Below are 144,179 nucleotides of genomic sequence, written 5' to 3' on the forward strand. Positions count from 1 at the left end.
CGCACACGCACATACGTTTACGCTTGTGCTATTACCCAATGCAATCTACAACATTCTTAATTATATGCAAATCGCCCAGAAATTGTCACAATAAGTGTCAAATTTGTACTACCGCACCGCAATGCGCGAAACAATTCAACAGCTTTTTTTTTGTTTTTGGTACTCACGCCCGAAGATAACTCATAAATTCTGTATAAAATCGCGTGAGGATGCGAACTAATTTCCATGTTAACAAACATACCGCATAATTCACGCGCTTGTGAACGCGTAAAGGTGTAGTAGCATCGCATGAATCAACATCCCTAAAAATTTACATAAACTTTGTTGGTATATTTTGAATGCACGCTGAGGGTATTGGAACTCAAATGAGTAAGTATGTATGACTTCATAACGGTAACGGCTTGTCAAACAAATTAGCGCGACACGAGAGGTTAAATTTGTGTTTTCCACTTTGCTTACGAAAGCGTATGCGTGTGTGTGTGTATATTAATGTGTATGCGCTGTCAGTCGAACGTCTAAAACGAAAATCGCTCGCACATCGGTTGTGTCATCAAGCCCATTTTTCTTTCATGAGCATTTGCTTTTTTTTGTGTTTTTGGCTTCTGTCACTAAAGCATCTACAACTTGCAAGTAAGGCTAAGGGATGAACACACGCTAGCGCATCCTGTGTATCTCTGTAGGTATGTATGCACGCACACACACAATTAGGGGTACGCGTTTGAGCGAAGGGTGCTAATAGCGTTAAATTAAGATAAGAGCGGCAACGCGCTGTTAGACAATGCGGCAGATAGTCTATTTGCATTTGACACGGATACGGATACGGTTGATACGGCAATAAAAAAATAAAATAAAAATAAAAAAGACTGCAGCAGCACTAACAAACACGTATGTATGTACATATGTACTTACATAAGCGCGCCTTTGCGCGGCTAAAAACATGTCAGGGCAATTGAGCAATTGGAAAACTGAATGGGTTAATCCTTTTCGTAGCCAAGCAGGCGTGCAAAGTCAAAAATTTATCGAATTTGAATTGAATTTACTGTATGATAGGATTGTGAAGGGGCATGCATACAATAAAACATACACACATACACATATGGAAGTGCACTTCTAGTTTATGCCTCTTTTGTGTGCAATTTCATTTCGGTTTTCCGTCCACCTTAGTGAAAATGACTAACAATGAAGCAAAACTAATAAATTTGATTCGATTTAAATTTCTGTGCGCAACACTTTTGTTTGCTTTTTATTTGGATATGTAATAATTTGCAGATGAATTCACGCTGACAACGCCCATAACTCAGAGTGTATGAAAGATGCAACTTTGCTTGCTTTACAACTGGCGGTGCAAAATTTCTTCTTCTTGTTTTCATGTACAATGGTGTAAAATGCTTTTAATGACATATTTATGAGACACATTTGAATTCATAAATGTGCTGAAAAAATATTTACAAGATATTGTTGTTGTGAGTTCAGGTTCTAAAATGTTTTTGAATATTTGAAAGTGAAAAGAGCACAAAATTGTATGAAGAGATGCGGGTAGGCATGGGAAATTGCAAAATCTATCCTCGATTTTGAAAATCGTGAAGGAAAATTTAAACTTTTTAATGATTCCTTTGAATGTGTGTCGTGCTTACCCCTTCTTCTTCTTCTTCTTCTTCTTCGTCTTCCTTTTGGTTGGCGCGATAACCGCTTACGCGCATCAGTCGTTCCTTTCTCGTGCTAACCGGCGCCAGGTGGACACACCAAGTGAAGCCAAGTCTTTCTCCACCTGATCTTTCCAGTGCAGAGAAGATCTTCCTCTTCCTCTGCTACCACCAGCTGGTACCGCATCAAATACTTTCAGAGCCGCAGAAGCTGCTGGCTTTTTCTTCGCTGCGTTATGTCTATGACGTCGTAAAGCTCATACGGCTCATCGTTCCATCGCCTGCGATACTTTCAGTCACCAATATGCAAAGGCCCAAAACTCTTACTTAGAATTTTCTCGCAAACACTTCAAGCTCCGCTTCATCGGATGTTGTCATCGTCCAAGCTTCTGCGCCATACCTTCTGACGGCCATGATGAGAGCCTTGTAGAGTGTTAGTTTTGTTCGTCGAGAGAGGACTTTACTATTCATTTGCCTACTTAGTCTAAAGTAGCACTTGCTGGCAAGAGAGATTATTCGTTGGATTTCAAGGCTGACTTTATTATCGGTGTTAACGCTGGTTCCTAAATAAACGAAGTCTCTTACAACCTCGAAATTATAACTATCAATATTGACGTGGGTGCCGATATGTGAGTGCGCCGACTGTTTGTTTGATGACAGAAGGTACTTCAGTTTGTCTTCGTTCACCAGCAGACCCATTCGCTCTGCTTCTTTATACACTTTGGAAAGTAGGGGTAAGTATTTTTGTGTTAAGTCAAAACTTTTGCTCTGCGTCCTCGTACAGTTTCATTGGGCTTACTCCGACGGAATCGTTTTAAAGTTCTACCAAAATGTTCCGCTTCTGCTCCTGCGAGCTGACCTCCGTTGATGCTGGATGACAAGGTAAAAAACCTAGGTATAGTCCTTGACAGAAAGCTGACGCTAACGCTCTCCAACATTGAGGAGATGATAAGGTAGGCAACAGTTGCCTTGTATGGATGCAAAGGCGTTATGGTATTGGCAAAAGATGGGGCCTTCCGTCTAGATTTGTATTTTAGCTCTGTAATACCATAATAAACCCAATTTTGCTGTGTGGAGTCATTCTCTGGTGGTACTCATCGGATAGGATGACATCGGTGAAGAAGCTGGAGAGACTTCAAAGGTATGCACGCATTGGGATCAGTGGAGTGCTTCGAACTAGTCTTACGAGCGCGCTTATAGCAATATTAAATATGGTACCTAGAGACATCGCAGGCAAAACTGCCGCTGCACTTGCCGCAATCAGACTGAGATGCTTGGGTTGCAGGCTCGATCTTACTTATTCTTAGAAACTTTGGGTTCATCCCCTTGACGACTGACCAATGGACACCCTCGCTTAGTACAAGTTGAACACTCTCCACTTACATTCCATTAACGGAGGAAACAGGCAGGGTGCATCATTTGGAGAAGCCTGGAGTGGCTGGTAAGCCTGTTCATGGATGGCTCAAAGTTGGAGGGCACGGTTTTAGCGTGTTCCAAGCAGAGGTAGCCGTCATCCAAGAAGCAGCTGATTTTGGCGGAAGTAAACATTTATTCCCGCAACCAAGCGGCACTGTCGATGGTGCTCTCGAATTTTATTAGGGAATGCCTGACTTAAATTTCGATAGCATCCGAAGTTTTTTATAAAATTGCGAGACGGATGAGCTGATTTGGCAAGAGACCTTTGTAGTAGTTTCTCGGATCCTCTTGCCTTCGCGCCAACGCAGCGAGTGCTGGGCAAGTACCTACACAATATTGTAAGGTCGCGAAATCTTTTTGGTTACGGGTAGAACGGAGCTGTTAGAGGGATCTTCAAAGGTTGCAAAATTTCAGCTCTCGAAATTCGTGTGTGCTCTTATAATTTCAGCAACTTCTCCTTAGCTACTCTGCACTCGCAGGGCTAAGGTTTATACATCTTGGCTCTTATTTCTTTGCTACACCAGCTGATATAGCAGGCCTTGATATTATGGTAATAACCTGATGAGCTTGATGAGCAGCATGAAGCGGTTAGCCCAACCGTAACTCAGCCATCGTTCGGTCATAATTCCAAACATTCCTGTGAACGGTGTGAGAATTCGAATTGATTCTGGCTTACTTTGCGGCTACATTCAAGCTATCTTATAGGGAATAGTATATCATTCAAGAGATATGCAGGGTTCCAAGCAGTCGATCGCATAATGTCTCGAATGTTGTTATCGAACACGTCCAAAGTGGTTGTCTTGTTAGCTTAGACTAAGAATTTGATATGAGTACATATAAAATAATGAATGGTGGACAATTTATGAACGCTTGCCAAATTTCTACTTTACCGTTCGCCGTCACTTGTATGGTTCGTAGCCAAATTGTTGAAACCACAGCTTGAATATTATCAATGTTTGGATATACTCGTATCGAACTCTGGACAAAGAGAGCCGCTTAACATCTTCATCTTCCGAGTGCCACAGGCAATCAATCTTTGTGGATGGATGGATGTTTGAATGAATTCTTGTAGGTTGTGTTTGTTGCTAAAATGGGTATTTTATTTGTTGACATAGTCGCTGAGCTAAAAATTGGAGTCATCTCAGAAGCTGATTTTTGACAGAAATCTGGATCTCCGTATTTACAATTGAGCTGAAACTTTAAATTTTCTTAGTATATATATAACATTCATATCTGCTCATCCTATAGAAAGTAAAGAAAAAGTTTTATTCAATTGAGTAGCCGTCTGGATGAGGAATTTTAATTGTGGTTGTGGTATTTCTTTCAAATGAGATTAGGCTAAAGATCTTGTGTGCTTCCTCTACTCATCACAATATCTCACCCAAAGTGCAGTTACTTCAAAGGATGGAGCTGGCTTGGGTTGAGAGTATGTGTCTCTCTTCTGGCCGTAAGAACCCGAGATGTTATCTACTATTTCTTCTGTGTTGTGAAGTTTCGGTGCTTTGATCGCAGAAACGACAGAAGTCGCTGTTCCTATGCAGATAACAGTAGGAATTCTCAGTTTGCCGTCAGATAATCTTATGAAATGCTGAAATCTCTGTTGGTTATACCCTCCCAATAAGAACTTAGCTGGCGTGTCTACAAAGTTTGGTGCCACCTTACATCGCATAACCTGAAATCTTTGTGTAACCTTTGGTATGTTGTTTCATGGCTAGGAAGACCTCTAGTTCTATTAGTAACAAGGACGCAACCTCTTTAGCCGATGCATCCGTTGCTTCGTTTTCAGGTATCACCATGTGTTCTGTGGTCCACATGAGCCGAATGCGATTGAGCGTTCCAAGTAAATTTAATTTCTCTATGTACTCAAAGAGTAGTGAGAACTTATCCACAAAGGAGAACACAGTCTTGAGTGCAGCCTGAGTGTCGCTCAGATGGAAATTCGCTTATTTCGAAGGTAGTTGATCTCAGAAGATAGGCAGATGCCTTTTCTTTAATAGTTGGCCCCAGGAGAATGAAGTTAAAAATGACGCCAAGTGGCTTACCAGGTGCAGGTTGTAACACTTTTGTTAAGCAGTCTCCTTCCAGTTTTTATAATATACCTTCTAGGATTTGGCCGAATGCTACTTTTTTAAGGGTATTCCACTGTTGCGTTTCTTTGCGTAGTTAACAGCTTTTAAGGTAGCAGATGCCTCAATGGAAAAAAATGGAAAAAATGAGGCATCTGCTACCTTAAAAGCTGTTGACTATGCAAGCCGTTGGCAAGGCCGTCTTTGGGTCGTTCGGTATCAAAGAAGAGACTGGAAACTAACGTCGAAAAATAATAGTTCTTAATAATTTAGTATCTGTAGTGTGCCCTATGGCTGGCATTTCGATCTAAAAGATCTTTTCTTTTCTACTACATGTTTGCCCATCCTTAGGCAAATCAAACGCAGAAAGTGGCGATGGATAGGTCACCCGTTGAGAAAACTACTAGATAGCATCATGAGAATGGCACTGGTCTAGAACCCACAATGGAGCGGTTGACTGAAAAACACTTGGAGAAGGTCAATGCTGTGCGAACTAGCAGATGCCGACATCTCAACAACAGCACCGAATCGTGTACGATGGAAGAGTCTTGCCGAGGCCCTATGCTCCCAAGAGGAGTGAACAAGGAAACAAAAAAAAACCTGTTTTAAGAGTATTTAGTGTTAGTAATATTTACTGGAACTACTACCGTAAATGCATTACCTCAGTTTTTATTTAACCCAGATGTTCTCTGCCTCAAACTGGGAGCTGGTTGAAAGTAAAATTTGTTCAGTAAATTTTCCGCCTAGCGGACAAATTTCAGAATATCGGCCACAGGAGCATGCTTGGTTTCACTCGAATCCATTTAATCGCGATGAAAGATGTGCGGTCTTGCCATTGCAAAGCATTCAATGTTGAATAAACTTGTCTAAAAATATTAACATTAAAATTTTAAAGGAATCAAAAAAAAAATATTTAAAACCCGCATAATTTCCTGTAAATAGTCCAAAGTAAACAGAACGTCTGCCAACCACATTAATCAAATTAAAAAAATTTTCTCAAAAATGTAGGTAACATAAATAAACTAATAAGATTTCTTACTTCCAACATTAAATGCCAACTTATCCACAATTTAACTGTTGGCACTCATATCCATATCAAATATGAAAATCCGATTATTAAGCGCCCAATCTCGCATATTCATTTATTTGTATACATATGTATGTATGTGCGTATGTACTTGTAATAAACCGCAGAACACAACAATAAAAGGCAAAACAAGAAAATTACAAACCGCATTTCACGCCTCAACCCGCCGTATGCCCAACACCCCACAGCTCAACAGCCAAATCCCCACAAACCACTCAAGCCGAATCGACGAACCCACACACAGCACTAAAAGAAGCATCGCGCTTTGAACTCGTGGGCATGAGGACCTTTTGTGTGTTTGTTGAGTACGATTGCCGATGGCGTGGACGAGGGGAGGCAATGAGCGACAGATACTCGTATTTTGTGTACAAGTCGGTGTGTGCTTGAATTGTTGTGCCCTCCGGCCATACTTTGGCTAACCTTGCGCATTTCGCAGCCACCGACACAAGCCAACCCCACACACACACCTGACTTGCAAAGGAAAGTTTGCAATTATTTGCAACACACACAGAAGTCGGTTGGCAGCTGGCTGGGTAACTGGCTGGCTGGCTGGCTGGCTACTTCATGCCTGTGGTTTTTACCACAACCCAAAGCCTACAGGCCACAGCAGGCTATGGACTATACTTATCTCATACAAATACAAGTATATATACATACATACATACATATGTGTATGTAGGTGCATGAAGCTGAAAACGGAATCCTCAATCGTTTACTGTCGGCTAACGGGCGAGGATATTGCGCACGCTTCGGGTCAGGATGGAGAAAGGAGCGGTGGGTGGATGCTGTGAAAATTGGTTTTGTGGCATGAATAAGGCTGAATCTTTGTTGCTGCTAGCGTTGTGGGTTCGGTCAACCATAACCGCAATCGCATTTATGTTGCCAATAACAGCAACAAAAGCAAAATATGTACCTTCTGCCACCTACTTCCACCCACTTCGCTCTCACATGTTGCCACATGCCGTCGCATCTGTATTGGATGAAGAGCAAAGGAGTATCTGTATCTCTATTTGGGTATCTGCTGATGCTGTTGGGCGTAACACATGGCATAGAGCGAGATGCCAGACATGCGCCAGGACGATTGCGAGTACGATGACAATCGAGACAAAACACTTAGCCAACCGACCGACCGACCAACCAACCAAAGAGACATCCAAATAACCACCCACATGCACTTATACTCAAACATATATACATACATACGAACTTATATCAGTACTTTTGTATAGACACTGCGAAAGAGTGATACTCCAGCGCTCACTGTGTCTCTGCTTGCGTGTGTTTCGAGTTCGAGTTGTGCTCGCAAAGCGTCGTGTTTGTTTGTTTATGGATGAGTTATGGGATGTTGCAACATCGCTGCTGAGCTTATCATAGACTGCCTTAGCTTGAGGTTGAGTTAGTGTGCTTGAAAATTGGTGTAACTGAGTTTGCTCTGCCGAACCAAAACCACAACCACTTGCATAGACTGCCAATGCGATGTCGCTTAGCGCATCCTTTGTCGTATCACTTGCCGCTGTTGCTGTTGCTGCTGCTCTATCTGCCACCGTCGCTGCAGCTGCTAATGGGAATGGCAGAGACGTTTGTTCTTAAAAATAAGCAACACACAAATACAGCTATTTATATGTATGAGCGTGTATGTATTTTTGTTCATACACACACACACACACACACACAAAAACGCACTCATATACGTAAATAATGTATGCGAGGACAACGTACACGCCCTATTATCCTGAATTCAGTGTCTGTTGCTCCTCCCAATTTACAGCGTTCATTTTATATTTCGCTGCGTGTGTCCTTACTGAGTTTGTGTGCGTTGCGTGTGCGCTTGTCTCTCGTTCGCATGTGTGCGGTGTATCAGTATGCTGGTGTGAGTGTTTATTCGGTTGCAGCTCATCCACAAATGTCTTTGCAAACATTATTTGTTGGTATTTGTTTTTTTTTTTTTTTTGTTTCTTCAGTTCAAGTTTTTGTTGCTTCACTTATTGGTGTGCACGTTGTTATTTGTTATTTGAAGTTTGTTGTTTTTATATTCGCTACTCCATACCCAACTACCGAACTAACTCGAACTCACTTCGCCTGCGGTGGCTTCGTCAACAAACTTATGTGTACGAGAATTTGAAAAGAATATATTTATTTGTGCCCTATAAATAAACATACATATATGTATGCGTGTATATAAATGCACATGCACAAAAGCCTCCATATGTGCATATGTATGTATGTGTGTATACATTTGTAAGTACTTTCGTACATATTTTTTGGTATTTATTTCGGCTACATTCGGCATTTGGCAACATGAGTAGGTAAATACAAAGCGCATAAATAGGCATACACGAACTCACATTACGCATAGACATACAAGTACAAGTACAGTGCACTCGCGGTAACTCGAATAGCCGCTAAGTCGAACGACGTGCTAACTCGAACACATTTTTTCCCCTATTGACTTCTTTGTAACTCGAACAATAAAAAAGCGTTATAACTCGAACAAAAAAACAAATTTATTTGTACACACATTCTTTTCAAACATGTACATTTTGTACATAGATACATATGTAATAGTATATGTATATAAATTATATGTATACTAGTGTATTGTCCATATGAATATTTCGGCGTTAATATCCCGTTAGTTTTCTGGGAACAACATCTTGCATTGACCAAATTGCTTTAAATTTGTCATTTGTAGTGTATCAGTGCACGTAAGTAATGGATCGTAAAAGTTTGAAGTGTTTAACATTAAAAGAGAGGGCTGAAGTCCTTAACAAAATTAAACGTGGACGTAGTGTTACTTCTCTAGCGAAGGAATAGGGGGTAGCCAAGTCCACCATAAGTCTTATAAAAAAGAAAGATAAGGCAATTTATGGCTTGCACTAACGCTACCGGCAACCATAAGCTTAAACTTATCGTTATTGACAAAGCAAGAAATCCTCGTGTTTTCAAAAATTTTAACTGTCCGGTGGAGTACAAAAATTCCAAATCAGCCTGGATGACTTCGGCGATTTTCAAAGACTGGTTTCATAATTCGTTCGTGCCGCAGGTAAAATCCAGATTCATTAAAACAATTTTTTTAACCAAGTTAAATGACTTTAATATTTAGGTAAGAAAATATTTGAAAGATGGGGGACTACCTGAGAAGGCTCTTCTTCTAATTGATAATGCCCCATCACATCCCAACGAAATCGAATTAAAGTCCGAGGATGGTTTAATTTTAACTATGTTTATGCCGCCGAATGCGACACCATTGATCCAGCCAATGGACCAAAATGTAATTCGTATAACGAAACTATACTACAGGAATTTTCTACTGGCTTCCATTTTCAACAATCGATCGAAAAATCGATATCGATGACTGTTTTTTTAACATAGCACACTCAATTGATAAGTCGAACAAATTCGATAAATCGAACAGCGCCTGTTTTAATTAGTTCGAGTTATCGCGAGTGCACTGTATATACATATATGTACACACGCTTATATCATTAGCTATGGATACCCTGTAATATAAAATTTACTCTGTATAAATTTACATATTGCCCTCAAACTGGTGTAAAGCAAATGCTGACTGGTTTTTGACCAGAATAGGTTTTTCACCATTAGAGCCTATGCCATAACTGCTTAAAAAATAAGTAGCTGGTAACAGCGACTTTGCTTGCGTATAAAAAAAAAAATACGTTAAATGAAACACTTACCATCATTCAATTTTTGAACCGAAAAATGTCTGTTAATTTTTTATTTTCAGGTGTGTACATAAACTGCGTTAAAAAACTAAAGCACAGCGACTTATTTACAAGTTTTCAGAATTTTTTTGTTTCCAATTAAATTTTAATTTTTTTTGTGAAGGTATAGTTGATTCTCATACAAAAGCCGTTTGAATTCAATTTTCGAACTTTGAGCAAATTAAAAAAAAAGTTAATTTTCATCAAAATTTCCTACTATTTAAGCAGAATTTTTAGAAAATTTTCGGTCATTCACTTTTATAGTCAATTGAATTTTAATAAAATGCAAATTTGGTATAATTAATTTGATTTGAAGATACGGATAAATTTAGTTGATTTTTGACAACACCTTTTGCTGATGATGTTAAGTGTTGCTAACTAAACAGATGAGTAGTATTCCTTATATGGAGAACACGCAAACGACAGTCACAAAAAAAAAAAAAAATGAGAAAAATAAATGCGATTTTTGAGCTACTTTAAATTTGTACTTTTTTACACCAAAATCAATTGGTCTAAAAACTGCATGTTTCAAAAAATTCAAATACAAAAAGTGTGAAAATGTGATCACATTTAAAAAAAAAATTTTTTTATGTGTTCAAAGTTTAAAGTTAAATGATTTTTGGTGGAAGATTTCCTATATTTAAAAAAATATTCCAATATATTAATAAATTATTAAATTTTTATAAAAAACAAATTAATTGCGAAAACTTGTCAATAAGTCCCTGCACTATAATTATTTAACGCAATGCATATTTAGGGTGGGCCATGTAAAATTTGCTTTTTGAATCGGCTATAAAAAAAAAAACTAATTAATATTTTTTCAAACTTTTTTTTTTATTTTGAAGATTGAACATTGTCATTTATGAATGAAAAATAATATCGTTCAAATGACTGCCACGACTGGCTTTACAGTAGGCCATTCGATCAACCCAATGTTTGGAAACAAAACCTCTTCAATGTTTGGAAACAAAACCTCGTTGAGCATGTCACGGTAACGCTCGCCATTTACGCTCGCCATTAACCGCGGAAGAAGAAGAATACTCACCACTTTGGAAATAGGTTTTCAATATTTTCCAATTTTGTTCAAGCGTATAGCGTCCCATTTCGTAAATGTCAAACCTTTAAGAAAATTATGAAAACATTTTTCATGTCATTTGTGTTACCATTCTCAAAAAAATAGGTGGTTCAAAAAGCAAACGCTATATGGCCCACCCTGTATTTGTATTTATATTAAAACCTTCGTTATGTTGTTTGATATCCGTGACACCCTGTTTTCATATCTTCCATACCTCAACCTCTCTAATTTAATTTCGTTATTAATTTGAATATATGTTGTTTAAAAAACAAAAGTTGGTGCAAAATTAATCACCCTTACAGTAGATTTATAATTTACCCATTTAACCATTTAAAAGTATTATTGGACTAAAGTTACCTTTACATTAATATACGTATGTATATATATATTGTATATACTTTTACAATTCATGAAATATTTTTGTAATTGTTCATTCGTTAAAAAAAGGTGGCAACACCAACTAAAAATATTTTTTATTAAAGCTTTTTTAAACATATTTAATCTATATCCATATTTTGATCGCAATTTTTCCATCAAAATCATGCTGGTGTTGCCACATCTGAAAATATTTTTTTATTAAACCTTGTTTGAGAATCTTCCTTTTTATCATTACATCTACTGTCTAACTGTACATCTATTTTTTCATGTATCGTTATATTCAATAAAAATTTGTAAGAAATAGTTATTTTTGGAGTAAAATTCAGCTGGCAACCCTATTAAAAAAATTGTTTTTCTATTAGATTTGCCTAAAAATATTTGTCCATATTGTAATACTTAGTATGAATATTTTTTAATAATTTTTTTTTCGAATTCAAACAGGTGGCAACATCCTGTTAAAATTAATGTTACATACAAATCATTTAAAAGTGCTGACCCAATTTAGGTTTGCCTTGCTATGTCTTGCTTTGCTTTGAAAACTTCTATGTCCAAATGGGAGCTCCCGACCGCTATCAGAATAATTGGAAAAAAAACGAAGCGAGGAACGAAATTGAAATGGCAAAGGCCAAAAGCGCTGTCAAATATGATAGAATAATGCGCTGTTTAAAACTTTAAAGCGCTTCCATTATTTTTGCGTAGCTGTCGAAGCAAAGCAAACTTGCATTGGGCCAGCACCAGCATAAGGGACCCATAGGCTTAAAATCCGAGCAGTGATTTTTGTAATGAGTGTGGAGAAATTTTCTACGTTTTCCTTTATACCAGCTACATAGAAATTAAATCTTGAATATATATTTGAGAATAGACAATTGATCCTCTGAATCCGTTGGATATATTCCAAAAAGTGCCAAATGTAATTTAGAAGATATCAAACGTGCATTTACGGGTATAATTACATACACACCTTATACGTATATGTACAGTTCGGTTCTCTTGATTAGAGACAATATTTTCTATGGAAGAAAATGGTTATTAAACTAAGCGCATTTGAGTTAGTAACACATGGGTTTCTATAATTCAAGTGAAGACTGTAATTTGCTCAAAAATAAACACGCAACAAAATGTTATTCCATCTAACGGTATTTCGCAGCAGTAAAACTTCAGCAGCTAATATTGTGCTTGATTTATTGGTTAACTCTAATAGAAGAACTCAGTTTGCCGACATTATTTGCACAGCTTAATTCTAATAAAATGGGAAAGTAGAAAACTTTATCAGATCGCGAAGGGGGACAAATGGACTCTCAAATCCCCAAATTACCAAAAAGATTGGTCGAAGTCCAAATCTTGTGGATCTGTGCGTGAAACAAGGTGCCTCCTATGGAACTAATATATACATAATATACATACAGCTTAGAATATATAAGTATATACAACTATTCTGAAGTACTTTTGATATCTTTTCAAGTATTATAATTGAAATAATTATAAGTGACCATTCTGAAGTACATTTGAATATCTGACGTGTTCTGCAATACGCGCAACTAATTTGAAATACAAATACTTATTTGAAACCACCGTCAAAGAGTCATGCATCCTATGTACCGATAACAATATGTCAGTACACCAACTTATTAGTCAATTTGCAACAACCCGGGCCATTGGGAATTCGCTACGAATCTCCAACCCATAGGATGTACCCAGCAATTTCAATGCAACCAGCACACAAAGTTTTCCCAAGTATTTAAAAAGAAGTAATATTTTCTATGAATTAAGTAATATTAAATATATCTATTAATATTATAGTAAAACATCAAACAATATTCTGGTCAACTATCACTTCCGATGTCGAGTTATGGTCCAGAACACAGCAGAAGAAGTCCGTAAGAGAAAATGGGGCTGGATCGGCCATGTACTGCGGAAGGAAAGAGGCGTTATAGCAAGGACCGCGTTTGACTCCAAGCCGCAGTCGAGGCGAACATCTGGAGACGACTGCTGGAGTCAGAAAGCCAAGACATTCGCTTCAGCCGGAATGAAGTTAAGGAGTAGCGCAAAATTGACCCGAATGGAAGAAATTCGTTGTTTCTCTATGCTCTAACTTGGAACCCTAGGAATTGATGATGGTGCCGATTTAGTGATCCCTGATTACTTGAATGAACAGAACAATTTATTATATTTATTTGTGTATTTAATTGATTTACTTGCAATTAATTAAATGTAATATTTCTTAAACTTATAATAAACGTATTTTATTTGAATGAAGAAAGTGTAACACATCTTATATAGGGTTTTTCAGTAAGAGCGCTTCAACTTTTGAGCTTTTTTGAATAAAACACAAACGGTTTGACTTTTTTAACTAATTTTTTTTTATTATCGAGTTTGAACATATACATTTAAGTATGAAATTCGATTTCTTTTGCATGACCACCGCGTGCACGTTTTACGAAGTCCAATCGTTGAACCCAATTTTCGACCACTCTTTTGCATAAATCGGCCGAAATTCCAGCAATTTCGCTTTCAATATTGGCTCTGAGCTCACAAATCGTCGCCGGCTTGTTACTGTAGACCAATGACTTCACATAACCCCAAAACGGGACGGCTTGTTAAATGGACCGTAAAATGGCCGTAATGCTCTTAAAGTAGCAGCAACAGAACGATTATTTTCATAAAAAATTTGCACAATTTGCAATCGTTACTCAAGTGTGTAGCGTTTCATGATGAAATATATACTAATGAAGTTTACAAATGACAAGCGAAAAATAAAAAATATTGCGTCGTTCGCCCTCCCTATCGGAAAAAAGTTGAAGCGCACCTATTGAATAACCCTATACTTGGCAAAGAAATAATATTAGGAAACACTTAGAATCTATGGTTAAAGTCTATGGCACTACCATAAAACAATCCATTTAGTAACATTTTGAAGTAATATTAGGTGCGCAACTAAGTTCCCGCTGTTTGTCAATAAATGCCGCCAGCAGTGTATGTTAGTCGATGCTAACATAACCTAAACGTCTTAACGAAGCTTAGACACATTAGTGATTTTATTTAGGTATCACATAGTTTTGGTTTTGTGAAAATGTCTGATTTTGTGCCGAATAATCGACATTTGCGGGAAGTGTTGATTTTCCTCTTTCATTCAAACGGCGGTTGAAGCGCATCGAGAGCTACAAAAAGTTTATGGAGATGCTGCTTTAAGTGAAATAACGTGCCGAGATTGGTTCCGTCACTTCAAAGACGGTGATTTTCGCGATTTTAATGTTGACGACCGTCCGCGTGAAGGAAGACCAAAAACCATCAAAAACGCTGAATTGGAGGCATTTCTCAATGAGGACCCGAGTCAAACGCAAGAAGAGCTTGTTTCAGTATTAGGAGTTACCCGCCAATCCATTTCCAAGCGATTGCCTGGTTTGGGAATGATTCAGAAACAGGGGACTGGGGTTCCTTATGAGTTAAAACGAAGGGATGTTGAACGTAGTTTTTTCGACTGTGAACAATTGCTCCAGTGGCAAAAAAGGAAGGGTTTTCTTCATCGCATCGTGACGGGTGATGAAAAATGGATTCATTACAGCAATCCAAAGACAAAGAAAAGAAAGCCATGGGGGCCGCCCGGTCATACTTCTACGTCGTCGCCTCGGCCGAATATTCACGCTATATGCTATTATGCTATATATTTGGTGGGACCAAGTTGGTATTCTTTATTATGAACTGTTAAAACCAAGCGAAACCATCTCTGGGGATCGGTATCGACTGCAATTGATGCGATTGACCCGAGTACTGCGCGAGAAGCAGCCGCAATACGCGGAGAGGCATGAACAAGTGATTCTACAGCATGACAACGCTCGGCCTCATGTTGTCAAACCTGTTAAAACCTGCCAGAAAACACTGAAATGAGAAATCCTACCTCACTCACCATATTCTCCAGATATTGCGCCGTCCAATTATCACCTGTTCCGTTCGATGGCTCATGGTCTAGCTGGCCATCAGTTCCATTCATATGAAGACATCAAAAAATGGCTTGATCCGTGGATAGCCTCAAAAGATGAACAGTTTTACCGCGACGGTCTACCAAAAAGGTGGGAAAAAGTAGTAGGCAGCTATGGGCAATACTTTCAAGGATTCACTTGTAACCAGGTTTTCAGAATAAAGTTGTGCACCTAATACTTTGTGGAAGAAAAGTCTAGGCCAGTATGATTTGAAGGCATATTAAATTCTCTCGAAGTTCTATAAATCGGAGCATTAGTTCGGATTTTGTAAGCTTCGCTGAGGAATGTTGAAATACATTTTTACGAGTAGCGATGGGGAGTCAATTGCCCCACTTATACATTCTAAAACGAAAGTGAGGGAGAGAATATAATATGTTTTAAGTAAAAAATAAATAATAAATAAATAAAAACAAAAACAAAAAAAAATTAATGATAAAGATGAAATAAAAGATAAATTAATAAATAAAAATTAAAAAATAAATAAATATACAATAGTACAATTTTTAGATTAATGAGTAAGCACCGACTTTTATAGTATGGAATTGGATCAGTAAAATGCAAAGAACGCAAAGCATAACGGACAAGTCTATATAAAAGCAGATGTGAAGTTTATTAGCTACTTAATGTTTCTTTAATAATTGTTTTGGTGGAGTGAAGGCTGGCTCAACTTTAAATAAATATAAACAGTGCCTGTGCTTTCAGCCATATTGTTTCTTTTTGAATGCACCTCCCCTTCGATGAAATTCTTTGTCTAAAGCCTTTGTACGAACATGAATTCATCCATACATATGCAGTAACATGCATATACAAGTACATCTGTGAATGTACACACAGACACATACGGGTAAGGATGCATAGTTCTCAGCTCTCACACAGTCGTTCACTCACTCTTGCGGTACAAAGAGAAACTTACTTATATGTATTATCCTGATTTGTATTATTTACTTACGAAATTCATATATATTAACGTATGTGTGTATGTGCGTTTGCAAATGGAAATGGATATGAGTGTCTAAGCAAATGTTTGGTTCTGTTTCGGTAATAAACTCCGCAAACGCGTGTAAATGTATGCGAGCACATATGTATGAGAATTAAATATGTGAAAATATATATCGGTAAGCACATACGTCTCTGAAATGTATGCCTAGAATTCAAGAGATCTTGTAGGATACTTTTCGCTCAGATGACACTGTGGAGATTTTGTGTTAGTATGAACTGTAATATAGAGATCGTGATGCAGAGAGCATCCTTCTATAAAGAAAGATATGAGAAGATGCGCGCGAAATGATATGGAAACTGTCAACAATCTCATTGAAATAAACATCTTTGTGGATAGAGCCAAAGATCGCAGTGGTAGATGTCTTAAGAAAGATTACTCGAAAGAAGACCCACCGAAGATCTGATATCTTACAATGAATGCGTCTTCGCAGAGTTTGAATCTAGAGACATATGTGCAAGAATAACTAAACGTTCAGGTTTTAAACTTACTTTAGTTTTATGTATATTAATTATTCCTGTTATATCTGCTCTTAAAACCATATGAGGTTTGTGCATCGTCGTCATTGATGCCATTTTAGACCACAGAAGTGAGCTGCTTCGAAGGGCCTGGACCTAGGGAAAACAAGTACTAGATGAGCAGGCTGAAGGGAGTATGTGAAGAGATGATTAGTTGGGCTGGATTCCATCACAAGCGGAATACATATTAAATGTGTAGGAATTCAAGCTGGTATAATCTCTAACACGTAAATGGGTCAGTGCAAAACGGATCCCACGAAACAGCTGAAACTCTTCAACTCCAATAACTAGTAATTGATCTCCGACTTTGGAGCTCGCAGGGTGTTATTATTATTATTTGCAAGCGCGCGGGGCGCAAATTGTCGAAATAAAAAAATTTCATTGGGATCGATTCCAGGCTTAATCTTTATTTGCAACAATACCAGTGAGTCGTCAGCTTTAGTCGTCAATTCATCGTACATGCTTCCTCTCCAAAATCCTTGGGGGCGACTATTACGGCGTGAGCCTTGTCGATGTCAGTCTAATAACATTCTGTTAAAGTCAGTGGCAAATGTTCGCCAAGTATGAGCAGTGCATATCTATTTCGCTAGCAAATCTCGTTTTCAACTGACCTTTGCCTACCTCGGGTGAGGAGCTAATCATCTGACACTCAGTTACCGGAACACTATGTGCGCACGATGACTTTAAGACAGCGGTTTATGCCGATCTGAAGCTTTTTTGTTGCGCAACGACCGTAGACCATGTTTCACAGCCACATAGGAATACTGATTTTACAGTAGAGTTAAAATTCCTTAGCTTTCTTTCTGTGGTTAGCTGGTTGTCCCCGCCAGACAATTACGGTGCGTTCCGAAGTATAAGAGAAAAGAGACTTCCACAGCAACACTTCGATGCAGCGCTCCCAATATGTAGCAAAAAGAAGTTCCTTAGGAAAATCGTATAGAGGTATTTACGGATCACATAGTGTCTTTTAAATATCTGTTGATGTTAACTCTTTCTATTCTTTATAAATGATTCAAATAATCTCCAAAAAACTCCGCATATGTTACCTTAGGATGATTTAAGAAGTTCTTTGAAAGAATTAAAGGTGAGTCTTTGCCGAGTCTTTGTGCTTGGTTATCTGAGAGAGCTTTCTGAAATGCTACTTGCTAGGAACACTTTTTTCATATATCTCTAGGAAGATCAGCGCGCCACACAGATGGTCACCTTGTAAGTCTCGCTGGATGGCTGTGTTAGCTGCTCCGTATATGAATGTGATTGTCAGGGGAAGTATCGCAATTTTTTTTTTAAGTTTTAATGAAATAGCTTCTTCTTCTTCTTCTTAATTGGAACGATAACCGCTTACGTGATTTTGGCCGAGTTTAACAAAGCGTGCCAGTCATTTCTCTCTCGTACTAACCGGCGTCAGTTGGACATATCATACATATGTATCAAGTGAAGCTAAGTCCTTCTCTAACTCATATTTCCAATGCAGAGGAGGCCTTCCAGTTCCTCTGCTACCACCAGCTGCTACCGCGATGAATACTTTCAGAGCCGCAGCGTTTTTATCCATTCAGACGACATGATTCAGCTAAAGAAGCCGCTGGATCTTTATTCGCTGCGCTATGTCTATGTCGCCGTAAAGCTCATACAACTCATTGTTCCATCGCATACGATACTCGCCGTCACCAACGTGCAAAAGTCCACAAATCTTCCGCATAATCTTTCTCTCAAACACTCCAAAGGACGTCTCATCGGATGTTGTCATCGTCCAAGTTTCTGCCCCGTACTTTAGGACGGGCATGATGAGAGCCTTATAGAGTCTTAGTTTTGTTCGTCGAGAGAGGACTTTACTGCCCAGTTGCCTACTTAGTCCAAAGTAGCACTTGCTGGCAAGAGAGATTCCCCATTGGATTTCAAGGCTGACATTTTTGTCGGTGTCAATGCTGGTTCCTAAATAAACGAAGTCTCTTACAACTTTGAAATCATAACTGTCAACATTGACGTGGGTCCCGATATGCGAGTGCGCCGATTGTTTGTTTGATGATGAGAGGAGATACTTCATTTTGTCCGCTTTCACCACCAGACCCACTCGTTTTGCTTCTTTATCTTTATCCTGTAATATCTCTAGGAATAGTAATAAAGCCAGGAGTCTAAGATACTGCAGTTCTATAATATGACGGTTCATGACAGTGCGCTATGGGTAGTTTTATGATCGGTTCTTGTTGATTTTAAATTGAAATGAGTTCCATCATGAGGATAAGAGCGATAAAGATAAGGTGAGATACTCATAAAGCCTGCTAGAAGATCTCAATTATGAGACGAGATACTTAATTTTGTTTAGTCTCAGTTTATTTCTTTTTATTTCAGTTCTCGTCCTCTGAATCTACCTCCATGATATTTATGTATGATCTATACGATTACTTGAATGAAGTTTAGATTTGTGAGCAGATTTTTTTATTAAATTTTTTTTCAAAGACGAATATCAGGGCTGATTTGATTTTTATTAGAATTTTTTTTTTATTAAAATAAACTAAAAATGAATTAAAAATAAATACAAATTAAATAAAAGCAATTTCGAACTATTTGATTGACTATTTGAAGAAATCGTAGGATCTTACGCTGGATATCGCTAGTTTAAAGAATTAAGAATATTAATAAAAACTAAAGAAAAAAAGTGGAAATTTAGTTGGAATTGTATAATTATACCTCATTCTCAAGTTGAAAAGGATTTTGGGTGATCTAAGGATTTTAGAGTCACTTTAGCCATAACCACCATAACCTCTAGTTGAGCCTAAGTGTTAATACTGAACGTCATATGTGGTGCACAATTATGTACATATATGTACATACATATGTATGCATATGTATATGTATATAACTTTGAACCGATAAACTTTTCCCTCCTGTAACGCCACCAGCAACTGAATGCTGTCTATTGAGGATACCCATTTCTATATGCAGTTGTGAGAGAGCGCGCGCATCTTTGAGCTCATCAGCATTTGCAACCATATCCGTATCCGCTTGTTACACACCAACATATACATACACGCACACAAACACCACATTCGGGTAGCCATATTACGTTTGTATAGGTTTTTACTTTTCGTATTGGAATTCGTATCCTGTATGTGGAGTGTTCATCCTCTTCGTCGTCGTAGCCGGCGTCGTCACCGTAGCTGCCGTCGTCACCGTAGCAGCCGCCGCTATCATACAGCCTACCGATTGCCGTCGCTATTGCGACATATTTGCTAACTTAACATTCATTCGTAAACGTTCACTCGCCGCAGGCACGACGCATTCTTCCATTTCTCGAACGGTTGTTGCGACGGTTTGTTTTCGGTCATCAACAGCAAGCGTGATTATTGCTGCCGTTGTCGTTGACGTCGTCGTAGCCGACGTTGTTGCTGTTAACGCTGCCGCCGTTCGCCAGCATTCGCATTGTTGACGTTCATTCTGTTGCTATCATCATTTTCGTGGTTATTGTTGAAGCACTGCTTTGTTGTTGTTGCTGTTTGCATTTTTACTCTTATAATGTTAAATATGTTGCTATTGTTGTAGCTACGGCTGTGTTGTGTCTATTGTTAATGTGAATACACGAGTATGTGCATGCAAGTATGTGTGTGATTGTGTGCCTGCGTATTTACTTTCATCCCCTGCTGTTTGCGGATACGAGATGCAGATAGTCATCACAACAAGATACGCTGATGCTACCACCAACCATTGACGAGCAAAAACGCCGTTGCCGTTACGATGGCAGCGCACACATGTATGCATGCACCACACCAACAAGCTGGCACAAACACACGATCGTTCATACATATGTATGTACTGACTTTGCTTCCCTTCAGGCTGCTAACACACACACACACACGCACACACCCCATTATTATTTTAGTCATCATCATCCGTCCAACATCCTCATCGAACATCCCGGCACATCCCCTCATTAACCACTGCGTGACGTGCATTGAAGCATCGTCGAGTGAATACATCCCAGTTCGAACATCCATCGTAGCATCCTACCCAAACCCTCCAAATACATATCAAAACATATTCATTCGCACTGTCTGTCCGTCTCTATGTCCATGTTCGTATCCGTTTGCTTCACTTCGCTTGGCTTTGGTTTGGTTTAGTCTTGCGGAGACAACCGGCAGACAGACAACATACACAAAACACTCAGCGCTCGCAGGCTCTGCATTTACTTACTTAACCACATCGACTACACAATTCGAATTCGCCTTAACGAACGAGTCGCTGACTGACTGACTTCGGCGAGTTGATACTCGTAGTGTTCGAGCGTTTTGGTTTTGTGATTTTTTTTTTAAGCGGTGCCTAATGCGCGTTCTGGCTGACACGTCCATATCGGTGTAAGAAGTTTCAGCTTTATAGAATATTTTTAGTGTGCGTGTAATAGTCGAATTCCAGTGCCATATGGAAATTTTATTTGTTAACTTCTTGCGCGAAAACAGATTAAAATATGGTGAAATTTAAGTACTGACTGGTTAATTCGAACCGATTTGCGCTGTGCTGTAGGTCTGCTGCTGGTATGCGAGTGATGCTAAAGTTGGAACTGAAGACAAGCAGAAAAGACGAAGTTCTAATAATTTTAATTTAAAGGTGAAGAAGACTATATTTGTTAAAAAAACAGCAGAAAAATAAAAACTAAGGATATGCCGGCCAGCGGGATCGAACAGTGAAAAAAGTGAGCAAAAAGTTGGAATACAACTAGAAAAAGTCGCACATAAAAGTTTCGTGTATTAGCGAGAGAACGAGGAATTAGAATATTATATTAAATGATAAAAAAATTGCATAAAATTACACAAAATTTGATCAAATATAAAAGATATGGTAGTAAAAAAATTGAGTTCAAGGAATATAAAAGTTGATAAAAATTGTAAAACAAAGGAATTTAAGGAATGTAAAAACTAAACTCAAATAATATAATATTAATGATGAAAAAAATTTAAAACGACGCACAGTTAAATAACAAAAAAAAAAAACAAAAATCGGCAGTTTCAAAAACATGTTGAGTATTAAAAATTAATTAAACAAAGGCAATCAATAAAAACAAATAAAAAAATTAAAATATAATTTAAGAAATCGCTAAAAAATATAACTAAACTACATGCAAAGTAATTTACTATCTTCACAAAACTAAAATATAATGCGAAAAATAATATCTACATTTCTCCAAAACGCCAAAGAAGAATGAAAATTAATTTCAATCATAACATGTCAAATAAGATATAAATAAATAAATTATATTTAAATTAGAAAAAATAACAAATTTATTTAGTAAATAATTGTGTAAAAAAGTACGCAAAAAATTATAACAATAAAGGGTAACAAATTTACAAAATAAACAGCTTCCAATTAAATTCGCGAAAAGTGTTCACAAATGACTGCGCGAAATGTACCGTCGGAAAGTGCTGCGCTCTGCTTAGACTAAAGCAAGAACTTATGAATGCATATAAAATAAGTAAAATTTGCAAAACACAATAAACTTACGTGGCAAGCCATCTGAAAACTAGGATTGTAAATAACCGCTTCTTTGCTCGGCTTTAATATGATTTTCGATCGCTATGCAGTATCAGGTATGATTATGCCGAAAATAAGAAAGTAATCTCATTTGAATACAAATTTTAAAGTGATGCATTTTTTAATTTTATATTCAAGTTTTTTTTTTGGGTTGATGCAGTGCTGAATTTTTCGCTTTATTAATTTTTCAATGATCCCCATATTCAAGTGAGTCAGTGCGTGAATACTAATTTTGTGCTCGATGCCTATTATGGACGTGAAACTTCAAATTATTAAGTGGAAAAAGGTTTTTTCATAGGGATCGCCTCTTGGCACGCAATGCCAGTTGTATTTCTGCAATGAAAACGCTTGATAGAAAAACTATCTGCCGTTCAGAGATGACATAAAACTGTAGCGCCTTTCATTTGTGGAATACCTCCAAAGAGGGTACCACAACTTGAAGGAGTTGTTCGCCAAAGTATTTCTGATTGAATTGATTAATTGAAAAAGTGATTAAAATGTATGCATGTATGTACATGGAAGTGGTGTCTGAAGTATGAGGAATGTTTTTTTTTTTAATAAAAACTGCCTTGCCGTTTTCTGGCAGCTATTCCGTTTGACTTTCATTAGATTAGATACTTTTAGATTTCATTAGATATAGCAGGTAAATGGCTATATTTTCATATATTGTAAATTTGCATGCACCGCAGCTCTTTACATTAGAAATGCTGTTTATTGAGTATTAACCAGTAAATTTAATATAACTTCGAGCTCCATAATGAGAAATGAAATAAGAATTTTTCTTTTTATTTTTTCTAATTTTGTGGCGGGATGCTCTTCCAATTAATCTTTTCATTTAAGAGCAAGTGCCTTGGTAGAGAAACCCATTGCGTGGTGAATCTGGTTACAAGGGGATGCAAAATTAATCATCCAATTTTATTTTTTATTATATTTTATTATTATTATATTTTTTATTATTTTTTTTCCTTTTCCTCCTATTGGAACATAGAGCGTCATCGAATTTTGTTTTTTACTGGATAAAAATCTTTATAAAAATCTTTATCTGAGTATAAAAATCTTTATTATAACCTTCACGCGCTCAACTGCTTATCTGTTTGTATACTGCAACTGTTTAGTTCACACGTGGAAATATGATGCCAAAAATTATAATTCTCACATAGGGTGATTAATTTTGCGCCACACTGTAGTTGCTTGCCTACTTTTTTTTTTGGTGGGTGAGGTAGGATTCAAAATGCCTTCGCACTTACAGCGACCGTCGTCTACTGCGTCGTGTGGTGTAGCCACTAAAACGACCCCTTCTCCTTCTGGGGAGACACCCTTCCCGGAACTGCTTTCTATATTATTTCGGGAGAGGCCAGAACGGCATCCATAAAAGACCAATTCTATTCACCCACGCCTGGGCACACCATATTTGTAGCCAGCTTTCATGCTATAGGTTCGTCTTCTTGTGTCTCTATCTGCGCTGCTTCGCTTTGTTGCTCTGTGACGAGGTCAATCATTTTTTCCGTAGTACGTTCTCGATGTATTTCTTTACCGCGTGCGAGCATTTGCTGATTTTTTGCTCGGTGCGATGTCGCCAATCTGCTCCCTCAGGGCATTTCTTTCCGCGAGCCATCTACTCGTATTACTACTAAAAAACGTGTGTTCAGCGTCATCGCTCAGCGCTTCGCGGTATATGCACTTGGAATCAGTTACCTTGCCCATGGGGTAGAGGTATCTCCGGAAGTATATGTGGCCCGAGAGGAACTGAGGAAGAAGTAGTTCACTTCTCCGAAGTTCCTTTGGACCCATTTGCCAATTGATGGAATAAGTTTCGCCGTCCATCTGCCACTCGGTTCAGTGTCGCATCGACTTTGCCACCGCAGCATGGTTTGGCACCTCAGTTCTGAGAAGCTAGTGATGACGTGTTTCTTCTTTGAGCCCCACGCATCCATTTGTTACCGGACCTTGACACCGACGGGTGTCTGCCCGCTGATCACGAAAATTGCTGCCCCTAAGACAGCTGCTTGCCTATTTTTCCGTTGCTTTGAAGGCATATAGTGCCAGAACTTTTGCATGAATAATATTTATTACACTGATCCGTTATAATGGTTAAAGATCGATCGACGCCGTGGCCGAGCTATATTAAATGACACATGCCTGATTATTTATTATTTAAGTTAAAACCGGCAGTAAAGAAATTGATAGTTCTAAATGATTAAGTACTCTCCTAATTGCTGTTGTTGTTGTAGCAGCATAAAGAATTCCCATACATATACTGGGAATGCTGCTGAAGTGACAGTCCTTGGCCGGATATAAATCCGGGTCGTTCCGGTTACGTAGAGCCGACTGTCGTGGGAACGACGTACTCTCCTAATTGTTTGGTCTAGATGAAAACTGGACATTTCATAGGCACGCGTGCCAAAGTTTTCTCTTCCGCGTTTGCACGAGTACAAACCGTATATTAATTTCGGATTTATTCTTGTGGTTCAATAGTCACGTAGAACTTTTTCGTTCACAAATGGCTAGCATACAAAATTTGTGGGCGAACCTACATTAATACGAATTTATAATTTCTTTTTGACGAAGTATTTATAAATTGCTTCAAAAATGAGAAACCATGATCAAAATATTGAAGTTACAACTTGCGATTTAAAAAAAAATTGCAAAAATTTCGATTTTTTGTTTTTTTGGTTTTTGTCGTTTTTTTCTAAATAATGTCTCAACACATTAAAAACAATACACTCAATGCATCAAGGTGTGAAAAATATCAAAATACTTCTGTACTTCTGTCATAAAAAGGGTCCCATGAAAAATCATCTGCCGTTCGGATGTGGCGTAAACCTTCCACTAATGGAAGAACATTAAGATGCACACCACAAATTGGAGTAGAAGTTTGCCCAAACAATCAATAAAGGATGAAAGCGTCATCTTGTATTATTTAAGCTGGTTTTTTGGGCGGAACATTAAAAAAATGGGGCATTAGAGGCAAATCGGTCCAGCTCATGTACAATAAATCTTAATATTTTTCCAAAATATTCTTGCGGAAATTTCAGAATTTATTAAATTTTATAATTCAGATGGGAGAAAGGTAATTACCAATTTGGTTTTTTGTATGGAGAGTGAAGCACGCTAATGCGCAATTTTTGGTGATCCACAGCCGTCAGCAGTAGCGTTTCCTGTTTGGTGATTTGATTTGTAGAAAACTCGATTCTTAGAGGCGTTTTTATATCGGTCCAGTTCATCTAAATCTTAATATTTTTCCGAAATATTTTGGCGTAAATCTTACAATATAATAAATTTAAAATTCCGTTCGAAAAAGAGTACTATTTCCTTGTATGCAGTGATGCACCCTAATGCTTTGACTGTTGAAAATTAGCGTTTCTGGTCTGAGGTAAAAAAAAATACTTCAAATGGAAAATTTCGAGAAGTATTTATCGCATTCAGTATATTTATATTGGGTGTTTTTAGCTGCATGAGAACTATAGATATCAATAACTATCGGTTGACAGCCGAGAATGGCAAACTGTGTTGACATTTATGTTGAGTAAGGTTTGGCAGGCCATAATGAATCATTTAACGCCAGCGCAACGCTTCCAAATTGTGGAATATTACTTTGAAAGAAAAATAAAAAATATGGACGCAAATTTCATAGAACGATGTTTTGAAGAAGACGTTCGTTCTCAACTTGTCGACCTTTGTCCTTCGACTACGTGAAAATTTTGCATAAGGATCTTGACTTACGAGCAGGGCCGTAGAGAGCATATCCGGGCCCGGGGAGAAATTGCTAATGCGGGCCCTTTCCAATTGTGTCTAATTCATATAATTCGAATTACTCTCGAGCCCGGGCCCCTCTGAGAACTCCGGGCCCGGGGTAAAAAAACACCCAATAGTTTAATAATTTAGTTAAATAGTTGGCGTGCGTCCTGATATTTTTCCAATACATGAACGTATGTATAAGGGTATTTGCACACACACATACTTACATATATTTTTGCTATATTCTTTTATACATAAATACAACTTATGCCCTTATTTTGATTCCAAAGATGACTTCAACTTTCGTAGCTCATTTTTGAAACAATCTGTTTAGATCTATCACTTCGTGGAACCTGAAAGATCCGCCACCCCTCATTCGGAAGTCACAGTTACACATACGAGAGGTCCTTCAGATAGCAAATGTTCGGCATTTGTTTTACAGCACTATTTGTTTAGCACTCCTGTTATGTTGCAACTTTTCTATAACCTATATTTACCTACTCACAAACAAACACACATACACATTTACATATACGAGTATTTACATAATTTGCGCTTGACTATTTGCTTTTGGCATGCGCATGCAATTTGACACACGGATGCGAATCCTTCAGATAAGCGCTGAGTAAATTTGCGGTCGGCACTCGCGTTGTTGTTGTTGTTGTTAAGCCAACCAGTGAAGGATTTCACACCAAGCGGCACAGCATAAAGGCATTTAGACGCCGCAGGCAAAGGAAAGTCTAAGACTTATCTACTAATTTGAATAGGACAACTGTTTTTGTTTTATTTTGAAAATTCTTTCAAATATGGGGCTTGTGGTTATTTGCGAAGTCGTTGAATGGCGTTACGTAGGTCAAGTATAGGCGTCGGCAACACTTATTTTATGTCTATTTGTACTGTTACATAATATTCACAGCAGAACCGTGTCAACGCGTGTGGTCGACTTGCGGCCCTAACATAAAAGGAAGTTTTTTATTTGAACAAGCGCGGATAATTTTGCCAGTGGTTTTCGTTTGAGTTCCAATTATAAAAACGCGTATATTTCGAATAGTTTCAGTGCACGGTCCCGTATTCGAAAATTGAAATTATTACTATTGAAAGGCTTCAATAATGCTGTATGTTACATTACAGAAATTACTTTTTTAACTTATAAAAAAAATTGGTTTGGTCCAATACCCAGAGGAAAAGTTGATTCTGTCATATAGTGTAATATAAAGGAAAGCCTGAAATGCTGAGCAAAATTATTATATCAGAGCTGGTTCTATTTTCGGTGATGTGAACCCATCTGGAAGTGACTAGACTTCTTCTACTTAAATGGAAACAAAAACGGGGTTTATTGCAAAATATGGCAGTTTTGTAGATTATAAATTTATTTTATTTAAATATATATCTTTTTTACGTATTCTTCAAACAAAGGCTAGGTTAGGTTGAAGCGGTTGTCCTGTGGGACACACTCATGCTCATAACCCATTGTGATGCCGCGTGGGGAAATTGTCCTTATCTCACCTATAACCAGTGTGTTTCTTTTTCAAAAATGTTAGAATATCCCTGAGATCGTCCAATTCATTAAAAAATTGAGTACCTAAAATAATAAACCTACGTCAGGATAGAGCAGGTCAATGGCACAGTAGGTGCGAGATCTTTCCTTCCGTTTCCTAAAGGAATATAAATAAATACTATAAAAAATATAGGACTGTACGTGGAAAATTATATCAAAAAAATAATTAGAAAAATTCAAATAATTAAAAAAAAAATGAATAAAAAACTAAAAAAACAATAACACGTTAAAACAGCTTTAAAAACCTTTTCTGTGTGTTTGCCTATTTTGAATAATTAAATTTGACGAGCACTCGTCAGTATGCACATCAAATACGGCCCAATCACTCCTCCCGCGTGACACAGTGTGGTTTTAAGTTGATGTAATGGCTTTTCGTGCATCGGGCTCGAGCTTTCAGTGCTTCAAAAAAGAAGATTTTGCTTATTGACCTAATCGTTTCAGTGGTAAAGCGCATCCTCGCTCACCAAAACGTCCTCTTCGTTGTTGAGATTGAGGATGGCTTGACAGGAATTCGTACGCAACTGAAGGTCTGCAGGCGTTAACTGATGCACTGCTTGAACTTTGTACGGGAACATGTGCAAGTCTTTCACTAAAATTCGCTGTAGGGTTCATCCGGTGATGCCCAGTTACGCGGCTCTCGGCGTCATCCGCAGCCACAGCTGCGATATTTTCAGCCGCAAGGGCCCATTGGTCTTTTTTAGGCTTTTTATCATTTTTCACATTAAAAGGGTCAATTTCGATACTTTATTTCGATATCAATACAAATAAAGTGTGGATACTCATCTTCTGATACATCTTTTGACACTAGTATCGATATTTTTTATAACATCTTTAGCCGCAACAAGTTACGATTGACAAGGTGGCGCAAAATTAATCAGCCCATCGGAAGATGTATAATCTTTGCAAATGGTGTGGTACTTCAATCAAATTTGAAACTTGTGAAGTAGACAGCTGCAGTATACAAACAGACAAAGCAAAGATTCCCATCACTCAAAATTATTTTTTTATTTAGTAAAAAAGTTATTCAAAAACAAAGTTATATGGAAAAAAATAAGGAACGCGAACGAATAATGTCCCTAAATACTTCAGTTATATGTAGAACTGGCTAGATTTCCCTACAGAGTAATTATGCATGAGTATTGGTACATATTTATGTGCGTATGTATGTATGTGAGTATGTATAAATGTATGTACGCGTGTAAGTATGTATGTATGTCTGCCTGCGCGCTTGTCTGATTGTCTCTTCGAAAATGGCATCGCATCGCATCGCGCCTGTCAATCGGCTGTTTGTTTATTTACTTATTAGCTTCTTATTTACTGCCTTGTATCAGCTATTGTTATTGTTGTTGTTATGTCTTTTGGCTTTTCCATAATCGCTGATACTGCACAAGTTCCTATTTGTATTCGTTGACAACATTGTTACTGCATTGTTTATTGTTGTTGTTTTAATTACAGTCATTGCTAAAATTGCTGGCAACGATGATATACCGCCCAGGGCAGTAAATAATATTAGTTTGTTTCAATGTGCGAGATCGAGCGTAACAGATAATTCCAATTCTTCCAACAGACAGAATGTCAAATCGGTGACAAAGCTACAAAATAAATGTATCTATGTATATGTGCGCATATGTATGTATCGAACTTGAATTTCATCTGTGTGTGTAGATGTTGCTTATTTGCCTGTACGACTGGGCGCCTGGTTGAATGTGTACACATGTTTTTGGAACGATAGGAAACCACTTGGCCTTAACTAATCTCTATCTTGTCTTCTGTATGAGTGCGAGTCAACTGGAGTATTCACGTAGAACTTAACTTGATAATTATTTATATTTGTTTGACATCACAAATGAGCTACAAAAATTACCAAAAGCACTTGAAGCGCATAAAACGTTGGTAGATAAACGATTTTTCTTGACAAAATTTGTTAAATTAATTTACGTGTTTGATTTTCGTGAGTAGACACATTCAGCTGGCGCTCATCTTATCGCGCCTTTGAAGAGGGAAGCACGTCAATGATAGAAATGAAATCAACTGCAAGTGTCATTTTTGTTAAATGACTTTAAATGAAGATACTTTTAAGTGTTCAAATATGGCTTGATAAGAATTTAGTTTGGATACAAAGCGTAATCATCAGCAAAAAACAAAAAGGGGGAAAAAAGCGATGAATGCCGCAGGAAAGTCATTGCCTCACGTTTTTTAAAAGTGCTTTAGATCTACTCAAGTTCATTCAAGACAAATTTGTTACCATTTAGATCTTAAAATTATTTTTTAGTCGTCATTATTTACAAGTATATAAAGGGTTTTCCAATAAGAGGTGTTATTTTGATAACCAAAGAAAAATTATATTTTTTAATATAAATGATCGGATGTTTATTTCATCATTGGAAAATAACATCAGGTAAATGACCACCACGACCACGCTTACAGGACAATATCCTTTTCATGAAATTTTCCATCACCGAATATAGATATAGTGTCACGAATCCCATCTTTGAGGTCTTGAAACGACCCTGTGCTATTGGCGTATACCGAATACTTTTATTTAAACAAAAACAATAATTAAATCAATAAGTTAATCCTTTACTGTTTACAACCTCTTCCCACCTCTAGACCAATTTGTTGATGGCGTTCCGCCAAAAATCGCCTGGTCTGGTGTCAAAGAAGTTGTTGAGCCAGTTTTGAAAGACCTCTTTGTTATCGAAGGTAACGGTCTTAATATGGTTTGACAGGGAGCGAAAAAGATGGTAATCGGTCGATGCAAGGTCTGGAGAATACGGCGGCTGCAGGAGGACTTCCCATTCGAGCTCTTGGAGTGAGGCTTTGACCACTTGTGGAATATGGCACCTGGCGTTGTCGTGAGGGAGTATAGTTTGGCCATGTCGATCAGGTCTTTTCAGTCCAATAGCCTTATTCGCGTGGTGTAGCTGAACAATGTAGAGGCCGTTGTTGACCATTTCATTCTTTCCAGCAAAAAGCGCTGTTTATGACCGCGTGTTGCTCGATTGCGAGCGAGTTACTGAGAAGCAATTTGAGGGCGACTTTCTTTAGTTTTTTCATTGAGCTCATGAGGCGCCCAGGCCTCCAATTTTTGCGGTAATCCCATTGCATGAAGGTGGTTGGGAATGGTTTTATGATCACAGTTCATTTTTTCCGTCAATTCCGCTGACGTCAAAGTCGCCATTTTTGAACTTTGCAAACCATTTCCGCACTGAAAACTCGCCTATGACACCATCTCCAAACACGTTGCAAATATCGCGGGCTGTTCCGGCAGCCTCGAAGAAAAGCAAAGAAGAGCTGGTGTCGAAAATGTGGATTTTTGCCTCCTCGGTATTCCATTTCTAAGCCCCAAAACTAATAAGAAATGAAATAACTCAAAAAATACAATTAACATAGTTTTGTAGAGCAGAACAAGTTCTATCGCCAAACAGCGAACAGCAAAACGTTGTAAAATACAAGAAAATATAAAATCGCTATGGACTTATTCCCCAACTATGGATATAGATAACTATGGTTTGACAGCTGAGAATGGCACTTTTCCATTAAATAAATTTTGTTAAGTCATCACGAATCATGTAACGTCAAAGCAACTGTTGCAAATTGTGGCAATTTACTTTGACAAAAATAAATCTGCGCGCAAAGTTCATAGCACACTCGCGGCATTATCGGTCCATATTTCTTTTGAAATGAAAAAGGAGCTGCCATTACGCTATTGGGTCGTGGTGACTGTATTTTTTTTAAATTAAAAATTGGATACATAATCGCTGATCCAATTCATGATTCCTGTAGAACTGATTCCGAACTGAACTATTGGCTCTGGTCCCTATGGAGTAACCGCTGATCGGCAGTTAGCCAATTCATCGGCAATTTCATTTCCTTAAATAACGCTGTGTCCTGGAACCCATATAAGTACAAGGTTTTTCCGTCTTGCAACAGAATTAAACTTTTTGCATTCTTGAACAATCTTTGAGGTCTGCTTTCTCCAGGGTCTTCAGTGCAACCTGACTGTCACTAAAGCTGGAAAGCTGCTTCCCGCTCCATCTCCTCCCAATTATCCATTCTGCTACTTTCAGAATGGCAAAAATTTCCGTATGGAAAACAGTTGCCACCCCTCACATAGTGTAATGATACGTATTAATATCGTTTAAGTACCATCCGGTTCCAGAACTAAAGTTCAAAGCTCTTAAAAAACATCCGGTAAACACTTTCTGGATAAACTTTATAAGACAAGTAAATTTCCCTCATTCAGAAAAAATGAATTCATTCACGTAATTCTTGATTTGGCGGTATATTGAACTAACTAATTTTTAAGTTTAATTTCTGCTTAAAACTTTATAGCCAAATAAATTATCTTAAACTTTACCTCCCAACTTCTGTTACCTTTCTCTTGCAGGCAACAGCGGCGACGAGTACGAATTGCCCGCCGTGCGACATCTTAATTTTACGCCATTCTCCACGCACACCAACCATCTCAATCACCATCCCCCACATCATCATAATCATCACCAAACGCACCTGCCAACCACACCACTCACAGCACCTCCCACGTCACAACCATCATTGAATTACGAACGCAGCGAATACAAGCGGGACAGCGGTGAACATAATAACGTTAACGCCATCATACAGAACGGGCACAACGGCACGCCCTACGATTTGGAACAATCGCCGCTTTATGCAACGCCGATTGGGACGACATTTGGCAATCATCACCAGCAGCATCACAATAACAACAATAACAAACAGAATACACAGCCACCGCAACAACACCTGCCCACGCAATCGATAGCAACAACAGCAACAGTGGCTACAACAACACCCGCCTCAGCGTCTGCTTCAGCGCATCAAATGGAGCGTTTCTTCAGCAGTAAAGTGCACGCGGAAGATTTCTTCATGCAGCTGGCACGTTTACAAGGACTAGACAATCCCTTGTGTGGCCTGGACATACGAGAGCAGGGCGTGTATGCGAAAGTGCCATTGTGCCGCGGAACGCGTTATGGCCCGTTTGCGGTGAAGCTATGCAGTGAACCGACGGCGCCGAGTCTGGCTTGGGAGGTAAGTGCCACTGTGCAAGGAAGAGCGCTCAAATGTTATTTGTATGTGTGCGTGTATTAATGAAATTTAAGATGCTACCATTGATTAATTTGCTTATGTGGGAAATTGTGAGTTGTAATTCGCGCACTTTTCGTTTTGGGTGAAAAATTACCACTTCTCCGAGTTTTCTTTTTTTTTTTGTGTGACAATTTTTCCGTTGCTTAATCCTTTCGCATCTGCGCGAAAATTACGAATACGGATCGCATTACTAGCAGCGGGTTCGATATTTAAAATGTGGTGTGCTCGCAAGCAAACGCTGCACATTCGTTGAAATTTAATCCCATCAAGCGTTACCCAAAATTAACGCATTTCCAATTTGCACGTTTTCCAGAAATTATTTCTTTCGCATCCGTTTTGGGTGTAAAAATGCAACAAAATCATTGAAAATTAAGTGATTGCGAAAATATTCGATTAAAGTATACCCAGTAGCAGAATGTTGTTATTGTTGTTGAATTTGCTTTGGTGTTGCACGCATCAGTTGTCAATCAGAAAAGCGGCTGCGAATTGTCACACTGTTTCGACAAGGGCGCACAAGCTGATAGGATAACAGACAGATTCAGGCACCAGGGATGGGATAGGCAGTGCGCGCGCACCCAAGCAACGGATATGTTTAGGGATGTGCCAAAAACCAGAGCTAATTTCCGGCATCAAATGAGTGCAAGTAAACAAAAGCAAAAACAACAAAAATAGAATAAAATAAAATAGAAAGTAAGAAAAAACATGCGCAAATCCACAAAGTGTCCCTCAAATGAGGCTTAAATTCGCCAGCAAGCTATGACAGCGAGCAAGCAGATAATACCAATTAAGGTCCACGCGCAGACACCCTACACTGCTTGTACTTGCGCTCGGCAGTGCGCTTGCACACACCACTACCTCTTACACCACACCCTACTATCTGCGCATAACTTCCATTCACTGCGCTATGTCAGTCACACTGTCTTTCTGTCTGTCTCGGCAAACATCCAACCGAGCGCTCCTTTAACCGTGCGATAGCTCTTCATCTCTTGCACAGGGCGCTAGCGTTTGACAATCCAATCAAATTATCGCGCCTTGTACAGATGAGAAGTTTGCTGTCAAACGCACACACTCATACACACCGGCGTCGAGTTGACAATTGTCAATCAAGAAAAAATAACAATAACACTGGCACTCAGGTAGTTACAAATATTTAAACATTCAACAAGCAATCCACTCGAACTGCAATCTGCTGCACAAATTGATCCGTACGCCGCTGTAGATGGTCTCACCTTCCTTCAGTAGACAACCTTTCAAAATTACTTTCTTGCTTCTTCTTTGTTATTTACACAGTATTTTCAAATGCATATGTTTTGCTATAGATGATCCTCGAATCAAGCGCTGAGTGTTTGTCATATTTTATAAAAACAAAGTAAAATGGGATGCGGAAGGGATAAGAAAAGTAATGCAGGCATTGAGAGAAATGTAGAGGGACGAAACGAAAGTTAGTAGAAGAGACTAAAAGTAAATGAAGTAAAAATAAGAGATTAGCGAAAGAACGAAAAAACATGAAGTCATGCAAATACTAGATCCGCTTAAGGTCCATACATTTTCCAAGCACTTTTCTCTCGAACATCCAACGACGCTTTATGCTCCAAATAGGAGTTCATATGTATCCTAAGGACCGCCTCATTCGATAATGCCGTTGTCACAGCTAAAGATTAAATTAGAAGTGCCGTAACTATAACCATATAAATCTGCTGATTGAACCAAATTATGAGCTATGCTGTAATCAGAGATGTTAAATAATGATTAGATAATGCTAATGATTGCTAATTAACTTTCTTTTGTGAAATTCTCTAATTCATTAAACAATTAGAATTAGTTCAACTAATACCCATTAGATAATTGAAATTTTTATTCCAATGGTAAAACTAATTGCAATTAGTTGCCATTAGCAAAAAAAATTGGTTTACCTTTACAATTAGAAATCTAATTGACTTCTGCTAATGCAATTAGATATTCAATTAGCTCGAATTAGAATCAATTATTTTGATATTTTGAAAAACAAAAAAAACTGAAATATTCATAATATGAATTTCACACATAATATATTACTTATGTACATAATATGTACTATGTATATTACATACATGAACATCTATTTAACGTATGTACTAACTATTTATTAACTAGAATGACCGGGTATATTCGCTTTCAGCAATACGAGCTTTTCAAAAGAAATTTGAGTCAAGCGACTGCGCCTTGGACTATTAATAATGTCCGCAAAGGAAAATAGTCGCTCCACAGGGCCTGAAGACGTAAGCGGCGTGTTGCAAAACAGTGCTATGTCGTTTAATGTGGGATATTTGGACCATATATTGGAAGTTTTATCATTATCATTCAAATATTGAAGCATCATATTCGAAATAAAATTTAATAATTCTTTGCAAAAAATTTATTTTTATCAAAATAATTAATTCTAATTCGAGCTAATTAAATATCTAATTGCATTAGCAGAAGTCAATTAGATTTCTAATTGTAAAGGTAAACCAATTTTTTTTGCTAATGGCAACTAATTGCAATTAGTTTTACCATTGGAATAAAAATTTCAATTATCTAATGGGAATTAGTTGAACTCATTCTAATTGTTTGATGAATTAGAGAATATAAACCAATTGCATCAATTGCTAATTCTAATTGGAATTTAACATGTTTGGCTGTAATCTATTGGCGGTGGGATGCCATAGAGGTGACATGTCATAACCGTTACTGGACAGAATAAATAAATTTTGATTTTTCGCCACAACCATAAACAGCTGATTGTTGATTTGATATAATGCCATTATATTTTAGCAAAACACGAACATTTTAGAATAGACTGGCAACAAAAACATGAATTCGCTTTAACTGCAGATGACACGACAGAACAAAGCGAGACAGAAATCGTCAGAAGATAAGGGTTTTATTTAGATAAAAATGTAAAAATTTCGTAACAGAATTAATGAATAAATTACTAATTTCCTCGCCACGGCTATTGTTGTTGTCTTTTCTTTAGTTTCTGCACTTACGAAATGGACAAATAAATGGCAATGTATTTTTTAGCTGTTTATGGCTATGGTACCAATAATTCTTTTTAAATCCTTGTGCACTTCGCTCGGGAGCATATGGCCTCGGCACGATTCTTCTAGCGTCCACGGTTCTGGGCTGTCGTTTTTGCGTCGTCCCATATGATGTCGGCATCTGCTAGTTCGCGCAACATCGACCTTCACCAAGTGATCTTTGGCCGACCGCTACCTCAACTCCCTTGCGAGTTCCAGTCCACAAAACATTCTCGTGATGTTTTCTGGTGGTTTTTCTAGCCTGTGACCTATCCATCGCCACTTTCTGCGTTTGATTTGCCATAGTATGGGCTCCTCATTCGTTGATCTCCACAGCGCGTCGTTACTGATGATGTTCTGCCAGAATATTCTACAAATGATGCGGAGGCATTTGTTGACGAAAGATTGTAGCCTCTGTGTGATGGCTATGTTTCACCGGGCACCCGTCAACCTGTATACATACATCTTGCTTTATTGTGGTTAAGTCATAGCCTTAGTCACAGCGAGGTTGACCTCCAGTCGAACAGTGCATGCCAGCATGACTAGTCTGTTCGCCTTCGCAGGGTAAATTGGCTCATAGCGTCGTCTAGAACGATGGTGCAGGGTAGAGACGACAAGGAACAGTCTTGCTTTACGCCTGCGTTGGTGATGAATCTGTCGCTGAAGTTGCCGTTGTGGAGCACTGAAAGTTCGGAGTTCTCGCAAGGGATCTGATGAGGCGGATTATCTTCGCGGGAACTCCCTTTCTACTCAACGCCAGCCATATTGAGTGTCGTATGATTGTGTCGAATGGATTCTTGAAGGCGACGAACAGTATGTAAAGCGGGAGCATCACTCAACTGATTGTTCTACTCTGAGGTGAAGAGTGTTGGCTTGGTGAACACAGCTTGTTCTTTCCTTAAGGAGTGTTCGATATATTGGAGTCTGCGTGGAATATGATCGTGGCTAGGATTTAGGTGGCATTGCGCAGCGTTATTCATCGCCAGTTGCCGCAGTCACGAAAATATCGACTTTCTTGGGCAGCTTCACGATAATGTCTTTTGTTCTAGCAGTAGGTAGATGACAGTAAATATCGTTATGATTAAGACCAAGGTTATGGCGTTATGGTACGGCACCTCTAACTAAACCTCAATACGCTATATAGTAGGATGGGCAAGATGAGAAATTTATAGAGTGCGGGTTTTTCATTTTCAGAGAATAAACAACTAGATCTTGGGGTGCTTTCTTGAGCACTTCTTTTCTCACTTTCTCTTTATACAGCGAGCTACTTTCTTCCAGACAGACACCCACTTGAAGCCATTAGTATTAGTGATCAGGAGTTGCAAAACTAAGCGATTTCTTCGAATATAATAGGACTATGAATAAGTTCGTGCGGTTTTTTTCGAAATTTGAAACTTTATTGACGTAAAATGGTTACAAATTTAATATTCAAAGTATTGTCCATCGCTTACTACTACTTTTTCCCATCTTTCTGGCAATTCACGGATTCCCTTTGTGAAAAATTCGGTCGGTTTTGCCGCAATCCACGAATCGATCCATTTTTTGACTTCATCGTAATTACGGAAGTGCTGGTCAGCCAGGCCATGTTGCATCGATCGGAAGAGATAGTAATCGGATGGCGCAAGGTCTGGACTATACGGCGGGTGGGGTAGGACATCCCATTTGAGCGTTTCTAAGTATGTTTTGACCACTTGTGCAACATGTGGCCGAGCATTGTCATGTTGCAAAATAACTTTGTCGTGTCTATCGGCGTATTGCGGCCGTTTTTCTCGCAGTGCTCGGCTCAAACGCATCAATTGTCGTCGGTAGACATCCCCCGTAATCGTTTCATTCGGTTTCAGTAGCTCATAATACACAACACCCAGCTGGTCCCACCAGATACACAGCATAACCTTCACGTTGAAGCAGTTGTTCGCATGCCATAAAACGGCGTTCAACGTCTCTTGGCTTCAATTCATACGGCACCCAATGGCCTACCTTTCGGATCATTCCCATGGCTTTTAAACGTTTGGAAATGGTTGATTGATCAACTCCCAAAGTTTTTGCAACCTCTTCTTGCGTTTGAGCCGGATCTTGATCGAGCAATTCCTCCAATTCGGTATCCATGAACTTTGGCGGCGCACCCTCGCGTTCTTCGTCTTCCAAGCCAAAATCACCACTTTTAAAGCGTGCAAACCACTTCTGGCACGTTCGCTCAGCTAGAGCATGCTCACCATAAACTTCCACCAAGATACGATGACTTTCGGCTGCTTTTTTCTTCATATTAAAATAATGAAGAAGAATTCCCCGCAAAAACACATTATTTGGCACGAAATTCGACATTTTCAAGTGTGGTAAAAATATTGTTGTTTACGCTTCAAATAAAAAACTTATACTGACGTTTGTGCCTTACGACAGTAGCTCTCCAATGAATGTTTGGAAATGTGGATCGATGGAATAATAATCAAGTTACGCCATCTGTTGTAAAACCGCACGAACTTATTCATAGTCCTATTACATTTCCGTGAAATTAACAGAGCATACAAATCATCAATATCGCTGGGACCGCTTTATAATTAGATAGTCAATTTGAGAGTCCCCTAAAATACTGACGATCTAAAATAAGGGTTTTCCCGTAGTACTAAATAAATAGTCACGAAATTCACACTGCAAAAGAGAAACCAACCTTTAACTAAATATAGCAAACAAACTTATAAAACACTGGAAGGTTACCATAGAAATGTTAGCAACTACTAATTAGACTTTTGAAGAAGTTAATAAATGATTATAAGTACAGAGCTCCAATTAAATAGCCAGCGCTATAGGCAACACCACTGACGTAGGTAAGTAAGTGAAAAACAACACTTCACTGCAATATCATCCTGAACAAACAGTAACACACTTTTCGTTGCAAAACGATCGTTGACGGCGATCGAGCGATCGAGGGATCATCATCTCTGCAGCATCGCTAGCTGGCATCAAATTTATGAGCATGAAACCGCTGGTGTGAACATCGTCACACAAATAGTAGATTATCTTGTGCGTGTAAATATTTTTCTTATTGTTGACATACATTTGTAGGGGTTTTTACTATTTTTACTGCTTTGTTGTTTTTATTTTTTCCCTTTTTGCCCTGTACATTGTTAGGCCAATATTCGAGACTATGTGTGAAGTAGGCAAAGTTGCTAAAAGTAGTGCAGAACAGGCAGACAGACGGAGCCTGCTGCTGACACTCATTTTCAGCTATAGGCACACACACATATATACATACATATATGCGCACATTTCTACCTTTACGTTTCGAATTTGGCATTCTGCGCCCCTTCATTCATAACGGATTAAACTGATCTTCCGATATTGAGTTGTCAGTTGTCGTCCGTGTCTGACTGTCTGTTTGACTGTGTGTCTTTATTTGCCGATTGCTGGTTGCCGGTTGCTACCAGTTGTCATTTGCGAATTGTCCTGCTAATCCTTAGAAACCTAATTGCATATGTAGCAATTTGAGACACTTCCGCATGAGGAAGCTGGTGCTGTGTAGTAGTGGTAGTGTTGATAGTCATGATTATAATCGAAAGTTGGCTGCGATGTTCGGTATGTGAAAATATGATTTGGTAAATATGATTTCTGCGTATTTACTGATAGTTTGCAAATGCTGAATAATAAAATTCATTCGGAGGGAAATGGAAATATTATAAGCACAAGTCGTTTAGGCAGAAGTGTTCATCAGATTTGGCGATGCGTAGCGGCTACAAAGGTGGACAAATGGTGGTGGGGTATTAATCAGCTCGGTTAGGCAGACAGTTATCATGGACGGCTTGGCTATATGGGTTTGTACGCGAGGACATACCCAGACTAAAAGAATTTGGCAGTTGCAATACCGTTAAAAATTTGAGTTGGTCGAGCCGAGGAGATTTGGTGGCCCCTAAAACACTCAGGCTAAAAAGCCCATTGTATTTAAGCCTATGCAATACCGTTACTATGAGTTCCCGGTTATACAGATGTCCAGGACACACACAGTTGATCCGGTTGAAAAATTCATTAATCTGCAACCAGTTGTAAGATGCAATCCAGCAACGCGGAACAACGGAACAAGCCGACTTTTGGCTCGAAAACGCTATGACTACTAGCATAGTCTCAACACTTTCTGGCAGTATAAAATGACGCTAGACGTCCCACATAGCGGTAGAATTAAATTTCTGCTAAGGTTGGATAAAAGTAATTTGCGGACTTACTATATCCTAGTCATGAACTTTATTCCATCACACACTTCTATTCCCACCAAACACAGATCCAACTTTGCTGGAGTTGTGTTTTTGAGGTAGCTTGAGACGAATAACTATGTAAGTACCAATACCAAAATTGATGATCGACTTCTCAACACCAGTCATTACTATTTCCAAATAGGGTCCGTTTTCTTCATGTCTCAGCAGAGTCCCGTGAAATGAACATCTTTGAGCTCCTGAGGAATCCAAATTTCGAGTTTGCTGACGAACTCAAATTTTTTGGGTGAAAGTGAACTTTTTTTGTCTGATCTTTTAATATTTCTACAACCTCTCGTGCCGACTAACGTGGGTTTGGTCTTATCAATAACTTTATTTTGTTACCAATAAACTCAGTGGCCTTTCCTGACCGAGAAGCATTTTGATATCAAAAGTACCAGCTTGGAAATTCTTGAATTAATTTTGGCATTGGTGTTGTTCAGACTATAAACAGAATTTTTACTTTTACGGAAGTAAAGAAGTAAAGTAAAGAAGTAAAATAGTGGGTACGGTTATATGGTTGTCAATAATAGGATCCGTACAATAATATGCGCTTTCTGGCCAGAAAACTTGATTTATATAGACGATGCAATAAGATCGCAAACAATATTGGAATCCGTAAGAGGAAGTGCGTCTTATTTGGACATACTCTTAGAAAACTAGCGTGAAAAATACCAGCGATGGCTTTATAGTGGAACCCTTAAGGTTACAGGCGGAGAGGACGACCCAAAGTATTCTGGCGACACAACCTTCATTAGGAATTTTCCAGCAACAAAATCACCTGGACGTAAAGCAAACAAACAACCAGCGTTAGAAGAAAGTAGAAATCATTGCCTTTGACTCTATGCGCTTCATATTCGGCGCTTAGGAAAACAATAAGAATAATAAAAGGGTTCACTTGGACAAAAAATTAAATTCGTCTATTGTGATAACATCGCATGGGGAACGGAATACAGCAAAATAGGAAAGGTAAAGAAGTGGTAAACCCAACGAATAGCCATCTACAGTTGCGTTAACCGCTTCGTACTACTGACGAAATTCAGTACGCGAATGATATCTGTATCTCCTGGTGAGAAGCTAGATGTCTATATTTAAATCTAGATTCACTAAAGCAGGGTAGTAAAGGAAAAATTGCTAAGATAATTCCACCTCATTCTCTAGACGTCTGCCTCTAAAGAGACGTCATGCTTCACCGCGTGGAAACCTAAGTGGCAATATCCGGTTGGGACTAGTAAAATATTTAGAGCTGAGGATTTGTTAGCATTATAAGTTCCCTTTTGAAGAGCGCCTCCGATGCCTAGAGATCTAAGAATTTAGCGACCTTAAAAGTTTCTGCACTTGCCCAGAACTTGCTGAGTTACCGCGAAGTTTGATTTTCCAGGAGCAGACCACAGATAGTCAGAGGAATCATAATCCTCTCATTGCGCGATGAAGTTACCTCGCGGAAGCTGTGTCTAACTAGCTCATCGGCCCACCACTTTCCGGCAATGACCTTGTGACCAGCTACCTGTATGAACTTAATTTCACAGTATTCGGATTCAGTCGCAAGGGGAAATCAGGTATTGCATGATTAGTTTCGAACGCACTTTCAGCTTGCGTCATCAATTGCCGCTTTACTACCGGAAAAATTGCTTACTTCCTTGGAAGTTATTCCACAAGCCATCAGCCAATCTCTTAGCAGCTACCTTACTTGAATTTGATGAGCAGCTTCTCGTAAAGTACTTTTTTACCAATCTTTGCGTCGAACTTCTCTTTCCAATTACTGCACTCCATTCATTAAGTGGATGTGGAAGAAGAGGGTCCTACTTGGATCTAGCGCGGTGTGCGTTGATCAATCACCACAGGGATGAACTCAAAGTTTCTAAGAACCCAAGAGCGCACGTAGCTTAAGTCTAGCTGTATCTCGTTTCTCTCAGTCTCTAGAAAAATTGGTAAAATATGACGAAAACGCACGGGCTGCTCTTTTATCTTGAACTTGTTGGGATATCTTTATTGCTGAACTAAAATGTTGAAATTTTTTTTAAGAATGAGGCCATTATTGACCATAGAGTTACCTTTTTGTGGGGTGTGACTGAAAATGATAGTCCCACTACTTCTATATTCTCATCATCATCAACAATATGTCGCTTCTTTTCTTTACACTCCGGATTCCATGATTTTTTTTTTTTGATTGGGGTTAAATGAACCCTGGCTACCATTTTATGTAGTTAAAAGAGAGAAAAGATGTATGCTGCTATATTCTTTGTTAGAAAGTACTCGATGAACCTCAAGCTTAATTGCGTTGGGAAGAAGTTTTTCCATTAAAAGGATGCGTCACATAATTTAACCTTCCATTCCGTGTGAGAATTGTTAAACTGCATGTAATTGAAATTAAAGTATCTTCACTGCCACCCAACGAGTTCCAAAATTAATGGTTTCTCAATTTTTTATGACCTTTAAGCCATCGCCTCCGTTAATTAACACATTTCCACAACTCCTTCCGATGACGAAAAAAAACGTTTCTCGACTTTTACCCAAAAACGAATGCCAATTAAACTCTTTCTTGAAAAAGGTCTGTGTGCACAAAAGGATTTTCCATCATTCAATTAAAACAACAAATCGGGATAAGTAGGACTATCATTAATTACGACAAGACACATTCAACACATGTTTACGTGCCATACAAACACAAGACAAATAGATGTCGTGCATAAATACAAACCTCGAGGGAAGATGCAACAGAAGACATAGCGTAGACGCAGGAAATTGCAGGATGAAAAGGACGAAGCAGTAGAAGAACGATAACAAAAGTGAGCCTAACTAGGGTGTCAGTACGCAGTGGGATTTCCCGACTACCGGAATTAGTAAGCTGCTGCCGCCGTTGACTGCTCGAAAGGAGATAACTGCGCGACGGGTTGTCTGTCCGCAAAGGATGTACGAGCGCAATGGGAATTGGGATGAGCACACGCTATTTTGTGGTCACGCACAATTTATCAATTTGCAGTTACAATCAAAAAGATAATAGACTGCCAAGCAAAGGCTTGAAAGTAAGAAAGTGCTTGTGCGTATGCGTGTGCGTGTGAGAAAGATAGAGAGAGAAATACATACAGATGTGCATATGTGTGAAATGTGTTGGTGTAGGTATTAGTGGAACGAATTTCGGAAATCAGCATGAAATGATGGGCTAAGCTGTTACAAATGTGACTGCGGCTATTTACTCCTTCACGCAAGATTCTCCCGCTGATTTTTGCTCTTTCCCCGCTGGGCGGCCACAGCGCAGAAATCTCTTGAGGCAATGTTTTGGCTAAATTTATCGGACAATTTAATATGTGAAAAACAATATGTTGGCATTACATCCCCAACCAGCGCAAAACAGCGACTGCTGCGTTTATGTGCACACATGCAAAAAAAAAATAATAATAATAATTTATGGAAATTACAAAATCAAAAAAAGCATAAAAATTTAATAACAAAAAACAATACACGAAACAGCAAATCGTCGCGACGCAGCCGCGATCAACGAGCCACAAACAATTGGAGTGCAAAAAGGGGCGCTGCTCTGCCAACACTGCTCGCTGCCAACAACTGCTAAGTGCGCACTCAGCAGCAACAACAAAAAAAAACACAAAAACAATGCATCATATAGTTAGTTGTTGTTGCATATATGTATATTGCATTGTTTGGCAAAAAGCGAACGCACAAAAACTCTTATCTCGCAAGTCATTCGGAAAAACGGCGTTTTCACAAAGTGGCACATACGCATAAGCGAGCGCTGTGGCATGGCCACATGCGGCAGGAGTAGCAACAGCAGCAGCAGAGGCAGCTTATAGGAGAGCGCTGCGCTTACTTTGCTAGCTGACTGACTAAAAGCATATTTATGTATGTACTTACAATATGTTGGTACAAATGTGGGTATGTATGTGTGCGCATTGAGCAGTGCAGGCAGCCAGCGTAAAACCGTGTGGGCATGAGTACGCGCACACGCTCCGAAAATTGAGCTAACAACTCGATTCTGCCCAAATGCGATTTGACGTGCTGTAGGACTTACACATGCATACATACATACACACATACATACTTCACATAGTAGCTGGGCAGCATGTGAATGGGTGGCAGCCGGGCGCTCGCTCTGCTATGCGCTTTAACCTGAGGTATGAGTTGCTGAAAAAATTTATAAAAAAAATCATCTACCGCACATTAATACACTTGAGTAGGTCGTGTTTGGCGTGCATTTTGTTTTTGTCACGCTGCTATTTGTTTGACGCCCTTCGATTATGCTGCCGAATTAGTGCAATATTCGCAGTTTTGCACTGCCTTCCAAGATTTACTTTCCTTTCCCTTGTACTTATTTATTATTGTTGTGGGGGCTTCTTGTTTTTTGCTACTTGAAGTAATGACGCGCAGCCGTCAGACGTCAGCCGGCGGTCAGAGTTTTTGTGTGTTTTTGTGTTTTTTATTGACTCCTCCTGCTGCTTCTTGCACTGGCGAGACTTGGCTTAATTTGTCATAAAAAGCCGTGTGACACTGTAGTAATTGGTAGGCAATGAAGCGGAAACGGATGTGGTGTGTGGCTGATATTCATATGAATGTTTGTGCAAGTGCTTGAGGCCGTGTCATAGATAATTGGTGCACTAAAAATATTTTTTAATCACTCTGCAGTGGACTACACTTCATTTGACAGCTTGAAAATGGGTGATGTGAACCAGATTTCTTGTGTTTTTGCATCACAAGCGCCTTACTATAAATTAGAAAAGCATCAGAGGAATGGACACACAACTTAATCCGCTTGTAGGTCGCATCGGCAAGTAATGAGCGGTAAATAATGCACAGATACATATAAAGTACCTCATACGCATGCACGTGCAGTAGTGGTCAGTGCAAGAGATTTCAAGTAAACTTCAAGTTGGTGAGAGTTTCAAGCTTCCAGACTTTTCAATGTCCTTAGAGTGTTAAGGAAAGTGTTTTCGGCAAGTCTGTCAAACTGAAGAATTTCGAAAAATTAATCAGAAGAGCAGACACTATGTGAAGTACCGAGGGCTGTCAATAAATGAGTTGCGGGTAAACTTTCTGAAACTACTTTAGATTTTTTATTTTACGATTTTTTACACTGCGATAGCCAACACTTTAGGTTTTGAGCCTCTATTGAAATTTTGTTATGAATTTAAATTTTTCTTCAAATTATTTTGTTAAAATAATGTTAAATCTAGTAATTAATCGAAGAAATAAGCAAAATAAAGTTTTTTACAAATTGGCGGTTTATAAAAAAAAAAAATTATTGGTGGAAAAAAATCTTGAATTAATTATTAGGAAATATTTTTAAGAAGGTCGTGTTAACATTTGAGACTAATCGGTTCAGCCGTTTTCGAGTAATGTTTGTCACCAACTTTGAAAACACCATTTTGAGAAAAACGCGTTTGAAAAGCACTTTACTTTACTATGAAACGCCTTTTCAAATTTGCGTGTAACTTCGAAAATATACACCGGAACGATATTATAAAGGGTGGTTAAGTTTCAAGGACCGGTGTTGATTTTGAATAGAATACCATTTTTTTTAGGAAATTATTGTCATTTCTCTTTACTATGATAATATTGGTATGGCCTCGGCGGCACACCTCATCCGATGGTCCAAATTTTCGATGACGCTGAGGCATAATTGAGGTTATATGCCGTTAATGTGCCGTTATCTCATCCTTTAGCTCTTGAATTGTTGCTGGCTTATCGACGTACACCTTTTCTTTTAATAAAAGAAGTGCAAAGGTGTCGTTGACGTTTAGGTGTGGTTCACATTCAACATCGGCCCTTGAAATTTAACCACCCTATATTTTCTGCGTGTAGTCTCAAATATGTGTACATTAAGAAAAAAAAATTTAAAAAAAATAATTTTTTTTAAACTATGTTTACCTGTATATGTTTTTATATTTCAAATATATATTTATATACATAATTATATTTTTTTAGAATTAAAATTTTTTTTAAATTTATATCAAAAAAATTAGATAGCAACACCAGTTAAAAATATTTTCTACCAATATTTGTTTAAATGCCGTTCATTTGTTACCCCACTTCTGCTTGTTTGCCCACACTTTCGTAAATTCAAATAACCAGTATAACACTTTTCACTCGCCACTTTGCTTGCGAACGTTACTATGCTACGCTAGGTGGCGCTCTCAGCTGCTCTAGATAATTTATCTAACCGCAACGAAATACGATGACAAATGCACACACATCTGTGCACATACACACACATTGTGGTGGGAGCAAACATTCCTTCTTATATTTATCTTAATTTTTTACGAAGAAATCTCATGATTCGGATGAAAAACAAATTATTGTGGTTATATTTTAAATAATATGTATGTATATTAATATGTATGTATGCGTGTCAAATAAAGCTTCTGGACTGATAACTGGTAACTTTAAGCATTTATTTATAAAATGCAAATTCAATAAAAAAAACATAAATTAATAAAAAACCAATAAGAAATAATATTAAATAAGTAAAATCAAATAATGTAAGAAATAAAATATAAATGAGATAAGGAAATTAATATAAAATTAATTAATAACATAAATTAAATAAAATTAATCTAAATTAAAATGGCATTAGATGAAGTAAAACCAAATAAAACAAAAATAAATAAATAAATAAAAAAATGAAATAAATAAAATAATGTTTACAAAAAAAAAAAAACAACAAAACAAAGTAATAAGAATTAAACCAATATAAATAAAAAAAAATTAAAAAATAAAACTATAAAATGAAATAAAATAAAATTAACAAATTAAAATGTTTTGTTTTACAAATAAAATAAAGCAAAACAAAATAAAATAAAGTAGTATAAAAATTGAAAAACTATTTTAACATAATATAAAACAAAATACAACAGAACAAATAAAAAATATATAAATTAAGTTAAAATATAATAGCCCCAAAATAAACAATAAAGTTAAATAAGTTTAATCTAAGCTAAAATAAAATAAAGTAAAATTAAAATAAATTAAATTGTAAGTAGCGAAATTAAATGATTAAAAATTGAACAGAAATTACAATATTACAAATTAAATATAAGAAAAAATGAAACAAAATTAAATCAGATAGTATAAAATAAAAATAAAGTAAATTATAAACGGTCAAACTAAAATAAAAAATAGCATTATTAGGATAAACAAAATAATATAACAATACATGAATTACAAATAGATGAAAAATAAATAAAAGTATAAAATAATACGAACAGAATAAAATTTATCTAAATAAAATAAAATGAGTAAAAAAACAGAAATAAAAAAAAATTAATTAATTAATATAATATAAAATAATGTATAATAAATAAAGTAAAACAAAGTAAAAAAATATATTATATTATTAAATTAGAATATAAAAAACACCGAATAGAAAAAGGAAAAAAATCTAAAATTAGTTAATTTATAATAAAATGAGATAATATAAAACAAATAAAAACTATGCAAAATATAATAAAATTAAAAATAAAATACCACCGAATGAGACAAAGAAAATAAACAATAAAATGAAATATATTTAGACTATATTAAAATCGAATAAAAAAAAAATAAAAAAGACAAAGCACATGCTCCACTAAAATATCAAAGTATACTTTGGCCATAGAACTTAAACGGATGAACAGAGCGAGGGAAGCGAATATAATAGCAATAATTATATCGTCCACTGGATTAGTGCCTAAGCATCTAATCAAACATTTGAAGAAGTATGACTGCCAACACCTTTTAGAAGACATGCAGAAGTCAACAAATGTGCAATAGTTCGTAGATTTTTAAATATTTAAGCAATAGTAATCGTATGGTCGTAGAACTTGGACTACGCTCCACCAGAGCACAATCCCTTGAAAATTTTATCCGGCAATAGCCGAGATGGATTAACCTCAAATAAAATAAAATAAAATAAAATAAAATAAAATAAAATAAAATAAAATAAAATAAAATAAAAATAATGGAAATTATAAATAGTGAAATAAAATAAAAGAGGTAGGATAAACAAAATAATATAAAGTTAGATAAATTATTATAAAATAGAATGAAATAAATAGAGAACAAAATAAAAAAGAATAATATTAATAAATGAAGAATAAAATAAAATGAATAAAAAAAAGTATAAAAAAAAATAAAAAAGATAATATAAAGTAAAGTAAAACAAAAAAAAATAATTAAAAATTAAAATTATGTTAAATTATAAATATAAAAAAATGTCAAATTGAGAAAAGCAAAATATAATATTATAAAATTAAATAAGTTATAATAAAATAAAAAATAAATAAAATACCAATTCCAGTAATAAGCTAAGAATGCCGAATTCTGATTAAAAAACAAAAACTATCGTAAAAAAAGTAAATAAAATAAGATAATATAAAATTAAATAAAATAAAATTAATTTAAATCAAACAAAATAAATCTAAATTAAATAAGATTACATTAAAATAAAATAAAAAAATATATTAAATAAATAACGAATATTGAATATTGAATTATGAATATATTCTTTTTATGCGCTGACGATCATAGACAACACCACTCGAGTATGGGACTCGTACTGCAGCTTTCTGGTCAACCCAATAAACCCCTGACGTGTAAATATCATACTTGTATACCGTTCGCTTTGCTTTGAATGCTGAAAAAATAATTTTGTATTATTTAATATGGTGCGTGATTACCATTCGGAATTCACAGAGAGAACGTTGGTTCGAATCTCGGTGAAACCAAAATTGATAAAAACTTTTCTCTAATAGCGGTCGCACCTCGGCAGTTAATGGCGAACCTCCGAGTGTATTTCTGCCATGAAAAAGCTCCTCATAAAAATATCTGCCGTTCGGAGTCGGCTTGAAACTGTAGGTCCCTCCATTTGTGGAACAACATCAAGAAGCACACCACAAATAGAAGGAGGAGTTCGGCCAAACACCCAAGAAGGGTGTACGCGCCAATTATATATATATATATATATATATATTATTTAATATCATCTGCGAAATGTAAATTGTGAGTTACGAATTTCGAATTATGAATTGTGGAATGAATGAATTCGAGTGGAATTTGGAAGTAATGAAGTTTGAGTTAACATGAGATATTATATACGGTGTGGCGCAAAATTAGTCATTCAATTTCGTTTTTGAATAACTTTTTTAGCAAATAAAAAACATACTTTGAGTAATGGAAATATTTATTTTACGTCTTTAGGCGCTCCATTACTTGTCTGTTTGTCTACTGCAGCTGTGTAGTTCCTACATACATACTAAATTAGCGCATACACTCCTGCTAGGGGTTTCGCCGAGCTCCTCCTCCTATTAGTGGCATCCGTCTTGATGTTGTTGTACAAATAAAGGGACCTAGAGTTTTAAGCCGACTCCGAAAGGTTTTTTTTATTGAGGTGATGAGGTGATTTTTTCTATGATGGTAGTCACACACCAACCCATTCGGCTACGGTGGCCGGTGTCTAGTTCCCAAGTGTCAAATATGATTGACGTAAGACGATATTTGCTAAAAAATAATAAATCCAATGATAGAGTGATTAATTTTGCGTCACCTTGTATAAATTGCGAATTTAGTTTAAATAAATATAAATTTTTAATTATGAATGAAGTATGATACAATAAAAATTTCGATTTGATCTGAGATATGAATTTCGATCTAAAATATTAATACTCATGTATCTGTTATGAAACACTTCATAAAAACCATGCAACTAATTTAAAAATATTTCCCTTCCCCCCTCAGGTTATTGCACGTCCACATTTCCGCGGCTGGTTGGAACCCTCACATGATGTGTCGATGTGGCTGCGCAAAATACGCGCTGTCGATGGAGACGGAGAGGCTAATCTAAAGAATTTCCTAGTGGCAGGATATGTGAGTGACACGTCCTTTTGCAAATGCAAAGGATGAATTTTTAATTTTATAATCAACTTTGGCTTGTAATATCTAAATCTATCTGAAATTAATAAAACTGTTTATGCTCACACAGCTTTGGTACGAAACAAATCGTGATATAAATGCCGGCGAAGAAATCACAATCGATGGCCGGCCGCGCACACCCATACACCTTAACGACGGCTCCATCAATGGAGCGGATGCGGGAGGTGCATTATGTCCGACGGGTGGATCGCTGCACGGTGATGATAAAAGCGAACGTGATAATGGTAAGTGAAAAAAATAAGGAGTTTTTCATAGAGAAGATAATAATGAGGGGAGAAGGCACACAGGAGTAGTACACAGAAACTTATAAAAAAAATTAAGTGTTGCAATAATACATATATAGTATTAAGCTATACAACTGGAAGAGGGGGGAATTAACATGTTACTTGCCTTTTTCATTTCTACACTTATCTCTCGTTTATTTGACTTTTGCGCTGTAAACCTTATCGTAATGTCGCAGACGCTGATCCTGACATGGGAAATGAGCAGCTGGGCGGCGGTTGCAATACATAACAGACTCTTTTGAAAAATGATGCATGCATATGTTTTTGTTGTTGTTCATGAGCAATGTTTGTGCTTAGCAAATATCATTGGCGATTAGTGCGCGCAAACATGCAATTGATAGCCGGCGATATAACAATACGCGTGACTTGCCACATGGCACGCGTGTTGTTGCTTTCAACGATGTCAGCACCTTAAATGATATGTGTACATATGAAGTTACATATATAAAAATGTACATATGACTGTAACTCATATTGACAATTACTTGCAACATTATTCAAACGTTGTACAATCACACAATAGCGCATGTTTTGAGGCAGAAGCTGCCAGCTTTAAGGCTGATCCTGGCTTCCGCTTATGTGACCAGCTTATGAGGGCACTAGCGGAAGGGTGTTGTTAGCTGTCACTTCCACTGCTATTTTTCCATTGATAAATATCACTTCTCTCAACAAACGAAAACAAAAACAACACCAAAAGCAACAACAACGTCAACAATAATAACCGAAATATTAAAAACAATGTTCGAATAATTATGAGAAGCTATGCTGATTATTTGCGGGGATTTCAATTTAAATTCACACTTTCGAATGCAACAGCAGCATACAAAGCCTACACTCACACGTACACATGGGACACGGTATTTGCCCCCGCAGCCGCCACCATTCACCCTTTGGCCGATGCGTTTGCACATGCGCGCCTAGAATTGCGTATTCATAGTCGTATTCGTTGTCGCGCATTATAAGACGACCGCATATGTTTTCATTTGTTATTAAAATGTTTGATAATTCCATTAAGGCCAGCAGCATATCACATTGCAGCAACACAAACAACACCAACAGCATCACTAACCACCACCATTGATGCCACATTGCAGCATTGTGCCAATCAGTTAGGCAGTCAGCCAGTCGAACTGGGTTGTAAGGCTTTACGCCGTCGCTCGGGTGGCAGCCAGCCTTGCAGGAGTGATGACAACACATTTTGTATGTGTGCATTTGTGTATGTGTGCAGGTTTTTGGGCACGAGCAGTAGCGAGTGATTATTATTAGCGACAAAGCGTCGACAATGTCGCCTCATCAGCGGTCTCATCACTGCAAATACGCTCAAAACATGGCATACGCTCAATTTAATCGTAATCCGGGTATTCGACGTATTCATAATTTATATTTGTTTGATTTTTTTTGGTGATATGAAACGATCGCCTGATTTGGGGCATATGCGAAGAGCGTACAGTGGGTTGTAGGCGGTTGAAGGGTTGATTAAAAATAATATAGCATGGAAAATGTGTTGCGGGAAGGCAGCTTGTATAACAATAATAGAGAATCTTTGTTTATATATATTTTGATTATTTAAAAATCCTTTTTTACGAAATTTGGTGCGCAGATCGTTTTACTTTTGAGTTATTCAAAGACTCATTCAAAGTTATTACTTTTAAAACATTTTTTAGCTCGCTTTCGTTGTTGTTCGGTAGAAATATTACATGCCGTTCTAAACTAACTTATCAAAGACCTATAGTTTTGACTTATCAGCTTAGCTCAATGTTCAAAGGTGTTTCAAAATAAATCAAGCGGAGTAATCTCCGCTAGGTGGCGCAAGTGTCGAGATATTACAGGCATGAACAGTCCGATTTGGTTGATAATTCGAATATATGTATACGCATAACTTTAAGAAATGAAACAGCTTTTAAAAGAAATTTGCCCGCTAGGTGGTGCTGAGGTTGAGATTTATGTAAAAATTCCGTTTACAACGGAGACGTTATCAATAAAACGGTCCGCGGATGACATATGGCAAAAATAAATTTTTTGTCTTTTGGTAGGACTGTTATAAGCTTACATGGCAAATTTCAGCGTGATATGTCACATAGTTTGTTTTCTGTGCTACTGTAAACAAGTCAAGATCGAGCAATTTTCCCGATTTTTTCTTATCTATTTTAGACTGGTTGTAACAAAAGTATTTTCTTCTCCCCATGAACTATTGGCCTCCTGGAGAATATTATTTTTTATCCTTAATTTCCAAGTTGCCATAGGCATTCCAATGTCACCTCTGTTTTCAAGCAGTGGAAGATTAGTACCCTCTCTGACTTTCTTCCTTTCAATTTTCTTCAATATCTCTATGTTCCGGGGCCCATATAAGGTCGGCTTTGAAGAAGGTGTTAATATTTTTTAGAGCTGCCAGACATTTCTGAGATCTTAGTATAACTGCCTCCATTGGTTTGATGGCCGAAGAAATATTATAGTTTCAATAGCACAGGTCGATAAAAAACCTTTCTTTGCTGGTTTTCTGTTGAATGCATAAATTCTAAGGCTAGACATCGAAAAGCGCCAAATTATCCATTTCACAGCTTATTTTGACTGCTTTACTTTGATAAGGACTTTAATAGAGAAATTACATAGAGAAATTACATTTTTCAACTTGAATTAAAAAATAATCCGATGTTCAGCAAACATTTTTCTGATTTAGTTTATAATAAAATTATCAAAAAATTAGAAATTTTTCTTCCCAGAAAAGGAAGTTTTGATAAAAAAAAATTACTCTCTTATTAAAAGAAACCAAAATTTGACCCTCAGAATTCAGACCAAAAAATCATGTCGACCGGCGTAATTTACATAAGTCATTAACATTCATTGCACCTCACGTGATGTATCGAACATAAGTTTTTTAGGCGTCGCTGTTGCATGCGACGAATAGATTTTTCGATTTAAATCTGACAAGAGGTACCTATCTACCGATATTATAAATTCGCAATCACCAGGAGAACCTCTAAGTACATACATATGTTAGAACTCACATACATGTATGGATAGTAAATTTAAATTTTTTAGTTCGGTTTCAGATTTTAATTAATTAAAAACAATTTTTACTCTTCCTTTTTTCCAATACGACTAATGTCATTACCTCAACAATATCATGCAGGCCAAAAACTGCTTTTATTCATCACTTCCGACTAGAATACTATAAATTACATAATTTCTGCAATTTTTAAGTAGAATACGAAGCTGCGCAGGTTCCACCCCAGTGTAATAGAATTGCGCTTGACTAGTATACGATTGGTTTCGGACTTATGGTGGCCTGGGCTTATGCCACTCGAAATGACGGAAAAGTCAGTAAGAAATAACAAATCTTCAAGTGCATTTCTACCATGGAGAAGCTTCGCATTAATACCACCTGCAGTTCAGAGAAGGCTTAAAACAGTAGAGCACAATATCAAAATGCGGACCAAAAATTGGAAAAAGCAAGTTATTAAAGAGATTTCAAAAGAACAACAAATTTTTGATTAAACCCACAACATTTTGACAATTAAACATCCCATAAAATCATTATTTACGTGACAGTAAACAGTTTTTCAAACGTAAGCATCTAAATCATTGCCTTAAGCGATCTTTTGAATAATAAACAAATATTTACATATTTTATTTCACCGCATATGTTAATATTTGGCAAAGAAATAGTTATTTTTAAGAATTTTTTTTTTTTAATTTAGTCTCTAGTCTGATCGGCTTAAATTTTCTTTTCTTGTAGTTTTTTGTCTAGTCCCTATGTTTCGAGAAGATGTCAAACAAAGAAAAGTATGTTTTTCACCACACAAATTATGGCTATCCTAACTATACATACATTCAAATATAGACAAGCACACATTTTTGCCTACGCCCAGCCCACTGTGCATCGTCAACAAGCAATCAACTGACTGGCTATAGGCTGTAGGCTGCCGCCACCAGGCAGCAACGTTAGTCGACAGCTTAGCTTCACGATTACATGCTTGTCTGTACTTGCCCATACACATGTTACTAAGGCGCATACACCAACACACACACACACATACATGTGTACAAGTTAAATTTATTTTTGAAAATAAAATAAATTTGTTAAAGTTTTATTTTTATTAGTTTTATTTTTATTAAAATGGAACAAGTTTGATTACACTTCAAAATAATTTGTTCTTTACTCTTCAAGGTGACTTTGAAGACTACTTTTAACATTAAAAACTATACTTATTCAATTTATTTTAACAGTTAGATTTATACTTAAAATGAAGAGAGAAAGAGTTCCCCATTTACTATTACAACAATTACAACAATTAAATATATAACTTACATAGCTATAATAATTATTCCAGTTAGATAATGAAGAGAGCGAGAGCGAAAGGGGAAAGTTACTTATAATATATAACTCGCCTCTCCTTAAAGAATTCGAGTCTCGTCGAATCTTTTACAAATATAATATACAATCCGAAAATTTAATAGTTTCTTATAGTGATACAGATTTAAATCACACTTAACTAATAACTTGAAATATATTTAAGTTGTTTAGCGGTTTTTTTTCCAAGATAAATATTAAACTATATTAGCCATAAATATTCATTTCTTATTCTATAGTTTACATTTTAAAAAAATAAATATAGTGTGATTTAATATAAAAAAAATATTAACGAATAGTTTTCCATGTTTTGCTCTACAAATCCATTTCATTTTTTTTATTATTATTATTTTTTTTATTTATTTTTATTTTATTTTATAGACTTTAATGGGCGTCTAAATTGTGCAGTGTCTACTTTATTAGGGTTGCTGTGGTGGTATCTGTTAAATCTTTTAGCAGTTTTTTGTCTAATTGCAGTAGGATTTTTAATATATAAATTAGATTTTTCTAAATTAAGTGTAATATTTTCTCTTTTAATATTTTCTCTATCAATGGTTTTCTTTTTAATTGCTTCAGATCTTACCTTAACCTCTTTTAAATTTATGTGTAACTTATTTATAAAATCAATTGGTTTTAATTTAGTCGTGCTGTGAATTGTATTATTATAGAAATTAACTGCTTTTAGTACTAATTCTTCAGAGTCATTAATATTTTCAGCGTTTTTTAATATTCTTATATGCTCTAAGAGAGTCGAATGCATTCTTTCTACATCTGAATTTCCTGTGTGCGAATTCGGTGTTGTAAAATGAGTTTCTATATTATTTTCTTGACAGAACAGCTTTATAAGTGCATTATTAAACTCATTATCCATAATAATTTTATCAGGTTTTCCTAAAAATGCGATTCGCTCTTCGATTTTAGTTTTAATTGTTACCATATTTTTGTCATTTAGTTTATGTGCCGTTCCTAATTTCGTAAATTTGTCTATTGTTGTCAAAAAACTAGTCTTTTGTATCTGAAAAATATCTATATGTACTATTTCATTTGGTTTTTCTGGTGTTGGAGTATGTTGAAATATTTTATTTATTGGTTTTCTGTCATATTTGTTTTCATTACATATTCTGCAGTTATTACAATATCTATTTATAAATTTTAATAATTTAGGATTATAATAATTATCTTTTAATTCTTCGAAATTCTCCTGGATTCCTCTATGGTTACCTTTAATATGAATATCATCAATGATATTCAATAAAGATTCCTCGGATTCAATATCACTAGCAACTTTTGTACAATTTATGAAATTTATTTTATTGTTACTAGAAAATAATTCAATTAATTTGTTCTGTATTATATTATATTTATTATTGTCAAGCTCCGAGTATACCCCAATTTTTCCTCTTTTTATTTCACGTCTAAATAAATCATTCAAATAATGAGTATTATTTAAGTCATTCTCAGACACATATATTATTTTATATTTTTTAAAAAGTATTTCGGTTTCTTTATTTTTATTTTTAACTATTCTTATTTGCGTCCTATATTTATTAACAATTTTATTTATTCTAAAGAAATTAATATTTACATTTTCTTCCGTACTATGATTTACTTCAACTCTGCTCAAAAAATCAGCTACCTTATTCTCCTTTCCCTTAATATATTCAATATCGAGATCAAATTCATCTAATAATATTTTCCATCGGATGATTCTAGAATTGGGCTCTTTAAGTGAATAAAGCCATTTCAAAGGCTGATGATCAGTTTGAACTAGAAACTTTCGACCAAAAAGGTATGGACGGTAATATTTCACTGACCATACAATGGCTAATAATTCTTTTTCCAGCGTTGAGTAGTTTTTTTCATGTCCATTTAAAGTCCTACTGGCGTAACTTACTGGTTTGCCATCCTGGCTCAACACCGCGCCAATAGCAGCATTGCTTGCATCCGTGGTCAATACAAATTTTTTATTAAAGTCTGGATAGCATAATATTGGTGGATTTGTTAAAATTTTCTTCAATTTTTCGAAAGCGTCAATATAAGATTTGTCATTAATATCAATTTTACTATTTTTTTTTAAATATTTTATTATAGGGCTAGCAACAAAGGAATAGTTTCTAATGAATTTCCGGTAATATCCGGTTAAACCTAAAAACGATTTAATTTCTTTTACTGACTTTGGTAGCTCCAAGTTTTGTATTATATTAATTTTCTCGGGGTTGGGCTTTATCCCATTATTTGTTATGATATGACCAAGAAAGTTTGTTTCTTTCGATAAGAATCTACACTTATCTATTTGAACCTTTAAATTGTAGTCATTCAGTTTATTAAATACTTTTTGCAAGCTTTCTAAGTGTTCGGTTAGCGAGGTTGAAAAGACTAGTATATCATCCATATAAATTATACAAATTTTATTTATATAATCAGCCAAAATGTAGTTTAGCATTCGCTGAAATGTAGCGGGCGCGTTTTTGAGACCGAAGGGCATTCGAATGAACTCGAAGTGACCACGGGGCGTTGAAAAAGCCGTTTTCTCAATGTCGCTTTCCTCCATCAAAACCTGATGAAAGCCTTTCGCAAGGTCCAAGGACGAGAAATATTGCGCCTTACCTAACTTGTCAAATAATGACTCTATATTTGGCAGAGGAAATTTGTCATCCACAGTTATTTCATTTAGCTTCCTAAAGTCTATAACTAATCGCCATTTCTGCTGGTTCGAATTATCGGACTTCTTTTTAACAATCCACAAAGGGGAATTATAAGGCGATTTGCTGGGGCGTATTATATTTTCTTTTAACATTTCATTTATTTGCTTTTCTATTTCATTTTCTAAAATCTGTGGATGCCTATAATTCTTGCAGTATACTATTTTATTAGAAGTAGTTATTATTTTATGTTTTACACAGGTAGTTGTAGTTAAATTTTGGTTTTTAATATAAAACGTCTTTTTATTTTTATGTAAAAAATTTTCTAATAACTTATTTTCTTCCTTATTTAAGTTTGTAGGCATTAAATCTTTGAATTTATCCAGCTCAAATTTTTCTATATAATTAATTTCCTCATAAGAAATGTTAAATTTATAGTCAATTAGTTTTATTTCGTTATTATTTACTTTAAGAGTATTATTTTGAAAATCTATTATAGCTCCAAAGGGCTGTAAAATATTTATTCCTATTATGCAATCGAATTTTTTATCAATAAAATTAATTAATTTAACAGACATGGTGCTATTTTTTTCTTTGAATTCATCCGGCACATTTACTATCACTTCATCTATAATAATATTATTACCGACCAGAGTATTTAATAAAATTGGTTTTATTAAACTTTTCTTTATTCCTATATTGGAAAAAAAATTATAATCTCCGAGGGTAGTAGCAGCACCACTATCAATTAGGCATCTTGTTTTTGTATTATTTATAGTTAATATTACTATGGGTAATGATAATTTCGAGGCTGCACAGGAAAATTTTCTGTAACGTGAATTGCATCAATTTCCATTGGTTCTTCATTATTACTTAAATGTCTATTATATGAATTTTGTTGATTTTGTCGTAAATTACTAAAATTTTCTAAGTCATAATTTTGGGTTTGTTGTTGCTGATTATTTCTGTTAAAAGTGTTAAAAGTTTGCGTTTGAAAATTTCTGAAATTTCTGTTACAATTATTAAAACCACCACTATTATTTCTGTTATTACGGCTACTATAATTAGGAAAGGTATTGTTATTTCGAAAATCATTATTGTTTTGAAAACTTTTATACGCAAAACTATTCGCTTGTTTATTATTTACTAGTTTTATATCTTTTAATAAATTATTTTCTAAATAAAATGTATAAGCTATGTTAATAGATCTAATATTATTTTGTAGCAAAAGAGATTTAATACTAATAGGTAAGTAGTTTACATAAATATCAAAAATTAATTTTTCATTATTTTCAGGTGTATACAAAATGTCAGGTTCTAAGCTATACTTTGTGTTCATTAAACTTAAAATTTTACTTAATTTATAATGTAATTCCTCAATGTTTCTAGCTTCTTCGTTTAGAGCGTCACTTCTTAAATTAAAAAAACTTCTTTTTACTCCAAATTCCTCCTTAAGCTTAACTATTATACCCTCCCATGTAGGGTTAAATAAGGTTTCAACCGCCTTTAACGCCTTACCTTGCAGTCTGTTGCTTAATACTGTTTTTATTGTCTGTACATGTTCTGCTGGCGTTAGCTGCAACACAGTTGCGACGTCCCTCAGGTAGTTGCTGAGCGTATATTCACTGCTCCCGTTAAATGCAGGCAAGCTCCTCGCTTCACGCAAGCTCTCAGCTAACGTCAAAGCCATTGTGGGTGTTGTTGTTGTTCTAAGCACACGCTGCTCTGCTGCTTTCTCTAATGATAGCTGGCTTGCTTTCTCTTTCGTCTTTCACGCCGTTAGCACTGGAATGCACACCGTACACTTTCTTCTCTTTTTCCGTTAACTTTTAACTTTTAGTAATTTCTTTTCCTTTTTTTTTGTTTTTTTTTACGAAGCAAATCTTTTTTCTTATTTGCAATTCTTTTTTTTCGGATTAGTTATTACACTTAATATTTTTTAGTTTAGTTTTTAGTTTTTAAGTTTACAAAAATTTCGCTTTTTGCCACACTTTAGCGACTTTTACCAATTCGTCCTTCTTATATATTTTTCGATCACTTTTACAATTTTAACCGTACTTTTTCTACAGATGAATTAAAAAATTTCCTTTACTGTTCCGTTTTCTTCTTCTACTTAGCGCTACTTTTTTGGTACACCAAAATCGCTTGTAATTTGCAGTTCACATCGGTTTGTTGAAAAATTTAACCTTTTCTTTTGCCGATTATCACTGGATATGTTTTAACTAACATATCCCATCCTCGTCGCCAGTTAAATTTATTTTTGAAAATAAAATAAATTTGTTAAAGTTTTATTTTTATTAGTTTTATTTTTATTAAAATGGAACAAGTTTGATTACACTTCAAAATAATTTGTTCTTTACTCTTCAAGGTGACTTTGAAGACTACTTTTAACATTAAAAACTATACTTATTCAATTTATTTTAACAGTTAGATTTATACTTAAAATGAAGAGAGAAAGAGTTCCCCATTTACTATTACAACAATTACAACAATTAAATATATAACTTACATAGCTATAATAATTATTCCAGTTAGATAATGAAGAGAGCGAGAGCGAAAGGGGAAAGTTACTTATAATATATAACTTACATAAAACTTTATCTCAGTCGCAGGATATGATTGCTCATTTTATATTTTCATTATATTCTATTTGTACAACTATTTGATACAGTTGATTTGTATTGTTGTTGTTATTTGCGTGCATTTATTTGCGGCTGAACGTGTGGCTGGCGCGGCACAATCGACAATCAACGCAATAATCGCAGCGGTGGTTGCGATGCGGTGGCGCATGCGTGACTCGACTAATTATAAATACATGGGATTTATTTATGATGCCCGCTTGGTCGCTAAAGCCAACAACAAGGCTATGCGCCATCAACTCAATTGTTTACCAAATGTGCGGTGCATTTTAGTTTGTGCGACGACTATGACTTGTGTATGATTGCGATTGTGATCTGTTGATTTTACTGCTGATCACTCGCCATATGCGTTAGTTGGCGCGATTATCCTGACGGCACGACGTGATAGATGCCTTAGGCAGTTGTAAGCGGCCGTTTGACACGCAACGCCCAGCAGCTCAGGATTAATTTGAATAAAATTGTATGCATTTGTGTTGTTTTTATTTTGGTATGAAATTAAAAATTCATGCATCTACTTATACTGCAAGTACAATATTGCCTTGACTGCCGGGCAATATTTCTTTTGTAACCGTTTTCGAACGAAAATTTCCCATTCGTAGGCGCACCTGCCCAACAGCGGTGACTTACTGCTATGCCGCCAAATTTTCTACACCAGCTTTTGTGTTTGTGTTTTCTAAAATTCTTAACGTATTTTTAAGTTATTACTCGGTTTCGTGCACTGTAATGACATTCACAATTCTTCGTTTGTGTTCCGCTGCACTGAACACGCACAAGCACCCCTTCTTGCAAGGACTCGTCAGAAGGACATCTGTTCAAGACTGCTGTTGTTCGCTTGATTTTGGTGGTCATATACTTAGTTATAGTTTAATTTTCAAAGTTAATTTGATTCACAATTTTTTTTTTTACAATTTAATGGGAAGAAAAATCGTTATTGTTGAAATGCGGTTTACCGACAGTTCAATTCAACTTCATTTCAGTGCTGAGTTTATTTAGCAATATTTTAAGCCTACTTGCAGCCACGAGTATTTAGGTAAGAAAATATTTTTTCTGACGGCTTGTTTTCCCAGTCAGAATTTTAAAACCAACCACAAATACAGGAAATGTTTACAAAACCTCGATTTCGTACCACTCGGACCTTTAAAAGATAAAATCAAAATTATAAAATCTCAACGTATTGACAAGTTATGATATTTCTTCTTTATTTATTTATTTTCCCATTTAAGTTATAGTTTATATAAAAATATAATTCATGCTTTAAGAAAGATCATTTCGATCTGAATGTTGCACTTTGTACAAGATTTAAAAAAAAATCGACGGTTTTCTTCAAAATTTGAAAAACTTCAAAAAAAAAAAATTCATTATTTCTGCGTACAATTTTTTGCGCAAATGATTTAAAACTATTTCATGGCCGATCTTTAGCACCTGGGCTATACAACGACTACTAACTTGTCGGTCAACTTCGAGTATTTCTGAGATTTTATCGACATTTTCTTTAACATCAAAAATGCCTGAATGGATTCGACGAAACCAAAATTGCACGTAATTAACTGTTACAGTATCGGCACCATAAATACCATTCACAATTTCAGCGCCCTGGCTTGCATTTTCGCCTTTGTCAAAAAAAAAAACTGTAAAATGTACCGAATTTTCTCTTCGCCGACTTCCATTGTTAACACCCTGTAACTCACAACTGAATGGAGCAAACAAAACACAGTAAAATAATTTTTCTGGTGTGAAATGTGACCTTGACAACGAGCATCAATTTTAAATTGTTTGATCGATACTTTACGAGATATCGATCACTGCAGACATCTACCGAGAAAAGGATGAATTTTTTTTCCTGAAACTAATATTTCTACACATAAAATTGGCATTTACATCCTTTGCTGGCTGTTTGGTCAAGCTACTGATCCAATTTGTGGCGTGCGTCTTTAAATTTTCCATAAATGGCGAAACCTACAGTTTTACACTGCTTCTGAACGGCAGTTGGTTTTTTATGAGACGATTTTTCATGAGAGAAATGTATTCGAAGGTTTGCCATTGCCTGTCGAGAATCTGAGGTCATTGGAAAAAAACGTTTTTCTATCATTACGGGGCTTCGTGTCTTCAGTGGCTTTCGATCCCGGGTACTACAGTAGCCGCCGTCAAGTTGATTTAAATTTGTGAGAAATAAATTTCCACGATTTTAAATGCTACTCGCGTGTAAGTTTTCTATTGGACATAAATTTTGTGAGTATACGGAGTTGCTTTCGCCATTTTTCCCTCAAAATTTTATTTAGAAGTGAGTTTACTAACTTTTTTCACGTATCCATTGATAAGTTGAGCCAGTTTTCAGCTCAGATACGGACTGTCTTACAGAATGTCCATATTTCCCTAGAGACGATTCCCCTGGTATTTTCTCTTGTATTTCAGTCCGGGCTTCTCGCAGGCCAGTGCAAAATTGTTATTTGGCTTGCGCTAAAGAAGTCTTTTGAATGTCGAGAAGCATGTATGGGTGCATTATGCTGCTGGGACGTAAAATCTATATCGGTATGATTCTTTAAAAATCGCATTAGAATATTCTCCAATAAATCGGTACATTTTTTTATTCCATTCGGGATGTTTTGAATCGCAAAGTTTACTTTCCGTAGTACGTGAACGCAACCCAAACCAAAACTGAGTCACCAAAAAAAGGGTATACCTATCTTAACCGCGTTACATAACATCAAATCGTGTCAATAATAGCTTAGAGCTTCTAGGTCTAGGTTCCCTCGATAGTTGGATTTCCGTTACCGGATTTATATTCAGCTGAGAACTGCCACTCTATCTGCATTCCCCATACACGTTTATGTTTTTACCCCGTGATTTTCTGAGCAATTTTTTTCATCGGTATCTTATTTTTTTTGAGGAAAAGCTAGGGTTACCATTTATCGCACATTTCAAAAGCTGTTGGCACCTTTCAGAGAAGGAGACTGTTGAGCACTTTCTCTGTAAATGTCCGAGTTTGGCAGCTGGACGATTAAGGTCACTGGGCGCTCCTTTCTTCGACAGCCTGGGGCAGTGCACTAACCTAAATCCAATCAATCTCGTCCATTATATCAACAGCTCTGGCTGGTGGTAGATATCTGCCTGTTGGAGGTCTCATAATGGTACCAAAACGGCGCTTCAGTGCTACTTGAGGAGTGCCAGACTGGAACTTCAACCATTTCACCTACCTACCTACCTGGGTTCGGGGAGTGTATGTAGGTTAACAGTACCTCATTATATACATAAATAAAAATGGGAGTTTCTTTTTCATAATTTGTGACTTTTAGAGTTATGACTTTCTTTCAGCAAACAACCGATGCTATTTTCTTAAAATTACTTTTAAAACCAATTATGAATAGCAAAATTGCTTATGAAGTGAAATGCGGAGCTTAAAATGGGATTCCCAATCAGAATTACCGCATTTTTACTAGAAGCAGCTGGATACCTATACTACAATGTAGGTAAGTGAGTAACAAAAATTTAGTTCCTTAAATATCACAACGGCTCTGAGATCATCGCATGTGTGTTACGAATACTTTTCAATTTTCAATTTGTGACTTTCAGTTCCGCTCATCTTTTTACTGCGATGATAAATTCTTTATAATTTCACTGGAATTGGCAAACTGCAAATGTTAATAGAATACCAAACTGGAATACCGTATTCTGCATCCGCAATTTAACAAAGCGGAAAATTTGTGAAGCTGATTTTTTCCCCACTGTCATTTGTGCTACACATTTCTGATTTCTGCATAAAAATGATGCATTACTTGCATTAAAATTCAATTAGCGCGTCATCGCTGAGCGCTGGCCTCAATTCACGCTGACTAAGCCGACCAATTGCATATCCGCTTCGTAACGCCTTCGCGTATTTAACCCTTTTGCGCAAGCGCATAGACGACCGACCACTCACACACACACTCACATACTTACCCACCTACTTTTTTATGCACGTGCACACACAAACACACGCAAATATGTAGGTGCGCTTGCCTATGTAGTGTAAATAGTAGTGTAACTATGCCCGCATACAATCAATCATTGGCTGTCGTTTGATAACAACCGTTAACACAATTGACAACTGCAACATTTTAAGCGCTAAGCCAAAACTACAAACTGGCATTGAATTTGAAATTTAGTTTGAGTACGAAGCTGATGCTGGCGCTGATGCTGAAGCTGTAGTTGGTGCTGAAGAATTGAAATTGCAGTTGGCACGCGAACGCAGTAGTTCTGGTGGCAGGCAGACAATAACCGCACAGAACTGAAGGCTTCCCACTGCCGTTGTTGATTGCACGCCGAATTGACAACTAAATTGAGCGACAATTGCCCAACTCTGCCGATGACAATTACTTACATATATAGGCAAGTAAATATGTATGCATGCATGCAGTTGTACTGCTGCTTCAAGAGACTGCAACAATTGCCTGAGCTAATCAACGGCGCTCAACTCTTTTGCTAGCTTGTGCCATACTAGTGGTTCTATGCGGATGATTTGGACGTTCGTTTTCTAATCAATATGCCATCAATCGTCGCGCCGCCGATTGTCATCATTTATCACAGCACCTTTGGTTGATTGGCAATGGCAATGGTGGCGGTAGTGGCAGTGACAGCAGCAGCGGGAGCGACACACGCGCCCAGCACGTACCACAAAGTCTAATGTGGCATTGCAGTTGAGTTGCAGAGTTGTTATTGGTATTTATGTATAAGTAGAAGCGGCAAGCCATGCATCATTTCGATCTTAATTTGTGCGCTGATGCTACGATTAGGTAACATTAACTTGCATTGATGCACACATCCATTATCACGTCCACGTATTTACGCATATCCCAAAGGATTCGAAGAGGGATGCTGCCGCGTGTTTATCTGCTGTCACACATGAGAAATAAATGATGAGAAAAGGATACTCCGTATGGAGGCTGTTTAAAAAAAGATTTGAAACAACTTCGGTGATAAATTATTTCGAAATATTGTAGATTCAGATATGATGATAAGTCTTGTTAAATTTGATAGCAGTTAATGAAAAGTGCTTTGTGCTTAAATAGCTAATCCAAAATGCCTAAAACATGAGCCAATCTCTTGCGAAAACCATAAACTAAGTAATTTAATAAAATTAAAAAGAAATTTTCTTTTCATTCATGAAAATTAAAACTTTTTTTAGAATTTTTAGCAAAAATTTATAGTATGCTTGATAATTAGTATTTAAATTTAATTTAAAATAAATTTAATATAATAAAATTAAAAAAAATAATTCTTTTAATTAAAAAAACAATCCTCGAGATTTTATTTTTAGAATTTTTAGAAAAATTTATAGTATGCTTGATTATAAGTCTTTAAATTTAATTTACAAGTAATTTAATATTACAAAATTTCAAAAAAAATTTTTAAAAAATTAAAAAAAAATCATAAAAATTTAAACTTTTTTAGTATTTTCAGAAAAATTTATAGTATGCTTGATAATTAGTCTTTAAATTTAATTTAAAAGAAATTTAATTTTACCGGTGTATAAGCTTAAATCCGCTGATTGCTCGTAGATGGCGTTAGTGAGCATATCAAGTTACCATAGAAATGCCATATTTTTTTTGCATGGGTTCGACACCTGTTTACATCAATCACTGCACATCATCAGTGATTTCATACAGCAACACATGTCTAATTTTGTGCCAAAAAAAGAGCATATGCGGGAAGCTCTACTTTTTTGCTTTAATTTGAAGAAATCGGCTGCCGAATCGCATCGAATGCTTGTGGAGGCCTATGGTGACAGTGCATTATCGGAAACAACTTGCAGAGACTGGTTTCGTCGGTTCAAAGACGGCCATTTTGACTTGAGTGACAAGAAGCGTGAAAATCGGCCCAGAAAAGTTGAGGACCATGAATTGCAGGCTCTTTTGGATGAGGACGATACCCAATCGCAAAAAATGCTTGCCGAGCAGTTAGGTGTCACTCAACCAGCCATCTCCATGCGTTTACGTGCCATGGGAAAGGTCCAAAAAGTCGGAAAATGGGTACCCCATGAATTGAACGATAGACAGATGGAGCGACGCCAAAACACATGCGAAATCTTGCTGGCTAGGCATAAAAGAAAGTCGTTCCTGCATCTTGTGGTGACTAGCGATGAAAGGTGGATATACTTTGAGAATCCTAAACGAAAAAAATCATGGGTCGATCCCGGCCAACCATCAACTTCTTCAGCAAGACCTAATCGCTTTGGACGCAAGACGATGCTGTGCGTTTGGTGGGATCAGCAGGGTGTCGTTTACTATGAGCTGTTGAAACCTGGTGAAACTGTTAATTCTCATCGCTACCACCAACAACTCATCAAATTGCGCCGTGCTTTGCGTGAAAAAAGGCCTCGTTATGAACAAAGACATGAGAAGCTGATTTTCCTCCACGACAACGCCCCATCGCACACATCAAGAATGGTCCAAAACTACTTGGAGACAATCAATTGGGAGGTGCTACCTCATCCCGCTTATTCACCAGGCCTGGCCCCTTCGGGCTATCATCTGTTTTCATCGATGGGTCACGCGCTCGCCGAACAGCACTTCGATTCGTACGAAGACGTCCGGAAATGGCTTGACGAGTGGTTCGCCTCGAAAGATGATGGCGTGGTATATGTACACAAATTGCCCGAGAGATGGGAAAAATGTATAGCTAGCGAGGGCAAATACTTTGAATAAATTATTTTTTTGCTTTCTATAAAAAAAAATGGGTTTTTGTTTTACTAAAAAACAGCGGATTTAAGCTTATACACCGTATAAAATTAAAAAAAAAATCAACAGAATTTAAACTTTTTTAGAATTTTCAGAAAAATTAATAGTATGCTTGATAATTAATCTTTAAATTTAATTTAAAAGAAATTTAATATTATAAAATTAAAAAAAAGAAATCATCAAAACTTTAACTTTTTTTTAGATTTTTGAAAAAAAATGTAGAGTATGCTTGATAATTAGTCTTTAAATTTTGGTGTAATAAAGTGTAAGTTTAGAGTGGCTCAAAAATCGTGCTGATTTTTTACAATTTTATTCTACGGAATGTGTTGGTTTCATATAATCCATATAAAAATTTACCACATTTGTTTCGTATATGGATAAATGTGAAACATCTTTAAGGAAAAAAATTATCAAATATAAACGAGACTTTTTTCCACTTTAAATTTTCAATATTTTACCAGAAATAAATAGGCTATACAACTTTCTGATTAAACAATGTGACCCTTCGCTCTCTCAAGTCTGACTTGTTGCCGCTTTGGTGTAAGATCATGCGCCTTTTGGATCATGTAAGACTTTTAGTATTCGGCGGATGCTACAGTCAGATACTTTCAGTTCTTTCGCCATTTGATTGCCACTTCGTCGGGAATTTTGCTCAAGTCGCTGCTTTACTTTTTGAACTATTTCACGTGACGTTGCAGTCTTTTGATGACCACCTCAATGACTTTTCGCGATGCTACCGGTATCATTGTAACGAGTAATGGTGCGATAAACAAAAACTTTATTTACTTTAACACGTTCACGCCGGCGCGTACCACCGGTGGCCCGCACAAGATTGCTTCATGAGGCGGCGTGTACCACCAATGGTACTTTATTAAACGGTATGCCATAAACGACTACCCTTATGAAAAAATTTCGTTTTATGACCTGCAATCGCTTCCGATAGAGCGAAAAGAGTTAAACATTGCCGTCTGTGGGCGAAGACCATGAATAACAGCGCCGGTGGGAACGTGTTAAGGTGCTCGAGCTCACGAACAAACGCCTTTTGTGGTATTCCAGTCAAATATAAAGCAATCACACTATTACGTCTGAAATCCATTACTGATTTTCTTTTTTCGCGTTTGCTCTCGGCAAAATGCTTCTGCGTGCTTATGTATAAATAATACTCTGAACTCTCATTCAGCCAAATAACAGACAGCTGAATCCCGTGCATCCTTTATTGCAATTTCTTTCTTGGCTATATCGACTGTCAACGAAGTTATCGCTGATGTCAGTCTGAAGGTCGTTCTTGGGAATACTAGCTCCATGGTAAAGATCTACGCTTGAGAGATGATGCAGTTGTCTTACAGGTTGCCTAACCTGCTCATCTCCTAAGTAGAAACCAGTTTCGGTTTCTATATCCACCTTTTACCTTCGGGTCATCATGTGCAGAATCCGAGTTCAAAACATGCTTAGCAAGTGAGGAAAAAACACGATTTCTGGCTTTATTTGAGGTTATGTGAACTCACATAATGTACTTAGAAGGTGAACTATTATTCTTTTCTACTAGGACGTTTAAAAAATGTACACATATCCGATGATGTTCTAGGCATGCGATGTAATATGAAAGCGATATTAGCAGGCCGATAGAGAAGATAGGAGCTAAATGGAAACGATTGATTGATTGATTGCTCGATACGCTCGCGACAAGTGGGGACTGTTTCTGTCGCTTCAACTTATCTCCCACATTCCCACGTTCAGGTCGTGTATTATAATATACACTTGTTCACAATACTCTTCTTCTTCCTGCTACTAGATTCAGGATTTCCTGCCATGGCAAACTTACAGGAAACTTTCATGTCAGGGAAAAGCGATGCGACCTAAACAGATGATTTTCACTGACTCTTAGAAATAATGTCTGTGAGCATTTTAGAAACTGACTCAAATAAGTGCTCTTAAGAGAATCCTATTCAGCATACTCTATTCAGGAAGTGAAGCACTTAGGCTATTTAGAATATTAAGCACTTCAAAATTTTTCATCGTCCAAGTTTTGGGTGGAGATGATTAAGGCTCGCCACATAAGATACATTCTCGTTTTCCCATATCTAAATTACAAAACCTACAGCGTTCGTCTCTTAAGCAAGTGTTCTCTTGCCAAGATGGTATCTTAACTCCTTTGGCTCCTTCGACAGTAGCGTTTCACACTGCTCATTGGTGTGAGGGGCTACTTCTCTTCGTTCGAATATAAAAAAGAAAATATGCTTATATTGCAAATAGGATAGTGTTATATTTAACGTAAAGCTAATCCACCGAGGCTGCCGGAATCGCAACAATTAACTCGAAGAACTTCAATAATGACACATTTCTGCTGCTGCTGACTGACCCTGACAGCTGATCTGCTATGAAACTATTTGGCAAAGATATGGGGCAGGACTTCCGAGGACTTCTTCGTAGCAATAAATGATTAGAAGCTTAATCAATGGTAGTTGTGATAAAATAAATAAATAATAAAAATAAATCAAAGCCTTTAGTTGACAATTTCATGCTGCAACAAACCTTAAAGTAACGATAATGATGATCCGAAAATTAAAGAAATGTATGAATAAATAGCGGCAGGCTATCAGCCAGAAATCAAAAACAGATTAACGAAACTAACGCAAGACTGAGGCTCTATGCACCCAAGAGGAGTGAACAAGGTAAAAAAAAAATGAATAAATAAGCACACCCGGTACACGCGGAAGACCATTAATAGTACGTCAATATATTCTGGTCTAAAATTGTTACTGAATGTATGAAAAATATAGAAATTATAGGCAAATGGTTAGCGACGAGAGTCGGCCTAGACACAATAGCTGTAACACAAGGTATTAATATATGCGCAGATATGTACGGCGCAAAGATCTTTAAATTCTTTTTACTACCTACATTTATACCTACTCATATATTAAGTATCATAAACTCCAAAATCCATTGTAGATCAACATTTTTTCTAGCGCTCAGTTGGATGAATAGGTATTTCTATCGATGTTCCTGCTTCGAGCTACATATTTCTAATTCATTTCGCATTTTGAAGACATAAAAGCTGTACTGAAATTAAAGAAAAATATGTTTACAATTATTCCCCTATTGGTAGTGGTTACTTGCTACGATGCGTCTCTTCTAATGATTACAAAATTTAAATTTTCACCGTCAGCACCAAAAATTCCCATCAATTGTGTGGAATATTCAAATTATCTTTTCATTAATTTTTCTTCTTCCCTTCTGCGTGAATTACTTGTGGCCATAATTACTTCTTATCATTTTCTCATTGAAAACACTTTTACCTTTCGCGGTTCCTTCTTCCTTTTGCAGCGTCTGTCACACATTTTTGGTCGTGAGAATTTCATATGTACTGCCTGGTGACTTATGGCTCAACTATTGCACTCGCACCCCATAAGGCACCGCATCCCTTAACTGACCATCCCTTGCATACATTTTCTTATTTGAACTACTAACAATGCGCGAACTATCATTTAGATCAATTGCAGCGCTTAGAATTTAACTTTTGACCCTTCTTGTGGTGTTGTCAAATCGTGCTACGCTTGCACAAACACACAATCTCCAATAGCCGAAACAATAACATCAGCCAGGTATGTGAAGGCAGAGCTCTGGTGTACCTCATCGAAAAGGCAACACCTGTACTGCCGCTGCCACTTTACCGCAAAAGACGAAGGTGCTATATGACTTTTGTGTTGCAATCAGTCCAGCGTAACGACGGTGAGTTGCTGGTGGTGGTGGTGATGGTGGTGGTGGTTTGGCTTGGGTTTGACTTGTTGTCTTACCCACGCAAGTGTTTTAGATGTTTCGTGGCGTGCAACAATCTGCGAACGTCCCACAGACCATCCCCCAACACGAAGAAATTGCTGAAGAACTGCTGCCTGAATTATGCTTAATTGAGCTCAGCTGAGCTGAGTTGAGTTGAGTTCGGTTGGGTTAGATGGACTTGACTTGACTTGAGCGGCATGGGTTGCTGAGTCAGCTCTTGAAGGGATGTTTCATCGCAGCTCACCTGGACGATTTCACCTGTGCTATGCTTTTCGGTTGCAACCTGTGCATTCGGACGTCTATGGGCAATATGCATCCGCACGAACTAGTCTAAATATCCTGGTCTCACTGACTTGGCCAAATCACCTCAACTGACTAACTATTACTATTGACTTGTCCAACTAGTTTGGCACTGAGGTTTTGACCAGTGCACGGCAGTCATTTGATTGAATTGAAAACATTTTAACAACAATTTCAGATGTTTAGATAGTCGGCAGGTCCCTTTGGGATCAAGTAGTAGAGCAGCACCCGCTCATCGACCTGTGCACCACCAATGTATTGCGTGCATACTTGCTAAGCAAGTTTGTGTGTGTGCCTACATGTGGGTGTCTGTATGTGTGTGTTGGCCAACTGTGGCGTTCTATATTCTATTTCATTATCGCTATTTTTTTGATCGGCGGTCAAGTGTCAGCACACTTGCTTACCTACATATGAAGGTGAGTTGAGTGGAGTGTTGCTGCTACCGCCGCCGCAGGGGTTGTTTATTCGGGCCAATTATCTATTCAGTTTTTTGACTTAAATGAACTACTGGCTATTATTGTTCTTATTGTTGTTATTGGTGTGTTGTAGTTGCTGTTGTGTGCCATATGAGTGCACACGATTCACCATTTACATATTTGTATGTATGTACTTACGTGTGTGTACGTATGTATTTACCAACTTTTGCTACAATTGTTCGCATTCACTTTCGTCACTGAACGTGAGTCCTGTTGTGAGTCCTTCCGGTCCGTCTGCGTTTTTCGGGTAAAGAGTCGAGTGCGCGGCTTTAAATGGCACACTTGTTCTTCAAAGCGTCTAGTGAGCGGTTGTGTGCATCCTGCAAATATAGAAATCATCTACAAAAAAAAACAAAAAAAAAAAAAACCAAGTGATCAATCAAATATTTCTTAAAAATTGTGTGCTTCAAAGAGATAACACGAAGAGATATTCTTAAAAAAAGCCAAAAAATATTATTAAAGAAAATACTTTTAATTGAAATTTATTTGTGATTTGCATCATTAAAAGTTCTGTAAGTATGTGGGAGTGTGTGAATGGTCAAAATTTTTAGTACATCATTTTAAAGTCACAAGTACTTTTGATAATCAACGGGCGGTTAGTATCATATGGAAGTTTGTGTTTTGATAAATCGGGTCATTAGTACGATTCTGGGACGCATTTATTTTTATATAGTTAACATAAATAATATAATTAAATATAAATTACTATAGGTTCGACCTACAATAAGTTTTTTATAGTAAAATCGATCCCACCGCTTTCTCACGTGATTATTTCAAATGTAATCAAAATCAAACTCATAACTCAAATTACGGTTTTTGAGCTCAATTCAGTATCAAGGCAGGTTTTCTTACCAACCATTGAACTGAACTTTGCCAGCCCACCCGATGCACTAGTCCATAATTTAAAGCAAAATGCAGTTGTCAATTTTTGGCAAGTCAAAATCAGTCTTGTTACAGTAGCACAGAAAACAAACTATGTGACATATCACGCTGAAATTTGCCACATAAGCTTATAACAGTCCTACCAAAAAACAAAAAATTTATGTTTGCCATATGTCATCCGCGGACCGTTTTATTGATAACGTCTCGTTCATATTTGAGTAGAAGGTATTTCTCACTTAACGTGCATATCTGACGAGCACTCCCTGATCCGTCACCTGGGGACCCGTCGGATGGGAGACAAGCAAATCTGCGCGTATAAGTGAGGAAGTAAACAAGTAAAGTAAAGTAAAAAAATAAAACTGCCCAGTTTGTGTTGACTTAAGTTTAAATATTGTAAACAAAAGTTTTTGTAAGTATCATTTTTAAAATATTTTTATCATTTAAGTTTAATTTTAATGAAATATTAATTTTATTTATTCCTTTTTAATTTTTGTTTTTACTTTTCTCGCGCTTTGGAGACATTTGAGGTTCCATAGAAGTGGGAAAAGGTGGATAAACCAATTTTTCTTAAACTTTGTTGCAATTTTTGTTTGTTTAGCAGATGTTCTCAATTACAAGTTTATTGAAATGCCTTTTTTAAAGAATTTTTATATAGGAAAGAAGTAGTCATATAAGAAAAACTTGTTCTTTTAGGAAGAATGTAGAAGTTTTATGTTATTAAAAAATATATTAAAGAAATTGTTTTTCATCAGTCATTTTTTATTGTTCAAAAATCTTGGTAGGGATATTAAAATCATACAGAGGCATAAATGAAAAAAATACTTTCGTTATAATTTTAAGCATCCAAAAAAATTAGTGGAACCTTCAATAAAATGCTTTGTTATTTTTGAGACAATTTTTTTGAAATTTGCGCTTCAGGTTAAGGAAATATAGAAATTTTTAACTTGAATGACAATCTAACAAAATCAGTTTTGATTTTGAGCGCTTCTGAATTATCTAAGCTTGTGATTTTCTGGTTTTTGTTTGTAACTTTGAGCGCAAACTTGAAAGTTTTTTCTAGAAATTACAAAAAAAAACCTCACCGCAGATTTCACCACTTTTAAGGAAGTTTAAAATTGTAAAAAAACATTTTTCCTTTTTTGGAAAATCTATAAAGTCGCTAGCATATTTCTGAGAATTTAAAATTACTATTTAAACAAATTATTATTTCTTTATTAATTTTTTATTGGTAATTTTCCCTAAATTTTGTGTAAAAAATTTTTTTTTGAACTAATAATTTTTGACATATAATTCTTAAAAAAAAAATTCTTTCAAATTTGTAATTTTCAATTGCGAAAGTCTACTAAACAAAAATGTTTGTCAAATTTTTAAATACAGTTATTTGACACCGTTTTTGTTTTTTGAAATCTGTGAACAATTCAATTTCTGTTTGAACAAATTATTAAAAATTATTATTTTGTATTTATTTTTTAATTTTGTTAAAATGACTATTATAGTTTTCGAGATAAAAATTAAAAAGGCCTTTTTCAAATTTGGAATTTACAATTAAGAATATCTGTCAAAAGAAAAAAAAAATTGCAAAATTGCTTAACACAGTTATTGAGATACATTCAGTATTTCCCATGCAGTTAGAAAAATATCCGATATTTGTTTCTTTATTTTTTTACGTTTTTTATTTGTTTTACTTGTTATTTCTTTAACTGTGCATTTATTAGTTTTTCGGTATTTTTTTTAAATAAATTTTTTTTATATTTGTTAAAATCGTATTAAATTAAATTTAAAAGAATTGCATTAAATAGCATTACCTAACTTTTTTATTTAAGTTTATCTCTTTTGTTATTTTGCATATTTTATGAAAAAACTTTACAAATTTGTATATTAAATTTATGCAATGAAAAGACTAAATGTATTACCATACATTTGTTGCAAATAAATAAATAAAAAAATAACAATAAAAGAACACCCTAATGCTCAGAATTATTGTTCTCATTATAAATATTTTTTTAATTTTCTTCGCTATACTGTTTTAATACAATGCTATGCTGCTTTTATATTTGCGTATTTTCAATGTAAAATCAAAAATAGCATTCCCTTTTAAAATATTTAATTCCTTTAAAATTTAATATCATACTTTCCGCCTAAATATTTTTTAAGCCTCTATTAAAATTTCTTAGAATGCACTTATTTTATAATTTTACGCTGAAAATGTATTATATAAAGGTTTTTCATTTTTAAATGTTGTAAATTAATTTTGACTTTTCTTAGTTAATAAACTTTTTCAAAAAATTTTCAAGTCTTTTTACATTACCTATTTTATTTATATTCTCCCAGAAGTAACATTCTATACAATGCAACTAACGCTTTAGCTGGGTAACAGCAAAACGCTAACCTCAAAGTGCATTCTCAGCCATAAAAAAGTTTCTTTGAAAATCCCTCTGCCATCCGAAGGCGGCTTTAAATTGTAGCGCCCTCCTTTTATTTGGTAAGAGAAACCTCAAAAGAAGTAGTTTGTCCTAAACCTGTCAAGGTTTTATGAGCCACATGGCATAATTGTGATATCAAAACAATACCATCAGCATTATGGCCTATGGCTGCTACATTAAAATTAAAAACCATCCTATTATACCAAACAAAAAGGCAATAACAATAATAATGATACCTACTACCGCCGCAGTTGGGTCAGTGATTTTATCGCGTTTTCATTAAAAGTAGCGCGGCCATTGCACCAGCTATGCAACTACAAGCTGCCGATCGCTGCCCGGCAAGCGCCAAAAATCGTCCAACCTAACCGCGTTCCGATCTCACCCACACACACACAGCATCATTGTTGTTTTAACATATAAAATGTGTTAGATTTGATGGCAAGTCCAATATCTGTAGCTGGTTGTAGTTGGTAGGTAGTAGCCATTCATTTGGTGGCAACTTGCTGCTTTTTTCACGCCATCATCGTCAGTGGGCGTCCTCCACGCTGGTCAATTGACCTTTGATGAGCCCGAAATTACAGCTGCAACTGGTAATTTCCTGCGGTTGTGGTTGCCACCAGTGGTTTCGCCAGCAGCTTGTACGCTAGTCTACAACTGGCGCTGCGGTGTTGTTGTCCGTCTTATTGTTGTTGCTAACAAAGATGCCTCGCAGCAGCGGCGCGAGTAGTTAGTTGCATTGTGTTGCAGTTGCGCTCATAAATCACTTGCCGAAAGCAAGTTGCGCACTCGACTGGACCCAAAACAATAAAATACACTCTTGCATATGGATACCTATAAATAAGTAATTAATGTGCAATGAAGTTGAAACATATTTGTCATAGCTTTGCATTCATTTATTTTTAATGATTGTGAGGATTTTTGAGTTATTTATTTAATATTATTTATATTCAATCGTATCGTAAGGCTTAGATATTTGTAAGTAATCCACTACAGCATTGTTGTGATCATCAATTTTATTGACGTTTTGTTTTTTCTTTTAAAATTTTGCTTACAGGATCCCTCTACAGTGGCGGCAACACTACTGGCGACGACGAATACAACAAGGAGCGTTCGTTTAGCGAACAAGTGGATGGCATTGATTTGACCGACGACGAAAACGGTTTCGATATACGTTGTGAAGTTTGTGATAAAACCTTTCAAGATTTGGAAATGTAAGTGTGTCGTGTTTGCCGCAAGGCAAAGCAATTAATTTAATAGTTTTTGTGGAAAGAATTGCATTATACGATTGCCAGTCATTCATGCCTACGTCAGTATGAAAAGCAAAATAGCCTCAGAATATCTTTAGGAAGTTAATTTAGATTACCTTGTGGCGCTAACCAGTGCTGAATATACGAGTACCAGTATGAGAGTGAGAGCGAATGAAAGCAATAAATGGTCTTGCAATTAACACTTCTATTCATGGAAATGATACTTTTTTATTTTCACCTACCAGTTTACCAGTGTGCTTGTGTGGAATTGTGACAGAAGACGTACCGTTTTTAATGGTATCATTATTGGTTATTATTACTAGTATTATGAAGGTACTTAAAGATGCGACCTGTGGTGCGACAAAATAAATAAAACTTCGAATTATCAAGTGTTCTTGTTTAACTGCTAATGTTTTACATATTCATAATGTGAATGCCCGGAAAAGTTCACAACTTAGTGTTTATACAATTTTTGTCTACATATTTTTTAAAGCTTAACTTTGGATCCAATTTCACACCTAGCTAATTAAATTCTGTCGTATTGTATTTGTTCTCCTTTGTACATACCCACTACTAAATATAAAGCGATATGCTAGATATACTTGCAAGTATTGCATTGTGTTCTATTGTAGCCCAAGAATCGATGTGTAACTATACTTTAAGAAAGCACCACATTTTCAGCCGCTTTGCGCTTAATTAATGCCCTCTCAATTTCATTCACTTATAACTCATTGAATGTTGCCTTACGCTCTACCAAGTAAAGGGCAATGTTTATCGCAATCTAACTGATTATGCTTGTAATTAAAATAACCCTTTTCCATTGTTTTCATATTTATATTTGTGCTGCTAATAAGCAACTAATTTCATATAAAGGAAGCCATTATTTGTGACATTCGTAGTCTCATTCACTCAATACTTTAGAAGCTTATCGATGGCTTAATCGAGTTATCGCTGTCAATGGCGCACTTTGGCGGGCCATCAATGATTATCAGGGAGGAATTGAATGAGTAAATGCTTTTGTAAGATTGTTGATTGATGTTGGATTGGTAAGACTTGTTGAAATCTAATATTTTTATTAGAATGCTAGATGATGAGAATGATGGTTGAGCCAACACGGTCGCTTGGGAGTTTTGGTCAGCTCTTGCTCCAGACCCTTTTGCTTATTAAAATGTCTATTCATATTTTTTTTAAATGCTCATAACTTAGTCAAAAATGAATCGATTTTAATGATTCTGGGTTCCAAAAAAATTTTTAACTACTTTTTTGCTATTGTTTGTACATGAAGTCGCTCTGTAAGTAATGACGATCATTTTTAACCCAGAATCATTAAAATCGGTTCATGTTTGACTGAGTTATGAGCATTTCAAAAAAAATTCTTATATAATTGAAAAAATCGATTTTGAGCCGAAAAACAAAATTGCCGATAAATCTTGAAAAAAAAATTTTTCGGGCGAACAAAAAAATACGTGTCTCATTATTTTGACCAGAGAGCAACATATTTGAGTTACATCGAAATCGAAGAACATGTCCCGAATAGCCCGGTTGAATTGAAATGGAAAGCATCTCTAGTCAATCATTTGGATATGGATATTTTACTTCAAATCAGAAGCTATTGAGTCACGGTAGTGTTTATGGGAGATATACTCGTAGAGTCCATGAGTTTGTACTGCCAGAATTAGAGGAACTCCTTAGTCTAAAGAAATTGAATAATTGAATAGGTTAGTGCGTGACTAACATTCGACAGTGCTTGGGGCTAAAAACTCAGGCATGAAAAAAGCGATCCCTTAGCAAACAATGGCAGGCCTCCGAGTGTATCTCTGGCATTAAAAAGCTTCTCATAAATTTATATATATTTTGAGGCGGAAAATAGTCATCGCGGCTGAAAAATCTGACTAATCAGCTGGATGAGAAAGCAATATGTTATTTAGTTCGTTACATTTTGCAATTAATATTGCGGAAATGTGCACCGGTTGGTTGTCAGGATGTATGAGAACTTTTCGCTTCGCCAAATGCGGTAATTTTTGCTTCAACTCTGATAAGTTGTGCTGAATCCTTGTCTCATTCAAGGCTACGCAATGGTGCAAAAACTGTATTCGATTTCTAATCGCAATAGCCAAACATTTCTTTAACCCTAGAGTGCTAATGTTTGTTAATTCGACGACTATGATTATGAGGGGCTTTAACACTACGATCTAAAGATCTAATTGATTCAAGCTATTTCTCTGAGCCCACCTTCCTCTATAAATTTTAGTGATTGTCCTATTTAATTGAGTTTTATTTCCTCCTCTGGTAACATATGTTTGCCCTAATGCTTGTTCCGGTTATGTATTTGTGCTGGGCATGGTCCAATTACATCTTCCTCCTTTCAGAATCTGAAAGTGTCATTTTAAATTTTTTTTTTTGCTGCGTACGATGTCGTCAGCACAATACATATCGTTGAAATGCTTCACGGTAAGGGATTTTTTCAGATAAGTAGTCCCATTTGCAATCAAAGTTAAGCCATTTACGCGAGCGATCAAAATACGGATTAAAGATCAATATTACGAAACTGTCTACGAATATCAACGCCAGCACCATTGCTGGCCAACAGATCGACGAGGTTCCGGAACTTACATATCTTAGTATCCAAATTACTGCAAATGGTGGCGCCACAGCCGATATATCAACTAGATAAACAAAGCAAAAGCAGTCTTTGCAATGCTTAAAAACGTATGGCACTCCAAACATTTTACCGAAAAGTCAAAATTCGCATTTTAGCCCAAATGTTACATCTGTTTTATTGCACAGCTGCAAGTCCTGCCTAACATTAAAGGAAATGTCATCCAAACTGCAAGCTTTTGTAAGATATGTCTCCGTGCAATAATAATCCAGAAAACTGGATAGCAAACATTGACTTACACAGTCGATGCAATCAGATCACAATCAATATTGAAATCCGTAAGAGGAATGGAGCCCTGACCGAGCATGCTTTTCGAAAACCTGTGCAAGAAATACCAGCGATGGCCTTAAAGTGGAACCCTCAAGGTTACAGGCGCAGATAATGACCCAAAGAACCTGGCGACGCAGCCTTCTCGATTAATTATCCAGCAACAATCTCACCTGGACGCAAGCGAAACAAACAGCTAACGATGGAAGAAAAAAAAGTAGGAATCATGGACTTTGGCATTATGCGCCTCATAATCGGCGCTTAAGCAAACACTAATAATAATAAATGGAAAGTTTAATTACATGGCATTAGTTTACATTTTTGTTTGTAAAAAACACAGTTCTCAGAACATTTCGCCAAATGGACGACGATTAGCACTAACGAAATATAATCAGTACTCCAGCGTTTAAGCCGTCAAATAATTGCGATAGTTGCCTGTTGGTAACGAATTTTGGAATTCAGTCCAAATATACCAGCCCCAGATTTGACACCTTGAAGTCTTCATAAATCTGCTTACCAGCCTTCCGCGTTAAATGATTGAAGTCAAAGTACGCTGAACTTTCTTTTTATTACACCTTCATTCTGTTTATTAACTAATCGCTTTATTTGGTGACAATAAATCTTCCAATTATCGCCTACAAAGCTAAACAACTTAGTAAACAAAAGTGAATTGTAAAACTAATGCAAATATTTAGACGTGAAAGTGATAAACTGTTTGCGTCCTTCGTTTGTTAGAAGATACCCCAGAGTGTCTTCCAATTTGAGTAGACTTATTTGAATGCTGAATGTCTAGTCACTTCCCGCTCCTCGCCACTCTGGTCACAGTGCTTTGTTTGCTAGGCAGTTAGAGTCAATTGTTGAAGTGTTTATGTACATATGTACATACATGCATACATATATGCCACACATGAAATCGTCCGCTTGCATGAAGGTGGTGTGGGTAAATGGGGCACCAGCACAATTGCGGCGCTGATTTGTTTGCACAAAACCAAAGGGGAGCCACGCTGTCACAAAAGGTGATATATGCGCTCAAGCGGGCAGAAGATATTTCACATGCAACTTATGGCACACAGGCTACTGTGTCACCGTCACCGTCACCACTCATCAAATACAAAATACAAATATAAATACAACGTAATATACGAATATTTATATCCACTTGTGTTGCAGGAGCAGTAGTCCTGCGTTCGTGTGGTCGCTTAATGCATATTTTTGATTTTCTGTCATTATTAAATGGGCAAATGTGACGGCACGCAACAGATAACTCGCACCGCCTCCAACCACATATGGGCACTTTGCACAGCAGAGGCGCCACATGAGGAAACATACATACATTCATGCCCACTTGCAAGCGGCATGTCCTTACGCTTATTTTTATTTTTATGTATGCATGTATGAATGCATAGAAGCAGATTTGTACGCAAAGTTTGTGACAGCTGGTGATTCGCTGAATTTTACATGAGCGTCACATCCCCAAAGAGGTCAGAAGTAGGAATACAAATGGACGTGTATACCGTCCAGTTGAGAAGTTGAGTTTTACATATGTACGTGCTCACTTTTACCATTACAGCACATAGATGTACATGTATGTGTGTTCATTATTTGTTTGGTTATCGCAGCGTTCCCGCCATCCTTTTTGTTGGCGCTCTTATCTGATATTTGTGCTTTCATTCATTTTGATGTGCACGCAAATAGCCAAATACACAAACAAATGCAAATAACAACACCTCCATTAACATACACACACACACAGGCAGAGACTTGCTCACATTCCGTGTCCTTATATCGGGTGTTTTTTTAAGAGCTTGTTAACTCGAAATGATAATAGTTACAATACATAAGTATAGTTGGAATGATTTTTTTTAACCTGGTAGGCAATTTCATGGCATTTATTTTTTTATCTAATATCCGGCATATGTCCGCCGTGACTACGAGTTGCGTGGTCCATTCGATTAGTCTAATTTTTGATTAATTTTTTCAATAAATCTAAATAATAAATCTAAATGAGCGCAAACAGCACACAAACGATGGTCGTTTGGCTTCAAATCTTGCACGAGCTGTAATTTAAAGGCAACATATTTTTGTAAGCCAAGGTCCTTATAGGATCCAGCAGCTTCGTTGGCTGGGTCATATCGTCCGAAGGAGTACAAACGCTGTGGCTCTAAAAGTATTCGTTTGCTGGTGGTAGAAGAAGAAGAGGAAGGCCTCCTCTTTCTGAAAAGATCAGGTGGAGAAAGACTTGGCTTCACTTGGTGTGTCCAACTGGTGTCAGTTAGCGCGAGAAAGAAATGATAGGCGCGCTTTGTTAACCTCCGCCATAATCACTTAAGCGGTTGGCGCGCCAAACAAGAAGAATACAAGATCCATTCGTCAAATTTTCCACGTAGTCGAAGTACAAAGGTCAAAAAGTAAAGAACGAGATGAGAAGTCGACATTTCGGCAGCTGCTTCAACAATTTGCGCTATGAACTTCGCAAAGGTTTTTGTTTTTTCTAAGTAAATTTCCATAATTTGTAGGCGTTCAGCGATTCATGATGACTTTCTCAACCTTACTAAACAGACATGCCAGCACAGTTTGCCATTCTCAGCTGACAAACCATACTTTTCGATATAGATAGTTTCTATGCAGCTAAAAAAAACACCCGATACATACCTACACACATTGTATTAGACGCGCTTGACATGCGCTGCCTCATTACGCGGTGTGCTCAATTCTATTCAACTCGATGACCGCCTGCGCGCGATAAGCATCATCACTGCTCGCATTGTGGATTCGATGTATGCTCGTACGTGCATATGTGGGTGGGAACACTCGAGCACATCAAGGACACAAACAAATCCTGACGTGTGTTTGCATGGCTTCTAACAGCTGCGTCCACAAAGCGCTGGTTGCTAGCAGGGATTGTATGGAAGCGGCGCGATCTTATCGTACATTAAATATTGAACATCATTTGGCTAATTGTTGACAGGCGAATGAGTGGACAAACACTTATGTTCGTGGAGATGGGTGGAGAGTGAAAAGTTGACATGAGCGTGGGAGGCATGCAATATATAAAATACTATATAAAAAGTATTTGTATTGCGCCTGGACTATGATTGTAAGTTAGGTATTCCTGGAAATCGGAGTACATGTAACAACTAAAGCAGTATTATGGCATTTTAAAGACTTATTTGATGTTCTTCTACATCTATGTATACTACATATATGAAAGTTGTTAAGAAATATCAGCAACATTTTATAGATATCTTCTGAATTTTCGAATCAGCGACCTCTTTATTCAACATCTTTATGCTAGAATTCCACATTAAGCCCAATAGAGGCCTAATAAAATAAAGCACTGAAAGTCACAGCGCCTGAAACGCTGATGTCGGTAGTGCCCAAAAATGTCTTATGGGCGAGCAAGTCTTATACATTGAACATTTTTTATTCCCTGGTATATGTGTATGTTTTCATACACATTTTTCATTGAAATCAAGACAACCTAGTAATAGTTGAGGACCTTTCAACGACTCTTGAAAAAATATGCGGTTTACTATCCACTCGACCTATATAATATCTCTGGTCTTCTTGGAACACAAAAGCAAAACAGAAGCAGCTACGGCAGCAGCTATGGCGGCAGCTATGACAACTGCATTGTATCTGTTCGAAAATTATTTATTTATTTATTTATTATTATTAAATTTGTATAATAACAAGTTATACAAATATAAGAAAGCAGCAGCACTAGCAGCATAGGCCATCGGCTGTCAGATAACAAAAATTGTTTTTCAAATTCAATCATTTTATCATCAAACATTTTTGATTTTTTTACCTTATTTGCCTGTATTCCCGCCTGTATAGAATAATTTATTATGAGTGAGCATAGACGAGAACTAACTTTGAAAAATTAATGCGTACACTCTTTATAAAAACAAAACGAGTTTGATTTCAGACAGAAAATTGCCTTCAACCCAACCATATTTCTCGTCTTCCACTCATTTCCTAAACATTCCTTTGGCACAACTTGGAAATTTTATTCTAAAAAATTTAACCAACTATTAATGTAAACTTCCCTTTTGCTCTTAAGCTCTCATTTAAGCTTTATATATTACTTTGCCCCTAATTGAAAATTGCCTCCTAATACTCGAACCAGTTTTCTTGGACTCAATCGAAAAATTGTCTGCTGCGAATTTGAACCTGTTGAACATATACAACTCCATACATTTTTAAAGCTTCAACAAATCCAAATTTGATTTTTTTAAATTCAAAACTACCCAGCCATGTAATAGAAAAACTACCCAGGCTCTCAATACCTTTTCGTTGCTTTAAATTATTCCATGCCACAATTTGAAATTTTTTTCCAAAAAATCTACCCAGCCATTTGACTGGCTTCGCGACGCTTCTTTTATGCTGAGAACTCTGTACATACTGTACTGAGACTATGGTACATACTAATATTACTTATTTATTATTAATGAAATGCCATAATTAATTTAATTAAAAAATAAAATTTCAATATTGTCTCTTTACAGTTTGGACCATCATTTGGTAGCTAAACATTCATTTCGAAAAGACGATTTTGCCTGTGACTTGTGTAGCAAACCCTTTTGCCATCGTCCTTTATTACTGAAGCATCGCGCCTTGGTACATAACGACATACGAAAGTATCCCTGTGAGAATTGCACAAAGGTAAATTTTAAATTAAAATCATTTTTATCTACTTTTTCAACAGTTTATACAGAAATAAATAAGTTAATAGAAATTAAAAAATAAATTTTACCAAATAAATTGAAGAAATTTTATTGTTTTAGAAAGCAATATTAATTGAGAAGCTATTTTCACTTCATTGCCATTATTCGCCATTACTATGAAAACATTTGTTCCTTTTTCCTGTTTCAATTCGTTTTTCTTAGAACACAGTAAGGTTATATATGTTTGTCTAATGAATAATATATTTCAATATTTCATAATGTGAATATACAAGGTGATCCAAAATTAATCATGCAATTTTGTTTTCGAATCACTTTTTTACTAAATAAAAAAAAGTAATTTTGAGTGTTGGAAATCTTTATTTTGACCTTTATTCGCTCCATTAGTTGTCTGTTTATATCGAGGTTTTTATAAATAAATTTTGATTTTAAACATTTTTTTAAATCATCTCAGTTGATAGAAAAGTTTAAGCTCAAAATGTTTGCATAAAAATTTTACCAACAGAATCAAAATGATGCTATTTCAAAACTCGAAATTATGACTATTATTAGCTGCCATCGCGCCGTCATTGAGCGCATACTGCTGAAGCAAATGTTTTCCAATATTGGCTACTTCTTGCTTTCGTCTTAATTTGGGTCCGAGAGAGAGATTCGTCAATATCTTAAAATTCTTCGTTAAGGCTACGTCGACAAGATACGTTAGGGCGTCCCTTTCGCCGTGATCCTGGTGGGTTGCAGTCCAGTGGCATTCTACTTCTGTCGGTCGCTGGCTTGCGCAATCGAGTTTCTGTTTAAATTTTCTAAAATAAAACTAGTTTTAAACATTTTGTTTTTTCAAAAAATTACCTCCGATAAGAAGAGTTTAAGCTTAAAAAATTTGCATAAAAATTGAATCAACGGAATGAAAATAATGCGATTTGAAAACTTGGGAATACCTCTAAAAATAAAGTTTTTTATACGAGTACATACAATTTTTTTAAAAATATTTTTTTTCAATAAAATAAAAAAAAATGTTTTTTATATTTCGACCAAAAAATCACCTCACATAACGAGTTTCTTTTTAAGTTTTTTAAAATAAAACTAGTTTAAAAATTGTTTTTTAAAAACTCACCTCAGATAGGAATAGTTTAAGCTTAAAAAGATTGCAAACAAGTTTTATCAATTGAGGCGAAATAATACGATTTGAAAACTTGGAAAAACTGCAGAAATAAAGTTTTTTAAATATACAATTTTATCAAAAATGTTTTCTTAAATATCCATTATTTTAAGTTTTTTTTAATATTTTTGCCAAAAAATCACCTCAAACAATTAAAAAGCTTAAACTTGGAGATCTGTGCTCCATGCACCCCTCGTAGGCCGACGAATGGATGGCCTTCAGCTCTTTGATCTCCTCTATCGACTGAAATCTCCTTCCACGAAGTGGTAACTTCAAATTGGGAAACAAAAAGAAGTCACACGGGACCATATTAGGTGCATAAAGTGCTTGCACGATGGTATTTACTTGGTGTTTGGTCAAATAATTCAGCACAATTTGGACTCGGTGCGATGGTGCTTTATCATCCTGCAAAATCCAAGAATTGTTTGCCCACATTTCCGGCCGGCCAGGCAAACACTAATGATCCGATGGCGCTAAAAAATAACAGATGTGTGTCTTACAGTTCTACCAACATAAGAACAAAATATGGACCAGTTCCACGTGCGTGGTTCGTTTAAATTAAACATTCCCTGTACTTTCTGATCATAAGGTGTGATAAGAAATCATAGGGGTACGAATTAATAGTAGTTCGGCCAAATATACTTCCCGGAGTATGAGCAGCCACACTTTATAAAAAAAATTGTTTGACCAGAGGCGACTTACAGGGCGTACAATTTTCAACTCACTTCCGTGCGGTTTCTGCATGTCATTTGATCTTTCAAGATTCAGCCATCTTTTACGCTCACTTTTTTGTACAAAATAGTTTACTACACTAGCAGGTGCAGGTTGTTCTATTGGCGAGTCTGCTATTAATAGTTGCCAGCAAAGGTTGAATTATGTAAAACAAATCTCGATCACGCGTCTATTTTGAATTTTATCTAAAGCCATGTGTGCTGTGCCGTCCTTGCACATACATAGAATCGCACAGTAGCGAACAGTAGTTGATCATTTGTATACACATTAGTCAATCGCCTCCAAAATAGCCACAAGCGCGTGCTCGCTTCATTTTACTAACCGAAGCTAGAGCGGCTGCTGGCTGTTGGCTGTTCGCTAGTGGCTGCCAACTTGACGTGTTTTGCGTCTTAGCGAAATACTAGATTGTCCAGCAATAGCGCTGTGCCTCTTAACCGCACCTCTCTAACGCTAACCTCTACCGCTTTGTCTGCTTGTTGACTTTGAAGAGACTCCGCCTCGTCCATTTATCTTCTTTGTGACAATCTTGTGGCTCGCAACAACAACTGCTAATGCGCCACTCTCCTTCAACGCAAGCGCATTTACATACATACATACGTGTGTATGTATTTATGTAAGTTGAATATGGTTTCAACAAATTCAAGTTTATGTAGCGTGCGTTAATTTTTCAAAAGTAAGAAAAGTAAAGAAAATAGAAATAAATAAGATAAAAATTAATGGAATGTCACGGTACTTAATGTTTAGAGTGTGAAGATTGATCAACCAACGCCAAATGAAAGAGTAATAAAAAACAAAATAAAAAAAAGAAAAACAAAAAAAAAATCGAGTGACTTGAATGATTGTTAGCGCTGTCGGACAGGGTACCCCATTTCAAATCATAGCAACGACAAATGTCAAAATCATTGATTTTATTACAATGTGGTATAAACTGAGCAAAGCATGAAATATGAAACAATGAGGAGTTGAAGAGAAAAATGAATTCAAAAAATTAGAATAAAAAAAAGAAACATACTTCGGTTGGCTCGCTGCAGCAACCGCTGCCTCCGCGGAGTTGATGATGCTGATGATAAAATACTTTTGATTTTCTAGTAGATCAATAGCCTTCGGTCACTTAATTTTGAATTACACGTAACAGAATACATACAACAACAACTAAAAATGAAATGAAAAATAGAAATATTGAATGTATTGTTTAAATATAAAACAAAATAACATTAAAAAGGAACAAAAGAAAAATGAGCCCGAAAAATTCAAAACCAGGGCGTGTACTCATCCAAAGCACTTAAAGTGCAGTAATGATGAAATTTGGAGCTGTGACTTTTGGACTCTTAACATAAATATGTATGTACATACATTAGGGTGCATGAAAAAAAGTTTGAAGCGTATCCATCAGATTTTTTTTATTTACTCATCAACATGCAAGATGCTTACAGGCTATATGATAGACAGATTTGCATAAAGGCCTTATAAGTAACTTATTAAAAGTTGACTTAGAGTAGGAAAAATCAAAGTCTAAGGAAGAAGAATAGGCACTACATGGGGCTGGCATTCTCCTAAAAGGAGTATTCAGTCCATAAACTGTTTTAGCAGTACACACAAAAAACAACTCATTACAACGGAAAATGTCTGAGAGAACAGCAAACTTAGTTTTAGTGAGTAGATTCAGACAAGCTCTTGAGCCCGCACAAATATCAAAGACAAAACACAGCGACAACAAAACGTATCTAGAAAAAATCTATTGCTTATATTCTTAGGCTAGGCGGCTGCCGTAGCCGAATGGGTTGGTGCGTGATTACCATTCGGAATTCACAGAGAGAACGTTGGTTCGAATCTCGCTGAAACACCAAAAATAAGAAAAACATTTTTCTAATAGTGGTCGCCCCTCAGCAGGCAATGGCAAACCTCCGAGTGTGTTTCTGCCATGAAAAAACTCCTCATAAAAAAAGTATCTGCCGTTCGGAGTCGGCTTGAAACTGTAGGTCCCTCCATTTGTGGAACAACATCAAGACGCACACCACAAATAGGAGGAGGAGCTCGGTCAAAAGCCCAAAAAAGGGTTACGCGCCAATTATTTATATATTAAATTCAAAATATTTCAGTAAAATATTAAGATTTACTTGAGTTGAATCGATTTGAAAGTAACTCTAAAAATAAAGATTTTTATAAATATGATTTTATTAGAAATATTTTTTTGGAAATACCTTTAAAATAAGCGTTTTTTATAAATTAAATTTTATTAAAAATATTTTTTATATACTTTTTTTTAATATTTATAAAAAAATCTTATCAGATAACACTGTGCGACAGTGAAATTATACTTTTATAGAGACCTAGTACAACTTGTAGGTATAGTAAAACTAAGAAACATGGTATAGGAGAAATTTCCAATACACCCCCAAAATCTCATTTTATGGCCATAAAACCGTTTTTCAGTAGGTTGATGTGAACAATCCCTCCTAACTTCGCCAATTTCCATCCGATTTCGAATTTGTTTTTTTAGTTCGAAAGAACAAAAACAAGCCTTTTTGACAGTGTGTTGACATTTTTTCTGAAATGACAAATGACGAGACTGTAGACGGAAGTATTTGGAATTTTTTTATTTTTTCTCTATTTTTTCAACTTTGACATCATTTTTGCGATATTATCCGATATTGAGGATGCTTTTTAGTAGACTACTGTTATAGTGAATTTAATTCTGCGTCGAATGAGCTATATTTGATTGTAATTGAATTAAAATTCATAGAGTTGTGCGAGTTGTGCGAGTTTTAAGATTTTATTTTTTTTACTAATTTTATAGCAAGTGTCAGTATAAACACATCATCAGTACGAAACAGTACAGGTTTAAAATTTTAAAATATGTCGGGAAAAACTAATCTTCATTTCAAAAATGTTTGCTAGACCTGCTCCGTTTATAAGAGTCATCACTTGTTTTACGTTTCAAGGACCAGCAGTAATCAGCAAGCATGTTGATGGAGTTCTTCCCTTGAAAACGTTTTTCGATGACTCCTATCTCCTGGTGAAATCTTTCACCCTGTTCATCGCTCATCTGGCCCAGGTTTTCCGGGAAAAAATTCAAATGTGAGTGTAGAAAGTGTATCTTGATGGACATATTGCATTCCATTTTTTCGTACGCACTCAAAAACTCTTTGACGACTTCAACATAATCAGAGCTCTTTTTATTTCCAAGGAACTTCTCACACAATGATTTAAAACTTTCCCATGCCCGTCTTTCCACTGCACTGAGCTTACTCGTAAATTTCTCATCTCGCATGAGTTTTCGAATCTGAGGCCCGACAAGGATCCCTAAAATTGTGATGACTCTTATAAACGGAGCAGGTCTAGCAAACATTTTTGAAATGAAGATTAGTTTTTCCCGACATATTTTAAAATTTTAAACCTGTACTGTTTCGTACTGATGATGTGTTTATACTGACACTTGCTATAAAATTAGTAAAGAAAATAAAATCTTAAAACTCGCACAATTCGCACAACTCTATGAATTTTAATTCAATTACAGTCACATATAGCTCATTCGACGCAGAATTAAATTCACTATAACAGTAGTCTACTAAAACACATCCTCAATATCGGATAATATCGCAAAAATTATGTCAAAGTTGAAAAAATAGAGAAAAAATAAAAAAATTCCGAATACTTCCGTCTACAGTCTCGTCAGTTGTCATTTCAGAAAAAATGTCAACACACTGTCAAAAAGGCTTGTTTTTGTTCTTTTGAACTAAAAAAACAAATTCGAAATCGGATGGAAATTGGCGAAGTTAGGAGGGATTGTTCACAGCAACCTACTGAAAAACGGTTTTATGGCCATAAAATGAGATTTTGGGGGTGTATTGGAAATTTCTCCTATACCATTTTTTTTAGTTTTTCTATAGCCACAAATCGTGCTAGGTCTCCATAAAAGTATATTTAATTTCTTTTTTTTTTGTCACACCGTGTAATGCAAGAGTTTCAGCTTGAAAGATCTGCATTTAAATTTTATAAACGTGAACAAAATAATGAGATTTGACAATTTGGATATATTTTCAAAAAATTGATTTTTTTATAGAAAATTTTTATTAAAATTATTATTTGTTTTAATATATATATATTTTTCTAATTTTTTACCAAAAAAACACAGTAGATAAATTTTTAAAATTGTTTATAAATAAAATTAGCTTAAAGGAAATTGTTGTATTTTTTCAAAAAATCGCTTCAGATGATAGAAGAATTTAAGCTAAAAAGTTTGCATACAAATTTTATGAGGGAATCCAAATAATTAAATTTTAAAATTTGGAATTTCCTCTAGAAATAGAGTTTTTTTTATAGTTTTTAATATATTTTTTTCTAATATTTTTAAATATTTTTACCAAAAAATCACCCCAGATATTTTTTTAATTTTTTATAAACAAAATTGGTTTAAAGGAAATTGTTTTATTTTTTCAATAACCCACTTGAGATGATAGAAGAATTTAACCTAAAAAGTTTGCATACAATTTTTATAAGGGAATCAAAATAATTAAATTTCAAAAGTTGGAAATCCCTCTAAAAATAGAATTTTTTTAAAGAATTTTTTTTATGTTTTGTTTAATAATTTTTTTTTCTAATTTTTTTCCTAAATATTTTTATCAAAAATTCACCTCAGATAATGGAAGAGTTTATGTTTAAAAGATATGCATTCAAATTTTATTAACGGAATCAAAGTAATGAGGATTTTGGAGTTATTTTCACCTCGTACTTTCACTAAATCGTACAATTTTGACGAAAACTTAAACCGAAATATTTTGTCGAAAAACTTAAAATATAATAAATTTTATAATTTCGATAGAAAAACAGTACAACATTCTTTGTATGGACACTGATGCACCCCAATGCACAGATGTACGATTTGGTTAAAAGGAGTCAAACAGAAATCCAGCAAAACGCAGTACAGCACTTGCTCGGTGTGGATGTTACCACCGCACACACCTTCTTCTAAGTAGCATAAGTTTATATATATGCATGTGCATTTGCATAGCTATACATTGTATTTAATCTGATTGACAGTGCCACACACTTTAACAACACACTTTCACTGCGCCGCAAGCCCCTCAAATTCACGCCACGCGTTGCTTTTTCTCCCCAACCTACTGAGGTATGGTGTGAAAGTCGGTCGAGTTATGTGCCATTAGCAGCAGGGTTGCAATAGAAGGAAACATCTTTAACGATGACTTTAATGGCTTACATGCGGCAGCTAGTGCTGCGGTGGCATGCAACAAAAAAGTATTAAAAAAATTGCTGCTTTGCATTATTACACCGCGCAGCCGCAATGTGCCGCGTTGCCACAACAACAAGCGGTCAATATACATATATGTATGTGTGTAAATATTACAGCGAACGATCGATCGATCAAGCGATCGAATGCCACGATCGAGCGTTAAAGTTGAAGCTGTGGCTGATATTCATGGTTACAGTTACGCAGCCAAATCGGTGCATTGTGATGAGCTTACAGCCGCGTGACTCTAGCACGCCGTGGTAATTGTTTCAGTAGTTATTCCGCTTGAAAGCGAGTGATCGTGCCACAAATTGAGCACAGCTGAGAAGATAGCACCCGCGCAACTGTAAGCGGTAAGCTGACAGCTGTATGAATTTTTGTTTTGTTTGCGCGCTGCTCAATTGTTTGGATAATCAATCTTGCATGGTCACTTTTGGGTTTCTAGGCTTTTTCTTGTATCCCCATTGTCTGAGGACTTTGTAAGCGCTACTTAGGTATTTCATGCGCCATCGCATTTACTCTAATGAACAAAATAATAGGATTGCTATATTTTCACCAGTTCTGACTACTTTTCTTTTGTTTGTTTTTATTTTTATTTTCATTAATTTTTCATAAACGAATGCATGAATTTTTTTTCAAATGGAAAAAAGCGTAATAAAGTTAGGGGAAAAATTACCAAATATCAAACATAATTTTGGTCACTTCAAACTGAGCTATATTGTAAAGGGTGGTTAAGTTTCAAGGGCCGGTATTGATTTTGAATAAAATACAATTTTTTAAGAAATATTGGTATGGGTCAATTACGTATAGAGCAAAATATCGGCCAAATGGCCACCGCGGCCTCGGCGGCACACCTCCATCCGATGGTCCAAATTTTCAATGACGCTGAGGCATAATTGAGGTTCTATGTCGTCCCATCTTTTAGCTTTTGAATTGTTGCTGTCTTATCGACGTACACCTTTTCTTCCAAATAACCCCAAAGAAAGAAGTCCAACGGTGTCAAATCACATGATCTTGGCGGCCAATTGGCATCGTCGCGACGTGAGATTATTCGGCCATCACATTTTTCGCGCAAAAAGCCATTGTTTCGTTAGCTGTGTTCCAAGTGGCACCGTCCTGTTGAAACCACATATCGTCCACATCCATAAATGTGCCTCATCACTGAAGATGATTTTCTTCGAAAAGTGGTGATTTAATTTTGCCATTTTCTGTCACCATTCTGACGCGTTGCTCGATTGTGTATCTTTCCATGATTCAAATTGAGTTAGTCTGAAATTAAAAAATGTCATATGAAATGCTGAAAAAAAACTTGACGTTTAGGAGTGGTTCACATTCAACATCGGCCCTGGAAATTTAACCACCCTTTACTCAAATTCGATGCGCTATATAAGGGCGAATTTTTTTCTTAATTCCGAATTTTGTTTTCGAATTTATACGAATTTGTTTCTTCTAAATTCCGATTAAAAAGTTTGAAATTTTTATGAAAATTTAATGGTCAATTTTTTTTTTCAATTCCGAATACTCGAATTTTCTTCCCCAATTTATGTGAATTTGTTTTATTTTTTTAAATCCGATTCCGAAAGTTTGAAATTTTTATGAAAATTCGTCGAAATTTATAAATTTTATAAAAAATTTGAAGCTCTGATTTATTTAATATTTTTTGTAGAATGCGCCATTTTTTATGAAAAATTAATGAAAATTAAAAAACACAAGAAGGGTAGTCAAAACTGGTGAAAATATCGCGTTTCTATTATTTCGCCCATAAGTGTACAGGCATACATACCGAAACACACTTGATCAGGTGAGCGGGGTGCGATAGTGATGCACGGACAGATGCACTTCATTTGCAGCAATTGATGAAACGAACGCTTTGCCGACATGTGCATTCGCTGCCAGAAGATGCTGGTGGGGTGTGTCGAGCTCTGATACGTAGAAACAATGGCATAAGCCAAAGTGGCAAAATAACAAAAACTACCAAAAGAAGAAAAAAAGCACCAACAATTCGGTGAAAATGGAAAATCTGATTAAATCTACGCCATTGTTGTAGGTGGCGATAGTAGTGCGTTTACCTGATCTGCCAGCCGCGCACCGTTCAATTCAAATAAATGGCATTCCAGCGCAACTGCGCTAAACACCTACAGAAAAGCAAATCAACCAACATGCCGCTATGAAGTCAGCTCCACTGAGGAGGTGGTGGCCTGCCCAGTGAAGCGGCTAAAGAGCTTTTGTGAGTTCAGGTGATGGCGGGTGTTTTGGAGCGACAAGCGTCAAGGCATTTAGTCAGTCATTCTGACAGTTACAGGAAAACAGCAAACGGCGTGCCAAATAGTCAGCTAGAAGACCAACGTCAAGCCATCGCAACATGAAGCAACTTAAAGCGACGTAACTCAAACCAGATCAACTCAATTCAATTCAGCGCAAACCAATCGCAAACACTTCACTTTAGAAGTCCATTCATACAAAAATATCAACGAGCGCAGCAAAAAAAAAAAAGCTGTCGAAGTAAGCTTTAGCCCAAAAGTGCCTCAGTGAATACTTCAATCTACACTAATCCATTTGATGTTGTTATAGCACGAGCTATTCTTGTTTTTCTATAAAAAAACGTAAAAAAAGACATGCATACATACATACATAGGAATGAAAGACAATAAAGCCTTCACGGCTTCACGGCTGTACTTCGATCATCCGCCACCATCAAATCCGACACACACACACACACACACAGGCACATACGCGTCTGAGTAGAGATAGATAGAAATGTATACGAGCAGACAGACAATAACAGACTGAGAGACAGTGCCAGTCAGCCAGCCTTTGAGCCAGCAAGCCAGCCGGTGCCATTATGACAGCATGATTAGGCATAACAGTTTCATAAAAGCAGCGAGTCGTGCATGGGACCCGTGTCCGTAAAAAAAGCAACACCACCAACAACAGCAACAACCGAAACGTCCCTTGCACGCCGCCGCTTGCCGCCTGCCGCTGCCGCTGCCGCTGCACGCTGTCAGTGCGGCCTGTGCAGGCGGGCGGCGGAGCTTCGTGCCAGCGGCAAGCGCAACAAATTCGCGCAAATTTATCTACGAGTATATCGTATTCATTGCGGAATTCGCCCCGCAGCCGTTGCCGTAATCCAAATCTAGTCGCGTATTTGTTGTCATTTGGTTGTGCCGTCGTCTTCAACGACGGGTTCGCGCCTGCGCACTGCGTCCACAAAAAACTAAAAAAACAAAACACAAAAAGGTACTGCGCGTTTGCTTTGGGTTTGGTGTGAAACGTTTGACGTTTTGGTTTTTTGTTAGTGTATTTTTTTAACAGCGCAGACCAAGCGACAATTGTAACAATTGAAAGTAATAATTGTTGTAGGTGGATGAGTTGTCCCGCACCGCGCTTTTCTACTCTCAAATACTCGTAGGCACTTAGCTCTTGCCTTGCCCGCTTACTTGTTCGAGTTCTGCTGCTCTGGTTTGCTCGAATTTGCGTAATACTTATTATATATATTTATGACTTTTTTCTTTTTAATTGTTTTAATTCCTTTTATGTAAAGTTGCTGCTCGGCGCTTATTGTGCTCACCATCGCAATGTTGTTGTTCCAATTTCAGCTCGCAAGCATTTGCATATGGGGCAGATCCGTTTAGGCGAACATTTGTGCCTTTTGTTTCTCAACTTTTGTTTTCCTGTTGGATGGTTGATTGGCCGGTTGGCGGGTTGGCGGTATGCCTGGTTGGCTATATGACTTAAATGTCTTGTCTTGTCTTGTCGCCATTGTGGTTTGAATGTGTGCTCTGCACTCATTGTTAGAGTCTAAAACTGTTGCTATGATTGATTAATTTCATTTCCATTCCCATTTCTTATTGATTCACTGCCATCAACGCACACACACACATGCACACACTTTTATTCACGATCATCAATATTTGGTGGTAAATCGATATGCCTCCCTATTCATTGCAGTTGTTGCCGCTCAAAACGGTAGCGCTTTGTGGCTATTTATGGCCGTGTTGTGGCCACCGCTTCGCCTTCGAACTGGTACCTCACAAAAAACAACAAAAAAAAGAAGGCAAAAAATTAAAAAAATGTACTACGTACGCACTCATTTAGGCCTGCTTTGTAATGGCGTGCTCAATTTTGGTTGTGCGTAACACAATTTCGCATCACCTGGCCCTCACCTCAACTTGCCTTTAATCGTCTAGCCGCGCATCCAGCCACGTTACCTCACCTCGCTTCATCGTGTTGCTTCTTTGGCGTTGGTTTTACCTTCACTTGACTTGCCTCACTTGGGCGCAGTTGTATGTGTACCACCAGCACAGCTTGCCGTCTCGCATCTCTTCCGCAGGCTTCGTATCGTCTCGCATCGCATTGCTGCGACCGTTCTCTGTTACGGTACATTTAAGGCCGCCATATGCTTTTTGATTCCAATTTGACGCTAAGCGCTGCTCATTTCATGATTTCGATCTCTTTTTTCTCGAAAACTTGCTTTACCTATGTATTTGTTATATTTATTATAAGATTAACGAATGTATGCATATATGTATGTATGTATGTATATGCATACGCAGTACTTCATCGTGTACTCCCGTCTTATTTTTAATTTTCGTTTCGTTTATTTTTTGGCACAGGTATTTTGTGATCCATCGAATTTACAACGGCATATTCGTGCCAACCACATCGGTGCCAGAAGTCACGCGTGTCCGGAGTGCGGAAAAACATTTGCGACATCGTCCGGCCTCAAGCAGCACACGCACATCCATTCGTCGGTAAAGCCGTTCCAGTGTGAGGTGTGCTTCAAGGCGTATACGCAATTCTCGAATTTATGCCGTCACAAGCGCATGCACGCCGATTGTCGCATGCAAATCAAATGCAATAAGTGCGGCCAGAGCTTCAGTACGGTAACATCGCTATCGAAGCATAAGCGTTTCTGTGACTCCACCAGCGTGTCAACGCTACCACCACCGCCTGTGTCTGCCGCATCTGTTGCATCAGGTGTCAACTTGCCGCCGCATTTACCGTCGCAACAACAGCAAGCCATGCAGTCACGTGTCGCTGCACTGCAATCGATGAACGCCGCTGTGGCTGCTGCTGCGGGGAATGTTAATGGTGCAGGAGCTGGACTACCAGGCGCTGGGATGCCCGCATCAGCCCATCCATTCCTGCTCTTTCCTACGCAGCCATTCTTTCCGAATTTCCCAGCCGCTGCCGCCGCCTATGGATTGCAAAGTATATTTCCGGGAAGTCCAGCGCAGGCCTCGAACTTTCCGTTCCTCTTTCCGAAAACAAATCTGGATATGCGTATGCCGGGCATGCAGACGACAAGCAACCATAATGCACCTAGCAGTTTACCGTCGCCGAAAGCAATGCGACAGCAACTTAATTTTGCCTTCGGCGAAAATATGCGCGCTGGCGGTGGCTCGCCATCCAGTGAGCACAGTCAGAAGCAGTCGAATAATAATACTGAAAGAGATCACGTGAATGATGCAGAAGAGGATCTGAAAACTGCCTTGCCACTTGGGTTGGCGCTCGCCTGCAATTCGCCCAATTTCAACAACCGTAGGAGTTTTTCGCCACGAAATCACTGCGATGAGGAGAATAGCTCGTCGGTGGAATTGAAGGTTTCGCCCAATGAAGACATGGAGGAGCCAGAGGAGATGCCAACATTTGAGAGCAATACTTGTAAACAAACCGAAGACGATAAGGTAAGTTGACTAACACTCCACTGGCCAGTCTCGAACGTAGCAATATCTAACTTCCATATTTTATTACATTTTCAGAAATCGATTGACATTATAAGCACACCACCGCCGGCTGAAGCGTCCGACGAAGAAAACAGTAAGCCCACAAATAGCGTCGCAGAATTGCCACTCGATTTGAGTATAACGCGCAAACGTGCGCGCACCGCTAGTTGCAGCACTAGCGCAGATGCACAGTCGATACATAGCGATCTCCCCAATCAGGCTGAGCAGAGCGAGCATAAATTCGTATCCGAGCTTCGGCAGGATTCCAACTCATCACGCAATCATAGCAATGGTGCTACACCAGCCAAGCAACAACGTCCATCACTCAACTCATCACGCCTCTCCTATCAGAGTAGTCGTACACCATCGGTTACGGCCTCACCTGGACCGACACCTTCACCCTCGCCACCTCGTAACGAGCCAGCCAATTTACATGCCACGGACGCTAATTCCTCTGCCACAAGTGGCATCTCTTGTCCACAACCGATGCATCCACATCCCCTACTCATGGATGAATTCTATCGTACACGTGCCCTGAGTGCCGCATTCCCACGGCCGTTTCCTTTTTTAGGCCCAATGGGCGGACGGCCAGCCTATGAGGGTGCACTGCATCGTGCTGGCATGCCGTTTCCGCCCGAACCGGCCTTCCGTGAAGTGCTACGTGCTGCTGGCCTCACTGGCAGTATGTTAGCCACAGCCTCAGGTAAAATCAAAGAACGCTACACTTGCAAATTCTGTGGCAAAGTGTTTCCGCGTTCAGCCAATTTGACGCGTCACTTGCGCACGCACACCGGCGAGCAGCCATACACCTGCAAATATTGCGATCGCGCTTTTAGCATTTCATCGAATCTGCAACGCCATGTGCGTAATATACACAACAAGGAGCGGCCATTCCGCTGTCATTTGTGCGACCGTTGCTTCGGACAACAAACGAATCTCGATAGACATTTGAAGAAGCACGAGGCAGACACCAGCGGCATAGGTATTGGTGTTGGCGATTCACCATCGTCAATTGAGGCGGACCGCGATGACTCTTACTTCGATGAAATACGTACGTTTATGGGACAAGTAACCTACAATGAAGAGTTGTATACGCCCACGAGTATTGGTGGCGCGGAAAATGATACCGAATATGGCGGCAGTGATGTGGATGCAGAGCTATCAGTATCGCGCTCATCGTCGGTAGATGCAATGGCGGGTGGTAGTAGCGAAGAGCGAGTGACTGTGAAAAAGGAGCCAACGACGGCTATGGCGAAAAGCAACAAAACTATCGAGGTGGGCTCATAAGAAGGCCAGTTGTGGAATAAGAGATAGAATGAAAAGGAAGATAAAGGATGAAAGGGAATAAGAAAATTGCTACAGCGAATGCGAAATGTCTGGGCAAAAATGAGTGTAGAAATAGCTGGAATCAATATTTAGAAAGTTGTAACTAAATTTGTGCGACAGTTTCTGTGTTCGGAGACTTGGCTCTTATCTTGCAAGAACTTCGGCAGTCGATGGGCCAGCGCTTCGGAACAGTAGTCAAAGGATTCAATAGTGATAAAGCTGTGAGCATCTGCTTGTGGCTTTCCATCGAGCATTTGTGGATAGATTAGAGTAGACAAAAGTTGTATAAATGATAATTGTTGGGCCTGTAAAATAAGAAAATGATCATTTAGCATACATGTAATGACCACTTACAGATGTTTTGTTTTTTCTTAGTTGTTAAATTTATAATAAACTACTATGGTAAATAAATTCTTGATTTAGGTAGAACTAATCAGGAATTGAAAAACGTAAAAAAATGCTACCAAAAACGTTAATTACTTATTTAAAATATAAAAGAAATCGCCAGATTGCACTCTGTAACACTTGAAAGCGTCATTAGAGTATTTGTTTAGTTTTAAGTGCCGCATTAAGCAAGTAACTGATATAAACTTAGTCGTTAAGTAATAAAAGTAATTTGTAAATACAATAGAAATAATTATGTTGAAATGTTTTTGGTATAACACGCACACATAATACGAGAAAAAGTATGTAAATGTATAAGTTTATAAATAAAATTTGATTTTTGTAATTTGTAAGAGTAAAAGAATTGTTTAATAAATAAATAATACAATTAAAAAAACAAAATTATTTGTGGCGCGGTATTTTTTTTTAGGAAGTTGTGCTTGTTATTGTTGTTACAACAGCATAAACAGTGGAATGTTTGAGGAATGCTGCTCGAGTGGCAGTTCTTGGGCGAATATAAATCCGGCTCATACCGATGTTGCAAAACCGATTGGCGTGGGAGCGACAAGAGAGTCCACAGAAATCGCTTCAATCTAACTACAGTGAAACCTTCCTTTGCGCGGACACTCACATTCAGTCAACTGTTGTAGGGTAGCTTATTTCAGAACATTTTAATTTTTAATTGATTTCTTTTTTGAATAAAAGCTTATGACATTAAATAAATACATAATTCAAATAAAAATGTGTATGTATTTTTTCAGAAGCGCATATTTCATTTATCTGCATAAGTGGATATAAAGGGTGATCAATTTAGATGTATTGGATTTTAAATTGAAATATAGGGTTATTCAATAGGTGCGCTTCTACTTTTTTCCGATAGGGAGGGCGAACGACGCAATATTTTTTATTTTTCGCTTGTCATTTGTAAACTTCATTAGTATACATTCCATCATGGAACGTTACACACTTGAGCAACGATTGCAAATCGTGCAAATTTTTTATGAAAATAATCGTTCTGTTGCTGCTACTTTAAGAGCATTACGGCCATTTTACGGTCCATTTAACAAGCCGTCCCGTTTTGAGGTTATGTGATGTCATTGGTCTACAGTAAAAAGCCGGCGACGATTTGTGAGCTCAGAGCCAATATTGAACGCGAAATTGCTGGAATTTCGGCCGATTTATGCAAAAGAGTGGTCGAAAAAGGGTTCAACGATTGGACTTCGTAAAACGTGCACGCGGTGGTCATGCAAAAGAAATCGAATTTCATACTTAAATGTATATGTTCAAACTCGATAATAAAAAAAAATTAGTTAAAAAAGTCGAACCGTTTGTGTTTTATTCAAAAAAGTTCAAAAGTTGAAGCGCTCTTACTGAAAAACCCTATACATCAACGAAAAATCTAATTGATCTTGCAATCTTTATTATTTTTGTGCAGAACCATTCATGACATTTATTTTTTTAAAGATAATCTCTTTCAAATTTTGGCCGCAACTGTGTCTTAATTCGGCCATCCGTAAACATCCATTTTGAATGACTCGCTGGAGGACTTCGGGCGTTACCTCGTGAATAACTTTAGTGATGTTGGCTTCCAATGCCTCAATCGAAACTGGTTTATCCACAAAGCATTTATATTTTGCACACCCCCGCAAATAAAAGTCCAAGGTGTGATATCACACGATCTTGGTGTTCAATCCACTGGTCCGAGAAGAGACATAAATTGCTCATCGAAACGACGACGCAGTGAAAACATTGTTTCACGGGCTGTGTGGCAAGTAGCGCTGACTTGGTGGAATCCAATGTTATGGACACCACGGGCTTCAATTTCCGGTATCCCAAAGTCGTTAATCATGGCGCTATAGCGTTCGCCATTCACTGTTACATTGACGTCAACCTCGTCTTTGAAGAAATACGAACCGATGATTCCTCCAGCCCATAGGCCGCACCAAATGGTTGCTTTCAATGGATGTAGTGGCTGTTCTTGAATGGCTTTGGTTTACTCTTTAGCTCAAATATGGCAAGTTTGCTTATTGTAATAGCCATTAAGCCAAAAATAGGCCTCATCGCTGTACATTATAAGTTGGCCTGAGCGCGCGATGACCACTTTTTACAGAGCGGCGATTTTTGTAATACAATTCTACGATTTGTAAACGTTGCTGAGGCGTAAGGCTTTCCACGATGAAATGTCAATGAATACTGAGAAAATTATGTATTTAGTTTGACAGTAGTCTTACGTGATCTGTCGAAAAGCCCTTATTGGAAAGCGCCTATACTAGATTCGTTGCATAAAAACTGGACAATTGTCGATTGACGTAAGTTTTTTTGGTTTATCAAAAAAGATCTGTTTTGTCGATGACTTTCCAAAACATCCTCACACAACCATTTTGACCAAACAATCTCTTTATTTTTGTCCATAAGCGTACCCTGTATTTTTCCAATTTTTAACGTAATAAGGAAAATCAGACTTATTTCTTTTAAAATTTCATACAGTGACTAAGTGTTGAACTTATACCAAAATTACTGGATTATGGTAATTATTTTTTATCTGGAAAAATTATGTTTGCAAGTTTGGATCAGCAATATTTGCCTACTTGCCCGGACAGACAAATGTTTTCCTCGTAAGCGTTAATAAATCGTAAACTAAATGTGTGCATGAAAAAACATCACACTTTATCCGGGAAGTCCATTTTTTTTATTTAGAAAGTAAATATCAATTTAACTCAAGAAATTTCGCTCGAACGAAGAGTTTATCGCTGAAACTGAGGCCTACTTTGAAGCAAAAGATAAATCGCTCTACAAAAGTGGTTAGAGCGGCGCTGGAATGAGTGCATTGTTCTTAATGGAAATTACGTTTGTAATGACGAAGACGAAACGTCACTCTGAAGTAATGCGAAAGCGGTTCCAGAGTTGGAGGCGGTTCGAAACTGCGACGGCAGTCTTGATGATGCATTAGGCATTTTAAACCTCCTCATCCACAAAAAAAAAAAAAAAAAAACAAATAACAAAAAAACGTTGATAAATAATGCTTATTTTTGAGAACAAAAACAGTGTCTTCTTTATTAGGCCCACGACTTTTCAGCGCATGTGTTAAGTAAGTGCCCATTCACATTTTTGTTTAATTTATTACGAAAAGAAATCTTAATGTTCTTTGATAAGAGGTTCGCGCACGCTCAATTGGGATTTTTGTGCAAATTTTATAAAAAATGTATAAAAAATAACTTGTCGTGTCTGACCAAGGGAGTGTCCGTTTAAGAGAGAGAGTGAGAGAGTAATTTGTTTCGAAATTTATACTGAAAACGTGGTAGAGGAAAAAATGTCCGCTCGAGGGAGATGTCCGTTAAATAGAGGTGTCCATTAGGAGGGGTTTCACTATACTTGATAAATGGACCGAAGGAGTTTTTATGCGCTATTTTTTTTTTTTGCTTATCAAATTTCTTTTAAGGACTCGCTACTCAATTGGAAGCCTTTGCTACTATTGCTCTTCTCTGAAGCCATACATATAACGAGTATATATAAATACATATTTACATATACCTATACATACTAATATATGTAGTGTTGATGTTTCAGCCTTATGTTTATCATATCGAATTTCGTAAACATTCGCTCTCTCATTTCATTTCATATATGCATGCATACATACATACATTTTTCGTAAGTTCAATTTTCTTGCTTTAATTGTTGCTGGCCAACCCAGAGGCGATTTTAAAAATGGTTCGTATGCAAGTAATAGACGGGGCAGTAAATACTCCATTCACTTGATCACTAAATTAACACTTTCATTTTCATTAGTGCACACACACACGCACTCGCGGGCACAGGTACACGCACAAGCACATACATAAATATGTATAATTTCATTCAGCTGTATGCAAAGCTCTGAGCGTGCGCGTTAGCATTTATGTATGTGTGTTGCACGTATGTATGAAGTCAAGTGTGTTGGGATGGATGCTGAAATATGCATTGAAATTTGTGTGCGTTTTTTTTTTTGTTTATAATCTACGGAACTCTTGAAGACGTTCTAAAATCAAGGTTAAGCTATTTTTGATTTTTATTTATACGCTCTATTCATTTCATTATAACTCAATTATTATTTTTTACTGTTTTGATCAAAATTAGTTTCTAATGGAACTAATTTAAAATGGGTGTTATCTTTAATCATCAAGTAAGTGCAGTATTTCATGCTTGAAGACCATGAAGCTGTTATAAATTAATAGGCACATGAAAAGTAGCCGAAAAGCATGGCAGATTAATGAGGTAAAAGACACGGAAGGATGATTAGAACAAATGTGAAAAGTAATTGCCAATAAATCAAAGTATATTAAATGCATTAAAAAATAGTAAACTTTCTCAAAAAAAGAGAATGTCGCATAAAACATAAGTGGTTAGGGGTACTCAGAGGCCCGAAAAAATGATGATTTTCAATTATTTTTTTTTCTGCTAGTGAATTGCTGTATTTTACAAAAATAAAAACTTGGCATTAATGCATTATGTATTGACGTTAGCAAAATATAAAAAAATAAAATAAAAATATTAATAATAATTGTAAAAGTTATCGCTGTTTTTGTGGAGCCCGTTTCTCCAGAAGTTCCTTGCGTGATCATCACAAGGCCTTGGAGATTTATGTGAAATCAATCAGACAAGAGAAATTAGATAATCTTGTGCCTGATCGTAGTTTTTTTTTTCAAAATTAACAATATGGCGGCTTCAGGAATATTTTTCAGATTTTCGAGAAAAAAACCCGACAATTAATTGTTGAAAACAAGTCGAAAGTTTTGAAAAAACAAAATCCTTCGATCAGGCACGAGTTTTTTATATTTTCCAAAAGCATTATAAATATTATTGAAATCTACCTGGCGGTTTTTCAGTTATAGAGATCTTCTTCTTCTTCTTAAGTGGCGCGATAACCGCTTAAGCAATTTCGGCCGATTTTAACAAAGTGGAGAAAGTTACTGATCGCCATTCACATGGGAGTGGTCAGAGCATTTCTTCTACATATGGTTCAAGCAGCTCACAACTGCCGGGATTAGCCCAAGTATCCTCTGGGTAGCTTCCGAACATCCGTTCGGGAGTTAGCCAACGTGAAAAGGCAAAGCATTCCATTGCCGCCACTTTAAAATCCCGCCCCAATGAAAAGATGTATGAAGCGTTGGATGGAAGCTTCCTATACTGATGACGACAGCTGCAAACGAACTAAGTTACAGTGATCACCAGTTCAAAAAAAAAGAGGTTTGAGAAAAACACATTTAAAGTTTTGCTATCGATTTATGTACAGTTATACGAATTATTTTATAACTTTCACTGTGCCATCTATTCCTGGGCCATACAATAGTCCTTCAGCCGTCATAGCAGCTTCCAAAATATCGATTTGCTGTTGACTACGCAGCATTCTACCTTCTCGAGTGTTATCGTTAGCCCGCTTATCTGCCATTTTCATAAGTGCAGCATCCAACTATTTGCTTTCGAACGCTCCGGAGCGCACGCGCGCCCTTTGTTAATTGTTGAATAACTCGAAAAGTATTTGTTGGATTCACACAATATTTTTAAGATGTTATACTATAAGAAAATGTACAAAAAATCAAATTTTTTGAAAATTCTGACTACCACTAACCCCTTAAAAAATATTGTTTTTACTACAAATAGCGTCGTGCAGGCCCGTTTGCTACCCAATCAAACTTATGAAATGGGCTTTACTAACCGGATACTAGCGGATAAGCGATGCACGATACTACGCACAATGTTAGCTATTTTTGAGTAAGACACTTGAAAGCACTTGGGCAAGTTCAGCGAAAGACGCGATTTCTGGCACCACAATTAAAGCCAATCGAAATCGGTTTGAAGGTTAATGGCTTTCTCTTGAGTCTTGATCGCTGAGAAGTGCTTAAGGTCAGAAGTAGAAATTTAGCAAATGAGAGACAGAAATATACTCGAAGGTTTACCGTTGCCTGCTGCTGGGCGACCGCTATTAGAAAAAAACTTTTTCTTAATTTTGGTGCCATTAATAAATAACACAAATAAGAGCGGTCCCAAGATATTTCCTTGCAGAACATCAGAGGTGGCAGCAAAGCGAGTAGATGAAATGCCATTAATTGTTATAACACAGCGGATATTGTACAAATAAGAGTTTATCCATTGCAGAAAAGCAGAATGCAAACAAGTAAGTGTTTTAATTAAGATTCTGCGCGAGACTTTGTCGAAGGCTTTCGAAAGTCATTGTAAATAAAGTTGCAAGTTGCTCTGTTTGTTGATTTTTTGTCAAATGAAAACTATACAAGGTGGCGCAAAATTAATCACCCTATCGAAAGTATACAAATAGACAAACGATGGAACGCGTAAAGATTAAAATAAAGATTTCCATCACTCATTCATTCCATCATGGATTTCCATCAAATATTTTTTTTATTTAGTGGAAAAGTTATTCAAAATAAAATTGGATGATTAATTTTGCGCCTACTAGTATAAATAAGAATATCAAGGATGGTGCTTGATTGATGTATAATTATTTTAATTCATCATTGCAAACTTAACTCGTTAATCGTTCATGAGAAGGTATGGCAAAATTTCTAATGGTAATGTCAGATGGCACCTGAGAACACTAGAAGGTCCAAGGCCAGAAATATAAATAATATTGAGGACACATTTTTTAATACTAAATGATTGCTTTTATTTTTTATAGAGTCAGTTACTTTTAAGAGGCATCGATGGGCCCGTTTTTGATATGAAACCAAACGTTCTCGATATACAATAACTATAATTTTATTTTTGTTTTCGACTAAATATTTTCTGCTGTTTTAAATTTTCAGTTATTTCAACTTTTCAATTAGTTCTACATCATTAAAATATCAGTTTGAAAAGATATGTGAAACAGACTCAAAGCGAAAATTGCAGTTGGTTCGACAAAGAAGTATCATCTGGATTTAAGAGGTAAAGGCGATGTACTTGCAACCTATCTGGCTCTCACCTAACTTTTGTATGTACAATTTCGAGGTGGACTCGCCCTTTTCTTTATGAATTCATTTCATAAAGCGGTTATTTAAGCATTCTAGTGAACAGTTTTTGGCAGATATGTGTTCACCTGCGCACTGATGATGATGAGTACTACAGCCATGTGATGTTTTGGAGCTCATACGAGGGTTGCATCTGCCTTTACAACACTACGTGTGATGAGCTACAATTCGATATATTTATAGAAATGTTTGGTATTTTTTAGCATTCATTTACATATAACGTTTTCAATTGCGAGCTTTATTTGTTCTTTTTCGGTAAGTTGATAAATTCATTAAATTATATTTATATAATTGGCGCTTACACTCTTTTTGGGTGTCAGGTCGAGCTGCTCCTCCTATATATGCCGTGCGTCTTGATGTTGTTCTACAAATAGTTGTTCTACAGTTTCAAGGCGGCTCCGAGCGGCAGATATTTTTTGTGATGGCAGAAATATTCTCGAAGGCTTGCCATTGACTGCCGCGAGGCGATCACTATTAGAAATGCTTTCTGTTATTTTGGTGTTTCATGCACAGAGAGTCGAACCTACACACTTCAGAATGGTAGTCACGCATCACCGATTCGGCTACGGCGGCCTTTCATGGAATTAATTCTTCAACATTTTCGTGCATTGATCGTACGATTGAGACGATAGTGCATTGATCAACTTACTAAGTCTTTCGGCGTTGAAGCACTAAACTTAGCAACTGTGAAACGCTGATAAAACGAGCTCAAATGTGTTTGTTTATCTTTACATGATGAAATTCGTGAAGACTATCTAAAAACGGTTGTTTTGCAAGAAAGTTGATAACGCAAGATCGTCATGTGAGACATCGCGAGGTAGAAACATCCTTGGACGTTAGTGAGACTAGCATACATATAATGTAGCAAGAATATTTGGTCGTCAAAAAGTTTTCTCTGGATACCGCATAATTTGGCAATTCTCAAAAAAAAAAGACTCGTGATTGATGTGAAAAAAATTTTGAGGAAATTCAGCCGCGGTTGATCATGACGCCGTAACAGCTGAGAAGTATTTGATCATCTATGCACATAGGCCGGAAACAAAGCACCAATGGACAGTATGAGTGTTCCAAGACGAGTTTAATACAACCAAAGTCGTTCGTAGAAGAAGCAACTTAAAGCAAAGGGTCGCCTGTTTTTTTTCAGAAAATCTAGTAATGTCAACGTTACCACTTAAAATACACCACTGTTACACTTAAAATATTCAATTCTGAGTGGTAAAAAACCATTTGTTTTCCAGAAGTTTTCGGACCATTAAGGAAGACCAACCGCCGAAGACGAATCATCCTTCACCAAGACAAAGCGAGCCCTCACGTATCGGCTCACAAATGAGAGTTTTTGTGCACTCAAAAGATCGAAATAATGCTTTATCCACCTTACAGCCCTGATTTGGCACCCAAAGACTTCTTTTTGTTGCTGAACATCACAAATAAAATGCGAGGTCCACGTTTTTCAACGCATGAACGAGCTTTAAAGATATTAACTTCTGAGTAGCGAAAGTGATTTATAAGTTGCTTCAACCGAATGCAGAAGTGTATTGACTTCCAAGGAGAATATTTTGATTAAAAAAATTAAGCCATTTTCATTATTATTTTACTGCGTTTTCATTATTGGGCGCAAAATATAAGAGGCAAGCCTCGTATGGTGAACTTGATTGAAAATCTCTTAAGATACAAAATAAAAACTGTAAATTTGGTAATGCGGGCTCCATATTAGCCACCCACATTAGAGAATCGATCATTCTTACAATTCTGGGTGAATTTGTTTACAGCAACTGTATACGTTGATAATACTGCTTCGTGTAGCAACACAACATCTTTGTGAGGCTGCAACATTACTTTAATTACTACAACTTGCTGCGGTTAAGGATGACAACATTATAACTAATAAAGTAAGCCTATTCAGATGTGTGTGAGATTCAACAGCACCCATACATACTCGTGTATACATATATACGTGTTCGTGTGAGTTGCCATGAGAAGTGGTTCATTAGACAAATCGTCTCAGCGGCTTGAGCAACAAACAGCAGATGCTTCCACAACAACAGGCAACATTCTACAACAAAATTATAACAATAATAACAAAGCACGGGAAAAACAGCAAATACATATGCACTTAAACCAAATTCGACTACGGGCATTCATATGTGGACGGTCGGTCGCTTCATACAAAACAGACAACAATAACTACGGAAACAAATGAGTTGTAAAAATAGCTGCCCAACACGCCAACTCCTCAGCCACATCTCATCTAAAAAGAGCGACCGCAGAGTCAGCAATGATTTGCCGTTTATTTATGAGTATCCATAAAACGGTACAATGATGCGCGCCGCAAAAATAAAACAACAAATACATACATACATGACACCACGAGAGAAGGTGCCAAGACAACAACAATAACAAAGATGATGATTAGAAAGAAAACAAAAAAAAATCGAAAGGAATGAAGTATCAGAAAATACAAATTTACCTTAAATGCAACAGTTCACTGACTGACTGACCAACTAACTGACCGATTGACTAATCAACTAATAGGCTACACTCACTACTACACATGCACGTATATGTACGAGTATGTATGTATATGCTTACAGCCATACAAATGACTCGACTCTGCACGCGCGTGTATCACGAAAATGTATCGCTCCTATTTGATGCTGAAGATGAATGGACAAGTGGGCTTTTGCGTCATCATGAAGGCTTGCCGCCATACCAATGTGCTGATTGCACGGGGCGAGAGCAGGGACAGTGGCATTCACAAGTAAATTATATCCAGTCGCGCCGGCAAAACTATCAAGTCAAACAACGCCTGACAATTAGAGCAACCGCAGGAGGTGTGAGCGGATGCAATGAAGTAATAAAAATTGAAGCAGCGCTAATCCGGCCACTGGTGGTTTTCTTAATGACCATTTCAACGGGCTTCAAAGGTGCAAAGTGCTATTAGAAATTCATCGAATGCACAGTAAGTTTGTGTTGGTACGTTTGCGCTTTGTTTTATCTGCCACTTGCAATCTACCTACACAGCATGAATATAACATCTTCAAAGTTGCATAGATGCCAACGCTTGTACAGGGTCCACTATTAGGGTCAGCTACAAGTTTATGTGTAGTTTGAATTTAGCGGCATTTTTTCATGTTAGTCGAATAAAGCACTTAGTTGTCCGAAAGCCGTTATGAGTGTACACTGAAACAGAGAGAATTCCATGCAACACATGCGTTGCAACACTGTTGAACTTTTCGTTGTGGAGATTTTTGAAATAAAAGATGCGCCTACAAAGGAAAGGCTCCAATAATACAAAGCCAATAGCTGAACTGAAAGGCGAGTTTCGGAAGGCCATTAAACTGCGCTGTGCCAAAATCTCATCGAAAATGTAATTATTTATGGCATACAGTCGGCCACCATAGAAGTTTGCGCTGTTAAATTTTTATTTTTTTGCTTTTTAAGAACATGGGGTTTATTTACTGAATCGCTTATAACTAAATTTAATCAAGTTTTAAAATATAAATTTAATTTATTGGCTTTTTTCACCGTTGCGTTTACTGCTGGATCAACGCTTGACAATAAAGTTGGGTTTGGTGTCTTTCTAATCACTGTGGCGTACGCTACCTGGGTCATATCGTCCGAATAGGTACAGACGCTCCGGTATTCCATGCCGTACCAGCTGGTGGCAGCAGAGGAAGTGGAAAGCCTCATCTGCGTTGAAAAGATCAGGTGGAGAAGGACTTGGCTTCACTTGGTGTGTCCAACTGGCGCCGGTTAGCACAAGAGAGAAACGACTGGCGCGCTTTGTTAAACTCGCCCAAAATCGCGTAAGCGGTTATAGCGCCATTTAAGAAGAAGGAGAACCCTGTGCCTAATGCATCGAGCGACGATTGAAAGTTTTTCTCGTGAATAAAAACAAACTCGATTTTGATACGAGGTCATATGTCTTGGCCGGAACAAGACATCACGTGTCTGATACGAGCTTTTCACTTTTGAAGTGGGATCACGTTTCCCATACATTGTTTCAAGGCAAAGGGTTAATGCGGTAGCTATCTGGTTAGGCAAACATTTGACTACCTTTAGAGAAGTCTACGAATACGAAACCCGTGAAATTTGAAAATTCACCTTATTTTTTTAACACGCCTGGTATATTTTTTTACTCCGATTGAAAAGCGACAATGGAATCTCTTGGCGGAAATGTCACTAATGATGGCAATGATGAAAGCTGACGGAATATTTCAGCATCCATTTGATATGGCTGGCAGGGCATAGTGACATACCAGGGAATTTTAAGGCAGACAAATTAGCGGAGAGGGCACGACCACTCGCCTCCCTATTTATATGAAAATTGTAGTCTGATATGCTCATTATAGACGTAATGCTACCAAAAGAATTTGACCCAAATGGGCCGTCAAGTGCTACTTAGTTAGTTAATGTCATATTAGTTGTTTTGATAAAATTCCGCTGTCTACTATGTCGACATGCTCACAGATTGAATATATTTCGGCTATTGCAGAAACTGCAAGAATGAGGAGGAGGAAAAGTCTGTCAGACATTTTCTTTGTCACAGCCCTGCCTGGCATGCCATTAGGCTAAGATACTTTGGCTGATCGTTCTTGAATGATACTGATGGTCATAGGAATATAAGTGTCAGCCAGATCAATGAGTTTTAAAATAAAATAATTTATCGAGGAGTAGCAGATAAACTCACAGTAGTAGTATCGATAGGGGTCAGCAAGGGTCTAAGGGAGTTGGTTTAGAGACCGACTGAAATTTGTTGAGATATTTTTCACTGCTGTTTTTTTTTCTTCAGGCGCCATAGGTGTTTGAAGGTCTTTGAATATGCTTGAGTTTTTAACGTGCCGTGGCGCAGATGAGATTGTTCTAAATATCTTGGGCGGTACTGGATTTAGAATATTTTTATTGGTAAAACAAGTACTGCCCTAACGCGTTGGATAATGAAATACCAAATGATGTAAGAAAGAAGTTCACAACAACGATCACACTTAAGCAGTCAAAAGCCGACCTCTAAATGTATTTCTGCTTTGAAAAAGCTGCTCATAAAAAAATTTCTACCATTCATGAAACAAAAATCCTCTCATTTAATGAAATAACATTAAGACGACTACCACAAATTGGCGTAGAAGCACGTCCAAGCCTAACCTAAGAAATGGTGTACACAGCAATTCAAGTTTCATAATAGCCAGTCTCAAAAAGAACACCCTATATTACAAGTGCACATACTAACACACAATCTAGCAACTTCTGTCAGGACACTCAATTCGCAAATGGCCAAATACTGCCGTACACAAATAAAAAGAAATAAAAATGCCAAATTTTAAAGTCAATAAGCATTTCGGCTGCTCCATAAAAAACATTCACCTTTCGCTTGTTATTTGGTTTGCATGCAGCACAGTAAGAGCGGCAATCATAGTCAACACAAACAATGAGTAGAATGTGAAAAAGCAAATACGCTGCTGGTGCAAGACATGGAGAAATTGGACAAAGTTTACGAAGTAAGTTAAAGATTGAGTTTGATTTACTTTGATCGCCAAATGACATTAATGGGTTAATACGCGGGGTTGCCAATAGTTTGCTAAGTGATTGGCAATTCTGCTATTGAGAAAAATGGTACGAATAGCTCAAGCTTTCTACGTTTTGAGATGTTAACGGAAGTACATACGAGCCAATTTAAGGTGTCTATAGAGTACAAGAAAAGATCCGGCAATTTTGTTGAAGAAGAGAGCTAAATATTTATGAAATTATATTTATTTTCTAATACTTTATCCTATAAGCCTAATATACATTTTCATATCTTTCACAAAGTTTATGTGCATAGAAATAACTCAATTGATCGCCATCAGTAAAATTGTTTCCTCAAACCTCTTTTTTTTATTACTGAAAATAAATCGGCTACTGGAAATAATACGACTAAGTCTTTGCTAATCTGTGCAGCCAACGTAACGTAACTTTGTAAACGGTCATACCGCACTCCATTTCCTTCTTTTTTCTCAATGACTAAGAGCGTTTCAAAAGTTAAGTAAAATATTCTGTAAAATAAAAACCACAATTTGACGTTCAGAAGCCAGACCCAACAGTCGTGTCGATCCGTGAGTCTATATATATATATATATCTATATTTCCCTGGGTTCCTAGGAGGAGCAAAGAGCTTCACATCAAACAAGTTAAAGTTGGACTTATTTAACGCTAGAAATTTTATTTGTCTCTATGAACGCCTTGCTTGTAGCGCTTCTACTTCAATTAGTTGCCTACACCAGTCCAAGGCTGCTTTTGCAATATCTCCATGAGGCTTCAGATTTCTACGTCCAATTTATTTCCATTTTCGTAGCCGAATTTCGAGATGAAGAGAAACCTGCTTTGTCATACTCCAGAGATCAGCGATGGAGATAGTATTTGCCCGGTGTAATCTCAGCGAATTTCTCATAATATCTTGAAAGTACGTCTTAATTGCAATATAATCCTTTGAAACGAGTTTGGTGTAATTTACACCTTTTTTATAATCCGTTAATAATATGACTTCTGAAGCTAAAGAATCAGTAGCTCTAATATCTCCAGCTTCTTGGGACACATTGAACTGCTATGTGGTGATGCACTATTTTAGTGCCTCTCCATAGATTCCTACTTTGACTCAAGTTCAACATGATGAATCCAAGTTGCATCTTCAGTAATAACCCGCTTTACAACTTCATTTTTTTTCTGCCTACCCAGACTCAAAATCAGCTGTCAATACTAAACGCGCTGTTGCTTCTGAAGTTGGCTGAGCATTCTCGAAAGCCAACTTGGGCTTGTCTTAAGCATACCAATATAATCGTCTAAGTTGTTCAAAATACTCGCAGATGCTAATCTAATCATTTTTGTTTTTTTCTTTCTTTTACACACATGATTTTCGGTTTTCCAGAAGATAAAATTATTTCGATTTGTCCAAGATTGCCTGAAATCGTCGCCACAATAAGCAGGTCTGCGGGTTGATCGTCTTAAGTTTACGCTGTACTTTGCTTGAATAAATCCCATTAATCATTGCGCTTCGTAGATAAAGATTCCCATAAGCAAATGGCATGTCTTTCGTAATGATCTGAGATGTATTTCTTTGCACAGAAAGGCACTCAATCACAGAATCAAATTCAATTTACTTCATAGCTTATGATTTCCTCTAAATTAACTTATTTATACGGCATCAAAGGAACAATGAAATATTAAAAGCTCTTTCCTCGTTTCTCTCATGTGATGCATACTGAGTTCTCTCCACTGAGTCAAGCTAAAAAGAAGGCAAACTTTAAAGAGAGTATGAAAATTTGCATAGATTATCCATTAAACCTCCTCCCGGTAGATCTAAGGCCAATACTCGTATATATCGCGCTTAGTTCGGCAATAAGGCTGAACACTTCAAATAAGTGGTTAAACACGGACTTCGGCCACGTAAAATCCTGGCTGGCATTTTGGAGTTTCTAAGACTGATGGACTATATGTACACTCTCACCTACACTTGCCATTACAACGTTCACGACCCACCCTCATGGGAAGAGTGGGACCGGGACGATGTAAGCTCGAGGGCAGAGTGGGCGGAGATGTATATTCCAGGCTTCTGGGGATCTCCTTCAGTTCTCGGCTTCACCATCTATTGTAGTGTCTTTCAGGCAATAACGAAAGCCATGACACTGGTACAGTGTGATGTGTTACCCGGAGATGATATTCACTGAGAGCCAGGCGGCGATAAAATCCCTCACATAGAAGTCGATAACCTCCAAGGTAGCCATAAAATGCTGCTCACTTCTTAATGAGACGGCAGAGACATTTCAACTAAAGGTAACATGGGTTCCTGGCCATTGTGACATTGAGGGTAACTGTAGAGCCGATGAACTAGCGAAACTATGTACCAAAATCACCGATGGGTACATAGATAATGACTTAGGCATATCCTTACAAACCTGTAATCGGAGAGGGTTAGGATGGGTGTGCAAGCACATGAATCAGAAGCTGTATAGATGAGGAGAAGGAAGAGATGATTTGTGGCATTGTCCTGCTCTATCCAGACTTAGATTTAATATTTTAAGTAGACATTTTGTAAAGAAGAGAGATCTCAGTTGTTCGGAAATCAGAGATCTTCTAAAATTTTTGAAAAGTGCACACTGGTTTTAAGATAGACAAGGACAAGTTCCTTATACGGCAGCACAATGGACTATGAGCCGGAGTGTGTTCTATAGGGCAACCGCTTCAACCTACCTGCCTATCCACTAAGGAGGTCTAGATATGGGAAATTATTAAATTTATTTTATTTAACAAGGTCTTAAGTTACCTGACCAAGATTGATGTGATTCACAACATTTTATTATTCCTAAAATTCTGATTCCATAAAATTTTCCTGTAAACAAAACAAAACCTATTTTACGTTCATTCTTGTTCTTTCTTTATTGGAGTCATTGGTAACAAAACTTACTGACTGCATTTAAAAGATTACTTAAAAGTAACTTGAGGACTAAATAAAATAGAAAGTTTATTTGATAGAGAAGTAATAAGACTTAATTAATAAGTGACTTAAACCAAGACCTTGCCAACGCAAAATCAAGATCAGGATTTATATAAAGCCGACTTTTCAAATCGTCTTGCAATAAGGGCTAAATTTAGGTAATTAGGTCTGGGAACTGCAAAACAAAATGGAAATGGAGATCGAAGTATTCTATTAGGAACATTCAAACTTATTTGGCATTAAGCTGCACCAATCTGACGTCACGCCTCTGAACCCTGCACTCTATCATTATTGAGTATTTGCCAAGAAATAAAAGGTAACTGCTTAATTGTACGCTTAAATAGCTTACAAACGGTGGAAAATTAGTTAGTTTCCAGTATATTTTTATCAAAAATAATTTTTTTAACTCCTTTCACTTTACTTTCATTTGGTTGAAAAGAATAATCGTAAGTTATCTGTTGTTTTGGGTAATATATCCGTTTATAAAGCATAGGTCAATGTTACGGCCGCCGTAGCCGAATGAGTTGGAGCGTGATTACCATTCGGAATTCACAAAGAGAACGTTGGTTCGAATCTCGGTGAACCACCAAAATTAAGAAAAACAATTTTCTAATAGCGGTCGCCCCTCGGCAGGCAATGGCAAACCCCCGAGTGTATTTCTGCCATGAAAAAGCTCCTCATAAAAATATCTGCCGTTCGGAGTCGGCTTGAAACTGTAGGTTCCTACATTTGTGGAACAACATCAAGACGCACACGACAAATAGGAGGAGGAGCTCGGCCAAACACCCAAAAAGGGTGTACGCGCCAATTATTATTATTTTTTTTTTTTATTTTATAAAGGTTTACATAACAATAAAATTATTATACAAACTAAAAGTAGTGCAGCGCTAGCATCGGAGGCTTTCGCCAATTATATATATATACTTATCACAAGAAGTTTATAAGAAATTTAATTTTTTCGTACTTAAGTCTATTTCGAGATTATGAAAAAATATGCTTTGAACATAAGCAAATTTTTAAGTTAGTTATTTCCAAATACAAAAACATCAAGTCAACAAAATTTTAAAACAAATTAAATAAAAATTTATTTAGTTTTCTTCATTTTTTTATTTAGACATCACCTTAAATGTTTTGAGTTCTTATTTACTGCCAGAAAAATGTCTTAATTCAACTAGATTTACAACTTTTAAAGATATGTAAGAGGTGGCGCAAAATTAGTCATCCGATCAGAAGATTTTTAATTTTAGCAAATGGGGTTGACATTCATCCTATTTGACACTTATATGTTAACAGACAAGCAATCAACGGTGTACAGGTGAAATATAATTATTTTTTTATTCATTTAAAAAAGGTTATCCGAAAAAACAAAATTGGATGGTTAATTCTGCGCCATATGCAATCAGCTTCATCACTCTTCAGCGAGAAAAATTTACTTCAAAATTCATTTAAAAAACTGATCAATGCCTGTGCTATTATTCAGATCTCAAATTAATGAGATGCTTATGAAACTGAAATTAATAAATGCACATTGGCAACTTCCATTTACCCCTTTACACGCCATTACGTGACATCTGCCTATAAACATCTCCTTAAAACTGTAATTGCATCAAACCACGAAAAGTTGTGATTTCTTTCGCGATCAAGGTTACGCTTGATTAAGACAGGAAGTTCGTCAAGGTTGGCATCCCTTGATTAGCGGTTTATCACCAAGCAAAAGCAGCCGTTGCTGCTGTTCCTGAGCAAACGAGGAGCAATAGCAGCGCAGTTTACTGCATTCGCAGAGGAGAAAAGGCGTAAAGGAAGAAGACAACAGCAGCTACAAAATCAACGCCAACACTGATGAGACGAGAACGGTAGAGACTAGGTGGAATTAGAGCAGAGTGAGAGAAGTGAGAGAGAGAAAAGGGGGAGAGAGAGGAGGAGAGAGAGATATATAGAGAAGCCAGGAATGAAAGAGTGCTCCAATAAATAGATTAGCGTGAAGTGAAGGTAAATATAGCAGGCAACCAACGTAAGAGACGGTTTATTAAAAGTGGGCCACGGCAGCCAGCTGAAGTGGCTGAAATTTAATGATGATTTCAAATTGATAAATGATGTACACAAATGCTGATTTGCGCGGAAAATGCCAATTTATTCACGCATATAGAGTACAGTAAAAAACAAACTAATTTCGACCGAATTAATTAGGTAGGCCATAGTACCAAATTTCCGCTTCCCCTTAACCTTCAAACGCTGGTGAGTGTTTGCAGAACATACACACAAATGCATTTGTTTCGCCGCAAAGTAACTCACCTGCCATTTGCATTTACCAATATTTGATGTGAATTAAAGAAGCCAGTGAGAAATGATAATTGGAATTAAAATAAAATTTTATAATTGAATTAACAAACTGAAATTCAATGTCAGCACACATTAAATAAGAGGCATCTAATGGCGTGTAGCAAACAACCAATTCAAGCAATCATACCACACACGTTTCAATACCAGCATTCGTTTATGGGAAGTGGCGCGTTCAACATGCAAACATGCAGAAATAAGTGGTTTAATCTTTGAAAGCCGATGCTTTTAGCTATCGATGTAATTTTTCCATCTGAATAAGCAAAGAATTTCACGCTGGATGATGGTGTGGCGCTTCCCTCGACGGCCATTAGATGGAGCGTCCATGGTCAGCGAACTTAAGACATTTGGCACTGACAAGGCGTGATTCACGAAAGTGAGCTAATTACCCTTCCGGTGTGTTACGCCCTCGGCTAAATTGCGGCCAAATGTGTACGGTATGCGAAAAGATATAAAGATTTCGAATGTGAATGAATGCGACGCGTGCGGCATGCAAAAATTTGGAAATTTCTATACTAATTTTTCACATTCATACAAATGTACACACATTTAAATTGTATTTTAACTTAGTTGCAACACAATACCGACTAGGCGCATAAATGATAACAATAACAATAACAATACAAAGGTATTAGGGTGGCTTAGAGGGCATCAATCATAGTGCGCGGTGCGCTTACCGCTTGGGTGGCGGCGCGTCATTCACTTGGTGCTACAACCTGTAGCAGGCGCGCTCATCTAAGCAACCATCCAACACGCACACACATGCGTACACTTGTGTAGCACATTTCGTACAAAAGTTTTACAGTTACTATTTTTAGCTGTTGGATTCAGCGGTCAGAGCCAGCAACCGCTGTGTTGCGGTCACTTTCGATTATGTGAAACAAAGTGGCCGTCGACGTGAGCGCTTCACAGCAGCGCGTGTGCTTCATGTATATGAATGTGTGCGTATGAAGGAAGCGGCCCATACAATGGAGAGCGGTGCACACACACACACGAACACAGACTGTGGTGGCCCTGACCACAGCCAACAAAAGCCTGCCCTGCAGTGGTGCGGCGCCCGCGGTAGTCCGATAATGGTAATATTGAAGCGTTATTAAGGCGCGTTCATATTTTGGGCGTAGAAAAAACAATTTTAAAGCAATTTTTCTTACTATTTTTCTATGCATCTTTTTAATTTGTTTTTAACAAATATTTTATGTATTATTGTAATATGCTTGAATTTATTTCATTTCATGTTGTTGGCGTTTTTTTTTATGTTTTCCTTTGACCAGTCACACCAGCAAAATATATATGTTTGTATGTTAAATTTGCGGTGAAACAGTGGCTAATTGATAATTGCTTTTTTAACACTCATTTTACCACTCATTTTTTACACAGTCCTATAACCCAAAATACACACATACACACACACTGGCACATGCAAATTTATGGCAATGTACATACTCGTACGTATGTATGCATGCTTGTACATTCGTCAATTTCGTGTTTCGCGGCTGCTACCATTTTTCTAATATTGCTAATTTTGCTAATTTTTGCTGCCATTAAGCTACTGCTCTGAATGCCCTGCTTTGTTGCTGTTGTTTGTGCTTGTTGCTGCTACCGATGCTATGGTTTTCATTGTTGTTGTTTTGTTGTTGTTATTATGGGAATTTATGTTAGCCGACGTTTTGAAGACTTCATTGTTCTTGCTTTTATTTTATTTTTATTTTTCGTATTTTTTTGTTTGTTAATTTACTTGGACGCTGTCCACCATCAAGCGCGTTGCGGAACCAGAGCAATGGTAGCACAGCGCTTTTATTGTTGTTGCTTCTGCTACCACTAGATCGACTGCCAAATTGCCAGTAATCTGGTGAACGTTCAAATATTTGTGTGCATACAAATCTACACACAAATATACATATATACATACTCATGTATGTACAAAAGTTTGCGTTTATAAGCTTACTTACCGTATATGTGGGTATATGTACATATGTATACATGTGTTTACTTATGTAAGTCCACGTAGTTGCCTATATGTATGTGTGTTTGAAGTACTCACCTAAATAAATCGTCGATTAGCTGAACCGTTAAACCGTTCACCTAATATATGTACGTATGTATAAGTGAAAGTGTATGAGCTCACCTTTTGGCTGATTCGTTTATCGGTTTGACGGGGACAGCCTTCATAGTTGCATTCCTCAACTAATTGCAAGCACAAAATTTTGTATAGATTTTTTTTGTGAAACTCGCTTAGTTTATTTAAAATTCTGGTAATTGTCTAAGAAATAAGCGATTCCTAAAACCCTTTACTTTTTTCATTTTATTTTTAACTCAAATGGAAGCCCAATGTAATGACTTATCTCACCTCCGCGTTAAGACTATTTCTAGTGCTCTGTTAAATGATGTAGTTTTCAACTTACTGAAAAAAGAACAAATAAAGCTCGTACATGGAAGTTTTGTATGAAAGTTTCTGATAAAAGCAACAAAATTTTCGATTAAAATTTCACTCATAGCTCATCATTCGTAGAGTTGCAAGGCACAAAATATAAAAGGTATCCCTCGCAACTTCTCGGTCGCGATTGCTGAATGGATTGGTGCGTGACTACCATTCGGGAGTGCGTAGGTTCGAATCTCTGTGCATGAAACAGCAAAACAAAAAAGTGGTTTTCTAATAGGTGTACTCACTCAGTAAGCAATGGCAAGCTTCCGAGTATATTTCTCCCAAATCGGCCAAATACATAACAGAAGTTTAGGGGCCAATTACGCAGGTATGAATTTATGTGTCTCTCGCCATTACTTTGCTATGTTTTAAATCAAGAAAATGACGAACAAGCAAGGGCACCCTATTTGGCGAGAAAAGCGTTGACAAACTGAGAGCGGCTTTCAATATCTTGGCAGCCAATTCACGGCAGAGAGGATAGGCAAAAGTGATGTTTTCACAGGGCTGCGAAAGGTAAGAAACGCATTCACCTGTCTGCGACCAGCGTAGTTGTCCAAACAAATCAGCGTGCATACCTAATTTCGAGTCTCTAATTCACATGTTTAATCTTTCCTTTTCTATGCTTGTGAAACATGTTGTCTATTAGCAGAACCCATTCAAAACCTGCAAGTGTTTGCAAACCACAACTTGAGGTACATCCTGCGCATTTTGGTCAGACAATTGGAAATCGAACGGAAACTTGCACCAACTATGCCAAAAAAAAAAACCACACGCGTAAGAAATCATTCAGCGCAAGTGGAGTTGGCTCGGCTATACACCGCGCACAGAGATCAGCAGGTAAGTACTAGACTGGAATGCGAAGGGTCAGACCTAACGCCGTTGCATAGAAAGTTAAATAAAAACTGTGAACAAAAACCAAATGGGGCAGCAAGTAAGAGGAAAAGAAGGATCCAAAATGTAAACTTCTGTATCATCAGATAATATTTTGTAAAACCCCTTATAAGGCGAATATTTTAAAAATTGTATGCATTAATTTTCATCCAAGTGACAGTTTTTTCTGAAATATTTTTGCTCTTCTTATCGGCGGATTTTCAAGTGACTTAGTGAAAATAAATATTGTAGTTGCGCTTTAAGTCGGAATGGGGTTCTCAGCGTGTGGGATATCAGCGTTGGCTAATTGATAAAACTAATTTGTTATTTTTGCTATTTTCGAGCCATACAATTTTCTAATAAACGAAAAATGACTTCGACGGTTAATTTTCCATAATTACTTAAAACATGTTAGAAAAGGTATTTAGATTAAGGCAATGTAATGTCAAGTGAATAAGAAACACACTTTTTTTACTTAGTGACCACTTTCGAAATTATGAATACATACAATAACAGATAACAACATTTAGCTTTGCTTTAAAAAGCATTCGACACATCAAACGAGACTCAATATGGCTGGCGTGGAGTAGAAAAGGAGTTCCCGCTAAGATACTCCGCCTCATCCGCCACCGCTTCGCCCTTTATGAGAACTACGAACTTACAGTGTTCCAGCGTAAGGCAAGGTTGTTCCCTGTCGCCACTTCTCTTCGCCATCGTCCTAGAGGACGTCATGAGCCAATGACCCTGTACAAAAGAGGCGTCGTATAGAGCCTCACCACATATCTTGAGGACATGGACTTCGCCGATGGCATTTCCCTCCTCTTTCAAAACCTCACTGACATGCACTCAAAAGTGGTCAATAGGACATCAACGCAGAGACAAAGGCTGTGCGACTCAACCGCAATAAAGCAAGATATATAGGGTTTTCTAATAAGAGGTGTTATGTTGATATTCAAAGAAAAATGCTATTTTTTAATATAAGTGATCGAATGTTTATTTCATTATAAAGAGGAAGGTATGCCGTTAATAGTGGAAAATAGTATTAGGCAGATGTTATCCTTTTCATGAAATTTTCCATGACCCAATTGCAAAGTGGCTGCCCTATGTCCTCGATAGCCTCACGAGTTCCATCTTTGAGGTCTTGATCGACCCTGGGCTGTGGCAGCAAAGAAAAAAGTCACAAGGTGTTAAATCACAAGATCTTGGTGGCCAATTACGATCACCTCTTGGAGAGATAATACGGTCAGGAAACTTTTCCCCTAAAAGATCAATGATGTCGTTGCTTGTGTGGCACGTAGTGCCGTCTTGTTGAAAGAAAACGTTGTGCAGATCAATATCATCCAATTCCGGCCATAAAAAATCGTTAATCATCTCTCGATAGCGCAATCCCATTCAAAATAACACCTGTTATTGGAAAATCCTTTATAATGGTTGAAGTTGCCCGGTGGAATTTGTCGAATTGGTGGAACTGGAATCGGTGGAATTGGCGAAGCAGATGAAGACGTCAACTGCAGGCTAAACAAAGCAAGGACAGCATTCGGGTGAATGCGTACAATATAGGAGAGTTCGCAAAACTAAACTGCGAATATTCAGCTAACATACGAAGTCAGTATTTTTGGACAGAAAGGAAACTTGGCTGATCTCTAACACCATCACACAGAGGCTACAATTTTTCGTCAATAAATGTCTCTGCATCATCTGTAGAATATTCTGGCCGAAAACCATCAGCAACGTCGCGCTGTGGAGATCAACGAATGAGGAGCCCATAGTATGGCAAATCAAGCGCATAAAGTGACGATGAATAGGTCTTACGCTTAGAAAACCACCAGATAGCATCACGGGATAGGCACTGAACTGGAGCCCGTAAAGGAGTAGAGGTCGCAGTCGGCCAAAGAATATTTGGCTTATTGTTGAGACCCTATGCTTCCGAGCGAAGTAAACAAGAAAAAAATAGTAATAACATATAATAACAGGAAATAAATAAGTATTGACTTAATTTTACTAAAGCTATTCAAAACATTGTTTACCCTAACATAGGCGCTCAATTTTATGATCAACCTTCCTTGGGTCTGGCGTGAGGGCTTGGCTCCATTTAAATATCGAATTGTATTCGAGTTATGGAGCGGATTTGGGAATATTCAGACACAGCTAAATTAATTCTTCTCTCGTCTCTGATTATTTGGGTAGGCACATGTCTGGTATATCTAACTCGATTCCGTTATGCGACCAAAAACAACTGTTCCATAAGCAAATACGTGCCTGTGTGCAATGAAAATGCTAACTTTTAAATTTAGCAAACCCAAAAACAACAACCTCATATCTCGAAGATAAATCCAAATTACACTTGTTTCTTTATTAGTGGAATTACTTGTTCAAAACTTTAATTTAATAATCTCGTTCAGCATCTTTTCATGTTGCATAACCTCAATATGTCGTTCTTGCCCCTTTTTTATTGGTCCAATTCATCTCACTAACCGAAAGCCGCGTTCACACATAATAAATAGTTCTTACGTTGTTATCATTTTTATTATCTTGTTGTTGCTGTTATTACAACTACTCATATTATTGCAATATGATTTTTATGGTTGATTTTGATGATTTTTGTACTCTTTTTACTTAGTTTTTATTTTCATTGTTGTTGTTGTTGTTGTTGTTGTTGTTGTTGTTGTTGTTGGGTAGCATGTTTTGATGGTTGGTGCTTTAAGTATTCATTCTCATTAGTTTTGTTGTTGCTGTTGTTATTATTATTGTTTGTGTTGTTATTGCAGTTGTATGCTGACGTTTGACGTTATTGTTGTAATTGTTATTTGCGCACGATTACAAATGATTGCGATGAAATCGCACAACTGAATTTGCCAAGCAGCCGAGCTGCCAGGCATAGAGCCACCACCAGCCCAGAGACTTGGTGCCATTGGAGTTGTGCTGTTTTGTTCGCTTTGTATTGGAATTTGTTTGGTTAGCTTTGGTGTGGTTGGATTGGCTGCCACATTTTTCCTAGTCGCCAAAGCGATTGCGCGTAATCTTATTTGTTGTGGCTCTAATGCTTTTTGTTGTAAGTTTTGTTGTTTCGCATTTTTTGTTTTTGTTTTCAATGCTCACATTGCTGTTCCAGCCGTTGTTCTGCTTGTCATAATTGTTATTATTGATGTTACTACATATTATTATTGTTGTTGTTTTCCTAGCTGTTGGTGTTGTTGTCGCTTTTATTACGCTTGTTGGCATCATCTGTTATTTTCTGCCGCCACCGCTGCCACCTTCCTAAGTAGAAAACTCCCATGAAAACATGACAAACAGCCGCAATACAAGCCAGCAAGCCAGCCAGTCAGCCAGCCACATATTTAGCTTCAGCTTGGCTATCTTGCGAGTGAGTCATCGCAATTGCATTCAGCGCGCAGCTGCAACTAAGCATTGCAAACTTTGCAACAACTTTTGTACGCAATGCATTACAAAATGCCAACGCCGCGCTGACTGTCCGCCTCGCCCGACAGTTGCTTGTTGGCGGCTAGTCTTCCGTGGTGAGCGCAGCAGCGAAGCCAAGCAAATAACCATCAGCCCATTGATCAGCAAACGCATACAGTTCACAACATACACACACACGCGCGCGTACTTCAGTGCACTCTCAGCCCAGGGCTTTTGCAGCTATTATGAGGTATTAGCTGCTGCGGCAGTCAGCTAGACAGCCAACAAGTTTTTCTGCCAAAGTTCATGCGCCGCACAACCTCAACTTCTCAGCCAAGCGTTAGATGCCTCCCTTCACCGGATAAGTACTTACCCGCCCGCGATAGCTATACGTATGTTGTCCGTCTGCCAGATGTTTGGCACAGCCGGCAAAGCGCCACCGCGTACTACTAACTTGCATAGTGGTCGACGATAAGCGTGCATATATTGTGGAGGGGGAGACCTCTTGGAGGCTTTGTAATTCTTAGAAGTAAGTAATTTTACTAGACTGGGACATATTTGATTCATATCTACTCCGACCTGTGACACGATAAAGAGAAAATACTCAGCGACGAAGAGGCTAAGGATTAGAGTTTAAGAACTAGTAAGCTCGAGTTTATTGGAAGAGCTTCTTGTTGGTGTTTTAAGAGCATAAAACATTGCCCATAAATATTTGAAAAATGCTGCTGAAATGAAAATCTTTGGCCGACTTCAAATTCAGATCGTTGCGCTAACGTAGAACCGACTGTCGGGGAAACGTTTTAACTAACGAGTTAACTCGTAAAGTTCAATATGTGCAGCAAGCGCCTATTAACTAAGATGAATTTTCATGGAAATGGACTTGATTTTCGAGCGCTAGAGTAGGAACTTCTTATTCTGGATCAAAACAATGTGATACTAGTGCGAACTAACGTGTTGGTTTTATATTGCATGAGCATTTGACTATGATAAAGCTCTATTCAAAGTGCTCACTGTTGACCAAAAACAAGTCAATCAAAACAAAGGCAAAACTACATGAATTGAACTACGAATTGCTCTCACATCAGTCGCATTCACCAGATGGGAGGCCAACAGCGACTACTGGCTGTTCTCAGACCTAAGAAAATGTTCTCTGGTAAGTAATTTCGCTCGAGTGAAGAGGCCTATTTCGCTGAAATTGAGGCCTATTTCGTGGCAAAAGATAAATCGTTCTACAAAAGTGGTATTGAAATTTTAGAGCGGCGCTGTAATGAGTGCGTTGTTCTTGATGGAAATTACGTTGATGAATAAAGCTAATTTTGAACAAAAAAAACTGTTTTCTTTATTAGGCCCGGGACTTTTCAGCCCATATGTTATTGTAATGAAATATTACTTACGGGTGGGCGAACAATGCGGCTAAGATACATTATATCGGTCGAAGATGATTTTGTCAACATACGAATCATTCATGTCGCCTTGCGTTCCTCATACAGAATGAATCTCGGCACATTTCATGGGCTTTTGAACACCTCTATTTATATACTTCTTAGAGGTAGGGAAAACTGTTCTTACCAAAAAGCAACTAAATGCGTCGACTTGTTGCGGTTCTGCGACAGTCGGTTCTACGTTATAGGATCGACCCGGGTATATATCCGGTCAAAGACTGCCACTGCAGCGGCATTCCCCGTAGATATATGGGGAATGCTTATGTTGCTACAACAACAACAAATATTTATTATTTTATTTATTTATTGGAACAAAAATTAGTCAACCAAAACAATGTCTTACAGACTACTACAAATGATTTAACAAAAAATAAGAAATAATTTTATTCCCTAAAAAGAAATTATATATTAACAAAACATTATATGTAAAAAAGTTATTGATGACCTAATGATGAGGTTTAACGGAAGAGTGTTTCGAGGAAGCAAATTCGATCCCAACAGATTTGTAGTTAGTATTGAATTCTATTAGAGCTCTCTTAGTGGGTGCATTAATTGCATGCAGAGTTCCAAAAAAGCCAATATGGAAAAAGTCTAAATTACCAGACACTCTAGATGGGATATTACGGAATATTCGCTCAAGAGAAAAGGGCCACAATACCTTGAATAGCATCAAAGACGAAAGATAAATACTAAATAGAATGCCGAGAATGCAGAGATTTCAAACTGTTAAGCTGGCTTCTGGGATAGTACGAACGCAAGGAGTCATAAAAACGAAGGGCCATTCGAGCAGAACCAACGAAAACTTTTTGTACATGTTCAAGTTCACCTTTAGTTATATTTTGCTAAAATATTTATACACATATTTTTACTTGTACCGGGAGAATGTAAAATATTGAAGTTGGTTACGATAAAAATAGTTGTATATGTATATATATATATATATACTTGGCCCGTACACCCTGTTTGGTTGTTTGGTCGAACTCCTTCACCTATTTGAGATGTGCGTCTTGATGTTGTTCCACAAATGGAGGGACATACAGTTTCAAGCCGATTCCGAACGGTAGATATTTTTTGTGAGGAACTTTTTCATGGCAGAAATACACTCAGAGGTTTGCCATTGCCTGCCGAGGGGCGACCGCTATTAGAAAAAACTTGATGAAAATAGTTAAGCATAGCTAAATACCCGCACCTTTTCTCATTATAAATGTTTTTATTGTAGTTCTTTAGTTCTTCTTAAAAATGTCATTTTACACTATATACAGTGTACTCTCTCCTAACGGACACCTCCCATAAGCGGGCATTTTTTTAGTATACAACACAAATCATTGAGAACTTCGTCAAAGCTCTTTCTCTTGAGCGGGAGAGTGTCCCGAAAAGAATTTGAACAGCAGGAATTTTGAGGACAGAATTTTGAATACAGAATATTGCACTAAACTAATTTCGTTCCCGATTCTTTAAAAAATTAAGTTAAATTTTAAAATCCACAGTGCCCCATGTCATCAAAAGTTAGGTTATGTTTTTTGTGGCAGTCGGCTTAGAGTAGCCAACTCACTTAGATCATGTAGGCCCGTTAAGGTGCCACTGTTTAACACGGGAATCTTACTGTATACGAGTAGCTTTAATGGACAACCTTCGTCTACTCAGTGTTTTAGTGTTTTTTCCTCGCCTCTATAGCTTCTGCAGTATTCATACGAAAATATTCCTTGCCTGGAAGAGTGCCTACCTCTTGATCTTTTCTTATCTATTTCCGGCCAAATTAGCCTGGTTGTAAAACACGTTGACCTATTGGCTTCCTGAGGAATATTGTTTTTTATCTTTAATTTGGAAGTTGGCATAGGGATTCCATTATTGTCTCTGATTTCAAACAGTGGAAGATTAGTACCCCCTCTGGCTAGCTCATCGGCCTTGCAATTTCCCATATGATACAACATAACTTTAAAATAATTAAAACGATGAATCCAAAAACAAACAAAAAAATAAAAATTCATAGTTTATATAAAATAAGTTAAACTTAGCAACCCTCCATTACAAGTTTCTGCTTCCACCAGTGTCTATGACTGAGTAGTATATGTATGTGTTTGCCCCAAGTGCGTTCTGGCTCCGTCACAGGAAGACCAACCGTGCCACTCGTAATTCAGCTGGGCGTGTACGGCCGGCTGCCAACTGCCGCTGTCGCATGTGAACGCTTTGCATATTTTGACTTTATTTAAGTTTTTTTGTTTTCTTCTTTAAATGTTTTTGTTTTTGCTTTTTTTTTGTTTGCTTTGAGATATTCGCCGTAAACCAGAAAAATTTTGCGCTACTGCCCGCTTGCCCCAAAATGCCGCATTGATGGTGTGACTGGGCAGCGCACAGCAGGCGGCCAGCCAGTCAAGTCAAGTCAAGTCAACAACATACAAACAACAAACAACCAACCAACCTACCAAATGGCCTAGTCGCCTAGACACAGCCATTCAACCAACCAAATAGTCAAGCAACCAGCCAGCGAGCCAGCGAGCCGTGTGCGACGAGACACATGGAATAGATGAGATTTGAATGCGAATTTCATAATCGATGACTGCCAGGCGGGTGCATGGAAAATGGATTAAGGATCGTATGACGCAATAGAAAAGACGCCAGATAAAAAGGAAACAAAACAATCAAAAAGAAAAAAAGAATATAAAAATAAAATAAAAATACAATATTTCTTGGTATATTGTAAAATAAAAAAATATGAGCCCTTTTTGCTTGGCGCACTCCTCATTGAATTATTGTCATACAACACACATTTGACATGACATTTCTTTGTCTGCATGGCGCTCGCATCTAAGCGGCACATCTGTAAAGTCACTCACTAGTTATTGCTTTGGCTTTGGCTTTTACTGTTGCTGTTGCTGTTGCTATTTTGCCACAGCGCCAACACCCACTCACTAACTGACTGGCGCACACTCACACCGTCATATCATGCACTCTATATTGCCTATCGACTCACTCGTGGTATATCGCACATCTGATTTTGGCCCACTTAATGGCCCAATAAAGACTTCAAAGCACACCTTTGCGGCTGACAGCAAATGCTGCTAGCGTTGGCACGTCAAATGATGCAGCACAATATTTATTAATGTTTGTTGTTGGTCGCGTTATTGCGATTGCTATTGCTATTACTGTTGTCTTCAACAAATCAGGCTATAAAACTTCGAAGGCAGTTGTAGCAGCATTACTTTGCTGTACGAGTCGCTCATAGCAAATACAAATACAAATACAAGTACGAGGTGTAGTGTAGTGTTGATGAAGCAGAAGAAGGTTATTGCTGGCAGCTGCAACGGCATCAGTCGCATTTGTCGCGAAATTCGCTTTGGAGCCGGGTTAGAAACTAATTGCAACACCAACACACCAAGATATGTCATGTCTATTTGCTGATGTCGCACAAATGTAATAGCAAGCGAACAACGCGCATGGCTCATACTCGGTGAGGATGCGAGGGTGTTGGTGCGGCTGGTGGTGTATGGCATGTAGTATGTAATACACAGTGGGATTAATGCTTAAAGCATTAAATGATAAAAATGCGGAAATACGTTGTAAGAGTGAGAAACTGCTTCTTATTTAAGATAGAGTAGCGCTTATTATTCCATTTGGCTAGATAAGTCTGCCACTCTTAAATAGATTGAGCAAACGAAGCGAAAAGTAAATAAATGCTTATAAGTGAATCCCTATATGTTAGGGTCGTCGTAGCCGAATGGGTTGGTGCGTGACTATCATTCGGAGGTGCACACGTTCGAATCTCCGTGCATAAACACCAAATAATAAAAAAAAGTTTTTTTCTAATGGCGATCGCCCCTCGGCAGGCAATGGCAAACCTCCAAGTATATTTCTGCCATTAAAAAGCTCCTCATAAAAACATATCTGCCGTTCGGAGGCGGCTTAAAACTGTAGTTCTCTCCGTTTGTGGAACAGCAACAAGGCGCACACCATAAATAAGAGGAGTGATATTTAAGTGACTACCTATATGTTATGTGTATTAAGTATGTACATTCCACAGGTGGCTTTCATCCACACCTTCTCAATTCTAAGCAGAGCTGATAAGGCGGGCATCAAGATGTTGACATACTGGTTTCGCGAAAGCAGCACAGCTTGGGAGTTTTGTTCATATCATTATGTTTAATTTCGCTTAATTTAAGGGGCGAGCCTGGTTTATGAGGTCTAAAAACTGCATCTCTTTGCGATTTTTTTTTAAGGAAAAAATTAATTTAGCACTGCAAAGTTTTTTCTATCTTTTAATGAACATTTAAAAAGTATAAAAAAATTTTGTACTGGTTAAAATAAGTTGAAAAAAATGTTTAACATAGAAATTAGTAGAGCGCTGCAACGCTGGAGTTTCCAACTGGCGTACAAGATACAGCTCGTAATTATTATCTAAAGCAAAAAATTCAAATGGATTTCTAATTATCATGATTTTTTATTCTAGATGAACTAAGAAAACTGAGAGAAATTCCAAAGTTTCAACTTTTTGGAGGTTTTAAAGAAAAAAATGCCTTTCTATAAAAATAAATTCACTTCAACTTGGTATAAAAATCTTGAAAATTTTTTTTTAATCTATTTTGTTAGTTCAAATAGAAGGGAATTTAATACTGAAGGGAACAAGCTATGATTCATTTCAAAACGTTCATTAGTTTTTTTTTTCATTCATGTAATCATAAAGAAGATAAAGTTTGTACTATAGCTGTCCGGTCACAGCGTAACTACCTAACGCTCGCCTACCTTTGGCTTTGTATCTACGGAAATATTGAGAATTAGGCTCTGTAACTTTGTGTGAATATTCTGAAATATATTAGGAATCGCTTAAAACGAAAAAAAAATTGATTTTTTTGACCTCATAAGCCCCTTAATTTGTTTTTAATCCCAACCGTTTCATTTCATACAATTTTTTAAATAATGTTTTGCATAATTTCATTTCAAGAAAGTTTCCATTTTGCTTCATTTCATTTCATTACAAGCCTATTCATTTAATTTTACCTCTGCCCATTCCCTATATTTTTTTTTAATTTCATTTTATTTAATTTCACTTTAATCCAAGTCATTTCACTCCATTCAATTCATTTCATTTCGTTTTATTTCATTATAATCCATTCTTAACTTTTTATATTTAATTGTATCTCATGTCATTTCAATGGTTCAAGCTTCTTCATCTCATTTAATTTGGTAGCATTTTATTTAATTTAAATTTATTTTACTTCATTTCATTCCTAGCCATATCATTTCATTTATCTCATGTCGTCTCATCTGTTTTTTCACCTAGTTTTATTTCATTTCATTCTGAGCCTCTTCGTTTCATTCCATTTCATCTCATTTTATTTTATCTCGTTTCACTTGATTCCAAACCATTTCATTTTATCTTTATTAATTTTGTTTTAATTTCGTTTTGTTTCACTTCAAGCCTCTTTATTTAATTTCAATTCAAATTATTTTATTTCATTTTGTATTTAGCTCGAAATTTAGATGGAAGTTCCAAGAAAAAATATTTGGCACACTTAGATTAGGGGTAAAATTCAATTTTCACCTTCACACATTACGTGGATGAAAGCGTAATGCTCTGCGCAGAAGCATTGGACAGTTAATGGATTCACAAATAGTGTCGGAGAGCGATCCCAAGTCAGGTGGGGTAAGTATTTTGGACACGGTCTATTTAACAGATTTATACATATATATTATTTTTTTTTTTATGACAAGATATATGTATATATATAATTGGCGCGTACACTTCTGTTATGTGTTTGGCCGAGCTCCTCCTCCTATTTGTGGTGTGCGTCTTGATGTTGTTCCACAAATGGAGGGACCTACAGTTTCAAGCCGACTCCGAACGGCAGATATTTTTATGAGGAGCTTTTTCATGGCAGAAATACACTCGGAGGTTTGCCATTGCCTGCCGAAGGGCGACCGCTATTAGAAAATTTTTTTTTTTTTTTTTTTTTTTTTTTTTTTTTTTTTTTTTTTATTAATTTTGCTTTCACCGAGATTCGAACCAACGACCTCTCTGTGAATTCCGAATGGTAATCACGCACCAACCCATTCGGCTACGGCGCCGCCAAAGATATATTCTTTAAAAACCTTATTAAAAAAAATTTTGTTACCAATTTTTGATAAATACCTACCCTCGAATTATCGAGATATCCTTCAACCTTTTTATCCAATGAGCTCCGAGACGTACAGTCTCCTCAGAAAGGATGCGCGGAGCCCTGGGACTTGGCAGAATAAAACTTATAAAGCGCAAAGCAGAAACATAGTTCTCAAATATAAGCATAATAAACATGAACATCAAATAATAAAAAAAGTTTTTTTTAATAGCGGTCGTCCCTCGGCAGTGAAATGTTCCGCACAAATAGTAAAGATGAATGAAAAGGACGAGAATACTTTTTAATTAGAATTATAAATAATGATTAGATTTTCTTTATTCAATTCAAAAATTTGCATATATTTTAATAAACAGTTATTAAAAACCTGAATAGATTATTAGTTCATTGCATTAGGTAAATTTTTTTCTAAAATTGAAACACTGTAAAAGCGAAAAAAGCTCCTTAAAAAAGTTAACGCAAGCCCCTTGTCCATAAAAAAATGAACGCGTGACAATTGCGCGCAGCAGCGAATGTGGCAGTGCGACGGACGAGTAGTCAAATGAGGTTAGAGTTATGGTTGCGGTTTTGCGACAATCTGTACCCGCACCCTGTGGTGATAGAAAGTAAGAAAGGAGAATAAGAAGCAGAAGCAGACGGTAAAAAATATTTAGGAATAGAAAAAAGGCAGACAAACCATTTAAACTATTTAAAATGAATTAAAAATGCAATGGGCAGAATCTATTCGAGGAAGAAGTTATTCAAATATGAAAATGGCAATAGAGAAAAACATCAAATTGACAATTTTATGATTTTTAAAAACAAAGCAATGAATGGAGAAAAACTAAAAATGAAACAAAACAAGCACACATCACTTCAAGACAAGAGAATCAAGGTATTATTGTATTTATTTGCAACTAAATTATACTGCTTGGATGCTGTTTTTGATATGCATGAATCTTTATTTCTTGATTTAAGTTGCAGTTCTTCATGTCATATCTGAGAAAGAGCAAAAAGGGGGCTAATGCTTTCTGGAACTGATATCCACATATATGCCTATCTTCAAATAGCATACTGAGCCTGTATATGTAGTTGGCTTAAGCTTTGATTTGCGCAGTAGACACCAGAGGCATCATAATAGACTTTAAGAAAATAAAGTAGTTACCTGTGAAAGTAATCTCGATCAGCCAGCAAACTTTGTAAATCGCTGCATTTTGATATAATTTTAATGCAGCGAGGCGCAATTTTTTTGTATCACAATGCGCCCTTATGAAAATTCATTATCATTATTCTCATCCATTGCTTGTCTACCCATAATGCGTAGCGGCCGGCGGCAAGATTATTTTTGCATGCAAAACTGGGTTTTTCTTCTGTATTGGTATCACAAAGTAAGAATTTAATTTTTTCGTCGAAGTGTGCCCTCGCATCGGGCCACCGTGTAACCTAATTTATCTTAAGGGATTGAAAACCAGATTTAAATCTGCACATGGACGAGAAATGGAAGCGTTGGCACCATAAGTGTTGCTGGAGTAACTCCTTTTAAAGATGTAGACATAGTGGAGAGAACAATGATTCCGCGGCTCAGCTAGCAATACTTGGCTTTGCTTGGTGTCTCTAATTGGCGCCAGTCCGCACGCGAAAGAAACAGCTGTATTAGGCAGTTACTAATCAAGAAGAAGAGGAAGACACTTAACTAGTTTTGTATTTGCCTAGTTTTTCTTTCTCGCTCTCTCTCTCAACAACACATGTAACACTAAGGCACTCTATCAATGCTACTAATGCGCGACGGAGGCAATCACCTGTTTTGCCTAATAAGCAGGCTGCAATCGCAAAAACCCTCATAAGGGAGGCCAACGACAAGTTGTGAAAGAAGAGATGCCCAGAGCAAAGATCGGGACACTTGTGAATTGACTAGAATACTAGTGCCAAACAATGCCATCCGCTCATTCATACTGCCAAAAAAGTCAGTGAAATCGCCTCGCCATATCTCAACATTATTGAAACGTTGTGAAAGGAACCAGAAGTAGATTTTCACCTCTGACATTATTGAAGAAATTGGCAGGTGATTTGGTACAAGAATGGGATAATATGCGGTTGGAAACTAATAGGACTATGAATAAGTTCGTGCGGTTTTTTCGAAATTTGAAACTTTATTGACGTAAAATGGTTACAAATTTAATATTCAAAGTATTGTCCATCGCTTACTACTACTTTTTCCCATCTTTCTGGCAATTCACGGATTCCCTTTGTGAAAAATTCGGTCGGTTTTGCCGCAATCCACGAATCGATCCATTTTTTGACTTCATCGTAATTACGGAAGTGCTGGTCAGCCAGGCCATGTTGCATCGATCGGAAGAGATAGTAATCGGATGGCGCAAGGTCTGGACTATACGGCGGGTGGGGTAGGACATCCCATTTGAGCGTTTCTAAGTATGTTTTGACCACTTGTGCAACATGTGGCCGAGCATTGTCATGTTGCAAAATAACTTTGTCGTGTCTATCGGCGTATTGCGGCCGTTTTTCTCGCAGTGCTCGGCTCAAACGCATCAATTGTCGTCGGTAGACATCCCCCGTAATCGTTTCATTCGGTTTCAGTAGCTCATAATACACAACACCCAGCTGGTCCCACCAGATACACAGCATAACCTTCAGGCCATGAATATTCTGCGCCGACGTCGATGTTGAAGCATGGCCAGGGTATCCATACGTTGCCCGACGTTTTGGATTGTCGTAATGGACCCACTTTTCATCGCCAGTCACAATTCGATGCAAAAAACCCTTTCTTTTGGCACCCAATGGCCTACCTTTCGGATCATTCCCATGACTTTTAAACATTTGGAAATGGTTGATTGATCAACTCCCAAAGTTTTTGCAACCTCTTCTTGCGTTTGAGCCGGATCTTGATCGAGCAATTCCTCCAATTCGGTATCCATGAACTTTGGCGGCGCACCCTCGCGTTCTTCGTCTTCCAAGCCAAAATCACCACTTTTAAAGCGTGCAAACCACTTCTGGCACGTTCGCTCAGCTAGAGCATGCTCACCATAAACTTCCACCAAGATACGATGACTTTCGGCTGCTTTTTTCTTCATATTAAAGAATTCCACGCAAAAACACATTATTTGGCACGAAATTCGACATTTTCAAGTGTGGTAAAAATATTGTTGTTTACGCTTCAAATAAAAAACTTATACTGACGTTTGTGCCTTACGACAGTAGCTCTCCAATGAATGTTTGGAAATGTGGATCGATGGAATAATAATCAAGTTACGCCATCTGTTGTAAAACCGCACGAACTTATTCATAGTCCCATTATTAAGGGTATCCACGAATCTGTTCCGTAAAGAATAGCAGCCGTTCTACAGGCAAATGGTGGCACACCACTGTATGATTAAATGATTATTGTGTACATGTCAGATGTTCATAATAATTTGTCCAAATAGTTCAATTATACAAATCGACCAAACTTAGCGGAAAAATTTTCCCACGAACCAGAGCATACTTTCCAAAGGTTTACTACGTGCTGAATCTAAATCCAGAGTCCTAATTGCTTAGGTGGCTCAGTCTTCTAAGATATTTTAACTCAAAAGATTAAGTACACGCTGCACAGTGGTCAAGTAGCCCGAAGTTTTGGTCAGAAAACAATAAGTCAAAGAGAAATAGTACGATTTTGATGAAATTTTTACAGATAGGGTTTTTTATGTCGCTGATTCTGAAAATGAGATCAGAATTTCAAAATTCAAAATGGCGGACCCAAAATGGTGGGCATTTTTCGCGAAAAGTGTTCAGATGTTACTAAAATTCACATTACCGAGGTTTTTGGGGTCGCTGATTGTGAATATGAGATCAGAATTTCAAAATTCAAAATGGCGGACCCAAAATGGCGGACAGTTTTTGCGAAAAGTTTTCAGATTTTACTGAAGTTCACATTACCAAGGTTTTTGGAGTCTTTGATTTCGACAATAGACGTACGATCTTCAAAAGAATATGCCACATTAAAAGGGGGGAAAATATGGCGTGAAAAATAATACACTTAAACTGAAAGTGACGCATCATACATTTATTTATGAAACGAACTTAAATTTTAATAGGAAGAACATACATTTATTCATATCTCCTCGTCATTGTTCACATCAAGGATGCTGTCTGAAAACTTCATTAATGTATATAAATTAATATAAATATATTTATATTAATGTAAATTTATGTAAACTATTCACCGTTACGCTCGTCCAACAAGCTTTTATTATTCTCCAGGAAACGATTTTTCGTACTGCGAGCATCTTTCCATTTCTTTTTCACAAGAGAAATAACTTTTATCAAAGCCATTTTTGATTTTTCTTCGATAACATATGAAGGTGTTGCGTCGTCCATTAGTTTATTACAGATAATTTGTATTAAATTATCAAATTTTTCTGACAGAAAAACATCTTGGATGGCATCGAATATTTTCCTCCTTGTCCATGAAAAAATTATTCTCTTGAATCCTATTAAAAAAAAAAATTACTTTAAAATAATAATTTAATTACCATTTAAAAATACTTATTACATTAATTATTTTATTATTATTATTATTATATGACTTTTTAATATTATCAAAACATGATTTTTATCACTCTTTTGCATTTATTAATAATTATTTACTGTTTTAATAACAATATTCACTATAGAAATTGAGATAAAAGTAAAAATAAACACTCTGCATATATTACATTCATTCCTAACATTTCCCAGGCATACACACAAATAAAACCAGTTTCGATCGCCCCCCCCGCGGCTCAAATGCCCCAACACGCGCTTCAAGCTCGGCAGCGACCTGCTGCAAAGAAAGCGTATTTTTGACGAGCGGGGATAGCCCGGGAGCAAGATCTAAACGGATTCGAAATCTGTATACTTTTCTACACTGGGAAACGTAAATATCTCCGCGGCAATTCGTGGCAATAAAAATAATTATCTACGAGAAGAAGTGCAATTGAAAAAAAAGAAGGGAAAAAAAGGCTTGTATTGCGTCATTAATATTGCCTCTAAAAATACAACAACATGGTCACAGTAAAGTATTTTCGTAATGTACATTCCTTTCCGAACCACATCCATTTTAGTTTGCTCTTTTTCGTTGAAAAATGGTGAATCTGCAACTATTTTTGTGTGGCGCTCGAAAACGTGCATGCGTACTGTCTCGCGCGAGTCCCGACAAATGGCACTTTTGAGCGTTCACCACGGAACATCTGTTCAATGTAAACATCTGTCCCTTTGGATTTTAATGCTCCAGTGCCATCTGTTGACGAATATATGAAGCTTTACCTCAAACGGTAACTTTCGATTTTGGGATTTTTGGCCAAAACGTCGGGCTACTTGACCGTTGTGCGCTGGTATATATTTAAGGTTATGTGCTTTATTTTTGCTCCAAGAGGATGCTTTTAAAAAATTTTTAATTTATCAATTTCAAGTTTGCTTTGAGGCTAATAAAGTGTGAATTATTTGAAGCTCAGTTGAAAAATATAATACTTTATTGAAATTTAATAATTAATAGATTAAATATCGGGTGTGGTTTTAAGAGCTGGAGAACCAAAAATAATACTGCAAAACAGAAATATTCGTGGTATGATTTTTTTTTGTTATAATCTGGTAGATGATTTCTTGGCATCTATTTTTTGAATATAAAGGGTGATTAAGTTTCAAGGGCCGGTGTTGATTTTGAATAAAATAAAATTTTTTTAAGAAATTATTGTAATTTCTCTCTATTATGATAATATTGGTATAGTTCAATTACGCATAGAACAAAATATCGGCCAAATGGCCGCCGCGGCCTCGGCGGCACACCTCCATCCGATGGTCCAAATTTTCGATGACGCTGAGACATAATTGAGGTTCTCTGCCGTTAGTGTCCCGAATTATCTCATCCTTTAGCTCTTGAATTGTGGCTGACTTATGGACGCGCACCTTTTCTTTCAAATATCTCTAAAGAAAGAAGTCCAACGGTGTCAAATCACATGATCTTGGCGGCCAATTAACATCGCCGCGACGTGAGATTATTCGGTCATCAAATTTTTCGCGCAAAAGAGCCATTGTTTCGTTAGCTGTGTGACAAGTGGCACCGTCCTGTTGAAACCACATATCGTCCAAATCCATATCTTCCAATTCGGGCCATAAAAAGTTCGTTATCATCTCACGATAGTGAACACTATTCACAGTAACTGCCTAACCGGCCTCATTTTGGAAAAAAAAACGGCCCAATGATGCCGCCGGCCCATAAACCACACCTCACAGTCAGCTTATTGACGAACCCACTGAGGTAAAAATGTGCCTCATCACTGAAGGTGATTTTCTTCGTTGCCATTCCTGCCACCATTCTGACCATTGACGATTGCGCCTTGTAAGCGTGTAAAGTCCTTATGCATAATGTTCATCAACGACGAGCGTGGGAGGTGCAATTGTTGGGCACGACGACGAACACTATCGCGAACAGCAGCAATATTTTCTGCAGTACGAGCTGTACGAGCATGCACTCGTGTTTTCACATCTCCTACAGGCTCGGTTTGCTCAAACTTTTGCACAATTTTTCCGATTGTGCGCACATTTGGCCGAATAAATTGACCGAAAAAATCACGAAGTGCGCGATATGCATTTTGATTTGAACGTCCGTTTTCATAATAAGCCAGAATAACTTTAACGCATAATCTTATCGGTTGTGTATCGTTTCATGGTTCAAATTGAGTTAGTCTGAAATTGAAAAATGTCAAATGAAATGCAGAAAAAGACTTGACGTTTAGGTGTGGTTCACATTCAACATCGGCCCTTGAAATTTAACCACCCTTTATAAGTAATGTCAAGCATATATCCGCCGCGGCGAAGAGTTCCATGATCCATTCAATCAGTCCAAATGTTGACTATTTTTCTAATAAATCTGAACAATAAATCTATATGAGTCCAATCACCAAAAATGGGACGCAGACGATGGTCATTTGACTTCAGTTCTAGGGTCGTAAGCTAAGATCCTTAGGTGAAATTTTCCACATAATCGATAGATAAAGACTCACAAGGCGTCTTCTTCAGCACTTATATCTATGAACTTTTTCAAAGTAAATTTCTACACTTTGGAGGCGTTGTGTTAAACGATTCGTGATGGCTTGCCGAACCTTACTGAACAGAAATGTCAACACAGTTTATTAGCTGCCAAATCATAGTTATCGATATCGATAGTAGTTCTCATGCAGCTAAAATAAACACCCGATATTTCGAAAAAGCAAGCAATTTAGTGCAATTGGAATTAAGTTGTCTTCTCAAAAGTACACAGATATGCAGCTCAAACTATGCAAAAAGTCATGAACATTTTTTTTTTTTGGGTGGTGTTGCCAGATGAGTCATAAATGTGATAAGCTAAAGAAACATGAAACTATTGAATCACCCTTTATCTTATAAAGCGCTCATAACAATTGTGTTTAAGACATGAAAAGGGCCAAAAACTCTGTGAGCTTTCATTTTCCGGTACCAAAAACTTTTTAGAATAGTCGAAATAGTCGAAAAATTTTAATTTTATTTAATTTTTGTTGCTTTGTTGGCATTGTTCCAATAAATGTTAATGCTGCCGACTCATAGGCTTTGTACAGTTGTTATTATAGTTTTAGTTGTTGTCTTATGCTGTTGGTTGTTGTGATCCCGCTGTCGCTGCTTTGTATGCGTGGGAGTGCAAGATACCACATGGAGTGGCATGCAGACATCTGGTCCAGTCCAGTGACATGTTAGCTGGGTCCGCTTGAGCGGTTCGAACGTCGCGATCGCCTCGACTCGGCCTGTCGCTTTCAAATTCACTTACGTGTCCATTGCTATCTACCGTATTCCGCACCTCACCATTCACCAGTTGCAAGCTACAAAAAACAAAATACTATCTAACCATTCATCCATCCGCGGTGTGAGATGCCCGGTTTCCCGTTTCCAATTGAATCGCCGCAATGGATCGCAAGCTGATCGAATCGTTGGCGCGTTAGCTTGTTTGGCGATAGTTGTTGCTATTTGTTTTTTTTTTTTCGTTTTACTTTTTCTTCTATGCTGCTGCTGCTGCTCATTTTGTTGTTGTTTTTGTTGATGTTATTGCCAACCAACAACTGAATGACGCAACTCACAATTTATGCTCAACATTTGACCAAGTTGGCAGGCGACGGGTAGATTGGCAAAAATGTTGCCGGAGACATCCAACGCCAAGTCGACGATGCAATTTGCTCCAATTACGGTGGATCTGGTTTTTGCGGTGATGGACCCACACCAACATTCGTCGCATCGCATCGCTTCGCATCACATTGCTGTCCCAATCAACTCACCAACAATAAAAAGAATGAAAGACAAAAAAAAAAACAAAAAAATACAACTTGCCACACTGCGCGCAGTCCCAGTCCCAATTGCCGCCACATTCGGAATTGCATTCACTCTCATCGCAGCAAAGCCGCACGCAAAAGTACGCACACCAAGTCTGGCTAGATGGTGGAGTCTTCCAGCAACAGCGTATGTGCGTGTGTGGGTATGTGTCTACCCCTCTGCTGCTACCTGTGTTAAATAGATATCTAGTCCGGCCTAGTTGCGTGAATCTTTCGAATGACATAACTGAAAATGCAAGTCAAATTGCTAACGATAAATGTCGGACAGCGGCAGTACCAACAGCAGCAGCAGCAGCGGCCCGCTAGGCAGCCCAGACTGCTTGGCCAGGCCTTGAATCGCCCCAAATCGGCTGTTGTTACTTTTTTCGATTCTATGCTTGTATTTTTACTTGTTCACTTTTTTTCGCTCCAACTTTTCTTGCGTTTTTTGTGCGCATGCGTGCAGAATTTGTCGTTTGCAATTCAATTTCAGTGGTGCTTGAGCTACTCGGTAAGTTAGTTAGTTGCGCATGCGCGTGGCACAACGTTAGCGAGTTGCTGCACTCTCGCAGCTTTTCCGTGCTGCTGTTCTTTTTTGTATTCTCCTTTCCTGCTGATGCTGTTGTGGCCGCTGTTGTTGCTGTTACTGCTGCTACACGTCTTCGTATCGCATGCACTGCCAATTAATTAAATTGACAACGGCCAGTGGACAGCAGATAGAGGACAGCAGTTAGTTTATACTACATTGCGCATATTCATTCACATTTACACATACACATCCATACATATGCTATGTGTGTGCGTGTGTAAGTATGTCTAAACACACCCAAGTATGCGCAAATACATACTCGTATATACAGTTAATTCCGCTCGGGCAAGTTTAGACTGCTGGGAGCGCCGGTGATTGTTGTTCACCAACGAAACGAAAAGGCGTCCGTTCATTGCACCCCAACAAACTTCTCCATTTCACTTTAATCTATTTGACTTGCGATTGCGAGGAAATGAGAGTGAAACTGATAAAGTGAAGAAATTAATGGCGCATGGGCACACAGTACACTCATATACATGCATAATACACACATACAGCCAGGCACGCACACCTATGCACATTTTTTGCTTGTATGCGTGCTGTAAAAAACCGTTTTAAAGTAGAGCAGTTTTAGTTTGCCAACTGGACGTCAGGCTCATTGAAATTAACCAGTTTCACTGTTACTAAAAATGCTGATGTGTGTTTTTATCGGTGCATCTCCACCTATACATGCATACAAGTACATACTCATATACTATACATATACATATAGCAAAGTTCAAGCAGGCATATGTAGGTGTATATAGGGGTGTATGTAATAATTCCAGTTTCTTAGTGTGAGCACTTAATTGCCTGTCAACAAAAATCAAGAAAATTGAAGAAAATCATATTCATTATAAGAGTGAATAGCTTGGAAAAGCTGGGACATTTTTGACGCTACACCCTGCGCTTATTTATTGTAATACAAAGGTTTTTTTTTTTTTTTTTTTTTTAGTTTTTGCTTGCTTTTAATGATAGAGCCATGCGATTAGCATTCAAAATTTTTTCGAGTAAAATTTTCATTTATTTTTTTTTTAAATATTGTTCATTTTTTAACCAAATTAAATTAAATTACAGTAAATTAAATTTTATACAAAATTTAGAGAATTTCAACAAATTTTCGTCTAAATGTTGAGCTTTTTAATCTAAATTTCATAGAAAATGTCAAATGTTTTTAATTCCATTTTGTTAAATCGGTGTTTTTTTAAGACCTTGGGAGCTTAAAATGATAATATGAAATAGAAATTCAGTTGGAATCATTTTTTTTTATTATAATAATTATAATCTGGCGGATAATTTATTATTATTTCATATTCCTTTAGGAGTTTAAACATTCAACAAAAGTTTTCCAAACATTTCTATTTCTAGACATACCTGTAAATCTCAGTTTCGGTTTTCCAGTTTCATTGCGGATAGCCAAGTCACCAATGGTTTGCCTCTTCTTGTCGTTCCTTGCGGGTTCCAAGTCAAGACGCCATGCGGTATTTCCTCATAAAGCTTTGGCAGAGTATGCTCTATCCATCCATCTTTTCTTTTGTGATGCTATTTTGGTGTGTATCCCCACTCGCCACTCGTTTGCAATACTTTACGACTACGTGCTACACGATTTATGATCAAATCAGCCCATTTTTGACTAATTTTTTCGATAAATCTGAAAAATAAATCTAAATGAGCCCAATCAATAAAATTAAAACGCAAGTGATGTTCATTTGGTGTCACTTTTTACACGAGCTGTACAAAGGTCTTACCCAAAATTTTCCACGTAGTCGAAGCACAAAGGCCAACAAGTTAAGAATGCCGACGAATTGACATTTAGGCTTCTTTATCGACACTTCGCGCTATGAGCTTTGCGAACATATTTATTTTCTTCAAAGTATATCTACAAGATTTGGAAGCGTTGTGCTGGCGTTAAGCGATTTATGATGACTTGCCAAACCTTACTGAATGAAACTACTGAACATAGCTTGCCATTCCCCGTTGCTAAAATGCCTCCTTTTTTTGCAAACGGTCTAGAATATTTTCTTCCACAATAAAAAAAGAACTTTTCCAAAAATTAAAAAGTCTAAAACTTGCTCTTATTTTACTAAGATTTCGTGAGTCGTGTTGTGAATAAGCGAAAATTTTCATAAAATTAAGATTTAAAAGTTCAAAATTTATATGAACATTTTTTGCAGTTTATAAAACTATATTTTATGTAAAGTTTGAAAGATTTGATATATAATATATGGTTTTGTTTAAGGAATGAAAAAATATTTAACTAAAAAAGAAGTAATAGTAATAGGGCAAATTTTCTGCCTTGAAAAATATTTTAAATATAAAAACCAATAATAATTCACCCTTTTATGTTCGACGCTGCATTATTATCACTTGCGAAACGAATGAAAATATAGGCGAATTCAGCAGTCTTGAATTCTGGGATGTGAATAGCCAGCGAATTCGCCACAAAATGGCGAATGAGTATCGAAAATTAATTTTCTTTATTGTCATTGGCGAAAAAACTACATTCGCTTCGCCTTCGTATTAAAAAACTAGAAAGGACGTAAGTACATTTTAATTGTATGTATAATATATAATCTAAAAAAATAAAGAAGCTATACAGAAAGGAATTGCGCAAATGGCTGGAGACACTATAAAAAAGCAGGAACTCAAATTATTGGGAATAAAAGAAGAAAGGAAAGAGGAATTAGAAAAAAAGAGGGCGCAAAGAAAAAATGGAAATCAAGCAAAAGAAACTGCACCTCAAATACAAAACAAAGGTCTAGAATTAAGAACCACAGTTAATGAAAATGAAAGCAAAAGTAGCGCAATATGTGGAGTAGTCTTAAGTTTAATATTTTATGAATTGAATGAATTTAATTTATGATTTTTTATTTATTTTTAATGAACCTAAAATCACTCTTCTTTTTACCTGTATATGTATAATGTAAAATTCAAACTTTTAAAAGAAATAAATAAACATAACGAAATAAGTTAAATGATTTTGAATTTATTCAATAATTCATCCTACAACAAAGCATCACCTGTTTGTCTTCTAGAGGCAGTAGGAGCATAAATCGTAATTTGCGTTCCATGAACGCAGCCAATCACATTTGGTATTCCTGATCTAGAGATATACAAAATGCGGCCCAACACAAACGAGCCTGAGCTAAAATAAATACGGCAGGAGCTTTGTTCTGATAATTTCGATTATTCGTTCGTTTATTTACTCAAAATAGTCCCTCCTGGCCTCGATACACTGTTTTGCGCGATCTAAAAGCTTTTCAAATCATTGACCGGAATGTCCTTCAGGATGTCGGTACAAACCTTTTGGATGGCATCTACGGACGCAAAACCTTTTCCTTTCATAGACAAATGCAATTTTCCTAATAGGGAGAAACTACAGGGACCCATCTCAGGCGAATACGGTGAGTGATTGATGATTAAAAGGCGATTTCTAGTCAACAAATCAGTCACAAGAGTGCATCAATGAGATGGTGCACTATTATGCAATAAGCGGTAGTTTCCTCCTTCGCGGCATTCAGAACGAATTCGACGGTTCAAAACGCCAAGCTATAAAATTGCATGGACGGTTTGGCCCGTTGGCACAAACTCCTTGTGGGCAATTCCCTTGGATTTGTAAAAACAAATGAGCATCGACTTGATTTTTGACTTGTCCAAACGCGATTTTTTGGGTGGGGGCTCGTCTGGGGTATTCCATTCGTCACTTTGACGCTTAGTTCCAGGTTCATGTTGAAAACACCACATTTTGTCACCAGTTACAATATTACAAAGGAATTTCTCGTATTTTCTCGCCTCTTTAAGGAGATCTTTCGAATGTTGAATTCTGAACAAATTTTGGTCCTCAGTTAACTTGCGCGGAATGAAACGTGGACAGACCTTTCGTAAGGCCAAATTATCAATTAAAATGCGATAAATCTTTCCTTTAGAGATATTCAACTCCGATTCCATGAATTTCAATGATGATTTCGGTTCATTTTTGATAAATTTTCAATTTCGATGGAGGTTTCGTGATTACTAATTTTTGGTGGCTCATATGTTCATTGTCATTTATGTCCTCACAACGATCTCTTAAACGTGTAAACCACAATCATCGCCATAAACTTTTGTCATCAAATGAAATATTTCGGTAAACGTTTTATCGATTTTAAAACAAAATTTGATAATAGCTCTTTGTTCGAAACTCATTTTTGTACCGATGACACAAACATACTGACACTTTAGACGCAATAACTTTGCTTCCACTGAACCGAATGTCACCAAGCTTTCACTGGGAGTCAGCTAGGAATGTAACTTCCAACGCACAAACTCATTAAAAAGATGACACCATCAAAAACATTTTTAAGACGCCAGTCTTGTTTACTTTGGACTTCACCTTGTATTTGTTCCTTGTTTGTTGCTTCTCTTGTTTGGTCATTTCTGTGCTTATCGAGGCATTGCAAATTTCACTTTCCACAATGGGTACTACCTCCTTTAAAATAAACGAAGCTGTGAATTGAAATTCATTCCCCACAGTTTGTTGGTAACTACCATAAGCAAATAATCTTAGCATACAACACAATTTTAGCATTGGCGTTTTGGCTGATGACAGGCGGCAATGAAATTTATCCTTAATTTTGTCCATCACAAATATAAATGCGTTATGAGTCTACAAATGCAAATATATATGTAAAAAACATTAATGTTTCTTCAAATCAATTATCCGCACTAAATACTTACATTGCAGTCAGCAGCTCTATAGGATTGGAGCAGATTCTTGTGAAATGCCTCTGGCGAAGAAGGGTAACTCCCGGCTCCACATTGTAACTATCCTCGAAATAAATTATTATTACTATTAAACACCTATCAAAATGAGGATGAACTAATTTATTTTACTTAAATGGAACGACATAATCTCGACGAATAAGTCAATGCAAATTTTAAGTTTGTTCGCTCTTCAAGTGACAATACCAGCCTAAATAGGTACTCTCAGTCTAATTTGCAGAACTAATTTAGTTAGTTAAATCTAAATCCAAAAAAGTAATAAAAATGGGAAATAAAAAAACTCAATGGGAGTTCCATTGCTCAGCATTTGGTAATCTGCATGTAAATCCATTGCGATTTGATGGAGTCTTAAAAAATTCAAAATTGCTTTCATATTCGAATGCGATGAAGGCAGTTTGAAAGAAAGATTATGCGGAAGATTTTTGGACCTTTCCAAGTTGGCAACGGTGAATATCGCAGGCAATGGAACGATGAGCTGTATGAGCTTTACGACGACATAGACATAAAGCAGCGAATAAAGATCCAGCGGGTACGCTGGCGAGGTCATGTCGTCCGAATGGATA

The 144,179-nt window shown here is 37.0% G+C and overlaps 1 protein-coding gene across 1 annotated transcript; it reads left to right on the top strand.

The window, feature by feature from the left end:
• The first annotated feature begins 22,373 nt into the window (after positions 1-22,373).
• LOC129248358 (transcription factor hamlet) lies at positions 22,374-98,211 on the top strand. The gene is made up of 8 exons (XM_054887884.1): positions 22,374-22,452; positions 32,083-32,744; positions 49,801-49,929; positions 50,045-50,219; positions 75,540-75,696; positions 83,170-83,326; positions 95,096-96,169; positions 96,245-98,211. The coding sequence occupies exons 1-8, from the start codon at positions 22,425-22,427 to the stop codon at positions 97,493-97,495; spliced, it is 3,633 nt and encodes a 1,210-aa protein (XP_054743859.1). The 5' UTR covers positions 22,374-22,424; the 3' UTR covers positions 97,496-98,211.
• The last annotated feature ends 45,968 nt before the right edge of the window (positions 98,212-144,179 follow it).

This window comes from Anastrepha obliqua, chromosome 5 (assembly GCF_027943255.1).
Source record: "Anastrepha obliqua isolate idAnaObli1 chromosome 5, idAnaObli1_1.0, whole genome shotgun sequence".
In the NCBI taxonomy this organism is placed as follows: Eukaryota; Metazoa; Arthropoda; class Insecta; order Diptera; family Tephritidae; genus Anastrepha; species Anastrepha obliqua.

Coding starts and splice junctions, on each gene's coding strand:
- LOC129248358 (XM_054887884.1), top strand. CDS start 22,425: ATGATTTTCGATCGCTATGCAGTATCAG. Junction 32,745..49,800: donor CGCCGAGTCTGGCTTGGGAG/GTAAGTGCCACT, acceptor TTCCCCCCTCAG/GTTATTGCACGTCCACATTT. Junction 75,697..83,169: donor ACCTTTCAAGATTTGGAAAT/GTAAGTGTGTCG, acceptor GTCTCTTTACAG/TTTGGACCATCATTTGGTAG.